Source organism: Centroberyx affinis, unplaced genomic scaffold, assembly GCF_046629955.1.
Source record: "Centroberyx affinis isolate AG114_WGS23_722 - 3 ecotype Tasmania unplaced genomic scaffold, CSIRO-AGI_Caff_v1 ptg000805l_1, whole genome shotgun sequence".
Classification (NCBI taxonomy): Eukaryota; Metazoa; Chordata; class Actinopteri; order Beryciformes; family Berycidae; genus Centroberyx; species Centroberyx affinis.
Window position 1 is genome coordinate 24,199 of NW_027279408.1, and position 144,179 is coordinate 168,377.

At 41.2% G+C, this 144,179-nt stretch overlaps 3 protein-coding genes across 5 annotated transcripts in view; all 3 read right to left on the bottom strand.

The window, feature by feature from the left end:
• Positions 1 to 4,338, bottom strand: part of LOC139644959 (SKI family transcriptional corepressor 1 homolog-B-like) — a 5,936-nt gene extending 1,598 nt beyond the window's left edge. Inside the window, exons 1-5 of the mRNA XM_071520507.1 lie at positions 2,596 to 4,338; positions 1,663 to 1,753; positions 1,491 to 1,562; positions 1,231 to 1,293; positions 13 to 87 (exon numbers count right to left, since the gene is read on the bottom strand). Coding sequence (XP_071376608.1) covers positions 13 to 87; positions 1,231 to 1,293; positions 1,491 to 1,562; positions 1,663 to 1,753; positions 2,596 to 4,338 — 2,044 coding nt within the window. The remainder of the gene's footprint in view (positions 1 to 12; positions 88 to 1,230; positions 1,294 to 1,490; positions 1,563 to 1,662; positions 1,754 to 2,595) is intronic.
• Positions 4,339 to 14,051: 9,713 nt separating this feature from the next.
• Positions 14,052 to 80,362, bottom strand: map2k5 (mitogen-activated protein kinase kinase 5). The gene is made up of 22 exons (XM_071520505.1): positions 79,955 to 80,362; positions 79,580 to 79,628; positions 77,965 to 78,032; positions 69,747 to 69,816; positions 68,630 to 68,670; positions 67,129 to 67,196; positions 66,949 to 66,997; positions 64,490 to 64,554; positions 55,023 to 55,062; positions 54,158 to 54,226; positions 53,652 to 53,733; positions 52,020 to 52,081; positions 49,977 to 50,025; positions 49,794 to 49,867; positions 48,441 to 48,491; positions 48,234 to 48,305; positions 46,565 to 46,594; positions 39,301 to 39,327; positions 38,911 to 38,943; positions 31,298 to 31,359; positions 29,970 to 30,015; positions 14,052 to 17,617 (listed from the first exon to the last, which is right to left on the bottom strand). The coding sequence occupies exons 1-22, from the start codon at positions 80,084 to 80,086 to the stop codon at positions 17,507 to 17,509; spliced, it is 1,350 nt and encodes a 449-aa protein (XP_071376606.1). The 5' UTR covers positions 80,087 to 80,362; the 3' UTR covers positions 14,052 to 17,506.
• A 24,656-nt stretch (positions 80,363 to 105,018) lies between these two features.
• smad3a (SMAD family member 3a) lies at positions 105,019 to 131,574 on the bottom strand. Of its 3 annotated transcripts, XM_071520502.1 has the most exons (8): positions 131,102 to 131,574; positions 116,283 to 116,476; positions 115,945 to 116,079; positions 113,772 to 113,897; positions 112,579 to 112,791; positions 112,269 to 112,406; positions 111,610 to 111,754; positions 105,019 to 108,342 (listed from the first exon to the last, which is right to left on the bottom strand). In XM_071520502.1, exons 1-8 carry the CDS (start codon positions 131,302 to 131,304, stop codon positions 108,219 to 108,221), a joined length of 1,278 nt encoding a protein of 425 aa, XP_071376603.1. In that variant the 5' UTR covers positions 131,305 to 131,574; the 3' UTR covers positions 105,019 to 108,218. The 3 variants fall into 3 exon arrangements, with proteins under 3 accessions (XP_071376603.1, XP_071376604.1, XP_071376605.1); XM_071520503.1 differs by lacking the exon at positions 115,945 to 116,079; XM_071520504.1 differs by lacking the exon at positions 112,269 to 112,406.
• Between the last annotated feature and the right edge of the window lie 12,605 nt (positions 131,575 to 144,179).

Genomic DNA, 144,179 nt, shown 5'->3' on the forward strand with positions numbered 1-144,179 from the left:
CATTTGGCCTACCTTTCAAATTTTGAAATTCTCTCTCCAACTTTTTCCTCAGCTCCACTTGTTCCACAAGCTGCTTCTGCAGTTCCTCTGCAAACCCAAAAAAGGCTTTGCATCAATTTCAACATCATCTCAGACAGAAATGCAGAATATTTTTCATCTGCTATAGGACCAAATTTCATTATTCATCCACAAAACGTCCTCTGTGTGACACCTACTTCTGAATAACAAGCAGTGATGTATTGGTGAATAAGTAGGTGAGTAAACCATAATAATGCAAACAACCACCAATATCACTATGTTTCAAAAAGCATAAATGTGTTTTTTCCCCTCATTTGACCTTATCCTCATATAACTCACATCAGTTTGATAGAACTTCCTCTGCTTTATTATGAATTTCACAGCATAAAGATTCATGTCAGCCTGGTAAACTGACTTCAGGTGGGTTTACATCCCTGATAACAACCATTTCATTGGTTTCTTTTGCTCGCTGCCAAAGTAATTGCCATGCATTGCCTGAAGCCTGATACGATAATAATGGAGTCCCAGGGTTTTTCCAAGCGTTGTAAAATAATTAGCTGGCTTGCCTCGGGGTTATGGCTCTGTTCGTTAAAATATTAATAGCCTCTAAACGATTTCCTCTTACAATAATAAGTCAAACTCCGTGTCTCGTGATTAAGTGGTTAACAACGAGGAAACACTCAAGGCCTACAACATGTAAATTCAAAATAAAAATTTGGCCCGTCATCTTTAGTAAGCTATAGCTACCTTGGGTTTATAGGCAGATGAATTTAAATTGAGGGCGGAATTCACTGTTTTAATACAATTAAAATACATTTTAATAAATAAATATATATATAACTATACATATATATTTGTGTATAGGCTATAAAAAATAGCACTGGCTAAACGGTTATTTATGGTTTTAAAAAACTCACACTTAGGCTATAGGCATAACATTAGGCTAGCTAATGATATCTCTTTAATTTTGGTACATTTAAACAATAAAGATGATAAATAAATATCCGTGTTAATCAATTATGTTGTGTCCTAATTGATCGTGGTGGCCAGGCCCTGTCGGCAACGTTGGACTGCTACATAAATATTAAATAAGTGAATTTGTATAGGCTATACACTCAATAACAATCCAAACAGGTATTTGCTGATGATAATTCATTCACCTAATTTGCTTTTCTGCCCTGTTTTCCCTTTTGGCCCTGACGGCATCCTTACCTTTAGCCATGTTCTCCAGATCCTTTTCATGGACGCTAATATCGATGCGTAAAGCTCCGTCGGCTGCACAAAACAGTAAAACCAATATTGAAACATTTATTTTACAAACAAGCTATGACAAAGTTGTGAAAGGCTTATTCTATGAAAAATATAATATCCAATTAGAAAGATGGAATGAGCACATGGGAACCTTTAAAATAAAATAACCCAATAAAATAAAATGAAATAAAATAAAAATAAAATAAAATAAACGCACACACCTTGTCTGTCCTTTTGGTCCTGATAGGATGTGGGATTGCGTTGACTGTGTTGTTCCGAGACGTGAAGCACACCTATACATAAATAAGTGAAGATTTTCAGTAAAAAATAATAATAATGATAAAAAAATCAAATTTGCATTAAAACCATACGATAAATTGGACCAATAATTACCATTGGATCGGCGTGGGCTGCTCGATTGTTTCGACCCAAACGACGAGGGCTCGTTCAGAAGCGCGTGCGCGTCCTTTTCATGGGTGTACACCTGCGAAATTAACCAGACAATTATGTTTAATACGAAGCCCCAATTATATGTCATTTCCTGTTTCTCCACCTATTCTCCGGGTGGGCAGGTCCGCCGTCTCGCGGCTCCAACAATCATCCTTCACATAATTGAGGCCCGTCTTGAAAAAACCAAGAGCCCCGCAATTTGGTATGAAGATGCTGAAATGCCTCTAAAAAGAAACACGCGCCCTCAAATGATGAAAAGGGGTTTCATAGCGTTTGAATAGAAAGTAGGCTATTTATATTGCAGTCTGGAGTAAAATGTCTTATGAAGAATACTAAGAACACACAAATTTAAGAATGAAAGAAATATGTGTAGGCCTAAATATAGCCTGGGTTAAATTAAAGGCAGCCTATTGGTAACAAACCGTAACAGTAAAATGAGCGAAATGAGAACGCCAAAATGATACGTGATACATAAGTTTAAATAATAAGGTGACTCTTTACTGATTCGTTCTTCTCTTGAACTCCAGTAGGAGGTCAGAGGTCAAGGTCGGCTCAGACTGGTAGAGACTCGCTGTCTTGCTCATGGGCACTTCGGCACTAACTAACCAATACAGTCCGCCCGTTTCTGCCCTGAACCATATTCTTAATAATAATGTGAAAAGAAAATAAGTTTAACAGATTTAATGTGGATTCCTGGCGAAATTACAGTCCTATTGATCATATTATTATTACTTGTTACAGGCCTTCTGTTTTCTCACAATTAGGCTAGTTGTTCTGCTGTCTTCAATACTCTCTTATTTGTCCTATTCTTATCCTAACCTCTGTAACTCGATTTCCCTACTTGTATCATTAAAACTTCATCTAATCTAATCTTACTTCATAAAGCGGCGAGCCATTGCGGATCTGCCGGTCCTCATCTGAAGACCCAGCATGCAGCTCTTCTGCTGAAGGTGAAGCCGCTCTGGGACTGGGGGCGGGCTGCTCCTGGCTCTCTTCGGCACCGGATGGCACCTGGTCCGGCACGGGGGAGCCGCGACGGTCTCCTCCTGCCGAGACCCGGATCGAGTCCTCTTCTTCCTCGTCCTGTCCCCGGTTCGTCTCCACGTCCACGTCGGGGTCATCGTCATCCACCACGCTGTCCCTGTCCGGAGATATCGACCTGTAACTGGAGCTTTCGCTGACAAAATCCGGGGACAGGTAGCCGGGCCGCACGCTGTAGGTGTCCCGGTTGCCGTAGAGCTTGGCGATGCTCTCTGCGTCTTTGACCACGGGTCTGAAGGCCGAGATGTAGCTGATCTTCCTCGGGGAAGTCTCGTCGCCGGACTTGTCCTCGTCGTTCCTGGTGGACTGGGAGCTGGGGCAGCGCTCTCCGTCCTGCTGCTGCTGGTGGTGGCTGCTGTCTTTGGGTGTGTTTGCGCCCCGGTCGCTTTGGTCCGATAAATCGAGCTCACCCTGCCGGACGCCGAGCAGCTCTGCGGGAGGTTTGGGCGGGGAGCCCGGGTAGGGCGGCATGGGGAGGCCGCCAGCTGTGGGCCAGAACATGGGGAAAGTCGGGTAGATGGCGTCCTTCGCTCCAGGCCAAAACACACCGGACACGTTGGTTTTGTTCGGCTCCGCCACGCCGTCGTCCTTCTTCTGACACAAGCCAAACCCGGGGAAGCCATAGGGATGATGGGGGAACAGGGGCGGGGGGATTTTCTGAAGCATGCCAAAACTCTTACTGGGCACTGGGATCACTGGGTAGCTCCGCGCGCCGTTCGCCAAACTGAGGTTATTATTCACCCGGTCCTCGTCGCACCGCAAAGTTTTGTGGGGGATCTCGGGGGAGCTGGTCTGGGCGAGGCTGGATGACGCCTGAGATTTCATCGAAGAGGACATTTCCGACCCGCTCATAGGCAGCGTCCTCTTTCTGCTCCCCCCGTTGAACATGGCCTTAACATCCTCCCACGCGTGGTTAACGTCGTCGGGTGAGTTTTTGTCCGACAGTTTCAGATGGCGTCTCCACGAATTGAAGTTTGCCGCGTCCGGCTGCGTGTACTTGGACTCTGGCGTGCGATGGGAGTGGAAAATGAATTTATTCGGGGAGAAATACATGTTGCAAAAGCTGCACTTGATGCACTTGGCTCTGGAGCTGTTGTATCTAGCGGGGATGAAGTTGCCTCTGCTGCCCCAGGCGCATTCGTGAGAGACGTCAAAAGCGAAATTCTCCGGTAGCTTTGGGGGGTTGTGCGCGCCCAGGAATGACTTGCAGAGCCTCTCGGCCTCCCGCTTGGTGATCATGCCACAGCGCCTGGAGGAGATGGGCATGGCCCCGGCGCGCCGCAGGATCTCCAGCTGGACAGGAGTGCACTGGACGCAGGTGATGCCCAGCGCGACCCGGCGGTTGTGGATCTCGTTGTAGCTGTAGTTCTTCAGCAAGGTGTTGGAGATCTGCGCCAGGCAGAGTCTCTCCTGACCATCTATGACCAAAGACACGATGGGAACCCCGTACAGAGAAGTCTCACTGACTTGGTTTGGTTTGAGCGAGCTGGGGCTGGTGAAGCTTTGTGCGTCCTGCTTTGAGCTGGGGGAAGAGCTGGCGTCTCGTCCCGCTGGAAGCTGGCCGGGCATCGACTCCATCCCTGGAAGCCTGTCAATCAAAGTGCAAACTGGCTTTAAAGGAAGGCCTAAAAACACACTATTATCACCGCGTTACGTTACGTGACCTCCTCAAAATATTTAGATGAATACAAATGTTGCCAATAACTGATAAATTAACAATAGAATTACATGTAGGCCACACTTAGCCTGTATAACATGAGAAAGTATCGTTTTTGAATCCATATAAAAATCAGGTGAAAAGAGATAACAGTCGACAACATATTATTATTAGGCTATTATTATTATTATGTTATTATTATTATTTTTATTATTATTATTATTGCCATTTTGTTTCAATAATGATAAAAAATAAGAAGAACAATGATAATCATGAATACAGTATGAGAGTATTTAATGAAGGCCGACCAAATAAAACTACATTAGGCCTATGCAGCAGGCTATACACCACACAAATAAAGTGAAATTAATAAGTCTTCTTGTGTAATTATTATTTTTAACGTTTTATTCCTTAATTTCTCGTTGATTATGACAGACTCTCTCTCCACTCTGGCTCTCCGGCTGCCTGCATGGATGTGGACTTGCTCCTCTTATCTTCAAATCGGCTCAGCAGTTATTGGGCAACTACTTAAGAGCCACATAAGATCCTTATATACGGATAAGGACAGAAGGAAAATACACGCTGAGCTGCGCCAATGCGCTTAGCAGAGAGGAAAAGAACAACTATAAGCTGCTTTCCTGGTAATTACACAGATCCACCCGTGCGTCTTTGCTTTGTTAATAAAAGACTAGCCCTATATATAATTAAAGCTTCTACACAGATTAGCCTTAGTCTGTTGCTTGAAATTAGGTTGAAGCAGGCCTATCTCACGCTGACCTGCAAATCGGACGTATTTACTTTTCACTGTCATTGCAATATGTAGGCCAATAAAATAGATCTGAATATTATGCAACTGCTCTAATGCAAATAATCTTATGAAATAGTTGACATGATATGACTAATAAATATTTTAGAGCAAAGGAAAATCAACCTTTGACAAGTTGTGCTAAAATGTTGCATGCGAAATAAAATATTGGACTAAATAAAATAGAAAAAAAAACCTAAAAGAAAGGCCGGCCAACAGTGAATATCATGATATAATTAATAATTAAAAAAAAGGAATAGACATTTACCTTTTCTCTCCGGGAAAAAAAGACGATATACTCCAACAGGGTTTTCGATATGGCAAGTTTTCACGGGGGAAAAAAAAAATACTGTGAACGAATGAGTGGAAACACGGGCCTGGTGAGTCCGGTGGAGGACGGAGCAGAGCCGGACTGACACTAGAAACTGAGCGCAGTGTTTATTTCAGAGGGAGCGCAGGCAGGACCTCCATCCTCTTGGATCCCGGGGAGGTGACTGGCAGACAGGAAGCACATGGCAGCTCTCTCCTGTCTGTCTCCAGCCCAGAGACTCTCCCCTCTCCTCTGCACAAGTACAAACTAACAGCAAGGCACACCCACTTAATGTTCACTAGCTGTTTAACCACTTTGTGTCCGGGACCGGCGGCGGCGGCAGCAGCCCCGTTTGGGCCGCGTGACAATATAGACTAGCACCGGCCTAATTGATGAGACACATAGATAACAGCGTCCCGAGCTATTAAATCAGATTTGATTATTCACACTTTTCAAACGGACATGCAGATCAGAAGGGAAAATGGGAGGGAGGGATAATTTGCGACGGGGTAATATAGGCTAGGTAGTTCCAATCATTTTCATGTCAACGATGCGCCCCATTAGGCCCCTGCGGACCCCAAATTGGATAACATTTTGGTCCTGGGACCCCCATTTAAGAAGATTTTTGTTGTTGGATATGATTTAGGAAAGAATTACATGACATAGTTGAGGAAATATCAGTGTGGAGAGAGATGCTTCTAGTCAAAATAGCCATTCTTATACATTCTCACAGTTAGACTGAATAAAATGAATAATAACAGTGATATTAAATTATCTTTAATTTCACTGAGGACCCCTTGGACCCGCTCAAGGACCCCTTGGGGGCCCCCGGACCGCACATTGGGAAGCACCGGCCTAATTGATCATGCATCGAGTGTATTGAGCATCAATCGGGCAGCGTTCAGTTTTAATAATTCACATATTTCCAGCATGAACAAACTGACAAACAGAGGCAGAGTGAATATCACACAGAGGGCAGCGAAATGACAGAGAGTCCAGGCTCATTTATCAAGTTACAGGACCATCTGTTAGGCTTCTAGTGGCCACGCAAATCAATTTGAGGCCTCGGTGAAAAAAAAGGAAAAAAAAGACGCCTTGAATTTTGAGGCTCGCCTGCTTTTGTTCGTGTGTCAAATAATTGGACACGTTTTAAATCAAACACTGCGCGTTTTCTGCTCAGACACTTTGCAATGAAAACGGCGAATCTAAGATGAGCTGATAATATGCCTCAGGCGAGACTGTCAGCTGCACCGCACACACACACACACACACACACACACACACACACACTCACGCTTCTCCCTCAGCAGCACAGGAGCCCCAATAATCTGTAAATGTAGAAAAATGTTGAGTCGGGCTTCACATAAGGAGGCCATGCAGATTCCACAGTCAATGATGTAAACAGCGACAGTCTGAGGCCAGTCGGGCCGATTGGCTGCCGTTAAGACCGGATCCATTATTAATAACTGGATCGATGGCTCATCGGTTAACCCCGCTCAAGTCCCGTCCGGTGCAGCCTGGCCTGCCTGTCCGCGCCTGCAGCAGGTGGAGGGACGGGAGGCTGCAGGCGGACTGACGGACACTTTTGGAGGGGAATGAACGCTGAGAAGAGGCGTGGAAACCAGTGGAGTGATGAGTCGAGGCAGATGCAGCGTACAGTCATTTTCTTTTCTTTTTTTTTTTTTTTTTTTTAAAGACGAATAGTCTGCAGTCGCAAAATTTTGGATCATGCATGAAATGAGAATGGGGAAAAAAAGAAAAGAAAGAGAAAATATTCATTATCATCCATGCAAAGCAAATATAAACTTGGTATAGTGTGTTAAGCAAGCCATGTGGTGACTGACAGGGGTACAAAATTGGACATTTAGGATGAATTTAAAATTGCCTATACCAAAATTGGCTGAATGTTAAGATTTTGGTTAACTGGCTGTCATTAAGCTGCAAGAAGCGAGCCAAAACAAAACAAATGACTGACTTGACTATTTTGCGTGTAGTTTTCTCAAAGTGAAGCGATAGTGTATAGGCCTATGATGCTGATCTGCCTGACCGGGCGGGACGCATCACTTTTTAAGACTGCCGGTGTCCCGCCTCATGCAGCCCCTTCAGTCTGAACATGAGCCTGGGCTGCGGAGGCTCAGGTCGCCTGCTGCTCCACCAGCTTTACCTCCCTGCAATATTGATGGAGCAGGCAGCCCGAGCCTTATAGCTGAACCTGATCTAAGCGCATCCTCTCCTCTTTCACCATCAAGAGGCTTCCCTCCAGCCCGGCAATAATTACAATTTTATACTGTAATTATTCCTCTCTTTTTAATTATTTAGACCACCGACTGAATGCGTCATTGTCGCTGCTTATTCCGGGGGAAACGTGAGCTGACGTGGCTGGCAGCTCCTGGATCAGCGCTGAGTTTTTAATTAGACATTTCAGCGGTAATTTTAGGCGGGCTCTTTATTACTGTTGGATACACATCAATGCAGGTCTTCTTTTCTTTTTTTTTCTTTTTTCAAAGAGCAAATTACCTGAGCCTCATTTATATGCGTCCAATTGTTTAAACAAACCTTTCCCCTAAAATATTAATGTGTTTCAGGTTTAAGTCATTAGGATTCCCAACTCATGAGGTGAAGCCATGCAGGCCTGATGGATTATTTAACACGCGAGTGGATGGGGACGGACGGCTGTTTTGGAAATAACTTTTAAGAAACGTTTAATTTATAATTTACACGTCGCGTTTACAGGCCTATTGCAGCGGGATATTTTTGTTCTTTCATACAATAATCGATACATTCAAAAAATTTTAAATGCAGCCAATTTTTCTGTTAATATTGGGACATTGGTCCATATATCCAGGGACAAGCTTTTCTCTTTAAAAATGCGTTTTGGCAATGTTTTATTGTCAGGGATGGAGGGCAAACCCATAAATTCAATTTACTCACCTTTTTGGTCTGACATGTAGCCTATTTTAATGATGGAACAGTAGGCCGATATAGACAAAATCAAGTCCTAGTATCAAAGTGATGTAAGTTATAGGATCCTTTAAGGGGAAAAAGGCAGAAATTAACGTTTTTCTGAAGATTTAATTGCTTTTTGTTTACATTGGAGGTTGCTTGCCTTATGAGAGACCATAGTTTACCAATCTTTTATTTACCACCGCATTACTGAATCATCATCATCGAAATTAAGCTGTTATAGGTTTGTGGCTGCTTGTTGGGTCCATGTTGAGCACACAGGCTCACTGGAGGGGAGAGAGGGGCTGGAAAAGGTGTGTGTCCATGAGAAAAGGGGCTTTAACCCACAGTGGTGAATAACAACTCTTCCGTCATCAATTAGAGCCAATAGGAGCGTCTGTTTCCAATTAAACACCGATCTTTAATTGTATTAGATTACAATATGCCGTCGTCCTTTAAGTTCGGGTCTACAACACTGATAGCGGTGTGATATTTGCTGGACAGAAGCGCGCAGGAACAGTTCATGCGTGTTTCTAAAGGTGTATTTCCAAGCCACTTGCATTCTGTCATATTATATAGGAAGATAAATCAAGCCCGTCTAAATCAGGACAGGTTTAATAACAGCAGCAATTGAAGCCAAATGTTTTATAATTAACAGTTGTATCAGCACCCTATAAAACCATGACCCCTATAAATTCCATTTTAGAGACCAATCAATCCTGTTCTTGGGCTATAGGCCTATTGATCCCCTCGCTGCTCGGCGCACTTAAACGGTTTCTCCGTATCCTTTTTTGTTTCCAGTGAAAAGAGCATTTCGATTGCACTTTTTATTGGGGAAACGATTGCGCCGAGAGGAAAAGCAATGGCTCGAAAATTAAACGGTGACATTTTAATTACAGGACATTGATAAAGGGATCTGGGTAATGGCTGTGTACAGGGCGGCCGCTCATTGTCCCGCCTGATGTGCTAATCAACTTGGACTGCTGTGGAAAAAGGTCATCGGCCGATACAATGGAGAGACGCGGCTCGGTGGGAATATGGGAATATGAGGCTCCGGACTGCGCGAAATGAAGACGCATCTCCAAACAATACGCGGTCAATATCCCGCGAGATGAGACCGAGGATCCACATTTTCATCCCAGACATATTATCACTATAGGTCACATGTAGCACAGCCATAGATCATCTGATCAGCCTGATCTGATCTCAGCAACAATTTACATGCTACAGCAAACATTTCATCTTCCTCTACTGGCGGGCAGAGAGACCAAAACACTGCAGGCTGCAGGAATTATAATATCATCACGAGCTGCTGCAGAGCCGCTCCATCCTCATCACCCTGTTTCACTGTAAATACTCACGGTGCAGTTCAGTGACACCAACACAACTTCAATCATTAACATCATTGTGTATGTATGTTAGGTTAGGTGAGGCATACATTTATTTCTGATAAAGAAAACAACTAATAACCATGCTGAAAATGAGTATCTAGTTCTGTCTCTGCCTCTACAGTTTTTAGACATTTTACAACATATAAGTTGTCATTCTCTGTCTGACATTGCAAGTAGTCTCTTGTGGTTGCATCAGTTCAGAGTCTGCTGCTCACTTATGGTGGAACAAGTTGGTGACACATGAACTACGGACACTAAAGACCGCCTCAGTAGTGAAAGAATAAATAACACTGGAAAGCAGTTCATCAATTAGTGGATTCAACTGATGAACACTTATCAACATGACATTTACTGATTGAACTGACTGTCTTCAGTTCATTCAGTCAATATTACAACATTAGAACAACTAATGAACTTTGACCCAACTATTCACTACTATTCCATTCAACTTCCTAAAAAAATGCAGCAGTTAACTCATGTTTTGAAGTAATAATATATTAATATTGTTTGCGTTGAGAACTTCTGGGTATATGCTTATTCATAACAATATACAGTATATGTTGAAAAGTAACACAAATTCTGCCAAACCAGGCACACAGACATGTTGAAGTTGACACACCTTTTCAAAGAGTATAGAAGAGAATCTCTGCCACTGGACAGTGGGAGTTCCACAGATGAATTAAGCTAATACACCTTCCTGTAACTTAGGCTATTGGTGATCGCTACATAATAGGAGTGTAAAGCTTAGAGAGCTCTCTTAATGATCCATCATACATGCAGCCCCAGCAGCAGGCACCCAAGGTAATCTTTTAAAGATTTAACAGTAAATGTCACAAAAGCAAAATAAGATAAAACAGTCATTATTCATATTAAAAATCACAAGATGACCCCAAGACCTGAAAGAGAAGTTGGATAAACATTCCACTACTTTCCGCTGAACAAAGTGAAAAATAAAAATAAAAATCTGTAAAATAATCTCCATATAATGATTTAAGGTAGCAGAAACTACTTAGCTTGTAGCTTGGTTGTATTGCACCTTGACTGGTGCCTCAGAGTGTGTGAACCATCTCACGGTTAACTTTAAGTACTGCGATGTGCACACAAGTCAAGCTCGGAAACACAATGTGGCTTCACAGAGAAGAATAGCTGCAAATCAAGTAGGCTAAATTAGAAGAAAGGAGACATTTAGTCCTTTCTAGCAATATCAAATGCATGCATATTGAATTCATTTACAAATAAGTTGACACTGCATCAGGATTTCCCTCAGTGAAGGGCTGGTGCTCCTGGCAGGCCCTGTATATTATAGAGTCGACCCTGCATCAACTTCCAATCAACTTTCTCAGACGTGAAACAGGGTTTTCAGGGACATGGGTGGCACAAGGACCCATATTCTTTTCTGTGTGCAGAAGCACTAGAAGGGAGATTCTTGTTATGGGAAAAAAAAAAAAAAAGAAACAAGGACAAGGAGTATTCTGCCACATACGGAATATTCTGTGCATTATTGCTCTTCCTCTGCCTCAAAAGAGTAGTCTAATTGGTGCTTACAGTGCAGCATAAGAGGGACAAATAGCGCGTACAGTATCCGGCACATCCTGACTATCAATGAAGGTCACTTCAACCACAAGAGCCGTTTCCTTAAGTTCACTTGCTTTTAAAGATCAAATAAAGCGGTGAAAGAATTCCTGCAGAATCAGGTGATATCAAATTACAAATAACACCGTTTTTCTGTCTGCTCTCAAATTTCTTTCGCGGTATTTTAAAAGATGGTATTATATGCAATCCAGTGAATGACTTTACATGTTCCTTTTGTGTGTGTGTCAGGGGTCCAGAAATATCTCTATGGCTCTGTGTGATGTAAAGCTGCATATTAAATCATGCTTGCATCTCAATAGATTTGTGCACAGCTAGGATTTGCATTCAGACAGAAAGCTCTATGAAGTTTCTCACAGTAGCTTACACAATATCTCACTCTGATGAAAGAACGCAGACTGCCATGACAATGACATCACCACCAGTTGACTGACAAAGGCATAGAAAAGGTAATTATATTAAACCAGGAAGATATAGCAATTCTGTGCACATTATTCATTAAGCTTCACATCTATCACTCAGTTGAAGTTTAAAACCCCCTGAGGTGAAAAATGACTTTTTTGAGTTGTTGCCTTTTGCAGTATGGCTGCATTATTGCCCTCTTGAACATATTCAATGATTTTGGCAAAAGTAGCACTGTTTGATGGTATTTCAGCATAAACACTACTATCTTGTATTGCTGTTATATTTTTGTTCTCTATTAACACAATTACTCCCAATGCTAAAATGTTTACCTGTTTAACTCCAATGTGCAACACAAACTTCCTAATATACAGAATAGTGAGATTCCTCAAGCTATAACTCTTTCATACTACTTCTATTTTTTAATGGAGAAACACCAAATCACTTTTACCTTACACTGAATTTACCTTACATAACATTTAAAGCTTTATGTAACTCTCCATATTGTAGGCTGAATTGATAGGTAATAAAATTAACAAGCTAATAACAAGCTAAAGACGTCTATCAAACTGTAAATTGCTACTGCTTGCAATCGTTTTGATGACACTGATGTGGTTTCACTGTCATTCCACCTACACATAATGAGCAAAGAGCCAAAACCGGGAGTCGCAGAAGTACAAAATCATCATTTTGTAAAGCGCATCAAAAGTCCCAGAATATAACTAGATCGAATTTGATTAACTCAAATGTGGTTTAGCTCATTATTCAACATGAACTAAAAACAGCAGACCTACACAGAAACACACAAATAACACTAATCAACAACAATAATGTTTTAAGATGTTTTTGATTGGGGGAAAAATCCGGTGTGGCCCATAAGCTTAAAGACAAGAAATCTAAATATGTAAATTTCACTGATAAAATACAGACATTGATAAACAAAGACTATAGGTTCCTACTTGAGAATCCACAATAGCACAAAGTATTCATTTTTTAGTTTTGAGTTTTTGCATAAATTTACTCCTTGTGTCATCCAGTCACATTAGGCTTCAAATTGTTCGATAAAAAGTAATTACTACAAAATCAGCATACACTGAGCTCTGAAAGTAGTTGAATGATGATTTTTTTTTTTCATATTTGGGCTCTGCGTTGTATTATGGCAGTTGTGAAATCACAGAGCGCTTTTTGTACATAGTCTTCCATTTCCAATTTAAGATTAGCCTACATTCAAGCAATTTTTTCCCAGAAATTGTTAACATTCAAAGCTTTTGATAAAGGCCTTAAACCTGGAAAAAGCCAGACTCATGAGATGAAGTGATAGGCAAGGAATAAAAAAACAAAATCTAATTTTACATCATTATAAGAACTAAATACAATGTCTTTGTATTACATTCAAACAATCCCTGGGGAATTAACAGTTGTCAGCAGAATTAGTTTGTGGGGTCTCGTCTTGCTGTGAAATCATTGTGGTAAAGGACGGATGGACGGCGTGTTTGGTTAGCTGACGGCAAGTCAAGTAAACAAGGGTTTAAGGCATCAATCCTGCTGCTGTGGAGCCTCACGATGAGCACTCATCACTTTGGTTCTTCTCTACTAACTCTTCTAATGAACTCTAATAGCCAATGACTGGTAAATGTATGCATTGTGTGCTTTTATGATAATGAACCTCAGCATCAGGAGCCGATGGTTTGTGTTCAACAAATGTATCAGAGTAATAAAAGCCGATTACACTTTACTTTGGTCTTACTTCAGTGTATTAACCTATGGAAAAGTGTTGTAAGTGTCCAATAACACTGTCACACCCTGATGGAAATCTCCCTCCTACACAACATGCTTACGGTGGTATAACAACACCATGTAAGCACAATATTCATCAAGTCTTAGCACAGTGATATGGTGCACCTGCAGCACTTTTATACAGGCTAATGCTGAAATGAATGCCCAGGAAAAGGGGCATTGTTAATTAAAGGATTAACTAAGATTACTTGGGAAATTCAAAGCAGTGTCAATACTGGCTTGGAACCAGACTTAAGATATCAAGGTGCTTCTGCTTGGGTTATGCCATGCAAAAAGACATCCAAATATCAACATATTAAAAAATGACCAGTATGCGTTTTAGCCACCTCAAGATTGTAAATGTGAACCACAAAGTCTCAAAACTTACTCTTAAGTAATTATAGTCAAATACCTTTAATTTTATTTGTGCATTATGGTTGTATGTGCCAACACAGATAACTATGGGAAAGGCAATTATCAGCCAAATGATATCAGAACACTGATATTTCTGCTGGATCCCATCACAGACTTCATTGTTCATGGTTTAGGCAAAAAACAGGCGATAATAGCAAAAATAACTGGGTGACAGTCACTTCCAAGAGTTGAGGCGATCTCTGTTGTAAGCAGGCTGAAAGTAAAAATAATAAATATTTCCACTGATATTACATATATCCATCTTTAAAATCACAGTCAAAGATGTCTGTCTGAAAAACTTTTGGAGTTCACAGTACATCTGTTCACAGAAATTTAGCAGTTGTGCAATAAATGTATCATTTTCCTTGTTGTTTCATTTGACTTACAGAAATACTTAAACATTTGCAAAGTGTTTATCAATAGCCATTGGGCATTATGGTACTCTCATGATTTTCCACTGTAATTTAATAGTTTTACCAAAGAGCAAAGTATTTACATAAGTAATTACATTTAAGGCCTAAACTTTATGTAAGATGGACAAAAGTCCCACAGTTGGAATTACAATATAGTAGAATTTCACGTATCCAAACTGACAATTAGCCAACTGAGCATAATGAACAAAATATGTGGCATAATGGAAAAAAAAAAAAAAAATTATATTCACCAAATTTGGAAGTTACATGTTGATGTATTTCAGTTATTGGAACATCTTATCAATCCAAACAACATCAATTTCTGAGTTGCGCTAATTATCAAAGTAATACCGAACTCATTTTCATGAAGGTTGGAAGCATCTTGTACACAAGTGCTTCCCAACATTAAGGTAACAGGATATATATATATATATATATACATATATAAAAATAAAAGTGAATAAGTTGTGCATCATTTACAGGTTTCAAAGAGAGACAATTCATGGCACCCACAGATTTGTTCATAAGGAGAGGGAAAGTGACAACTATAGCGCCCCTGCTGGTTGCGTTCATTCCTGAGAAAAATCCCAATTCGCTCAATGCCATTAACAAGCACAACAATTTACCATCAGTAATTAACTGCACCAACTTTACCATAACTGTTGTAACACACACAGAACAAAGTACATTGGGAAAAAATCCATGTAAAGTTCAATTTTGTGTTGTCTGTAATGAAATTATATATCAAATTCTCCTCGGAGGCTTCTCTCGCTGAGATCTGAGCACAACCAATAGAGGGCGCTGTGATGACTTTCCCTCTCGCATTGCAGCCTGGGATTTCCCACCCATATTTTCTCCATCGTCTGCCCAGCAGTAGGGTCAGTTACACCGGAAAGTAAATGTTACATAAATCTATTGAGCAAAAGATGCCAAATCAATATCCCACTCTGAAAACAAGACGCTGGGAAATGAAACAGATACATAAACACACAGACACTTTAGCCTCTCTCATGTAAAACTAGATCAAAGTAATTGGTACACAGTTCCCAAACCATAAAGATGGTAATGGTGCACAAGTTTGATTGTGCTACACACACCAAGTGTATTTTCAACTTTATGATTTAAAGCACAAGGCCAGTGACTGAAATTTTAGGAGCAGTTTTCCTCACCTAAAAAGGTGCATTAATCCTTTTGTATTGCACTGGTGCACCGTTATTACATTCTTTAAATTTCCCCCTGATCCTTGTACAGTTTGCACCAAGTAACTGCATTTAATTGCACTTGAGCCACTCATTCCATCAGCTGCCCATGATAACAAAAAGTCCAGGTTTTCCATTCAACTAAAGGCTATTTGAAGGAAATATCAAAGACCTTCAAAGCGACTAATTTATGTCCTTTTACTTTAGTCACTTAACCTTCTATCTTTGCCTTATCTTATGAAATCCATATCAATCACCATTTGGCTTGTCAAGGTTTGCTTTGGCGTTAAGTGCACTGCATTAATGAAATGCCCTCTACAGGAAACCTACTGATCTTCCAATAAAATTCTATTATTTCTACATCATCCATGACAGATCTTAGTAAAGTAAGGATTTATTGGCAACAATGTGGGCAAAACACAAAATTTGGAATGAAGAAAAGGTATTCAGTCATGTGTGAATGCATCCTCTCATCCTTCATGGTCTCAAAAAACAAACAAAAAAATGTGTTACTCAAACAAATAATAGCAGGTACTGAATGAAAGCTTCAGCAAAATTCCCTCTCCAACAGTTCATTCAATAGCATTCAACATCAGGAACGGCTGCACAAATGGAAACAAAAGATGTGCAATAGAGTAAAAAATGTTTTAAACTGAAAGAAAAGCCCAGCTCCTTGCGATGTGCTGTCTAAAGACAGTAACCTTGTCAATCTCAAGAGATGTTTGGCAGTATCTTATTCCACCTCAGTTCACTGTGTAACAGTTGTTATGACTGCAGTGACACAACGAACACTGGAGTGCTCCTTGTTGTTGTTTGTTTACGACTCTGCTGGGCGGCTGCAGGCAGAAACAGAAACACTCCTGGACATCAGTCTCCAAAGCTGATCAGACCCAGAGAGTTTTCTTCAGGCCTTTTATTCCAGCCTCCTAACGGACAGTATGTTGTGATAAACTCGCAAGACAGCCTGACTCACAAGGTTAGGGAATACCGGGAGACAAAAATTACAGTCTAAGTATTGAAAAAAATTGGTAAATTGCGGGAAAAATGTCAATCCCTTGCAATTACTGTGAAAACTTTTGTTTGATGAGGTAATAAACAGGCACACACATGGGCAGTTACACACAGGCAAAAACCTTAACATTCGCTAGAGAGCTGTCAACAGCAAAGCACAACGCTGTTGTTGTGTCAAAAACTCAAATTTTCACTTCAACTGAAGGATTTCATGATCCTCTAGGAGTTGAGAAAATTCTCCATCCTCTTTGTCTCATGAAACCCTTTCAAAGCCCAGAACACAAACTCAAAAATAAATGGTGGCCAAGCTAAAAACAAGGCTGTTTTTCTGAGTTCCTGAAAAGTTTACATTTTGGCGATACAAGGTTTTCACCTGAGGGTTATTTGAGAAACCATCTTGGAAATGGCACTACTTTTTCAGTGTAATGCAATTATATGTTTTGAAATTATTTATAACTGATCCTGTCAATCAGGACTGTCACCATGAATCAGAGCGGGATGCTCACTGCACACCTGTAGCACTCCTAAACAACGTGGGGGTAAATTTGGGGCTGGAGACGCACACTGGAAAGTATATGCACACGTCTGTTGGGGGCACAGGTGAACATTTCAACAAAAGGCCCAACAAACAACAGTTCAAAGGTTACAAGATCTCCACTGTGCTTAAGAGCGCTTGGAAGGGAAGAATTTCTCACAGGCCATTAACTATCTAAATTAATGTCTGGTGATGTTTGTCCATCCACATCAAGTCAATGGTACGGTGCGTATGGACATACTTAACCCCAAAGCCCTCGGAGAGTGTTCGAGGGTCGGGGTGAAAAGCTGAAACGGGGGGTCACATGCGTCCCTGGGCCTGCTGTGCTCTCCTCTCCTCCAGACAGCGACAAACCCACATTGACACCACCTCTGCATTGCCATCATTATACTGCATGATGAAGGAATGATCCTGAGGAAAGAAAGAGAGACATACAATATAATATAAGTGTTATGTCATTTGAATTGAGAAAACATGCGAAAGTTGAAGGTGAGTGCCATCTTGATATGAATCAATTCCTTTGGTTTTGTAGAAATATACATAGATATGAAAAGAGGTTAATTTGAAATGGGAAAATCAAGGTGAATTTTTCGTAATTCAGATTGAAGTTCCAGAGACACATCAGGATCAGAATAATCTTATTGGGGATCATTTTATTGGGGATCAGGTTACAAGGGACATTAATTCCCTGAGTTTTGACTGGAAGGCGGCCATCTCCTCCCAGCCTGCCAACAGTGGGTCTGCCCCACTCTATAAGGCCTGATCATAGACTGAGGAGAGGCACACTGCCACATGGATTGTGGCTGACAAAGTGAACAGTGGGGCGGGCTCACTGTTGGCAGCCTTTGAAAGTCTTTGAAAATGTGTTGTTTAATCCCACTTATTTAACTATTCTAGATCATGACAGTAATGAAATAATCATAAAACCATGAGGAACTCAGCTCAACCCACACCCTGGGTCAGTAGCATCTATGCTCTCAAATGTGAAAGCACCACAGATTTGTGTTCAAATGCAAGAAGTTTCTGTAACAGCTTGTCAAACCATTTCAAACAAATGTTTCATGACCTACATGGGTCATATATGAAGCTGTTACACTGAGTATAAGTGCCAATCTACTGAAACTAAACAGGAGGTAAAATAAGCTTTGCAACAAAAGGTACCAGCAATAATGATTGTTTGACACAAAATAACCTAGTTTACTAAACAATCTTTTTAATTAAATAATATAATTTTCTCCAAATTTTGAGCAAATAATACGGTCAATTCCTTGTGCTATTTATGTTGCAACATTTGACTGATTTTTATCAATGGTGCCAATAAATAAACTGTAGACAATACACAAAGACTTGTCTAGTCTGTGCTGATTGGAAGCTCATCAGGTTTACCAAATATTGGCAGTGCTCACTTGTTACAATTCCAGGCAGAGCAACACTAAGGCTGTGGATTGAAACAGAGATGTCACATGTGATATCTCAATGACAAGAGCCTCATCTGGGGGACCAGATTCTAGACTTGAGCCAGGTCCCAGAGGTCAGAGATCAGAGTGGAAGAGGTTGTAAATGAGACACGTCAACTGAGGCTGACCCATGAATTCCATTTGTCGTGTCTAGAGGTACAATTAGATAAACAACGCTGTGGCTAGCCTGTGTAAATGGACTTGTCAGCACTGATTTCGATGATATCTGTTCTTCACAAAGAGAAACTACCACAGTAGCACATTGTTAATGGGAGTCCTAACTAAGAAGTTGACTCACAAAAGAAGACGTTGTGGACAAAGACTTTTGCTCTATTAGTAATTTGCTAATACATTATACAGTTCAAGACTGGAACAAAGGCTTACAGGTAAGTGCAAGCAGGTAGGTGTCTAGGTGCATCGATAGATCAGCACATCATTTTGCAACACATGCTCACAACACCACAGAGAACCATTTTGCTGTATACTATTACAATTCCCAAACACATTTTCCAACTATGGCTTGGCAGCCCTACAAATTATTTGCTTACAAATAAGCCCATGTTGTCAATATCTAAAACTTCAAGAGGGACAAAGTCCATCTATGAAGGTGGCATTATTAGTTCGACTCCTTAAGATCTGACGCAGAAAGTGACAAAGCAGAACGTGACAAATCCCTTGGCAATGCCCAAACTGGTACAGACAATGTACTGTAAGATGAGTAACAAACTAGGACAGACTGGCAGTTAATGTCCACTTTTTCCTCCTTGGGTTCTCCTTGTCTGTTTGTAGCTAGACAGGCAAATATGTTAAAGTGAAGGCTGTGTATAACTTACACTGCAATGCAGCAGGTAGGGGAGACACAAAATCACACAAAAGGTGTACATAGTGTTACTGTAGCACTGTGATTCTCACTTAAGATCACCAAAATCAGAGTGTTTGAATGCTGCCTAACTTCTATCCTTCCTTTGCCCTTCGGGGTCAACCATCCATCCACACCTCGAATGTGGCAAGGTATTACTCTTAACTGTGAGCATTCAAGCACTGCATGATTAGCCCGGTGTAGTTTATATTGCAAAAGAAAATGGTAATACATTTCAGTGTGCTCTAATCCTGCCCAGACTGTAGAGATTGTGAAGGACTGGGGGGAGCCCCATCAATCCTGTTGTCCTTCTAATGGGCAGCTGGGGTTAACACAGTCTGAGGTTAATTACTCTCATATCAGTGTACGTCTGTGTCAGTATGAGAGGGGTGGAGTGGACGCTCCTGGGTGCCCCTATGCGCTGAATACCCATCTCATCAATCATTCCCCCTTGCCTCAGTACAGAGGGAGCGAGGGAGGGAGAGACACAAATAAAGAGGGAAGTCCAGAGTGATGTCTTTAATATCCAGCTCTCCACCTCTGCTCCAGAAACTAACCCTGACACACCAGCCATGTCTGATGGAATTTGACCCGGATGAGGGTGCATGGCTTTGGCTTGTCATACTACACACACACACACACACACACACACACACGCCAAGACACTGTAGAAACACAAGATTAACATATGGACATAGTTATCTGCAGACTCCCCGTTGATCATAGACACAAGCTGCCTCAAGTGTTGTTCTGGTTCAGATACACAAACAGGCACACACACACAACCTGACATTGAGTACAATACCAATATATATATCTCTCTCTCTCTGACACACACTCACACACACACACATAAACACACACACCATGAACAACATAATCCTCAAATAATTAAATTACCTGCAACCTAAATTAAGCATGAAAAGTGTAAGGAAAGAGTTACACTGAATAAATACTCCTTAGTTAGGTCATTAAAGGTGTTCTGGCTTACTGCTGTAGCAGTGCGTGGATAGAGGTGAGATGGGGGAGGGACTCATTTAAAAGTATGGCTACATTAATCACCGTCTGGCCACATCAAAACGGGATAATCACCTGAATGCTCTGCTCAAATAGAAATGGCCTAAACCCAGGGGAAATTCTACCTAACTCTTTAATTGTTTGGAGCCTTTGATGGGTCTTTTTAATCGAAGATTAATTTATGCGATTTTAAATAACTCTATGTATGATTAATAAGCTCAGAAGAAATTAAAAGGAGTTGGAGGCAATTATAACAAGAGACTGGTCATCACCTCATTAGAATAGTGTTGGAAGGAACATGATGTGTGTGTCAGTGTGTGTGAGAGAGAGAACGAGAGAGAGAGTGAGAGAATGAGAGAGAGAGAGAGAGAGAGAGAGAGAGAGAGAGAGAGAGAGAGAGAGAGAGAGAGAGAGAGAGAGAGAGAGGGGTGAAGAGGTAGGTAGAATAACTAGGTCTTTACAGATTTGCATGCTAATCACTAGCTCCCTCTGGAAACTGGCTGGCATTGGTTGGTGTGTGTATGCATATACTGTATGTGTGTGTGTACGTCTGCACTTTGGCCAATCTTAGTGCGTAGGGAATGGGGGAAATCTCCACTTATGAATGTTACAATCTTGTTTCCCCTCTAAACTTGCTGATCCAAGCATACTTTCGAAACTGTTTGCCACAGAAAGACATAGGCTCTTTCTCAATGTGAGTTCTTGTGTCCTCCATGATGTATTTTACACAATATATAACCGCCGAAACCACCATTCCAAAGCAAAAGAACGCAGGGATGGGGGATAAAAATCCCGGAAGTTTACTTGCCAGCCAAGGATGCATTAATGGTGACTTAACCGCCAAGAACAAATGGGAAACTCCAAGATTCACTGCATGAACGACGCATCACATCTGAGCAGCGCTATAGTCTTTAGTACAGAGCCATTCTAAACAGATGGGAAAATGAACAGCTGTGTGTCTTAATTGATTGTGCGAGCGACATCAAGCACACAGCCCATCTCACACTGTTCGGAAGCGTCTCTGTGCTCACTTTCATGAGAAGATCGTTCTCTCCAAGATGACTTGGGGAGAACATTCTCCACAAGGTCACAAGTAGCGACTTCGTATTCTTGGATTTGATAATCACCCGTAGTGAGGCAGGGCTTCCTCCAGATATCCCACCAATCAAAGAGCACAGAACACTAAATGTTAGCCACCAAAATGGAAAAGTTTAAAAAAATAAATAAATTAAAAAAAAGGCATGCAAGAGCACCATCAAGGCCTAATGGCTCTATCAGGTATACAAAAGTGCAACAGATGTCTTGAGATTTTTTATGGAACAAAGGAGACAGTGGTAGTGCAGGATGAACTGAAATTCAAGTCACTTTTGAATTTTCTTAGTGTGATAGCGAGTGAGTCCTTGATAACATGTGTCACTTGACACAGCAGTGGACAACAAACTTCTCACAATGAGCAGAACACACATGCATGATTTGGCACCAAATTAAGTCAGTGAAGAAGAGAACAGAAGATAGCTCTTGTATTTCTACATCCGTTTTAGGTCTGATTGCTGCCTAACCATTTCTGACAGTTGCCAGCAAATTTCTTCTTATACCATAACACTGAGGAAATCGTATTTTTGCACCGGTCCAATCTGAAGACATTTTTAACAATAATACAACACTTTCAATGCTTAAGAAATGGTACATGGTCTAACACTAAAAAACACTTTTGATTTTTTTGTAATTTGGACTCCAGCTATCATTTACAAATGACAAATACATGTAAAAGTTCTGCCACAGTAACAGAGAAGACTGCATGTTTGAAAGGGCTTCATGTCAACAAAGACCCAGGGGTGAAAAGTGAAAAAAAAACACAAAAAAAAAACAAAAAAACAAAAAAAATTCAAAGTGAAGGTGCTGACAGAAAAAGTTTGGGGAGGAGGAGACAGAGAAGATGTGAGGAAAGTCAGAAGAGAGCCAAGAAAGAGGTGCAATGATAAATAAGCATGCATCTGAGAATCCTTTTTGCACAAGTAGCAATATAAATAGAAAGGTAGCTCTTCACTATCCTCAGAGAGTAAAATACTTTCTACAGCCTGACATGCATAACAAATAAAAATCGTATAAGACATCACCCACACAAGGCATCACACAATAAACAAAAACCCATATAACTAAGCTGGAAAAATCTCACATCGTGTATATATGTTTCTGGAAAACTATGATGGTGATGGTGAGTGGGATAAAGCTTTTACCCAAGTGTACTGTTAAGCACAATACTGTCTTATCGCAAGTGAATGGAATTAGTACATTAAAGTATTAAATTAAGGAACAGTGTAGCTGGTGAGGGTCATGGGTTATTATGTTGGCTTGGATTGTAACAGATGTACTATAAATCAGTTAGGACTTTTCTACTAGTCAGAATGTTGAGATTGTACATGGACCAATAGAGTGTGATTATTTGGTTGATGCTGCTGAACTGTACAGGAGGAGGTGTTCGGCTGATAGTGTTGACTGGCTTGTTGATATCTAAGATCCTCTGTTGACAGCGGTTATGGATAGGTGGTGTGTGTGGTTGGAATGTACAACACTGCCCTGTGTTATCCAGTTTCCATCTGTGCATTGTGTGTGAGTGTGTGTGAGTGTGTGTGTGTGTGTGTGTGTTTGTGCATGTGTGTAGGTCGCAGCTAGATTTGGGGACAGTCAGAGACAGGAGCGGCTCCTTTGTGAGAGACTGAGGGGCTCATCTGGTGCCTCTGGGGTTGGAAAGGGGCTAGGGAGCGCATGTGTGTGTATGTGTGCATATGAATAGAAAGGCAGAAGGGGGGCCTGCATTAACAAAGGTGCTAAAAGGCTGTGTGAAGGCCGTTGGATAGGGAATAGGGGACGAAGAGGGGAGGGGGGAGGGGAGGTTGAAATGTCCATCAAATCACAATCAAAGAATGGAAGGGTGTGGGATCATCACTCCCTCTCTTCCTCTCTCTCCCATACACCCACATACACCCACAAAAGTGCACGTGCATGCACACACATACCAAATAATGGTATACCAATGGTATTTGATCCTACATATCAACTAAAATTAGGCATGGTGCAACGGGCCACAAAGGCAATATTTTCTCTCTTTATTGCCCTAAAGCCTTTGGAATAAACTGATGTGTGCAGACAATTAATTGCAGACAGACCTGGCCTTGTTGTCAAGGAGAAGGAGAAGGAAAACAACAGCCTATATCGAATCAAAAGCAAGAAACCTCAGACAGGATAGGTCATCACCAAATACCTGCAGCTAACGTCCTGGGAACGGGCCAATGGAAAGTCTCCTGAACTGACCAACGTCATTAGCTTATGATGACAGGATAGGGTGTCCACAATAAAAGATGCATTAGTAGTACGGGGAGAGAAAAACACACTGTCACTTTCCTATGTGATGGATCATCATGTCATTCTTTACAAAGGGAGTGGGGACTTGTAGGAATGGGAAGCGAAGAGGAAAGATGTATTATTGATGTATGTGAAATGTACAGTGTAGAGCTCAGATCTTTGTTCTTATTGATTAGTGGACAACAAAGTGATTGACAGATATGAGTCATAGTGTAAACCATCTGGGCTCAGATCAACTGAATGTTTCCATGGGCGTTAAGGGTTTTTGGGAAGGTATCAATTTACACGCCACTAATTTACCGTCATTACGGCTCATTAACCTGAAATTTATCACTAACCTCACAATACGGGCACAGTAATATGCAATAAATAAAGGTAAGGAAACAGATATTATAGTAAATAACTTTAGTTTACTAGGAATTACTGTTTTGTTTACATGTAAAAAAACTTAATTGAGACAATAAGGAGTGGATGTGTTCATCATTCAGCATCAGAGGGCAGTTATAATAATCAATTACTCAATAATCTAAGTCCTTATTGATTTGTTATTCTGAAACTGTAAGGAGACATAAAGGATCTATTAGTTGGTGTCAAAAATATAGTAGATTATTCAGATATTTACAGGTAAGTAGGCCTATTTCACATTTAGTAATTTTATTCCATTCTGTGTTGAGGAGCGAGTCCAACAGTCAAACTGATGTATTTGATGTTCAGGACTGACTGCAGGCTATATCTGAGGATTCAGTGCTTATGAGGACCGAATGAGCAGCTGTGACAAGAAACAACATGACGGATTCCCAAAGTTATACATCAAATTTTATATAATGATATAATTAAGTTTTTACATGAGTACGATGAAGTTTCTGTATGATTATGCCCCCCAGCTATGACGATCAGCCAGTGTGTCTGGTCTGTGGCTTTTTCAGGAATGAACTTCCGAAGAGTTGACAGGAATGCTTTCAGGTTTATCAAAAGTAGGCCCAGCAGTCATATAAATTGACTTTAATAAACAGCTAATTTCACTATAAATATACCATAACTTCACTATCATAAATTGTTTCCTTATAGACAAATATACCAATACTGACTGGTAATATATATGAATAACCTTCAATATTATGACACTAAATCAATTCTTTATGTCTCCATACAGCATGGTTTCAGAATAACAAACCAGTAAGCACTTCGAAATGATTGAATTATTGAACTGCCTTCTGACGCAAACTATCCACTCTCATTTAAGTTTCTTTACAAGTAAACGTCAGCAACTCCTAATAAATAAAGTTACTAAAATATCCTAATATCCTAGTTTCCTTAGCTTTATTTACTGCAGACATTTACTGTGTCCTTAATGTGATTAGAAATAAAATGTCAGGTTTATGAGCTGTAACAACAGTAAATTAGTGGCCTGTACATTGATACGTATTTATAATACACACTGATAATACACAAACATTTTACCGCTTAAAATATAGATGGAACTGGGGCGCAGACTTTTTGCACTTAAAATATATTTGAGATGTGTCAGTTGCAGAGTGTAAAACTGGAGGGAAATGAATCAAATTAGTCCACCTGTGTGATTTACGAAAAACTATTTGACTGTGGTATTTAATGGCAGGAGAAAGGGTGTCTTCAGAGCATGCTCATTGTAGAGCGGAATGCAGTGGAAAGGACAGGGGGCAAGGAGGAATTTTCATTATATTTCTTCAGACTAATTCACATATTACATTACTACAGTTAAAACTGCAACACGTAAATTCTCTGCACTGGTCCCTTTATACCTACATCCTGGACTGCAAAGACAGAATTCTTGACTTTATTATTGTCTAGATAGGTATGTCCATGTTATTATGCATATTTTTTTTGATAAATTCCTATTTGCAGTCATATATTAGAAGGCATTTTTGGATTTTGTTAATTAGCACCCATTGGCAGCTTGTCAAGTCCACTAGCTTGTAAAGTTTTATCAAGCTAGTCTAAAACTGATGGATGGAGAATCCTGATGTGTTTATAATGTTAACCTAGGCTTCTCAGCAGGTGTTCAGGCCACTGGAATTGTCCTTCCATTATTTCTTGACACCTGTGATTGACATCAGACTAGTCTAAGAAACCTCACATACCTGACTTGACGAGAAGCCAGGATATGGATGAGGAAAAACAAATTAACAAAATCTAAAAACATACATACAAACATGTATGACTGTAAACTATAAATTTATAAAATTAAGGAGACTAAAGAGGCTATATACCAGGTTATAGAACTTATGTGACAATAAAATATGTCACCCATTGTGGTGGCACAGTGCAAATGCCAGTGCCAGGGTCTCCTGTTTGAAGTGTGATATGTTTGAGCCTTTATGCTTTAATTTTATGCTCCAGACAATTCTATACTACTTTTGTTAACAATGCATTGTACTGTTTCGTTTTTTAGCATTGTTTTGTCTTGCACTATCCATGCATGCACTGTTCTGTCCATGCTTCCACTGTTTTTGTTTTTATTGTCCATGCTGCTCTCCTTTTATTCATGTCTGGAAAATAAAAAAAAAATACCCTGACCCCAAGAAAAAGGTTTTCGCTTCACTGTGCACGTTTGTAAGGTGGAATGACAATAAAGTTGAATTAAATAGGTTAAAATATTAATAGTATGAGCAAAACATTCAGTACAAGTACGTGTAACACATTGTGTTAAGCTTAAGACGGAACGTATCAAGAGCACACATGCAATCAAACGGGCATCGGGTATCCCAGCAGCCCTAAAAGAACGTCTAATAGGATCAAACCCCAGTGACAATAATGACGTCAATAAAAGCCATACCAATGATTAGAGAAACCACACGCTGAAACCTGATGAGCTAACCAGTGAGCTAGAGGGTGAGGGTGGTACGGTCGTAAAATAACATAATTTGCTCAGCGTCTACTTGAGTGTGTAGTTTCCAGCATTACTTTCCAGGAGGAATGAGTTGCAAAGATAAAAACTATTAGCATTGGTGGCACTTTCGGCGAAGCAGAGGGAGAGGAAAAAAAAGGGGGGAGGGATTTCCAGCTGTGGCTAGGTGCATTAACATAGAGATAGAATAGGTACAGACTTTTAATATGTACGCAGGAGGCTGGGGGAATGGGGAGGTGGAGAGAGAGGAAGAGGTAGGGAGGGATGAGGGAACGAGGAGGAGGAGGAGACAGAAAGACAATCAGTAGGCTGGTGCCACAAAGCCAGGCGTCCATGACCTTATATCTCAGCTCGTCATGGGCAAAGATGAAAATGAAAGGTCCTGCAGGAAGAGCGAAACCAAAAACACAAGTGGAGGAATGATAGGACGGATGGAGAGAGAAGAGAAAGAGGTAGAAAGAGTAAGAGAGAGGTTGAGAGTTTGAGAAAGAGAAGAAAAGTGAAGTAAGATGAGGAAAAAGAAACAAAAGAGATCAGCGATGAGCGATGATCAGGAACAAAGCTGAAAAATGGCACCATGCGAGCTCAGATGACCCTGGTCGTTTCCATCAAAAACAGTAGAGAGGAAAGACAGAAAAGTAGTATGTGGGTGAAAAGAGAGGGGGATAAATATATTGATAAAAGGAAAGCAAGATCATGGCTACATTGATGCTTCCTGGCAAAGGTGATTGTCAAAATGAAGATAAAAAAAAACAAAAAACCTGATTTGCTCTCTTTAACTATTCATACTTTTTCTCCTTCAGGGCATGAATAGTACGTGAGCAGTCTACAAAATGTGTGGACTGGGCATTCAGACTTTTGTCCATTCGCTGGGAAATGGGTGTAGAATAGAATCCTGTATTACACTAAATAGAATTTCTGTTCCACTGCAACAGTTGCATAGACTAGTCTTGAATAGGTACGAATGGTTGGTGTCAAGTTGTAACTCGTCAAAAACAATTGGAGTTGTGTTCAAAGAAGGGTGAACAAGTCACAACTTTTTTTTTTAGCAGCAAACCATCAAAAAACCCAAAATACTGAATGGCCCAAAAAGAAATAGTGGATGTTCTTTTCCCTCAAGTGAACTACTTTTTTTTTTTTTTGAGGGAGGCATGAATTCCCTTTAACTGTCCAGCTAACTTTTCCCTTCACTCCTCCTTTCTGGTGTGAGACTGAGAACATACAATCTGTTAGCAGCTCTGCATTTACACCCTCCATCCCTCCCTCCCCACAACACACACACAGACACCCACACCCCTCCTCTCTCTGTGGACCTAACTGTCGCTGTCCTTGGTCCTGATACAGAAACCAGAGCGTGTTGCAACTCTTAAAAGGCAGCTTGTGCAAATTGCTGTGGCCTTGTGTGCTAACACCAGATCAGAGAAAACCATCAAGTCCACACTGGGAAGAAGGCATGTGGTGAAGGGGAGAGCTGAAACTTGGTGGACTGCAATGTACATCAACAATCACTGTTTTAGGGTGGATTTTCTCTTTAATATATCTGTGAAATGGACATAGGACACAGAGTCCTCCTTGAATGCATTCTTTATTTTCACTTCTGTTCTTTATAAAACTCAAAAAATCATGACCTTGGAATTATAAGGTTCTGAGTTTTTTTTAAATAAAATTGAATTATCTAGATACAGTATTATCTTAATCTTGGAATGTTACTTAATGCTTGTGGGTAAAAAAATTATTTGGGTTTAAATATTTAAGAAGATATAAAGTTCTAACTCAGAAAGTACATTGCAGCTTGGTACTATTAACTAACTAACTAACTATTAACTATTTCCCATCCAATAACAAACTTCAATATTTCAGGGAGGAGACAAATCAACCTCTCAGCTGCATCCTGTCAGAGGCTAGCTAATGTCGCCTGAAGGGGCAGTAATAATAGCACGCAAGTCATAAAATAGGGAAAATTGTTAAATCAACATAAAAATATCTTATCTTTATGCTAAGGGATGACAAGTGCCACACCTGCTTTTTGGAATTGCTCATAGGGAACATGCAAATTACTAAAAGGGATTGGTGGTGCCGCAAAAAAAGCAAATGGTTAAACTGACCCAGTAATTCGTATTTATGAATAAGAAAACACCATGATGCCCGTAATGTAATACTAACACTGCAAGTGAGTTTCATGAATAATGTTCATGTCTCTTTACTTTGTAGACAAGGCTTTGTAGACACTAGGTTGTATAGGTGGAGCCAAACTACAGGTGTTTTCTTTAAGGACGAACTATGTTCTGTAGATTAAAGCACATTTTGTAGTCGAACATAATGGAAACATAATGTAAAGCAAGAAAGTAAGCAATGCATTTAAATTTTTCTACTTCTGCGTTGATGTGTGCGTAGTATGTCGTTGAAATCCCGCACTTAGGGTGGCAGTGTTTAAAAAAAAATCATATCGCACCAAAACGACACACAGAAGAAGAGAAGAACGGGAAGCAGACGTGATGCCGTCATGAGCGCCCATAATCAGCCAATCAGAGTGCGCGACTCCGCGTAGACTCGACACACAGTTGGGATTCTTGGGCAGGTACGCAAATAGCTTCAGATTACGTGCAGAGACGCTATTTTCATTAAAGTATAAAATGCACTTAAGATGTGAAAATCACAAGTCTACATGGTGTTGGGCACACATGTTCCTACCCATGCACACAGACAGACAGAGACAGACAGACAGACAGACACAAAATAATGATTTCCTTTGTCCCTTGCTTAAATTTTCATTAGTCTTTTAAACTTTTGAACCAGAATACTTTGACTCTTATACATTCAGATTCATTCAGATTGGCACCAATGCAGTGAATTGAATGAATTAGAGAGCTGAAGTAGGTCTCAATCCTACCTCAAGGTTTCCGTCTGACCTTTCTCTGACATCTTTCATTGGTAGCAACAAGTTCATTACTGTTGTTTCCACATTGCAATGCCGACTTTGAGGGTCCATGACCCGAAAAAACCTCAATCATTTTGAAAAAATACAATCGCATATTCCAAGGGCTACGGAAATAGTAAAATTATCTTTAATTGGAATTTTTATTGGAATGCATGAATATGATCACCCTCTGTACACAGTTATTCAAAATTCTTATTTTGTGGTCCTTGGAACTTTTTAAGGGAAGGCTTGGTTTAACTTACCATGAGGTTATTAGGGGCAGGCCTCTCTTTGGGGTGCCGCCTCATACTGAAAAAAAGAGATACAAGCAGTCTTTATCCAGCCACTATTCAGTGTTTTTAAATGCACAAGAGATGCCTTTGTAATAACTACCATTTCAATGGCATAATTTTCATTTACAATGAAGTATTCAAGATGAGGCTTACAACAACTCCTTTCATGCCAAAAAATATCAGAGAAGAGAAGCCTTGATGGAGAACAGAACATTTTCTCCAGCAATATCACCGTTTAGAACAGCCAACTACACACAGTGCAACAACTTCACACAGCATCATTTAATTAATATCTCTAATTTCTTCGTCGCTAAAAATGCATCAGTTGCCTACAGAGATCACCAGGTGGATTTATGCGTCTGTGTGTGTCTAGGTGTGTGTGCGCATGCGTGCGTCTCCTCCATGGAGCGTATATGTGCACTATCTGTCAAAACGACCTACATAGGGGACTTTGAGGGATTAGTGCTGGGGCCCGTCTGGAGTTAGTCATGTTACTGGGTGATGTATCACAGCGAGTGGGGCATGACCCTCTAAGAATAGCCTGGGAGATGCCAGTGCCGGCCCTGCGACAGGCTGGGCAGGGCACCGTACCTCACTCTGTCCTGAGAGAGAGGTGCCCTGCTTGAGTAAATAAGGCAGGGATGTGGGGTAAACAACAGCTGGCATAGTCAGCTAGTGAGCACTCGCTGCATTCACACACACACACCCCACTTGCATGTGTTTTGGGTGTGTATATGCAGATGTTTGTGTAACTGTATAGGTTACAAGAGGCTAACTAATCAGGGCCAAAGGCAGGGTAAACATTGTCTTTGTTCTGTTGCAGTAGATAAATCAGCCACTCCTGGTTAAAAAAACATAATAGCTTTTTATTCACTCTGAGTAGCGCTGAACATCACAGCTAAAACCATTACAACCACAGTCCATTAACACACACACACACACACACACATGCACGCACACTCACAAGCAAATAAATCCAGACTTTAATCCATCCCATTGTGTACCATAATACCCTTAATTCATCTAGAATAATTTGATTCATCTATGTCAAATGTAGTGTGTGGCCTTTCTAATTGTTTGCTCTGGCTCCGCGGGGCTCAGATGGTTAGATGTGCTAACCATGTTAAGTTAGTAATGCTAGAACTGCAAACAAATGCTCTAGAAAGTAAACGATGAAGAAAGATAAAACCTACACTCAAAATCCATCAAAGGTGATTTTTTTATTTGAAATCAATTTGGTGTCTGTCTCTTTGAAACAACGTGTATAATGTACTGCAATGTAATGGCAACAGACTCACCACTGAGTGACGAAGTGAACAAACATCTCACTGAACAGAGCGACAGGAAGAACAGGAGGATCCTGGAAAGGAAGAGGGGAACAGTTAGATTTTACTCTGCAAAAAAGAAAATCCACTGATAGAACTAATAATACTAATAACACATTAACGAAATATTAAATCCTTCAATTCCTTCAATTACACAGATGACAAAGAATCCCTAAATAAAACCAGTGAACTCTGTAACAAGAACATATATCAGAAAACTGAAACAAAAAAAAAATAAAAAAATTGGTCATTCAGCGATGAATTTGCTAAGAAAAGCCGACCTTGATGAGGGGAATTTAGGCATGCAAAAGAAGATTGTACAGTCTCCTCGGTTAAGGAAGTGCACCTGAACCTTTTATTGGAGGGACACAATGACACAAGACAAAATAACTGCTAGTTTCAATATGGGGGCAGGCTTGGAGATAGAAAAGAGTGTGATTGGCTGGGTCAATTGCATAAAAAAAAAACCTCAACATTTAACTATTCATTGAATACTGGCTGAAAATAAATTGATTTGGATAAAAACAGTCTTCTGGAATGGGACCTTTTTATTGCCCTTCAATGACACCCTTGATGTGTACTAAAAGTGTTAAAAGTACACAGGTGAGAGGACAATGAAGGAATTCTTGGTCAGTTTGTCAAAGTTATGTGCAAACTCATTAACGTCCTTGCAAGTTCATACTTTGGGAATGATGATTCAGAACTGTTTTAGAGCATCATCACCTTGTATGCACGCGTATAGAGAACAGGACAATGGAAAGGACAAACGAAGAGGTGGATATCAAGGCCATGGGCAAGAAGCACAGACAATAGCAAGAAGACAGAAGAGGGGAGTCAGAGAAACAGAGGAGAAGAGAAAAAGAAAACGTGAAATTATCAACTGTGGGTACATGAACATGTGAATGAGGCTGAAAGCGAGACTAATGAATCAATGTAATTTATGCTTTTTGTGACTTTTTGGTTATGGAATGTATAGTAAAAGACAGAGAGAGCGTGACATACAACACGGGTCATGGGAATAAGACAAAAACCTGTCGTAGACTAAGTCATGATCTGGAATAAAGACTACATAGACTGAAACCAAGATTAGAACAAATCTTTTCTCAGGCAGGCATTATTATTTCCTTTCCTTGACACAGCCTAATTCAGTAAAAGTAGCCTAATACAAAACATTAATTTATTTTGTGTAATACAGGATATCTGATACAGTAAATGTTTGTATAGGTAACTTGCTAGCATGCTGTATCTGATGGTTTGCGCATGGCTCATGCCATCAAAAGTTGCCAACCTACTTCTTTTTAAACATCTCTTTATTGAATTTTCAAAAGGTTCTGGTATACATAATACAAGATCATCATATAATATACAAAATATAAAACTGCCCTCCCCTTTCCCAACCCCCTGATCTCTCCTACTCATCCTCCCAATCCACCCCTTGCCAACCTACTTCTATGAAAGAAAATCTTCAACCAATTCCTATCTGGTCAGGTTTTTGAGATATTCAGGCAATCATTGGCAGGAGAGGGAATACATAAAAAAAGACAAAAAAGGGGACTTGTGATGAAACCAAGAAAGGTCTTGAGAACTACATCACTGCTACCAAGCAAAATATTGCACCGTTCATTACAAGTTGTAGAACAAAATTCTTTAGCCTGTTATTTAGTCTTTAGTCTGTTAATTTAAGCAGCATCTCAAAGAGCAACAATGGAAATTGGAATCAATGTAGATGTGAAAATTTATACCAGAAAGGTGTGTTCATTGGATAAGAGCAAGTGGCAACTTTTAGCTACTTGCCCACTTCTGATATCAACAAAATTAAATGACTTTATACAACTGCCCTTACAACTTATGTTCAAAAGTACATTATTTTGAAGAGCCAGGGTTCAGTGAGGTCAAACGTTAAGCATCTTTCTTGTATGAAGGCTTTAATGTCTGCATAAAGACCTCAAGGCAACATTCTGCACTCTTTGCCCTCGCTTTTGTGGTAGCATTGAACGATAATTGACTGTCAAGTTAACCTCAGACGACACCTGCTGGGTGATGAAGTGAGTCTCCTTGGGTCAACAAATCCAGTCATTCAAATGATGAAAGCTTGAATGGAAGAAAATTGCTGCACATACAAAGAAAACTTCAAAGAGGTATCCCACTCAATTTCTATATCTCCATGTTCTGTTGAAGGTGGCAAAACCTCCACTACCTGGTCAATAATGACCAACCAGGTGGAAACCTAATCACAGTGGTGCAAGGCTCTCTAGAGCTACGGGCCGCCTGTGCACCGATGGCACAGTAACTGAACATCGAGTGTGTGTCTACAACCCTGTGGCTCTACACCTTAAAGCTGAAATCCGGGATTTCACCCCTTTGTCTCCCGCTCTGGTGGTGAAGAGTATTTGAAATGATGTCCGGACCATGGAAGTACTACTGTATATTATCAAAGAAGTGCCAGTGATGCTTGTGTGCCGTCAGCTCACCAGTAAACAGTTTCCACCCTAAAAATGGCATTCCCGGACCAGGTAATTTGACTTTTAATGATTGCAACTTCTGTAATGAAATTAGGTAATAACATCACTCATGATTAATAAGCTCTTTGGGTAGTCTAGTATGCTAGTTAGCTAGCAGCACTCTGCTACCCAGCTCATGTAACCTGTGTTGGCTAACATTGTTTGGATAGTTAGCAGACTTTCGTCCTACCCGGTCAAAAAATTCAGTAGCGGCCTATGGAGAGCATCTCCAACCATGGTAATACTGCAAACTGGTAACCTGACTCCACGGTCCAAATGGATAAAATAACCATTTATTGGTGGAAGCAAGTCCCAGATTCCAGCTTTAAGGTCTTTTGATGAATGACTGAAATATATTAATATATTGACTGTGTGTTGACAGAATACAGACTTGGTAACAGTTCGTAACTTGGTAACAGTTCGCGAAATGTTTTGGCGCATACTGTACATCAACCAGTCAATGTTTACATTTACAAACTACATGATGAATGTGTACACTGACTGGGGCTTTCTCCCAGTCCTTGAGGTACATGCCATCTGTGTGCCCATAACACAGCACTTGTGAACTGTGTGCGTTTGCATCTTCTCACACAAAGGAGACAAGAATTCATGTGTACGGAGGAGGGAAACAACTTTGTGTGTTTAAGTGTTTTATTACCAATGGTTAGTCTCATGGCAAATGTCTTTTTGGCCACTGTCAGTGTGAGCCCCTGTGTGTGTGCTTGTGTGTGTGTGTATGTGTGTGCTCAGGCTTGGTACATGTTGTCAATTGAGATTCTATGAGCCATGTCATGTAGAACAGCTGTGCCAGACTGACCCTCTATTACTGCCCCTCCCCTCATTACTCCATCTCTCCCACCCTTTCTCCACTCTCGCTCTCTCCTTCCTTTCCTACCCTTGACTGTCAGTATGAAAAGCTCTGAACATTTCAATTCATTTTCGCCCTCTGTATCCTTGAAGGTACAAAGTTGACCACTGCGTAGCAATAGCAATATTAAATAAACATCTATCATCTCTCTCTCTCTCTCTCAAGACAATAAAGACAATAAAGAGTCATCCATGGGACTGTGTATGAAAGGCAATAGGCCTAGCGTTTTCTATGCTTTCTGGTGTTGAAAAAAATCTTTCTAGTTCTCAAAAGAGTTAGAAAACTTGCAAACATGTTTTGATGATATGAAAGAAAGAGGATAATGGACATGTAGTTTGATAAATTCAAAATAATGAAATGATGGGGAAGAATGCAAGAAAGCATGATAGCATAATATACTGTATATCATACTAAAAAAAGGCCTTGCTTTATTCTTTAACATACAGTATATATTATATAATAGTATATATACAATATATATATATATATATATATATATATATATATATACTGTATATATTGTAAAGTTAGTTGAAATATTAACAGACATACACAGAATATACACAGCAGCGACATACAAAGATATGCACAAAAATACACACACACACACACACACACAGAAAGCACAAAGCCTGGGTCCAGAAACAGCCGTTCAGTCAAACGCAGGGGGATTAAACCTCTTTACATTAGGAGCCCTGCTGTGCTATTAAAAACACCTCTGGGCAGTATTCCCCATTCCTTAATGCTCTGATCGGCGGGCTCCTGCAAAGCATGATGCATGCACCCATTTAAATTAACAAAGGAATGGGCTCCTTCTAATCTCGCTGTGCTTCAGAGTGTTGCCGCCGCTTGGATGAGCAATATATCATAGCGCGTGCGAACACACACACACACACACACACACACACACACACACACACACACACACACACAACACACACACACACACACACACACACACACACACACAAACGCCCTCGAGCACTGCAAGCCATACGCCTCAGTGTACACTCCGTTTAGAGGGAGAGTATCAAACAATTTTCCCCCACTGGGCTATGGTGCACGCACACACAAATAAACAAGCACACACAGACAAACACACACACACACACACAGAAAAACAGGACCAACTGGACACATAGATCCTGGAAAATATTGGCTACACAACCTATTTTTGTGTTGTATAGGCTGATTCTGATCCAAAATCTCTCTTTCTCTCTTCTGCACAGTCCTAACATTTGCATGCACATTTTGCAGAGATAAACACACACACACACACACACACACACACACACACACACACACACACACACTCACACACACACACACACACACACACACACACTCACACACACACACACACACACACACACACACATATTCATGCATGTATTCATATCTCCAGCTGAGAGGAACGCTGCCGTGGCTTTGATGTGGCGGCAGGCGATGGTGCAAAAAGACAAGCAGGCTGATGAAAGTGGCTAGTCTGGGTGAATTATTCTTCTGGTTGTCAATGCCCTCTACTCTGAGACAGAACACACACTACAAGGGTACAAGGGTACGAGTAAATATAAATGTCATTGGCATAAAGCAATTATTAGGCAAAATTAGATCAGTAATTACAGGCTTGAAAATGAAGCGGGAGTTCTTTATTAGTGGAGCCACTTGCTATTCAACAGGAGAGGAGGGAGGCACATTAATGAGGATGGACAGAGGACAGATGGCACAACTGTGACAGAGAACTTCTCTTTCAAAACCTATAAGCTCAATAAGGCACAAATGTTCTCATACTATACTATTTAAAAGGAAGTACTGGATAGTGGGATGGAGAGTGAGAAAGTGAAAGGGGTGGGGTGTAAATGTACTTATATGCACTTAATAGGGGTAGACAAAATAACACAAAAACCTAACAATATAGGAATATCAAGTACTTAATACGTAGTAGAGCCACCCTTTGCTTTCAGAACAACTTAAATCCTCTATGATTGCTGTCATACAAGTCCTGAACTGTGTGTAGAAAGATACTGGACCATTCTTCAAGAAGCAAAGCCTCCAGTTATTTGAGGGATGCAGGAGGTGGAAATCTACTTTGCAATCTGTGCTCCAGACCTTCCCATAAAGGTTCAATGATGTTTAGCTCTGGTGACTGGGGAAGCTTTGGAAGAAGTTTGACTACATCCATGTTTATCTCCTTATTTATTTGCTCTCTATCTATTCTTATTTATCTCTGCAATCCCATGGCAATGCCTCACTCTGTGTGTGTGTGTGAGAGAGAGAGAGAGAGCAAGCGAGCGAGGGGCAGAATGCCACACTCCACCCCCCACCAAACACACCTCTAGCTACAATAATATTAATGATCCACTCACAAGAACATATTTCTCACCCAAACATTAATGCAACTTTCAGATCCCCAGTGGATAAGTCACACACAATATCAAACCTTCACAAGCAAAGAAAACAAAAAGTATTCGGATCACATCTACATACTAATGGACCATATTTACAAAATGTCAGAGAGTCGGTTATAATTTATCACCCCTGACATGATTTTGATGCGTCGCTTTATATAAAAACATGTCTAGCTCACTTAAAAATAGCGTACCATTAAAGTAATCGGCCCATGGGATCGAAGTTAGCCCATCCGAGCTATGCTACAAGGTATTTTCAAAAAGAACAATTAAAACCCAACTGAAGGGAGGAACTTACAAAGCAGCAGCAATGGATGGATAATATCATTGGTTTTATCTCAGGAAGAGCAGAAGAGGACAATATCGTCACAGGGTACCACAGGTTGTGATACGACACATGTACATTGAGAACGCAAATGTTCTCTAATATGTCATAACCTGGCACTGCTTGTGATGTACAACCAGTTAGGTTTCCACATGATAAAACTGTCCTCCACTGCTTTTCTTTACAGGTTCCATGATGCCACTGAATCATATTAGTAGTGATAAGCAGAGTTGCTGATATCGGTCTGACTTGGGTGGCAACATAAGAGCGGCATTATAAGCTACAGCACTTCTATGGGTGTCCTATGGTTCACTGATGGGTATATTCCTTGATCTATAATACAGTCCTCAACCTTTGCATTCTCTTTGAGTGACTTCATCTATCCAAAGCGTGGTTATCCTCATCTCTCTTTTCCTCTCCCTATCAGAAGCCCTGGGTTGGCTGGGACAGCAAGGCGGTGCTGGCTCGCCTGGGACAAACAGAGAGCATTCTCTCGCCTCAAGGGGAGACGGCAAAGGGCACAGGAAAAATAGTTTGAGTGATGCCTCCGTCTAGCTGACTAATGAACAGTTCAGCTGGGGTCAACCCATTACAACCGAAAGCGTTTAATTATTAATTACGGCCAATCTATAGGCACTTAAGGACAAGTGGCATGCTATGTTTAATGTGCGGCTCGGTTGGTGTTGGGGGTTTTGGGGGACTGGGTTAGGCTAGTGAGGTGTCGCGGCATTTTTGCTATTAGTGCATGTCAGCAAAGAACTGAGGTAGAAAGGAGAGCGGGGATAAGGGAAAGGTCCCCAGTCGAGATTGGTGCTTGTGCTGAAAATACAGACAAACAGTGTGAGCATGCACATACATGTACACAGATACAGCGAAAGTTGTGTGTGCACATATCTGGGAACGAGAACCAAAGACCAATTGGCATACAGTTGAGTATGAACAAACAAAGAGCCAGGTCAAAATGGTGACAAACAGCTCCTCAGTGGTAGCATGCGGTGGCCTGGTTTTCATTTCAACTGATACACTGTGTTTGTGTGTTAGGAGGGAGGGAGACATTTTAAGGAGCATGTGAGAGTGACATAAACCTCACCTATTGGACAGCTAAGTACTCTCTGTGGCCTTGGGCAGTCATGTATAGTTACTGGTATGTTTGTTGGTGTATGCGTTGTGCGTCAGTGTTGAAAGTAAAATGTATTTTCAATAGGAACTTGAACAATCAGTACAGTCACCAAGATAACCCTGGTTAAATCCCTTTTTCAGTCTGGTTTGGTTTTGGTACACAGTGTCACTCATGGCAGGTCCAACCTCTACAGTAATGTGCGTGTGCATATGTGAATAGCTTGAGGCAGTTGCACAGGGTGGAGGGTTGAGTGAGCGGGGAGCAAAGCCGCCTGAGTGGCTTGCTTCATTAGGAAACAAAATATAAGCTTTCCGGGCCATTAGGACTGACTTTAGATGCAAAAGCACATAAGACAACGACTCACCTCATCAACGATGCATTGCAGTAACTGGAGAGGCTGGAAGATGGGAGGGAGAAAGAGAGATGAAAAAAAAACATGTTAGCCTACATGAAATGTCTCGGCAATAGGGAAAATCAATAGTGTAATAAAAAGTATCTACTTAGATTAATCAAATGCAGCGAGCTCTGGCGAAGCAATCATTCAGCTCTTGAATGTTTTTATTATTCCGTAATGGCACCTAATGTAATACTAGCAGTTAAAACATGATCTAATATTTCATTGCAAAGATGCAATTTGAGTGAATTTTCAAATGAGAGAGCCAATCAAGAGTGACACACTAGAGTGTGTGTGTGTGTGGGGAGGGGGGGGGGACCTCTATTTTCTTTTCTTTTATGCTAACGCCATAAAGCTTACCATTAAAGATCCTTGGTTTTTCTGAATCTGTAGGGCAAGACAGAGACGGAAAGAGGAGAAGAGGCAATATGTAATTAGCGTGTCATAATCAAAACGATGCACTTGGACACATTATGATCACTGGGAGAAAATTATTGCTTTCCTGGTGGCAATTTGTGAGTATGCGTTAACACCATTTACATAATGAAAACACACAAATGTTAATGGCCTTGCTCTCATTTGTGGAGATGAGGGGAAAAGATCCAATAACGCTAATTTTCAGAGTAGTACTTTATTCCTGCCCTCCAGGTTATCTAGATGTGCTGGGATGTAGAATAATTGTTGCAAACAGCTTTTGCAAGCTTTGCAATGAGTACGTTCCATTCATCTAATTCACAGGTGCAACAGAGACAATGAACAGACCAGGAAGGTGTAGTAAATTGCCATGATACAACACAATGACAGTAGGCTTAAAACTAGCCTTTTCCTGGATTAGGTAAAATAGGAAAATCTGAAAAGGAGATGCAGGACATATTTGTCTCACTGCAGTCTATCTGATGTTATCACAATCAGAACATACAAAGGGAATGAAGCAGGAAAATATATCTAAGCTAGAACAGGAACTCCTCATTTCGTAGATGCAGACACTATCAATTCATTACACTATCCATCACACTATTCATTACACATCACACTATCGAGTCTTTGCCTTAAAAGATATGACAATGCAAGGATACAAAATATCAATTACTTAAGTTCCCTATTTAAAATAGCCATAGCCAAATTTAGCAGCACACACACATTCGTTCTTAACTTCCAGAAACACAGATATACAAATTCAGCGTACAGACTGAATCATTCTAGGTCTTTTTAGCTTGGCTAAATGCCTGATTATGTTCAGTAAATGAATTGCTCATTTCTGTGGGTCTTTTGACAGTGCATTAGAGCACTTATCGATTCACTCAATTAAATACAGGTTTTCACACTTTGTAAATACCAAGAGACTCCTAAACTGCCTCTATATCCAGTTTTGCCTGATTCAGACACATTAAAGGCGACTATGGAAAACTAATTTGTTCAGAAATAATTACTAGGACAAAATTGCATGCTGCTCCAGGGGTTGAAATTGGATAGTGGGAGACTAACTTATTCAAGCATAATTGAGCACTTATTCTTCTTGTACTAGGTAGTTTGACCAGACATCAAAAAAGTGAGGCTTAATAATCCCGTCCTATCTTTCCCTCTTAACATAGACTCTGAACACTGCAGACTGATTATCTGGTTAACATATCATTATCTGCATGTTCATCCTGAGGGTAAACATTGTTTAATATGATGTTCATACTTAAACAAGGTTTCCCCACGGAGGCATTTGTTGATTCAGATACCTAATCTTAGCACATCAAACATCTCCCCATTTGAAAATATCAGCATGAAAATAAGAAGTCACAAAATCAATTTTTAGATGTCAAATGATTTCCGGTCCCATCAAGAGCAGCTCAATAAACACTTGTGAGAGATCAGTTGGCAGTTTCCCTTCTTCAGGATTTTCAAAGAGATTTCTTCAAGGGTAAGGAATCAGACAACTCTCTGACAAAAGATTCCTTGTTTGATCAAAACCTTCAGTTCCAACAAAGACGTAGTGGGCAAGGACAGTCCCTCTCTGTCACCATGGAGATATAACCATAAGTAGGGGGAATAAGACTGGGAGGTCTTCTTTTCCATTCCTTTCTTTATTGTTAGGTCAACAGCAACCAAGTCACTCTCCTGGTCTGAGATGTGCTGCCCTGAAATTATAAGATAAATCACACAAACACTCTGCGGCTCATCTCTAAGGTTAAGGTTGTCTTCCAATAAATACTAAATACTTGTCTTCCAATAAGTACCAATAAATACTGCTACCGCATCTATTACCTATATGGCATGAATTCAGATTTTCAACACCTGTTTGCCTATACGTAAGGGCCCATATAGGACGCACATAAAACAGAGAAGGCTCAAGCAAGTAAAAATATCATCACAAAACCATTTATGCTGTCCATGTTTGCAGCTGCATAGGGCAGCCTAGGGCACAAGTGTGCAAAGTCTTAAGTATACAGTACAAGATTGTGCGGACATTGTAATCTGTCCAAAAATGCTTGAGTAATAATAAATAGCATGGTAATAAACAGTAACACAAGTACGTTTTACAAGCTGTTGGGGTGATGGGTGGTCCTGATCTTGAGTCATTATCGTTTCCTGGAGGAAAGTTTCTGGAACAGATAATTGCCTGAGTGGGCAGAGTCGGCAGCAATCTTTCCTTCGTATCATTTATGGACTAAATTTAGGCTAAAAGAAGAACCTAACATGAATACTGAAATGAAGATTTTATCTCTAAAAGGAGTACACGTGATGGACATCTAGCATCTAGTTTTCGCATTGCAATGAAAAATTACAACACACGTGTAGTACTATGGTGATGTCCGTATTAATATCAAAGTCAATTTCATTTGAAATGAAGAAAGTAACAAAGAAAGAAAGTCTGTGTTGTTTGATGGATGTACTGATGTGTAATGGAAGCTATTCAAACAAACACACATTTCACTCAAAGAATTGACATGCTTTTTCATCCAGAAATCCATTCAAATTTGAGAAAATATGACAAAATGAAGAGAAACAAAAACAACCAGAGAGCAAACAAAAAAGGCAACAAATCAATCAGAAGCAATAGTGCTGGCGGCTGTATACACATCACATCAGGTCTGGTGTCTTCAAAGACTTTCAGAGCGAGCCGTGCAAAAACTCCATTAACTCCTGACAAAGAATGCAAATGAATCACGACATGTGGTGAAGTGGAATTAAAGGGACCATCTCTAATCAATGACAAACATGAGATGATGACTGCGCTGTGTGCATGCACACAAAGAAATGAATGCAAGACAACCCATTGACTAAACAACATCTCCGCATGAAAGCAAATGACAAGCACACACACTTGCTCTGAATGGAAGGGGTGAGTACAAAGACCCCTAACGGCGCTACAGCCGCCCGTTGCAAAGTGCAACGCCCTCAAAGCCAAAATCCTCTTTAACACATCCCTTATCTTACACTAGTCTTTGGTGTACAATCTCAGGTGACACCAATTTTTTCCCCAATCTCGCCCTCCTTTATTCCCCACGCAACTTCTCCCTCAGCCCGTACTAAAATGTTCTGTGTGAAGTGTAGCAGGGGGTTTGGCGCAGACAGCTGTGCGGGCGTCTGCAAAAATGACAGCTTAGGCCCGAGGACTTTGGCTGGCTGCGCCTGGCGAGCTGGATCCGAGCGCTATCGCCACACCGCTCTGCTACAGCCTGCAGGTGAACTGTCTGCGACACCATATGGAGGCAGGGGAAAATTAACACTGAGATGGAAAGAGCTGTGGCAGTGGGGAGTCCAAACCTTTTTTACTTCACTTTATCTCTCTATAATATACACTCACCGAGCACTTTATTAGGAACACCTTACTAATACTGGGTAGGTATCAGCTTTCAGCTCAGTGTCAACCGGCTACCAAAGTGCCATCCGCCTCAAGGTTGGACATGTTGTGTATTCTGAGATGCTTTTCTGCTCACCACAGTTGTAAAGAGGTTATCTGAGTTACTGCTGCCTTTCTGTCAGCTCCAACCAGTCTGGCCATTCTCCTCTGTCCTCTCTCATCAACAAGGCGTTTCCGTCCGCAGAACTGCCGCTGACTGGATGTTTTTTGTTTTTCGCACCATTCTGTGTAAACTCTAGAGACTGTTGTGCGTGAAAATCCCAGGAGATCAGGAGTTTCAGAAATTCTCAAACCAGCCCGTCTGGCAGCAATAACCATGCCACGGTCAAAGTCACTGAGATCAAATTTTTTCCCCATTCTGATGTTTGATGTGAACATGAACTAAAGCTGCTGACCTGTATCTGCATGATCTTATGCATTGCACTGCTGTCACATGATTGGCTCAATGGATAATTGCATGAATAAGCAGGTGTACAGGTGTTCCTAATAAAGTGCTCGGTGAGTGTATATATGCAGTGTCAGATTAAATATAAAGAAGACTGGAGAGGACTGAGGATAAAGGATGGAGAAACTGAAAATGAGAAAATGGAAAAATGGAAAGTGATGGAGAAGGATGAAGATAACAAATAACTGGTGTAAGAAAAGATCAAATTCTCCAGCACAATGCATGTGGCTCAACTGTCTGAAAATATTAAGAATTAAGAATATTTATCTTCCGTAATTCAAATCTCTGTTTATTTAAGCCCGTTTGTGAATCTGATTCTCTGAGTTGAGAAAATGTTCTTCTTGCTGACACCACTGATCAGCACTAACTACAAAACAAGGACTTGGGGCCAAATAGCGGGGTCACTGTAAATAAAACTTAACAATGTGCACGCACTCTCCCTGCTGAGCTCATCATCCAACAGTCAAAGTTAAATACAAAGAGAAATACACAAATACGTAGCTTCTTCCTCTTTGGACTGAGAAGGATACCTTTCAACGAGAGTCATGATCGGCTTTCAAACTGAATGAAACCGTTAGAGAAGCAGAAGGTAATGTGACTTTGAATTATCTATGACACACATACGCATCATATAGGCTGGTTTGAAGTAGTGACATTATGGATAATATTGGAGAAATGATAGAGATGAGAAAAATATGTATAGAGTACTAGAAGACTTATTTTTCTTCTTTTCGTGTGTGTGTGTGTGTGTGTGTATGTATATGTATATATATATATATATATATATATGTGTGTATATGTATATATGTATATATATATATACATATTACATTTTCAAATAGACTGGGAAGAAAAATTGATGGACGATGGACAAGAAAGAAATATTTGTCTCATGAATTCACACTCACACAAGATTGTAAAAAATACAAGAGTGATGGTGAGGAAGAGCCCAGTGCTGATTCTGTGTAGCAATCATTAGCGATCATACACTGACAATTAACATGATAATGAATGTGTTAATAGATGCTGCTGGAGGGAAGGGACTGCACTCTAAAATGAGACATGCCCTGGGCTGTAGTCACACACACACACACACACACACACACACACACACACAGAATGACCATTGTGTGAACAGCACAACACAACACTGAACAATTAATTTGAGTGCTGTACAAACACCCGTGCTTGCTCCCTTGCAGACAGGTTTGCATTTCCATTTTTTCATGTCTTAAGGAACAATGATCAACAACAGAAATTACCAGAGGGCTTCGTCATGATTGTAATCTGTCTCAGAGACAGCGATTAATTGTGGAAGCCCTTAAAGAAAGGCAACTCAGTGTTACTCATTAATTACTGAGAATACACATTTGGGTTTCTCTCTGTACTTCGCAGATAACAGGATACCATCTTCAACTGCACAGCACTATAGTAAAAGACAGTACAAAACAACTGTGGTCCAAAGACAAAATTATAGTGTGTATTGCTTGGAATTTAAAGTGTCATACGACTCACAGACGACAGCCTGGACTAATGTTCAGTAAACTGGCTCCCTCTTTCCCAGGAAGGGTAATTGTCATCCTGAAAGAAAGCAGTCACTTAAGCAATCCCTGGGCAGATAGTGCCGTGGTTACATCACACTCTGCTCCTTTAATCAACTACAATGAAGTTTCATCTGATTGAGAGAGCTGTACAAGTGTTTGCTGTTGCATCAGATTAACGCTGCATTAAACTTACACTGAAAATGATTACAAGTGTAAACGAGTAATATGCAAAACACAGCGTCAACACCTTACTATGTTTTTTTTATCTAGCTTTATATGTGGAAGGCTGCAGCTAGCGTCCATGGTTGACATGTAAAAGTGGCATGCTCCAGTAAATACAGCAAATTAAAACACTTCCACACATCCATCATCTTTTTCCATGATATAAGAACATTTTCAAAGCATGATATCTTACAAGCTCACTGTAGCTTGTTGCCAAGAACAAAACTCTTGGTGGGATAAAATCTGTCCCATCACATCCCATGAAGGCAGGCAGCCAGGAGGGTAAACTGAGGTAACCGGATTCAGATTGCTCAATTAGGGATTAGTGAGATTAGCCCATTTTAAAGGCCTAATTAAGAGTTGATGGGATTGGGAAGTCACTTCTACGGTCAGCAATTACATTTGAGCAGGATTTAACTTGGATGTAAACATGGAATGGATAAGCAGCAACAGATGGAACAAATATGAATCCAAATAGTAAATAGGCTTCATACATTTCAAAATTGTGTATCTTTACCAAAAAACTAATCTAGATGAAAACAAATTATAGTCTCCAATATCCCTTTATGTGTTGTGTTGTTAGTGCCAAATCAGCAAGTATTAGTTAGAGAAGTCTACAATAATCCATAAAAATAACATGACACATTTTCAGTGAGTTAATCCTATTAGGGATTTAGTTTAGAGAGGATGGTGATGAATATTTTCCCATGATTTCAACTTTGACACCCATACTTAACTACATATTCCACACTCTGTGTGAGTATTGTGTGAGTATTATGAAGCAGAGTCCATTCAACACTTAAAAACTCATTAAGATGCATTGAAGGGACCTGATTTCATCTGGTTTTATATCTTTAAGATTGGTCCAAGCTCAAACTTATCATTATCTCCTTATGTGCCAAAGTGGCCACTTAGCCTGAATGTTTGAAAGTGGTCATTCATTCACTGCCTTTGTGTCAAACTGAAACCTTCAGACAGTACACACTCAGATTTTCAATGTCATCTGGCAGTACTCCAAAACTATCTGCCAGTCTCACTCATCAGTGCCAAGATGTTGCTAGCAATGTCAGGGCAGAGAAGGCAGCCAAATTAGTAAAATAATACTTAATCTAATATGTTATCTAATAATTTGAGATGGTTTGAGCGTTTATTCACATTTTTTATGAAATGAAAAAAAACAACCTTTTATCTTGCACTTACACTTGAGACAAAATGCCTCAAAACAAGTCAAACAGAGGTCAATGGTAGCCACACATTTAGAATAAAAGAAACTCTTAAGAAATGTCAACCATTGATAGTGATTCACTACAGCAGTTACTCAGTGCTGAATATTTGGTTAAAACAAACATATAATATTGATCAATTAAAACAATACAATGTAAAAACAATCTACTGCAGTGGGGAACTGGCTTCACCTTCTCAACTTTAAATGACAATCTGCCATTATTACAAAACTCTGAAACCTCTACTTCTACCTCCACTATTATTTAGCACTATATACATAATGCAATGCAAAATAAACCATATATACAGTACACTGCAACATAGAAAATGACTCACCTGTGGATAGGGGAACATGCCTAGCGCCAACTGTGTAAAGAGAAAGGAATAGTTACTGACCAGTGCCAAACCCTTCCATAATTAGGGTTAAGATGTCTATGGTCATTTCAGTAAAGAAATTCAGTATAAAAATTGGCGTTCCTCAGTAATATGTTCTTGTCCCTTTTTTCTGATTGCGAGCCATAAAAACTACTCACAAAATTATTAGAGGAGCCTGAGTCTATAATGGGCCTACAACAGTGTCTGTGGAGCTTGTGTACATGCATGTACAGTATGTACAGTATGTACTGTACGTATGTACGTATGTACAGTATGTATGTATGTATGTATGCATGCATGTATGTATGCATGTACAGTATGTACAGTGTGTACTGTATGTATGTACAGTATGTATGTATGTATGTATGTATGTCTGTCTGTATGCATGCATGTGTATCAGTGTATACATGCCTTTCCATTGCCAGCATCTTAGTGCCACTGAGTACATGTGTATAGACATAGATGGACAAATGCTGCTGAACACACTGAAACGTGCAGAACTTGAGACTTGCAGAGTCTTTCAGGTAAGCTTAGTGCCCTCCTGCTGAAAACACTTCCTCATCAAACAACATCAGCTATTAGTTAATAACCCCCCCACGATTACCGCCTGCTGAGAACAAAACAGAGGGATAAACAGAAGGAGGGAAGGATTGTGGGACAGTTGTATGTGATGTGTGTGTGTGTGTGTGGTTTTGGGTGGGGGGTTGGTGGATAGCTCTCCCCTGACATTTGGCAATTCACTTGGGTTGTGCATTTTTCATCTTGGTCAAGGCCAGCTTATTGACAACATTACATTATTAAAACGTCAAAACACTCACAGTCTTGCCTTGAACATAAATAGACTAACTAGTAGGCTGAGGATTAATCCAAATTAAGCGGGACTTACAGCCATTTCATTTAGCTTAATGCACACCTCTATGGATGGGAAATAAAGAGAAAAGGGCCTTGGGGTCCCAATGCGAGAAAGCTCAATCTTTATCACACAAAGATCATGTCGATAATTTTGACATGACGCTTTTTCTGTGGACTCATCCATTATTGTTATAATTGTAATTATATTAAACAGTATTGACGTATAAAGCTGAGGCAGAAGCCTAAATCATTTATCAAACGGGCGAAGGGGGAGCTGTGGACAGAAACAGATGGAGAATCAATAGTGTCAATGGGGGGACAAGAGACCTGGCAAGTGTAATACTGAAATTAAAATGTTATTTGAAAATGTAGGTTGTCAGCAGTGCACTCTATCAAGGCTCTGGGGAGAGGTGAATAGAGACACTGACGCACACCCACATGGACACACTTACAGACAATGAGCAATAGCCAGTCTGAAGACTCCAGGGGTAAATTCCATCTCCAGTATATTCCACAAATTATTTAATATTGGAGCATAAATTAAAACTCCAAATAATCTATTATCATATGCCTTGAATGTACATAATCATTTCATTTCAATTTATTTTCTGCATTGGAAGCCATGAGTTTAACAAATGCCCCTTACACTTAAACAGATCTTATATCTAGTTATAATTTGGACAAATTCCACTAAAAGTCTGTGCTCTTTAAAACACTTTTCCACAACACATCTCTCTATACACAAATGACAGGTACAGCACATATTTAGGTTCAGTACCTCCATGAAAGAGATTCCCACGCTCCAGACATCTGCATGGATACCATACTGCTCCCCTGATATCCTTTCTGGCTGTGGAGCAGAAACAAACAACATCAAAAACAACAAAAACAAAGTTGGAGGCTCCTATTCTTCAGCTTAATCATATCCTCAATAATACGACTTGTATACTTGAACTGGATGAGACTGAAATTCGGGGTCACTCACCGCCATGTACGCGTTAGTTCCCACATACGTTTTGGCGATAGAATTCACCAGCTGCAAACGAAAGTCAGTAATAGCGGATTAGCAACTTGTTATATGGCATGTCGATATAAATGTAGACTGTTCAACTGACAGCCAGAAGTAAGAGATAACCTTTAATAGTCATAACCTCATTGTCCTATATTAAGTCCAACTCCTATCTTTTATCCTTCCCTAACTTGCATCACCCTAATCTATTGACATGTCAGTGCAGTATTTTGGGCTGTTCTCAACCCTTACACAAGGGAACAGGAGTGAGATGAGGGGACATTTGTGTATGTGTATGTGTGTGTGTGTGTGTGTGTGTGTGTGTGTGTGTGTGTGTGTGTGTGTGTGTGTGTGTGTGTGTGTGTGTGTGTGTGTGTGTGTGTGTGTGTGTATGTGTGTGTGTGTGTGTGTATACAATGGCACATGCCATCAATGACAGGACTGGGATAATGAGTGTCTGTTCCCTCATGGCTGTGCTTTTTTTTTGAGAGGATGCCCTGCAGAGACTGAGAGAGGGAGAGAAGAGAGAGAGAGAGAGAGAGAGAGAGAGAGAGAGAGAGAGAGCAGTGATAAACAGAGAAAGATAGAGATAAACAGAGAGAAAGTGATGACAGAGGGCGAGACAATGCTGCTATTGTTACACATACATGGGGTAAATTTCACCTTGTATCTTCAAAAATGTGGAGGTTGAAAATGAATAACAATTTTTCCAAAGGGGGGATATGTGTGTGTGTGTGTGTGCGTGTGTGTGTGTGTGTGTGCGTGCATATGTGTGTGTGTGTGTGTGTGTCTACATGTTGGAGAGGGAGAATGAGAGTCCTCAGGGTTGATATGTTGGGGAAGGTTGAAGGTCTGTCCCTGGTGATGACATTACAAACACACTCCACCACCCCCCACCCAAAACACATACACGCATAGACGTGCACACACACACACACACACACAATGACTAGGCTATTGTCTGTCACCCACGCTTTCCCCACATCTATCGAATACATATCAATGAGGCTTTGGCGGTGTGTGTGAGAGTCATAATTATAACAAGTGAATTTTTTTGGAGGCTGGAGAACAATGGAGGCAGGGGGGGAGTTAATGTGAGGGGGAGACCCTTGGGAAAGCTCTGTTGTAGTGAGTTGAAAATGAATGCAGAGATTGACAGGTTGACCATATGCACACAGATCTGCACAAACACGCAGACACACACACACACACACACACACTGACCAAACAGGACAGAGCAGTAATTCTGTTATAGACAAAAAAAATGTTTCTCTCTCTCTCTCTGACACACACACACACAAGCAAACGCACACAAACAAAGCAGTGTACCTGCGTGCTGACACCAAAGTCACAGAGCTTGACTTGTCCTCGGGTGTTCACCAGCATATTGGAGGGCTTGACATCTGCGGAGACAAAATGCTTGAGAGAACCGCCATGTCAGCACTCTGCAGCTTGTCTTTATCAACTCTGCTCTTTTTTAATAACTTAGAGCCTGCGTTCTCCCTTGCTCACCTCTGTGAAGTATCTTCAGGCTCCACAGATACGTCAGGCCTTTGACTACCTAGAGGTACACAAGACAGATTAAATACATTCGTTTCAATGTCAGAAAATCCTCGCAAGCACTCCCTCTGAAATGCTAACTGACAGAATTTGACCATCAAAATAGGACTGATTAATTTGTGTATTTAAATGGTAGCTCGACTCCATTTAAGGATAGGAATATGTCCCTATTACTTAGGACTGTTCAATCAAATTTTGTGAATATGAACAGCTCTGTCCTTAATCTAGAATTTAGAGAACTAAAACTCGAATCTGTAATATCGATGTTCAGCCCTGAATTGCCTCAGTTGACAGTTAATGTGAGATCGACTTTGCAGACTAACAGAATAGTTGTTTCAGCTTTGATCCCACTGATATCCAATGTTCAGATATGTCCAAAAATAACCAAAGCTACTCTTATAGTCACCTTTCACTTCTTTTGCATCACTGTCACAGTAATGTCACAGTGATGTCACTGTACATCCATGTGAAATTACTGTTTTGGGGTATTAGACAAACTCCTATCTCATCTGTGACAACAGGAGAAGGAGGTGATAGTTGACCAACACATACTGAACGTGATAGGGTGGAGCACAATGCCACTGAAATACTGAAATTCAGTGTTATTCTTCTTTCAACCTGTCGTTCACATCTAGAATAGGGATGGGAAATTTTGTTTGTTGTTGTGGTTTTTACATAATGAATGTTTTTTTTTTTTTTGGTTTGTTTTTTTAAAGTCTGGTCGACATTCAGCTTAACCTCTTTATTCGGTCAATTTACCACACAATGGAAGTACTGCCAAGTTGCGACTTTAGTTTTTTCCAGGATCGAGCAGAGACTGGTTAGTAACAGAATTATGGAATTATCTAGCCTGCCTACAGTAGCACATTTGTAAAAACAGGTTCTTTAATAAGTGATCTTGTACGAGTAGCATGCTTTGATATCTAACTATTTAGCTTTGGTAGCTAGCTAACAGCCCTCCAAAACATCACTCCATTAACAGACACCAAGGCAAATCAGCATGAACTCAGTCTAAAAGGACTTTTAAGGTGTAATAGAGTAAACCCCAGGAAGACAATTTGTCAACTAGGTGGGAGTGATAAAATTGAACTGTGGCAAAGTAAAACGCACAAAATCACATAACAGCCCTAGGTAAGCATTACATTTTTGTGAATGTGTATTTCCGAATGTGTAATATTGCTCTGTGGTGATTTTTTTGTTTAAGGGATGCAAAAGCTGACTGTAGCCTGTGGCTCCTGTTTCCCATCTCTGATCCACCACATCCTCTGCAATAAATGGAGAAAGCACACAAGCCTCTGAAGTCATACTGCCTCAAAAGGCGGCAGTGGAAGTGCAACAACTGGCGAGTGCAGCATCACTCACACCCTCTTGGGTGCTTTTCCTTCTGTGATAATTAACAACTGTGACAGTGGAGGGAAGGGAAAGCTGTGAATTAGAATTAACGCTGACTAAATAGCTGTCAATGTTTGATTACGGACAAAGTTGAAGGAGGGGAGACAAAAGAAAGGGGAGGTGGAGGAAGGAGGAGGGTAATGAGGGTCAAAAAAAGGCAGGCATTTATCAAAATCAAGGCCATCTCTATCAAAATGCTGGTTTTAACTGTGAAGGGGGAGGAAGGCAGAGAGGGGAAGGGAAGGAAAACACATTGGCTCTGTGCATCACTTTCCCAATAGAGGCTAATTGAAAGATTCACGCCTGTAGTTTTCTTTTGTTTGTTTTTTTTATAAAATGGGTCTGTTGTTTTCTTCTCAGATCTATCTGTATCCATCACACAAATCATAGGTCAAACTGAAAACTATGACTGCCAGACATATATAGACAATTACACCAGATTGCATAGATGTTATCAGAAACAGTGTAGTACTGCAGTAGAGTCAGATAGATTACATGGTTTAAAACCAACTATATACAGTACAATGTTCAGTATTTTGAATTTTGACCATGCTGAATCGGTAGTACTATAAAGGTGATTTTGTATGTTTCATGGCAACTTACCGCCACTGCAATCCTACCCAGCACGTGCTCTGGAATTCTCCGGTACACGTCTAGAGAACCACCTGCATAAGACAAATTGTTCTTTCATTCAAGTAGTCAGTTGGCAGAAGACATTTTGCAGATTCAGAATTAATTTCCTGGGGGCCTTTTGCCACAGCGCCAGGGGCTTCAAGAGCCAAATTCAGGTCAGCCAGTCAGGGTGAGAAGCTTCACTAGTTCTATCAAACTTCATCACAATGTGGTAAAAATAACTTTCTACAAATCATGTCTGTTCTTTTTTGAGCACTATATGAGCAGTATTTGACCACACCGGTATGTCTTAGGTCAATTGTGGAAAAACAATGGAGAGATTTAATTACAAAGAAACCCATATCAGACAGTTTAGAATACTAGTTCTCCAGTCCCTTTAAGAACTTTAATTCCTCTAACGACAAGGTTTTTTTGTTCTCCAGAATTAACAGTTCCCCTCTAATACTGCGAGAGATGGGCTTGCAATTTTCAGCAGTATCCAAGTCACTTAAAAACTGATAGTTACTGCTGTTTTCAAAACTCACAATGAGTCTAGTCATAGCACTTGTCTACAAGTAGATATTCTCAGACTGAGAATTTGTCATTCCTTGCAGTTTTATTGCAAATTAACATACCATAGGATTATAACAATTTAGCTCAGCTCTTACTGTGAATAGCTGAGTCAGTTTGTATGAAATAATAACTTCAAATCAATCTTTCCATAAAGAAGTTCTAAGTACATGACACTTAGTTCAAGTCTAAGTGAGTATTGCTTTTTTTGTTCCAATGTTAGTCAAAGACAGCTGATGATCTAGCTAGGTAGTTAATAGAGCTTTATTGAGATTGCAGCTTCATTCCCAAACAGATCATTTTAGCTGGCAGAGGTCCAGAGAAACAATCTAGATTATTATTAACTTTCTTAAATTCAGTGGTTTGGGCAAAGACATTAGAAGCATGCAGGTTACCGTTTCAGAGCTCCTTCTCCTGACTGAAAATACAAGTAGAAACTAAAGCACATACTAATTAATAACTAAAAGACATTGTGTTGCAATATTAAAGCTTGCTTACTGTAGATACAGCCCTATGCAATGTCTACTGAAAGGTTTTGTATGGCAGCATACTCACTTTAGATATTTGGTATCATGTCACAAATTGTAGCAAAATGCATAGCAATTTACATAAAGTTGCAATTTCTTTTGTTTGTAATTATCATGTTAAACTTGGAATGACTGATCCAGGAAAAGTTCCATGAAGTAACGAGTGTTGAGAGGTTAGACAGACCTTGCTGACAAGTTGACCAATGTGTGAAACAAGGGAATCACTGCATTAACACACACTTGGACAAACACACATACACCTACAAACACAGACAGCACCCCGTCTCACACAAATCTATGCACACACACACAAATGCACTTAAGTCAAGATTTATGACGCCCTTGTAGCTTTTAGCACACAGGCATGCTAACCAGCTCACAGCGATAAGACATTCACTTGCTCTGCAGAAGTGTAAATGGATACATGGTGGAGAGACAGAGGACAGTTCCCCAAAGTCCTTTCTATAAAGCTGTGGCTAGCTATGACTAAATGTATGATCCACTGGCTTAAGCCACAGAGACTCACCATCCATAAATTCTGTGCATATGGATATCCTGTTCTCCACAAAAAAGGCACTGTAGAAAGTGATGATGTAGGGGGAATCACACTGCAAGAAAGGAAAGAGACAATTTTATTAGGAAATGTGCATCAAAATGTGGGGAAAGTGTGAAACTAAGAGTTAATTGTAGATCATACAACATCCATTTTTTTTTATCATATTACATTACATTAGACCAGGCTAAATGCACCTACTGAAACTTTGCCTTGTTGAATGAAATATATCTGAAATGTATCTGGAAATACATTCTCTTCTTTACGCATTTGAATTATCCAGCAACCAGTTTGTAAAGCTCTGCAGTGAAGTAAGTGATGAAATTTTGAACACAGTCAATCGTCATGATGGCAAAGGCCTAGGTTGAAAATAACGGGAATTATCTTTTAAATTAATTAATGCAGATAACATAATAACACTCCACAGAGAAAAAGGGACATTTAGTAAGGAGGAACAAGTTAAATCAGTCAATGCTAACCTTGTAGAGAATCTCCAACTCCGACATGATCTGCTTCTGCAGCTCCACTGTGATGTCCAGAGGAATGACCTACAACGAAACACAAGTATACAAGGTATGGCCTTTAATCATGACAACACCAACAAGTCCTGTCAGGTGAACCCTGATGATGGTTCTGTACTGGGGTGACCTGCATTTTCTGGCATACAATCCAATCATCCCTAACAGGGTGAAGTGGATCAAAACTAACATAATGACATAATGACAGCTGAATTTTCCTGGAGTGCCACTAAAGTATTGCAGTTTTCAAGCACGGGGTTGTCATGAGAAAAGTGAGATGCATGAATGCCACTGTATACGGACACATGTCTACATTCATACGGAGCTTGTGCGCATCTAGCCACATAGAAAGCATGAAGCAGGCGTCAGTAAAGCCTTTGTAATGATGCATACGCACTTCTTTGCTGATGAGAGCAAAGAAGAGCATGCCATGCCAGAGCTTTATCAAGAAATTAAATGGTCAGAAATTATCCAATTGGAGTATTTATGGGAGATTCTGAGACAACAGCTGAGGTGGCAAGATCTGTTTCTGAGTGGAAAGCAAAATTACCAATCATCAATTTCTCTGCTGATATTGAATTTTTATGGTGGCATTTAAAATATTTTCTCAAACTAAAAACTGAATACCATAGTGGTTGCCAAAAGTTGTAAAACTGATCTTGCCAATTATGTAGTCATATGAATGTTACCATTAGGCATGTGGGAAAAATGGTAAGGTTGCATGAACTTCAAATAGAGAATTTAGTTTTGTGGTGCGAAAAGATGCAAGAGGGATAGTAGTTAAAAACTGAGGTTAAAGCTGACACTACACAGCAGTTCTTCTCACCTTGACCGCTAAAACCCTCTTGCCAAGAAGATGGTATGCTCTAGAAGGAGAAAAAAGGAGAGAATATGAAACAAAACCATACACAAACTACAGTAGAGTGCTTGTGCTTTTTTTGAGAGCTGATAACTTGCTTTTGAATGAAGAGGTCTGTTCATTATGTACTTTTCTATGATTAAAATAAAATGGAAATGTGAATGGGAATACCAAACAAAATAAATGTTAAAAAATTTTCAACTGATGGGTAATGACAGAAATTCCACAGGTTGGTGACTTTCTGAAACAGTGAATTCCCAATTAGCATGACAAAATGCTTCTGTTATTTCTCCTAAAGGTCAGAGGTCACCACCCAAAACCAGTCCAGTCAGCCCTATCACTAGTTCTTCCAGACAGGGTTTTGGGTTGCAGGTAAAGCAGCAGCCACAGACCGGCCCCATAATGATTTAATTATCAAACTCCTTAATGCCAAACGTCGGCTTTAGTTACAGCCCGTGAAGGTTAGTTTACGGCACCAGTGACAATACCCCGGGACCTCTCAACATACAATCCTCAAGGACAAATAATGTCCAACAGCTGTCAGGTGATGGGGATGAGGCGGGGGCAGTGTACGTCACACAGGCTGGTTTGCTCACGAGCGGGCCTGGTAAATGCGATACCTGGCATCTCACCTGTCAGTGGGTCTTCCAGAGCGAATGTGTATGGTGCAAGGTGTGATTAATGTGTTTTAGATTGGGGTATCGTGTTGCTCTTCGTCCAGACACCTCTAAACTGGCCCAGGCCTTTAATTAATGACACCTATTAGCGCCATGTCTGGTAACTACCTACAGTTAGAACAAACACTGGTTCCTGATCGCGGCTATGTCACGCTGGACATGAGCTGTAGGTTAGACATCTTCTCTGACAATGGAATTTATGAACAGTCTCTTGAGGTCAGTAGAAACTATAGATTGCTTGGGGAATTTTTAAGAGATATTTCACTTTAGTAGGACAGTGGTACTACCAACTGCCCGGAGGATTCATAGTAGCCATACATGTTGAGCTATATTCATTCTTCTGCTGTGCTGTTAATGTAACAAACCGTAACCCTTCTTCTGACTTATGTACAGTAGGCGATGATATTTCTTTGCACCCCAAATGTTGTTGATAACATGTGCTGTCTTTTCTGTAAAAGGGCTCTGTGCACATAATGCTGATGGCCTTGTTTCCGTTTTGATGTCTCTGTCTTCCTTTAAGCTACAATCTATATCAGTTAAGCATGACTGCCGCCTCTTAATTAAGATAAGATGAAGATGTTAATTGAGACAAGAGCGCAGGGGTAGACATGTTAAATACTGATTGGGCAGGTTCTGTGTGTAAGGCAGCTTGAAAAGAGATTAAAACAAGTCTTTGCCATGCTGAACAACTTCTAGCTCTCAATGAGAAATCCAAACTAATCCAGTAAGAAATATCCACCCTGTTGAATATGTGGGTGGCTCCACCAATTAAACACCACTGAAACACACAAGGAGAGCAGCGTATGTATGTATGGGACATTGTGTGCATGTGTATTGTGTGTGTGTGTGTGTGTGTGTGTGTGCGCGCGCAATTATTGGGTGCATATTGCATGCATATTCTCAGCTTTCTGATGTCTGAGATCCTGAGGTTTGGATTGAGCAAGACAAGCCTCCCAAATACTTACATGTCCTGCCTTTATCATTTAATTTCATTTGGTTCAGATCCAAAGTGGTTTTCAAAAATAATTTATCTATTTGCAGGTTGGTTTCTTAAATATGCCTTTGATAAGATAATCGATGAATCGATAAATATTAAATGATAAATGTGTCCACAGTATGCCTATTTCTATAGACAAACTATAGACATCCAGGAAGATTCCAGCCATTTTGACTGTAAAAGAAAAAAGCGTCTAAATTGTAAAAACTGTAATACAAAAAAGATAAAACTACAATATCCAAAAGTTGAAAATAATTAGGTTGGGGGGGCATATCTTAAGGCTAGAGATATGGAGTGACTGCTGCTTTATTCCCAGACTGTCCTTGACCACCTCAGGGCCGAGCCTCCCTGTATGAGTTACAGTGACAGGCTTGTGACAGCAGGAGAGAGGGGGACAAGGTTACATAGCCACCCCCCGCCACTTCCCCCTGATCTGACCCCAGTAAACGTGCCCCATTGCCTGGATCTTATTTACACTCCAGCTCACGCTGTAATAAAAGCTCCATCATGCAGTATTCATAGGGCCTCTCTCCATGTCTCTGAAGTTGGGGCCGTGGGTTAGAGAGCCTGGCCTCCTGGATCAGGACTGCAGGAGTAGGTTTACAGTGCCACGTGGATGACGGGCTGCCTTTCTCTCTCCCTGACACTCTCACCTGAAATGGCTGTAATGGGCCTCCTCACTGACACAGACGGACACAAACATAAACACATATATACACAGACAGACATATGCACACACACAAAGAAGGCTTGCCAAGTTCCCAGTGCATTACGAGCACTGAGGATGAGAGGCCCAAATAACATCTCAAAGACTTGGAGAGGCTACTCTCTATTACATCTTATCATGTATTAGTAGGAAAAGCAAAAGGATATTATTGTGAGATGCACTATTTTGGTTATCCTCTTTGCAGCATGAACATGGTAGTCAAATCAAAAGAATTGTAGCGCAAAGACCCATCGACCAGGTCTGGTATCCGGCAGCCCCTCAACAGAGCATTTATAGTTCACCTGACAGTGGCAACTACATCAGTGCCAGGTTGCAGGTGGATCATCCAGGGCCGTACGAAGCTCAATAAGGTACATCTGTGCTTCAAAAACCTGAAGCCAGGGCAAGACCTGTGACTCCACACTAAAGGATATGGCATCCATCCAGGCAACTAGGCTGGCAGCAGAGGAAAACTCAGGGCTGCCAGGCAAGTTCAAGGTCTGGATTTACCAGCATGCCATCCTCCCAGGAATCTCCTGTACCCCCTATGAGGTCCCACAATTGTCTGTCAAAGCTTTAAGAGGAAAATCAGCCACTGTCTCTTCCCTGGGAGGTTCACATGGAGGAGGCCAATATGAGGAGGAGGGCCAAGTATGAGGACATTGTGGATAAGCGCCGCAAGCGGAGGTGGTTTGTACAATGTGCATCTGTCAAGGTGAGCTATAAAAAGTTTGCAGGCCAGCCTCTATGCAGGGCCTACAGCCTCCTGTCTACAACAAGAGGGGGGTCAACAAAACCACCACAGAGCTGTTGCGAGGATCAAGAGGATGAATCTGTGGACTACAAATACCAGGAGACTGGTCACACTACACAAGCCAGAGACTGGTCAACCCCAGCTGGGTTACCAGGGTGAGGGTGTCTTATGCTGAAAGACCTGAAACACCTAGTGACCACAGGTTACATAAATGGCGATGTGCCCAAATACATCACAAGATATCTGAATATACTGTTGGCCGATATTCCGTCTAGTTACCAGCCTCTGCTGAGGAAACCCGATTCCCCTTATCTGGCCTGTGCTTGAGGGCCGCTGTATCTGCAGACATGTGTATCATCCTACCGATTTCACAAATTAGATCTCCTGGTTAAACAACTACGCTAACTGGTGATATCAGGTAAGTGAGTTTGACACACCTACCATGGCCTAATATGAGTAATTGGAGAGTTTGACTAACTTCGAAAAATGGAAAGCTACTTAGAAAAGTTTCCAAATAATTAATGGAATTATTACCTCCCTTTACAACCCAAATGTGATGACATTAGGCTAACTCACAAACAAATAAGCACAAGATAGAAATAGGCACATAAGATAAAGCCTTTCAATGGTTTTGGATTTCATACCACTGTAGATCATAAAAAGTGAAAAGACATTTGAAGCAGGGAGGGTGGGTAAATGGAATGGAAGAGTGGACTGGTGAGAATAGAGTCAATGCAGAAGTAACATACAGAGTGTGAGTGATCCCCCTCTTAACGGCCCACACATTTTGAGTATACATACAAGCAAAACTCATTAACCAATTAAACAGCCAAAGGGTTTCGGCCCTTCAACTTACAATATAATCAATGGGGTGAAAAAAAAAATCAATGGAGAAAATGGGCTGGAAGACTGAAGGAAAAGCCATGGGTGTTTAAGTGGATGTCACCATAGTCACAGCCATGTAAATGTGCTTGTTCTAATTGCGCTGCTGGATCCATGAGGCACGAAATAGCCTCTGTGTCCTTGTTATCGTATTTATAAGCCATAGAGTCTGTTAGATTGGTGGACAAGATGGACCTCAGAGAGAGTGTGTAATAAAAAACAAAGGCCGACATTGATGGATGGCTAGGTCACCGTGTGGCTATGGAAAGCTGAGGTGTTGGTAACATCCAATTGAGTCTAAATGGCTCTGGGTCATAAACGGGCCAAGAGGTTAAAAGGTGGGGAGCCTTTGGTGGTGCTTTTCACACGTGATAAGCCTCATATAAGCTGGACCAAAGGGTAGAGGCTGAAGAGGACAGAGAATTGGTTTCTAAAGAGGGGGGCTGTATTCACTACACATTAGACAACAGTGAAGGATTTCAATGGAGGTTTTAGATCAGAGGGGATACCAAATCATTGTGTCCTTGCATGTGTAGTGTTTGTGCATGACTGATAATGGTAAGTGTTTGTGCTTGTGTGGGCACACGTGTGTGCATGTTCCACTATGTGTAGCTATGCATGTGTGTGCATATGTATGTCATTGGGTTATCAACTCTTCATACTGTGACATATAATAACACTGGAACAGGACGCAAAGCCCAACAGAGGAGCTGACTGAATTACTTTTTTATATATATATATAAAAGAAGCAATTTAAAGTAATACCCAAGGTGCCTGGCTGGGTGGTAGGGAAAGGGCTAAAAACCCTTTGTGCATGTTTGATGGTCAAAGTGCTTGTGTTTTACATTAACCAAAAACTGTTTCATCTAGAGGTGATGTAGGACATATTAGAGAAGGCATCATCATGTCCCCATCTATTCATACATATACCTATACACTTATGGCCTATAACCTATACACCCTGCAGCCAAGAACTACAAAAAGTGAGGTCTCACATGACTACAATGAAATTATCTGTGAATAAAATGTTCATGCTCTGTACAGAGCAGCTCTTCTTTAATTTAACACAATGTATTACAACTATAGGTTTAAATAAGTTAAAGTACATCAATAATCCATCTAATAGTCTATAGGCATGCACAATCTATGCCAGTATTTTGAACATGTGACAGTAAAAAAACAGTAGTCAATGACAACAACTGGCTTTTTATACAATTTCAGGACCATTACAAACATCAAACAGGCATGTTTTTAGGTTTGTTGGGGAAAAAAACGTCTTTCCTTTAACATCTTATCTTTCCTTTGAGCTTACTTACATTTCGGTAAGATGAACACACAGGTCACTGGAGCTGTTGGAAGCGACTATGACCCCATTCCTTCATCTATTTTTACCTACTCTTGCCTAAACTTTCTGGCTTTAGTGTGACCTCTAGGAATCTCTTCAAGGAAACCTCCACAACCTTAAAGGAACAGGTCGCCATTTTTTAACCTTATCTCCATATATTGGTCCTCACTAATACATGCTGTGAGACGGCACCATGTCTGTCTACTCGCTCTGTGTCTCGGAGACGGGCTGTGGGAAGTCCCAAAATTCACCTGCCGATGATTTGGGATTTCCAACTCGTAGAAAAGACAACTGCTCTCTTCCTGGTCGCAGTTGGACTGCCCGCTGTGGTTGTAGTTTCTACGAGTTGGAATCAGCAAGTGAATTTTGGGACTTCCCACAGCCCGTCTCCAAGAAACAGAGTGAGTATTAGGGAGGACCAATATATGGAGATAAGGTTAAAAAATGGTGAAGTGTTCCTTTAAGGTTTTACATTAGTTTCACTACATTACATTAGTCTACTCAAAGTGCTGTGGAGTGTATGCTTAGTGTATGATATTAATTTCAATTTTGTTTATAAAGAACCAGAACATTCTTGTGTTATTGCAGCGTACATGTTCTCTCAATTCATTATTTTATAGTTTTTTTTTTACCATAAATAACACCTCTTTTGATATATTGGTATTCAAAGGGTTCCCACTTCTCAGGCAAGATAGAAGTTGGGTCCTAATGCAAAACCAGTTGATAATCACTGATCTAAACATTCTGAGTAGTCAGATTACTAATTACTAAATACGTTGGAGACAATTAGGCTAAGACTCTAAACCCTAAGCACATCTTCATCTAATGCCCTTTTATTTTGTCTCAGTGTGGAAACAAAACCCAAAGGCTGGGGTCAGCATGGAAGGAAAGGGCCAGTGGACTGAGGTGATCTGTTCCACCTGGACTCTTCACATCTACATCCTTTTATGCGCCTGATTGGATAACCTCAGCTTCCTGTCCAGACATTTTAGGGAAATTCCACCATGATGAGGCTCTTGTAAACAAGTGGCTGTATACTTCTGTTGATGTAGTTATTTTTTTGACCCCTCCACTTCTCCTCAGGAAGTGAATTTCCTCTTGCCACCTCACCTTGTAAAGAGGAAGGACTGTCTGGTTAAATTAAGGCAAAAAAAGAGCTAGAATTGTGTTGCTTATGCTGTGCCTTGTCCAATTAATATATGAATAACTTCTAATAGATTAAAGAATACTTTTATTCTTTGTTCATGGCTACAGCTGTTCATCAAGGTCGCTTTATCAACCTTATAGTCATGATGGAGAGAGAATGGAGAGCTTTCATGCGGCATATTAAGGCGTAGCCTACATCTATAAAGCTTAATAAAACTGACTGAAAATTAAAAATTTAAATTAAGCACATGAAAAATTGCAAGTGATTGTTTGCTTCCTTGAATCGCAACCTTATTGTGGTGTTGGGAACCTTGTGCTCCTGGTAGGGACACCCAAGGCAAACTGGTCTCAGGCGAGGGGCAAGACAAATAGCGATACAAGAAGTCACCAATGAATGGTTCAACAAGACCTAGGAGAGCCTCACCCAGAATAGAGACACTGGGACACACACACTGCAGCCAGGCCTGGGAGTGGTACTCGCGTCGGACTGTCTGCCCGACCAAGGGCAGGGGTGGACCAGACCTAGGCTAACTGGCTCTTGGAATGTGGATCAAAACCTCTGTAGGTGTGAAAGGTTGAGAGGTACCAACTAGATACAGTTGGGCTGACCTCCATGCATAGGGTTGGCTCTGGAACCAAACTCCTTAACAGGGGTAGTCTTGCTCCTACTCAGGACTTGTCCAGGGTGAGAGGCACTGAGCGGGGTTAGGGATACGTGGAGGGGTATGATTAGGAGGAATGGCCTCTATGATCTGAACCGGACTTCAGTGCTAGTCATGGATTGTCAATAACAAAGACCATGTTAGAACATAAGGAGGTTAAGTGTACATAGTACAGGAACGCCTTGGGCCAAAGGTCGATGATCAACTTTGCAGTCGTTTCATCAGACCTGAGGCCATATGTTCTGGACACTTCGATGAAAAGAAGGGCTGAGCTGTCACCAATAATGGTGGATCAGATAGCCGGGAGGTTGCCAGACCGGCCTGGTAAGCCCAAAATTGTAGTAAGAGGTTGGTGGGAATGCCTAGTGGAGGACTCTGTCCAGAATGATTTCAGCTTTCACCTCCGAGCAAGTATCCTGGTGGATGTTATATGGTGATATGAAGATGAAATGGAACCTGTTCAAAACCTCTGTTTGCAATATTCATGGACAGAACATCACAGGAGTGTCCGGTTCGGTGACATTAGGGTGGTGTTCTGCAGTTTGCAGATATTGTCGTCCTTCTGGCTTCATCACACTGTGATCTCCAATGCGCACTGGAGTGGTGTGTGGCTGATCATGACATGGTCGGGATGAGGAAGGTGGCTTGACCCATCTAGGTGAGGGGTAAGCAGCTGCCCCGAGGGGAGTTCAGGGATCTTGGGGTCTTATTCATGAGTGAGTGTAAGAAGGATTGCGAGATTGACTGCCATGTTTTGGGCATCAGGTGCAGTATGATGACGTTGTACTGGACTGTGGTGGTGAAGAGAGAGCTGAGCCACAAAGCAGAGCGCTCGATTTATCAGTTGATCTTCGTCCTGACCCCCACCTATGGCCACAAGCTCTGGGTACTGATCAAAAGAATGAGACTGTGATAAAAGCAGACAAAAATCTGGAAAAATTAGGTTTCTGTGCATGGTGGCTGGCCTCACTCTTTGTGATATGAGTGAGGAGCTTAGCGATCTGGGAGGACCTCTGTGTCGAGCCACTGCTTTTCTAGATTTTGAGAAGCCAGTTGAGATGCTTCTGGCACTCTGTAAGGGCAGTACTGTCCCGGATAGGCGTCTAGAAAATTGATGGATGGGTGCTTGTATGCTAATAAAAATATACATGAGACAAAATAATTCACATCCCAAAAATAACATGAACAACTGGGCAGGCAAGAATAAAAAAAAATAAAAAAATCAAATCAGCAGTTTTTTTACCCTCTCCTCCCAACCATAAAAAATTCTGCGCCAAAGCATATGGATTTTCTGCTGAGCTCAATTGACTGCGAAGTTGTTAGGCTTGCAATATCGGCCTTCCCCAGTGCAGTGTAACCATTTCTAGTGCCTATCTGATCGGCAATCTCTTTCTCCTACTACTATGAGAGATTGGCTGTTAATGAAACTATCTCATCGTGATAAAACACTAAAAGGCAGTAGGAGAAAAAAGGGAGACTATAAGAGACTGTCCTTTCAAAAGAATAAAAGTGGATTTGCTAGATAGGAAATTTACTGGGGTTGCCGGGGAATGTGAGAGACAGACCACTCTGTCAAGTCAAGGTTAGTCTGAGCAGTGATCAATACTTCAATCTCAATAAAACAGTTCAATAGTAGTGGATTGATGGGAGGGAGGACAACATTGGGTGGGGAATAGGGGGATAAAAGCAGCAACTCAAATGCCAACCTTGTCATAATGTTAGCAGGGCAGTAATACATCAGTCTAGCCAGAGATGAGGGAACTCTTCTATCTATTGTGGCAGGTAATGTGCTGTACTGTAGACCGATTAAGCCAATTGCTCTCATACCTTACAGCCCCAAATCAATATCATATATGTTGGCAACCTTCAGATCAGAATAAATAAATAAAGGCGTAGACACAAACTGGCCTGATGGATGTCACAACAAACAGTGAGAGATTTATGGACAGACGGAGGAGGAGGGGGGGGGGTTAGAAAAATGGAGAACCCTCACCAGACACCCACTGTAGAGGCACGAGTGTAACTTTTGTCATAAAACGTGAGCATAAAACAGATGAAAAGTCAAGCATTATATCACATCCTCATCAGTTCAAAACTGGCAACACATAGAGACATTGTTCCTCGACACTGTGCAACTGCTGCAACATCGCTAAATTCATCATTCCCACCATGCATCAGCAAGCATCTTTTTCAGTGTCACTAACCGCTATTGTGCTGTGGCCTTGTAATGTTGGTGCCTGAATGTAAGAGCCAGCAAGCACTTACTTGTACACTGTGCCTCCGTTTCCATGGCCGAGTTGTTCTTGGTAGTGGATATCTTGAGCATTTATCTAAAGAGCAACAAACACAAACAGGTATATAACAATGCTATTGAGTTGGTAGAGATGCCAAAACATGAGAAGACATGGAGCCAATGAAGGTTATGTGTAACTACGCCAGGTGTGACCATGAGAGAGAGAGAGAGAGAGAGAGAGCAAGAGAGAGAGAGAGAGCAAAAGAGAGAGAGAGAGAGCAGAGAGAGAGAGAGAGAGAGAGAGAGAGAGAGAGAGAGAGAGAGAGAGAGAGAGAGAGAGAGAGAGAGAGAGAGAGAGAGAGCGGGAGAGAGACAGAACTAAATGTTACTGGAGGCTATAAACAAGACAGGCGTTCAGGTCATTCCAAGTTCAACAACAGAAGGAGAGAAAACGGAGAGAGAGAGAGAGAGAGAGAGAGAAAGAGAGAGAGAGGAGGAGGAGAGGAGATCAATACAACATTTGCTGTCCAATTTATAAAAGGACATTGTGCTTGGGTGAGGGGGGAGGTGAGTGATGTAGAGTTTAATGACGATTTGTTTGCTGTCGTCGTTCCATTCCACTTTGATAAAAGGTGTCAGAAGGGGGTAATATAACGCGGCCCCAGCTGACATGGGGGGGGGGGGGGGCTGGGGAAAAGTTTCCTCCCCTCTCTCTGTCTGTTTCTCCACAGGGGTTTACTACACACATGTCCAAATTTACTTGTTGGTCAATGAAATTCCTTTAAAATGAGCACTCATATAATAATCTGGTTGTGATTTAGTTAGACCACATCTGAAAAGACCTCCAATACCAGTCAACAGAATGAGAATTGGAGAATACAGCTCCCATTTAAAGTCTAACAATGGAGTGAAGAGTATTGGATCAGCAAAATTACTAAAGCTTGAGTGGGTAATGCAGAGTTTGTGACGTATCAGTCCATTGCAATGTGCATGTCAGTGGGGATTGTGGGGATAATTAGAAAAAAAAAAAGATGAGAATTGAGGAAAACATTTTCTACAGTCGCTACTACTAGAGCCATGCAACCACACGTATCTCTGCATGGTTACAAGCTCAACTGACATTAAGTCAGACAAAACCCCTGCCTTATTTTGCTCCACAGTCTTCCCCTGTTTTGGCAGACTGTCCATTATGAGGTTGGTTTATAACTAAACTAAACTGAACAGGTAATTTTTTTCACAAAATTTTGGAGGCTGAGATTGTCAAATTGAATTTAAGAGTGTGGATTACTATGACACAGCAATAAGTACCACTAATACGCAAGTGAGATATTCCTCTGTCAATACCCACTTCAAAATAGACTTACATACTCAGTACTATGGGTTGAAAAATATTTGTTTCAGGTATCAGAAAGTTACATTTCAACTATAAATGTTGACAATGACTGGTCTAACTACTATGCCACCCTGCCTGTTATGGTTGTAAATAGTAATGTAATCTGCTTGGCTGGGGCTGGTAGATCACCCCAAGGTAGTCAAGGAGAAATGAGATCTTATGCCATAAAAGGTTGCCCACCCCTGCCCTGCAGCTTAAGTTAAAGCCATTTTTATGAATCCTTGCTCTTATAAAAAGATGTATTGCTGGCTCTCCTATGCTTTGTCCCTTAATCGCCCGCCTTGCTCTTCACACCATTCACCCTTTCCATTTAGACGGGACAGAAAGTGATCAAACAAACATTTGCATCTCACAACCTGTGTGGATCTGTGTGTGTATGTGTGTGTGTGTGTGGTGAGGCCGCTGGCTAACAGTGCCTTGTCAATGAGCCAGTTTGTGTGGGCAGATGCTTGTTTGTAATGTGGCTGATATGATATCAATGTGTGGCTGCCAAAATTCATTTTGTACAGACAGAGAGAGACAGGCAACACTAGGGGATAAATACCCCCCCAGCACACATGCAAGCACACACACACACACACACACACACCTTTCCCTCCAATTCACCTCAATTGATTTGATAACATGGTGGGAGGAGGGGGGGTAAAGCGAATGAGAAGAGACAGATGAAGGAATGGAGGAGGAGGGAGACAACAGCTCTATTAGTTCACTGTGTTACAGGAGAAACCTGAGAGGCTGCTGGTTTAATTGTCTCCCTGACACGCTAGCCACAGTGTGTGTGTGTGTGTGTGTGTGTGTGTCTGTGTGTGTGCCTGTGTCTATGAGTGTGGATGACTAGGACTTAAGAACCCACAGACCTCCTGCTCCCAGTGCGGCCCTGTGATCCACACCACAGTGCAAAGAGACAATGACTGACTATACACACTGGATAACATGCCCACAGTTGGCAGCAGAGGAAATCAATGGAGGAGCCACTCACTAGTAAGAATATGCCTTGCTCTGGTCAAAGGAAACTGGGTGTGACAGGAGGGGCAGTGAGAAGACAGTGGTGCATTTCCACATAAACCAAAAGACAGGCTCTCAAAGTGAATCCCTCACCTGTCCGTTTGTCAAGATCCTCTTCAGCTCAGCAGATGACTTCTTTAAGCTGGAGCAGGGAAAACAGCAGTTACATTGACTTATAAGTGAAACATTGCATCTTTCTATCCATCTATCCCCCAAACAAATGAACTTTATTCCAGGCTGCATAACGTCCTCCTCATGCCCCAGCAAGCTCACCTGTTGTTGGCTATGGGGTCTGGGACAGCGTGGGCGCAGTCATTGGCTGGGTTAGGTCTTGTATTCACCTGAGGGTGTGCGCACACACACAAATGCCCACGCACACACGCACGCACACACACACACACTTATTTAGTGGTCAAGGCCAAAAGACAGACAGACAGACAGACATATGGCCAGACCCCCTAATGAACAAGAACAAAACACAGCCTCTCAGTTCAGGCTGGAGGTTAATTGGCTTTCGTGAGAGAGAGAAGGGAGGGAGAGAAAGAAGAATGAGAGAGGAGGTGTAGAGGTAGAGGAGGGGAAAGGCTGACAGACAGGAGAGGGAAGCGGGGTGAGGGGAGGAGAAGAGGACCAAAAATGAGGTTTCATGAAGGTAATATGGGCTAACACTAGAGGGAGAAAGACTGATAAAAGGGAATAGGAGGAAAAGCTGGAGGAAGATGAACTTAAGGCACATCAATAAAAAAACAAACACATATCAAAAGCACGCCTCACGAGGGACAGTGTCCTTTGCTTCCATTCAACTGCATCTATGTTTACTCCAAAGACCTCTATACTCAACCCAGATATTGAACAAAGAGAAGCGATAAGACACTGTAAGGGAGATACTAAAAATAACTCATTTAATTGAGGTCAAAAGGCCGGTGTGTTGGGTCCACTAAGGCACAGAGATCCTCTCTTTAATTAGTGCCCACGAAGACCTAATTTAAATGGAGCGCAAGACTCCCCTCAGCCAATTACTTTTATATTAAAACAGGAGAAAAGAGGGGAAAGATTACTAAAGGACCAAAGGTTTTTGGAAAACATCATCTTCTCAAAACAGACCCTTGACCTTAAAAAAAAATTGACGCAGTTCAGCAGTTGTTACCAAAGCTCCTCAGAGGATACATTAAATAAAGCAGTATTTGGGGGGAGATTTTATTATTGAAATGGAGATGAATGTAATATGGATCATCTGGAGAGGTGTCAAGCCAGTTAACCCATGGTAATTAGCAACGGGATTCAACAGCAACATATGCCCGACATAAAGTGGGAAGGTCTGGGAACAGCCATTTCTGTATGGGGGGGGGGCTTGTAATGACAATTTCATGGTTGAGCAATGACGCCTTCTTCCTGCTTGACTTAGTTTGGTCTAACCAACCCTGATGCTCTTTCTATCAGATGTATGGAATGAGAGGATCATAATACTCTGGGGGGGTCAGGGTTTGAGTATAACACCCTTGCTCTTAAATGACTATCCCAGCATAACCAAATGAACACAGAGAGAGAGAAAGGGAGGGAGAGACAGAAGCTCCACGACAACCACAGCCAGCCATCTACATACATAAATATAGACGAGGGGAGCGAGAGAATGAGCTAAAGAAAAGGAGAGCCTTGACTTCAACTGACATTTCAATAAGTGGAACACAGCGTTACCAATCCATTTGCCTCAACTTTTTTCTCCCCCCCCTCGCTCTCTGTGTAAGGCAGCTGAAACAATTATTGAGATAGGTACCTTCAGGCCATGTATGTTCCGGATCCCTGGAGTCTTGCCGGCTGAAACAGTAATTGACTAGATTGTAGAACACATCACTGGGCCATTTACAAATGTGCTGAAAAGGAATCAGTTCTTTAAGGAAAAAAAAAGAAATGAAATGAAATGAGGGTGACTCTGAAATTAGTTGCAGAGGAGAGAGTGATTGAGATGTTGGCCTCTTGAGACCGCGGTAGTGGTGGTAGAGAGAGAGAGGGAAAGAGAGAGAGAAAGAGAAAGAGAGAGAGAGAGAGTGAGTAAAAATGTGTCGTTGCTTTGCTCTTGGCAGCTATTTTCATGTGTAACTTTAAGTGTAGACAAAAACATATGTAGATACTTCAAGGAAAAGGTATGAAGTGAGAATGCACTCATACTGTAGCTCATGACGAGCTACAGGAGGAAACATGTCAGAGACTGAGAGACTCTCTCCCATCTGGGCAAGGTTCAGCCAACACAGGTTTGTAGTTTCTGTGCCCTTGGAACTAAAAAGATTGCACTAAATAGTCGTCAGTGTCAATACTCAATTGATTGAGCCATTTCTTTTTCAAGAAGCTGCATTGTTACTCCTAGCAACCCTAAACTCCAGTTCTCCTGTTGTCATTGAATGTGACATAGCTGATTCAGTCCAATTCCTTAAAAATAGATTTTGACTGGGACAGTGTAAATATTTTCATGTGAAAATGTACATTTTCTTTTAAATAATGGTAATTTTGACTAATTAGAGATAACCATGTGTGGCAATTGTGTGGCAGTTGGATCATCTGGGTAATTGCAGAAATTATTATTTGTTCCCCGGCTTTAGGTTAGTTCTTGCAAGTTCACTACTGATTTGCTTATTAAAGAGTTTAAGGTCCATATTCTCTGCAACCCACAGACAAATATGAGCGATGGTGAAACTGTTTAACTTTAGTAAAGGACACATTTTGTTAAATCTTGATGGTTGGTTAACAAGATGTGTTATGATGATATGAAAATAACAGGCATTTAACATTAACTTTTCTATGGCTTTAACAGTATAATGTGTTTGACAATTAAGAATTATACATTGTCAAACACAAACACACACACAAATGCCAATGTACATGCAGTCACTCCATACCTCGTGGAAATATCTGGAGAGGGTCTGGCAGGAGTCCATTCATCCGTTGTTCATTCACTGTGTTGCAGTACTGCAGGGAAAAAGAAAGATGAGCAAATAGTTAAGAGCAATGGATGTTCCTGGTGATTATAACAAAAACAAAAATTATGACACAAACATACAATTTCAGATCTAAGCCAGTGTACAAATATAGCATGACTTGAAGTATGCATGACAAAAAACACAATCTAATGTATTGATAAATTTGCAAATCAACTATGCACATCATCCACACATTTTAATGGGTCTATTACACACAAAAATCAGCAGTATATTTAAATGACGTCAGAATTAATACAGAGCGTTCCCAAAAATGAGAGCATGCTGTGTTGCAATCTGTTGCCGGTGAGGACCAATGCCCTGTGGGCTTGTTCTAGAGGAGTGTAGCATTAACCCTTTTCTCCTCCAGGTCAACAGCTCACCAAACACTCATACCCTATAGGACTAACACGTGCACACACACTTTGGAGCCTTTCAGACACTTGCCAAGGCAACATAACAATTGATGTTTCAGTTAACCAAACCATCTGTTAAATTGTGTGTTGTGTGTGTGTGTGTTTATGTCCCCTCCTCTTTGTAGGCTAGAAACCAACAAAAATTAACAGAGACCTTACCCCAGATGGACACTTGCAAAGGTGTAGGCTACATGTGTTTGTGCAATCTAGTTTATAAGTACATATGTGCTCATTGTGTCTTGTCATTTGTAATCCAGTATGAACTACTAAGTCACACTAGATCACACAAAAATGTAAATTTGCTCTCTCATTGTGGGGGAGGGAGGGAGGGAGGACGATGGGACCAGCTTGGACGGGAATGGATCAGAATGGCTACCCAAGTGGCACAGCTGTTATTAAAAGGCCTATTTATCACTGTCAGATCCCTCCTCGCTCCCAGCCCTCTGCTTTTGCCCTCCAGCATTCTCACTAGGCCACATATGAACAATGGGCCTAACACCAAAAACGTGTTGTGTGTGTGTTGGGGGGGGTGGGCTTCACGTACCTTTAATTTTCCGCTCAGCTAGCTTATTGATTAAGGCTGCAATTACCACCTAATCTGTAGTGGGTGTATTATTAAAAGACATTCTCCTTTGTTGGCCAATAACTAAACAGTGTCCGATCCCAAATACCATCGCTCAGCCTTAAGGGACAAGTGGGAAAGGGAGAGGAGAGAGTGGGTCTCATCATCATTAGCAGACTGAGGGGAAATGGGAGTAAGAACGGTGGAATTAGAGCCGCTACCTCCAGGGGGAGCTGAGTGAGGAACGGATGAGGTCACATGTTTTTTTTTAGCACCTGACACAGGCCAGTCTTTAACTTTCAACAGGGGCGTCTGTCTTTCAAGGTGTCGAACAATGATTAGAGATGCCTGGAAGACTGGTGGGTCTCACAGGAGCATGTAGCAATCAATGTTCTCGGGGATGGTGGGTAGTTTTTACAATAAATGCCCTCTGCAGACTGATGTTAATTAAGTGTTGAATTTGAGCATTAATTTTGCTCTGCAATAAGTAGCATGAATTGTTTCCAGGCAACATAAACGAGTGGTGTTGAATTAAAAAAATAAAACTGGCAGTATACTTAAAGTCTGCTCATCAGCTTATTGACTGATTATCATCACAAAAACACTCAACGACTGGTCTGCTTGCCATCTCATTGGGAAGCTGTTCAAACTAGCGACGGGACAAAGATGGGCTGTCACACATTAAGACGAGGGATCACACACTACCTGATTTTATCAATAAGAACCTTTTTCCCAATTTGTCCAGAACAATTCACTGTAAATACAGTTACAAAATAGGTGTTCTATCATTTCTTGTTTTATGGTACAGACGTTTACATTTACATTACAAATGTATTTTGAAGTGACATTTTTGCAAGGATAATATTGAAGGACAATACTGTATGAGATTTCTTTCACATTTTACATTTTTCACATTTTATATGATATTTATTCCTCCAAGTTGTTGTTGATAAAAGGGGAATGCCACCCATTATCAACAGTAAAATATGTCTTTCTCTATACTTAAGGGAGTAGTGTGATCATAGGCAGAAAGTTCAAATCGGTTCCAGAGCTGGAATTGCCAGGCCCCGCTGGGTCAGGTCACATGAGCAGCTTACTTACCTAGGATGCTAATTTGGCATGCCACCTTTTCATTACAGTGCAATGTCAGTGGAAGTTTGGATCTAAGATGTGAACCTGCCGATCTGAGAGCAAACTGAGCTTCTCTGAGTGTCTCCATCTGAATGAGCCAAATAAATCTGAAGTGGTGACTGCTTTGTAAATGAAATGTTGCAAGTATTTCACTGCTATGTGGTATGGCTGGGGATGGAATTAGGTGTGCATGTGCTACATCAACCACAACGACAACAACAAACCAATACGGAAGTTTGTGCTCTGTACCAAAGTGCTCAGACTATCAAAAGTCAAATGAAGAGGGAGTTCAGTTTTACAGATTTCCTACTTCAGACATCGAAAGATGCAAATATGTGGAGTAAAAAAACAAAACAAAAATAAAAATACAAACATTGCCTTGGTGACTGCGAGAATCACATGGCTGTCCGTCGCTGCACATACAGCATAGCAGGGAAATACTTGCAAAAACAGAGAATATTGGTGGATCTACGTAAGACACAATTGTTTTTTCTTTTGCAAACAAATAGCACTTCAGAATTATTTGGCTCATTTGGATGGAGACACTCAAATAAGCTCAGAAATTGCCAGGTTCATATCTTTGATCCAAACTTCCACTGACATTGCACTGTAATGACAAGGTGGCGTGCCAAATTAGCATCAGAGGTAGTAAGCTGCTCATGTGACCTGACCCAGCTGGACCTGGCAATTCCAGCTCTGGAACCAATCTGAATTTCTGCCAATTATTACAGTATTCCCCGAAGAGTAGAGAAAGACATATTTTACTATTGAAAATGGGCAGCATTCCCCTTTAAACATGCTTTTCTTCTGGTTCATTCTTTTTTCTCACCCCTTGAGATAAACTCCCATTGGCTGTTAGCATTCTCAGATTTCAGTCTTGGTGAATCTTGTACCGCTGCACACACGCAAGAGCCCAACTGGACTCAGCCCAACAAAATCAAACATTCTTGAAAAAATTTACGTTGGCCCAGAGTCAGCAGCCTTGAGCCCATTCACACTACAGGATAGTTTGCACTGACTGCGAGTGCCCCCAAACCCGACTAGCCCAGATTCCAATCGGGCTTAGAATCTGCATTAAAATCGCCTAGTGTGACCTAGGCTTTAGCAACCACTAGAGAACCTAATGAATTATCCTGCCTTTCACCTAACATGCTGGCTTCCCTTAATTCCTATTAATTTCACATAATGGCTGTCCACTCACCTGGAATTAACAACACCGAGGCAAAAACCCACTGGGGTCTCTGCGGAGGCCAAATGGCAACCACAGCAAACAACAACAAAAAAAATCCTTTGAATACGAATGCAAATGATTGCTGAAATGCATAACCCTTGCATAAGACATCTGAAGAAGCCTACTTGTGTAAATTATATTTTGGTGAGCCTAGTATTTTCCAGGTGATCAGCAGCTTTTAGTACACTTGGCTGTCCCATGAGGAGCAGAAAGCCATTACGGGGCTCCTGGATTTGTTTGCCAAAAGATTCATTGTACAAATGGCATTTCAAATCTGTGGACGAAGCAGTGCAGTGTTGTGGATACTGAAAGGTCTGTGTGGGGTGTGTGGAGTGTGTGTGCATGTGTGTGTGTCTGAAGGGGGGACGCATATCATATCATCTGAATAAAACACCAAGTCCTGGGACAATAAGCTGGTATTTTGCATTAAGAAATAAAAAATAACAATGACACAAACATACAGCATGTCAGACTTGATTCTGTGTATTTTTTTAGCCTTTATATTAAAAACAATTAGAAGAAAGTTGGTTATTGTGGTCCGTTCTGCCAAATAAATGTGGATAGATACTGGAAAATATTGACCTTACAGTAAAGGTCATGTATAGGCCTAGTTGATATTTTGACATGAAAGGTTTTACAAAACTACTAGATGTCAAATAACAAATAATTTGGCCACTGATGGATGCACTGTAATAATCTGTCACTAAAAGCAAATTGCTGCATTTCATTTTTGTGTCTTCACTCCCGTGCCAATGACTATGGTCACTGATCGTTTTGCACTGAATTCAGTGTTTGCATGAGTCTTCGCATGTGGCTCTGTGTTGCACAGGATTAAATTAATCTACAGTAAAGCATCTATCATTTACAGTAAAGCATGCAGCTTCAAAACAGTGAGCACATTTTCAACCTTAACTTTAATGCTATGGTACTTAAACTTCTGGAATACAGAATTTATTTTTCTGGCACTGGTAACAGGTCTGGCTTGTTTACACAAACAAAAATTAATCCCCAAAGCAGAGAGGCAGAGTTAAATATATGGCCAGCATATTCTGTGGTGTTGTCATGGTCGTAAAAGGTAAGTCATTTGATAATTATTAGCACCCGGTTGCAAAAAATATCTTCGGCTTTCAGCATCACAAGCATCACAATTGAGTATTTTATTTCCCTTCCCTTCCCCAATCCGGGCATTTGGTTAGGATTTGCATTACATTACTCAAATGGTGCCCCTTACCAAGGGTTTGTATTAAATGTTTTATGGCAGTTTTAGCTACAACACAAATGAGCCAATGTTAGTTATTTGGTTATACTACATCTTTAGCCATCCCTGATAGCTGGGAACAACTTTCTTCTCATGCCCAGAGACTGAGGACTTCTAATTTCGGCATCCATACAAATTGAAGACATTTTTGCCCACTAAAACAACAAGTTAAATGCTTAAGCTGTGCCTGCTTAACCTGTTAATGTAATGAGTTGGTTCTCATGGAAGTCAATATGGAACTTTTACAGAAATGTTATTAGGTCTGTTTCACATGACACCTAAAAATAAAGACCTTAAACAAAGCATTCTACAAAAAGCTGCATGCATGATAGGGGTGGCAGAACTAATTTTTCAAGAGCATGAGCATGTCGGTTAATTTAGCTCTATCTAAATATGTGTCGGTATCTTTCACTGACTGCACATGCCTTCAACAAGAAAAAACATTTTGACCTCTTTTATCTGTGGTTACTTACCCTGTAAAATAACCAGATCAGGTCAAACTAGTCAAGTCTGAGTCAGCATCCATGAAGTTTGTTTACAAATGAGGAATGAAGAAAGGGTGACTAGCCATGCTCATTTCTAATTTTAGAGACAGATTACTGAAATATGTAATCTTTTCTGAATGGGTCATTGACGTTATACATGTCCTGTGATAACAATTACTTTTCTCTCATTCTCTCAAAAACTAATCCCATCCAAACAGGACTCAGGGCAAAGCAAGGAAAATAATAAAAGACCTTCAAAACATCTCCACTGGATATGTGAAGCATGAAGCTGGCTGAGGTCAATACTTTTCCCATCCCTGTTGTACTACAGCTTGTCACTACAGCTGTCTCTCTCTGCTCAATCACCCTGCTACCCTATGCTACTTAATGATTAAAACGCAACCAGAAGTGAACATATGATAAAGATGGACAAAAAAACAAGGGGAGTAAATTGCGCCTGTGGCTCTAGCAGCATCATTGTGAGCTGATGGGGGGTAAAAGACATCCACAGATGAAAGTAGATTTTGAACAATTCTGCTGCCCAGGGGGGCCTGCTCTTTAATGAGGCAAAACTTTAAGTACTGAATAATAAATAATAAAAATTGACAGTTCATTTAGCTTTCAGTGTACCTCATAGAGAAACCCATTACAAGTCATTACTCTTACTGTCCGTGGCGTGAACAGTAAGTATGGTGGAATATGACAATGTACCTCGCTAGGAGGGGAGTTGGGGCGGTAGTGTGTGTGTGTGTGTGTGTGTGTGTGTGTGTGTGTGTGTGTGTGCTGGGGAGGGGGTACTGAAAACAAGAAAAAGAACTGGACAGTATGGTTCTATATGGGTGACAGAAATGTGAGTGAATACATTGAAACTGTATGTGTGGAAGCAAGAAGCAGTAGTCAACGCCAATCCTATGGTGAAATTTATAGCTGCCTCTTCAGCAATTTGTATGCCATTTTATTTTATTTTTCTTAAATACTGGTGTCTGATAGGACTATTGGTCCTGAGGTGGCCATTTTGGATGTTACTAAATATATTTAGTGTTGACTGTGCATGCAATCCTGTAACCGTGACAAAGACTATTGCAGTCAAATCATGTTTACTATTAAAGGTTTTTCAAATTCTCCTCCAAGAGTAGCTGAATCCTTTTCATTCCTTTAGCCATTTTTATGCCTGCCAGAAGGCCAAGCATCTATGTGTGCTGATGTTGCTAAGGGATTGTAGGATTTTCATTAGGTCCTTGTTGAAATAAGTATGTCCAAAATGCCTGTGGTAATACACTTTATAGGCCAGCTGATGGCTCATAAGTTGCTGCTCCTGCTGCAGCTGTTGTCAGTGCAGATGCCCTGGAAGATAGGTTTTTATATTTCACATTTCTCTACAATTCAAATTTCTTCTACACTTTAACCTTAACCCTAACCCTAGCTAGAAGTAGATTTATTTCAAGTTCTCTGGTTTCCACAGAGACAACTTAAGGCTGTTTGATTTGGCTTTTGCATATTGTCTATTGGACTTCTTTGTTGCAAGTGAGCTTAAACGTTAGGTGAAGATGTTACGTTGCCGTAGTAGGCCTTGGTAAGTGTTATGTTAACAGTAACGTTTTAGTAGTGACATATTATACCCTTTTTACACCAAAATTAGCGCGTATATGCGTTTTTTTTTAAACGCGGGTAAACCCGCTAAAAATAGGCGATTGACTCCTTTCCCGTTGCCAGCAGACGAGTTTGCCTTTCTGCTTTTTTTCTGGTGTGTCACGTTCGACGTCACGAACGCTCCGGAAAACAGGGTTAGCAAACAGTAGAAAGCAGCATGGAGGCCAGTGACAATGTTACGGTGGTTACTTTTTTTATATCTTTTACTTCAGTCTCTCTTTCAAACTCAACGCCAACTGAACGGTGCCATGCCATTGTTCCCACGGCCCATTATTCCGAATTTTCTCCCCTTGTTTCTCAAACAAACAGAAGCACATGGCTAATTATTATGCAGAATGACGTCATCGGACCGGGTGCAACGGAGGAAGCTGGCTGTCGGACTGCGCGGTCGGATATTTACGACGCACATGGTCTGATGTTTGGAGCAGCCGAGTGGTGCAGTTGGTAAGTTACCGGACGTCAGTTCCGACAGCCATATATATATAAAAAATAAATAAATAACAATAAATAATGTTCCTGCCTGGCTATTTACGCACCAACGTCTGGAACTTCAACGCGCGTCTTAGCGTCGCGCCGGAAAAGGGGCGAAAATTAGCGTGTCCACCCGGGTGTCATGTTTCCATCACTGCCGATCAGAGCTGGAGCCGATAAATACCCGTGACTACTGCAGAGTCATTTGACCCGGGAATGAATGCCGATTGTACCCTTTCACACTGAAGACAAAAGCCAGATGTTAGTGGGTGTTAGTGGGTTTTTTGTCTAGTGTGAAAGGGGCTCTATTGGTGATTTGATTTTCCCAAGAGGCTCACAGCTGGCAAGCATGTAACTAGCACTGAACTGGTTTTCACTTGTTTAAATCCTTTTATTTCCTTATGCGTCAACAGACAGTCAAAGGAATACCATGACTTTAAGTTTTGGTCCATTATTTCACTCAGCAGGCACTGGTCACACAGTGAGAAAAATTGCTTTCACTGGAGAAGTCTGAGGTTCTAAAATGTGTACTGTAGCAATAATAGCAATACTTGTCAGATATTTGGGTTAGCTGACTATTTGGAGAAAGCTTGGGAAAAAAGGAAAGGAGTAATATATAATGAACAGGGGAAATATTTGCTGTTCTTTTGTATGAATCTATATATATTTGTATGTATGCATATACATGTAGATATGTGCATGTTTATGTATGTATATGTGTATATGTATGTGAGTATGAATGTGTGGATGTGTGGAGTGTTTGTATATAATTTGTCTTTCATTCCTTCTTTCTCTCTTGTGTTTAGTGTATTTTGAGGACATTGCATCTTTGTGAAGTATAACTGGAAGTTTTTGTTATGTATTCCCATGTGGGATGGGCCACCAATGTGACATGACATGAGAATAAAATATTCATTGATTCATTCATGTACTCACATATGACAACATGGCTTTGAGTTCTTCATCACTTCTTACAGTGATTCTATCCCCCACTTCATCTTCATCTAAAAAAAAACAGAGAAGCATCTTCAAATTCGTATTGTAAAGCCTATCAAAATCATCACAAAATCACCACAAAAGGACAACTATCTACATCATAGGCAAAATTGAAAAAATCATTTTTTGTGCGTTATTTCAGGATACAAAGGTAAGATTAGCCTACATTAATGGATGTGTTATTTTATAGAAACTGGGTATAGTCACAGTTATTTTTAATCATGCAAAACTGTCAGGTTTATTACAGTAATATTTAAAAAGCTGAGCCCTTAACAAAGCTTTTGTTGTAACCAATTCCCTATTATGAAGCATCAAATTAAATCATCCCTCATAATCTCTTCTTTGTGGAAATATATGCATTACTTTGAGAAAAATTAGAGGAAAGACAGCAAAATTATTGCAAAATGTTGGGTAACTAACATGCAAAGGAGCATGTTTGTAAATGTATCTCAAAACAAATATAAAAAGTGATATTCATTAAGCAATTACTGTGATTGAAATGTTACTTCCTCAGCACAGCATGCAATACATAAGCTAGTTTACATGTCACACATCGAGTCATTCTGTAAGCGAAAGCGCAAGTCAGGTAATAATTACTAGTGTTAGTGGTGTATTATAGCAATATTAGTTCTCTCAATAATGAACAGTCTAAGAAATTACTACTTTTATTTGAACCTTGGTATTACGGTTACTAATCAAGAAATTAGGTTGTTATTTTTGCCAACATTCTTTCTACATATCAGAATTTGAATACTCCAAAATCTAACACAAACCCTGTATGCATGTGATTTCTTGTATTTTACATACATGGGCCAGACATGAGCATCAAACAGAATAGGGGCCTGGCACCTTAGTACCTAGTTCCTGTTTACTCACCTGACTTAACTACTGATTTGTCTGAATCATAATTAGTAAGCCAATGATTCCTGCCATGCCATGAGAGACAAGATCAAGTGCATCGGACCTTGTTTGGATTTTATTGCTACAAGCTATTTAATGTTAAGGCTGTTGAGATAAATACTGTCTGCCAATCATCACAACTACACTATTTTGCATTTTCTGACAGAACAAGGATAAGAGTACACAATAGATGGTTTCATTTTGCTCATTTAGATGTATCACAGAGTAAAAAACACCTTCATGTTATTTTGATGGGCATCTGTTGGCAGCATGCACTTTGTTGATTTCTGCATTTTTCCTGCCTAGCCCATCTAGCTATGTGTATCTTATTAAACAAACAGGATCTTATAGTGCAGAACTGCTGACAATCAGAATTTAAGGGGGACCTACAAGCTGTCCAATTGTTCCTATCAAATAATGTCACTAGTGTTAGTATCAGTAATATTAATACTAAATTTAAATTAGTAACTAGTTAGACCTATCAAATTGTAAGAAAAAATGTTACCAACTTGTAACACAGTGAAGGCAATTTAATAAGTTTACAGTATTGTTAGGACATATAGCACCCTGTGATACATGATGAAATGTGTCAAGAACTAGATGATGGGTCCTTATTTCTGCAGTAAAGCAATACAAATATGAGACAGAAACTTACACTCAAAGGCAGTGATAGTGGCTTCGGGCATGACATCTCTGATAGCAACCTGGAAATGTTTTGTAGAGTCAATTTAGCAAACATTCACAATCACAATAGCGCAGCTGTTGTATGGAACTAGCTAAAGTTTTCTAACTACCTTACCATTAGGGTACCTAATTATAATAGAATAATGTTCAAAAATATCCAAACATTGGGTGGGATCACAGTGTTGTAAAACTTAAGTGCGGTTGCCACAGGTGGACTCACATACTTCCCAGCTTAATATTCATCCAGAATTCATCTGTCGTTTACCGACTATTGTCTATTAACCAAAAACAGCTAACGTTATGTAGGAGTAGGAGTAGCTAGCTCGCTAGCGTTTTGAGGACTCACCAGTAAGTCATTGAAGTTCAATAGAGATGGACAGTCGACGGATGAGTCCATGTCCCCAGACGGTGTTTTTATACGGATCACTATTCCCTCGGTGTCCATTGCGCAGAGGTTATTTAAAACAAGTAAAAGCATAACAGGGAAATATCAAGACTCATAATAACACTTGGCTGGCTGTCTAAGCTAGCAAGCTAATTTCCTGCAGTGGTTTGCTAGCGACACTTGCTAGCATCCTGTTTCAGTTCAGGCACAGACAGAGACTCTGGTGCAGTCTAAGCGGAGATTTAACTAACTGTTTCAGTTAATGCCGCCGAAAAACAAGTCTCGACTGGTCATACGGCATGTGAGCTTTAACTTTTACTTTAGATTTGGATGTACCTACTGTCTGAAGCAAAGTTTTAGGTAGTGATAACTGACAGATTTAGCCATGCAGCTAGTTTCAAGGAAAACATAACTGCCCAGCAGCATTTCCGAATCAACATCCGGTCAGCATTTTTCAAAATAAAAGTCCTTATTTGAAAGTAAGAAGCGACATCTGTACATCACTGAAACTACAGAAAACAATGCTACAACAAAACACTTTCACTGTTAAGTTAATGTCTTGATTATAAGATCGTGTTTGTATAACATTTGGGTGTATTTGAATTAATATAACCATGGGACATAGGTAGGCTACAACAAACATGCAGCCTTGTAGCATTGAAAGCTACTTCAGGTATGGCAGTTGCGAAATTATGAAATTCATGTAAATTTAGACATGGCATTGAGCTAGTGAACCAGCAGATCTGGCCTGCTCTCATATATCATATCGTTTTGAGGTGAAAGATTAAAGATCAATTAATTCATAAAATAAAATAAATAAAATCATTTAATATTTTTTTTCCCTCTGTCCTTTGAAATTATTATCCTACTGACAAAAGGAGACATCAGTCTGAGCTATTGCTTTCATATTTGGCATGAGAGTGGCTGGATTTGCCCCAGGTTTCCTATTAAGTTGGTAAGTGTTTATTGCATTTATCAGTTATAACTAAGTTAGCCGGTTTTGTTATGCATAATGACTTGTTTGACCAACAATCAAAATACTTTAAAATTAAGGTAAACCATCCATTTGATTTAAACGGAAACCTGGAAATTTTTAAAATGTATTTTAAAATTTTTTAAATAGATCTTGAGGGTTAGTTAATGTTCACCAGAGAAGACCAAGATGTCATGTTCTAGAAAGCTTAGACTGAAATACTTAAAAGGAACCTGCAATTTGACCGTTTTTATCAAGGCAATACTTGACACACACTAAATAATTATTGTACAAGTCAGCCTTTTATACTGAATTAGGCTTATTGATTGCTCCATCAAAAGAAGAATTGTATAGTTGCCTTGGAATGCTTTTGCTTTTGCCTTACTTGAACAGTAACATTGATGTGAGTTCAGTTTTGGAATATACAGAGCGTACAATCATTTTCTGAGGCTAACATTAATGGGAATATATCTAAAGGTTAAATAAATCCCTTTAAACCCGACCTCAGATCACTATTATAAATGCTCAATCAATACTTGGATATTATTTGAATGTTCTTTGCTTTCTCAGAAACACAGAGATGAAATATTGATTAGATTCCTTTCCAGCCTTGACAATTCAGTGATGACAGCTTCTCTTTAAAGAGAGGAAGGGGCTGTATAGTGGAGCATGTCCCTTCATGATCACGGCTTTTAAAGTATTCAGTAAAGTCCGTTTTTTTCCTCCCTCACCCTAGATTAACACAGCATTAGTATTTAAAGATTTCCACTCGGCATGAGTCATTAGCGTATAATTGAATGTACAACAAAGGGCGCTTAAAACCTTTGTTGATTACTGCCTTATCATTGAGGACCCGAATCAGTCTCTCTGCCCGCTCACCAAACAGCTCTGATTGCAGTTCCAAGAACAAGACATTGATCCCTGGGCAAAGTGAAGTCTCATTTTCTGTTAATTTACAGCGCTGTGTTCACAGAGCTGATACCTAAGTCTGTTGACCGGGGTTATGTGTAATGATAAGCAGCTGTTAAAGCTCCTTCTGTCTCCCTGTGGCCCAGACCTGGCTGGACATGCAGCACTAGAAAACAATATCAATGAGACGCCGCTGTGCCAGCCATTGCTATAGGTTGGGTTTCACTGGCTCCCATCCCTAGCTAAAATAAAAGTCTCTACCCCTGATTGCCCTAAGGCTGAACTTCTCTATCAACTGCTACTGCATCTGTTTTTTAAGGTAAGAGCAGCTTTCAAAAGCTCAGTGGGCAGATAAAATATTGAATGCCTATCCTTCACAAACTGTGCTCCATCTAAATCAACAATGGGTGAAAGCTTAGATGAGGAATACCTCAAAGGATAAAGCCATCATATTGTAGCACTGAATTAGCTACAAAAGGTTTGGCCCTGTTTCTGTTTACAGATCCAGGACATGGCCTATTAGGGGGGAAATGTGATGGGCGAGTTAAATGGGTAATCACTTAGTTATAATAATAATATGAAGAATGTTTTGGGGAGTGGTGGTTCATGTGGTACTGGAGGGAAATGTTTGCTCTCTCTCTCTCTCTCTCTCTCTCTCTCTCTCTCTCTCTCTCTCTCTCTCTCTCTCTCTCTCTCTCTATCTATCTATCTATCTGTCTGTCTATAGACACACACGTTAGAAGTTCATTGCATCAACCCATCCTGAACTTCTCTCATCACTTACTGCTGGGTAAAAGACCCATTGATTTCCATGTAATGCCTGAAATTATTACTTTGCCTAATTGTTACAGGAGGAGAGTAAAGGGGAAAACAAAGCCAGGCTATCAAGCACTCTGATTAATGCCTCGAGCAGCACTGCCCTCTGATGAAAAGCAGGGGATCTATATGGCACTTTGTCAAACATGCTCTCCCAGGACTTGACGTTAGGGCCTTCTGCTTTAGGGGCAACTAGGATGAAGCCTAGTCAGCAATCCACATTATCAGAAATCAAACTCCTGACTTAGCTGGGAGGAGAAAGTGGAAAGGGAAGGCCAGCATTCACTGTCTGGTAATTAAAAGCCATTTTATCAGGCCTCCTCTCTCGCCTGTGCCTCTTTTCTCGCTATTGACAAGCTGCTTAGCGCAGAGTGAGCTCAGTTTGACTCTAAATATATGAGGCACACTTATTTAACTTTCTCGGCAAAGAGGGAAAAACAAGTAAACAAGACAGCGGCACAATTCTAAGATTGACCATTACTTTCTATTAAAGTTTTATTCTTATTTATTGCTTTTTTTCTGTGTAACTAAATGTGCAGCTGCAGGCTTGCCCAGCAGCCTCTTTTAAAAGAGATCCTTGAACAGGGCTAACCTGAATAAAGTTTATTATTGTGGTTACTATAATTATATTATTTATTAGCATTAGTATTAGGCTATGTCCAGTGGATTGGTTGTATATTGCATTACATTTCATTACATTATCTTGTGTCATTTAGCAGACGTTTTTGTCCAAAGCGACTTACAATTACAAGTATCAGAATAATCAGTATATCAGAATAAAAGTAAATGTTGTCAACTTTTTTGTCTATTGTCTATACAGTCCTGCCTAACAAGTTTGTTGATTAATGAGCCAAGGTCTGCACTGTCTTCCTATACGGTAATGCTGATGTAGAATATCTTGAAATACTGTTTGTGCATTGGTTCAGCATCGATTGTTCTAACACAGAGACACACACTGACCATTACTTGGGAGCCTTCTAGTTACTATGTTCCTCAACAATAATAGTAATTGTTTAAACTGAAAATTTGTGTGCTTGTTGTGACTTCAGGCTTTAGACATCTGTAGCTTTGCCTTCACAAAGGAGCTGGACCCTCTGTGAGTTTAGCAGGAAAAACATGTTGTAGGCCCCACACCCCTCCAGGGCTGGGGCCCAACTCAGGTATCCAGATGCGAACCCTCCAGTTGAAATAGAGATGTGTCTCCTTAGCCTTGAAGCCTGAAGCCTATTGTTTATTGATGCTGCCAGAGTCCCTGCTCAGATCGATACCATCTCCCTCAGATGGGCCTTCAACACACACACACTCCAAATTGAGGTCAGGATATGTAGAGGGTTATGGCACTTCAGCTGATATGAATTGCCTGAGAAGCTGCTACCATTTGTTACATCTTCCTTTAAAGTTCATCTCCAAGTTGACCTGTGATGAAACATGGGGAGTTTGTGAGGCAGTGGTGTGAGAGTTATGAGGAAATGGATTGTGTGACTGCCTCTCAACTCTTACGCCGCGAACACGCTGATAACACGTTTGTTTGCATTGTCTTTACATACAGACAAGGTTCATCTGCATTTGACAGAGTGGTCCGACAATGACGGATGAGCGTCTCATTACCATGGTTTCGGGATTTCCTGAATTATATGACACATCTCTAGATATATTCATAGATTTAAATGCCAAGGGCTTGGAATAATATTGCAGATGACCTTGGGATGTGGGATGAGTAACTAGCTTGTTTCTACCTAGTTTTTAATATTTTGGTATGGTGCATTTATAACAGAAAAGTAGGATAAATCCAACGCATGCAACACTCAGAGTGCGACGCAATGCATCTGCAATGCAAACCCAACGACTCTCCTATTTGCAATGAATGAATTTGTGGTGGTGTCGGTGTCATCAGTGTGTTGGACCAGCATGCTCTCCATGTTTGAGATTCACCTCAGAGATCCCCTTTATGACCGCGTGTTGTTTCTATGGTTTCAAATAAAGAGGAAATATTGGTGCCTTCCTGACCCACTCATAGGGGCCATAGAAATATTTATGGGGTGTGTCTTCTCCATAGAGGCTGCTTGTGAACTGAGCCTGACATAAATAACACGTCACCAGTTCACCACAGCTCTATTTGGTCCTTCATGCTGTGGTCAAGTGACTTTATTGAATGGGAGATGTGACTATACTTGCTGTTGTTTTTCATGTGATACATTGGGCACAAAAAAATGGAAATCCTTCCATCCTCCATATTTCACTTTCTTATCACGTTTATTGTTGTCAACACACATTATACATTAGGAAGTTTCAGCCAAGCAATCTGATTGGTCAAAGACACACTCCAACTCTGCTGATAATTCCCATAAAGCATTGCTGGCCGTTTATTCGTTCCTCTGCCAACTTGTGTGGAAACCATTGAGTTAGTTAGCATTGTTTTCGCTTGTTTTATATTCATATGTATGTATACTATGATATGTTGAGGAAGACTTTTCAGCTAGTACACACACCTTGGTAAACATTAAACTTGAAGGCATTCTTCACTGTAATCATGGCTGACCTCACACCTACTGCATCACTGTTGTACCCATAACCATAGTAAAGAACGCTCTCCTGGGTATTATTGATGTATCATTATTGATTATTGATATATCAGTCTCATATGTATTCTGATCCAATATTAGTAAAGTGACACGCTTGGCAGACTGAAATTTGCAGCATATACAATATATAACAACTAAAGTGAAGAAATCAAGGATCATTTTTCTTTTTTAATTTTTTTGTTTAGTTGAGTTGTATGTCAGAGTTTAAGTAATTTTCCTGCTTTAAATTACAGATTTAAAGTCAGAGTCAGAATTGGCAAAAGAATGTTGGTGCTTACAACCTATTACAACAACAACAAAAACAATAATCATAATCACAATCATAACCATAATCATAACCATAATTAGCATAATAATCATAGTAATCATAATAATAACCATCAAACAGAAGAGAATAGTAACAACAACAACATGGTAACTGTATGCGTGTGCGTGCATACGTGCATGACTGTGGCCAAAAACAGTGACCTCTCTCTAACCACACATTGCTTTGGTGCAGAGTGTCAGGTGGCCTGTTTGTCAGCTGAAATATTCATCAAACAGATCAACGGAAAGTCTGGCTGGCTTTTCAACTGACAACTGCATGTCAATAATTGATAGGGAATGAGGTAAATGACTTAGCGAGTGTTTGGGGGTCCTTCTCCCTCTGTAAGTGATGCCTGTGACCTTTGCTATATGAAAGAAACCCTGCTGTCATCATGGTCAATGGTCACATGCCACATATACACAATGAACTGAATAGTGAAAGTAATAAACAATTAAAGAAAAAAATGTAATTAAAGAAAAAAAATCAACATTATGTCTGTAGTAATCACTACTACTGTAATTTGTTTTTTGTAAATGTGTGTCTGTGTGTGTGTGTGTGTGTGTATGTGTGTGTGTGTGTATCTGTGAGTGTATGTGTGTGTGCGTGTGTGTGTGTGTGTGGGTGTTTTAATGGTGGAATGTTCTTTTGGGAAATGTTTTGTACAATGCAGATGTGATTTATTATGTTGTATTTCAAAAATTATTGCTGTGCCAAACCAGCAACAACATGATTAAAGGATGAAACACTGTACAGTATAAACGTGTTTGCACACTGTGTAATTGTCATTGCGCCCACAAAAGCATAGGTTACTCTTGCATAATGACTTCATTTAATTATTTATTACCTGAAAAATGGCACTTACACCTATCAGAAAGATGGTGTATTATGTGCCTGTTACATGACTTTAAAGAATTTTGCAAAGGCAAAGAGATGTGAAGTGAATGGAAACCTTGAAGCTTATTATTCCACTCCAACAAGGGGTCACTTCTAAAGCTAACAAATCAGAAAGAGCGGCTTTATTCACTGTCAACTTAAGGAAAGATATTTGTCTTTCTGTTACTATTTGGCCACCAGACAGAAAAGAAAAGAATCTTCAACTAGAAGGGCACTCGGAGAGTGCAGGCCTCCGCCAAGGTTCGTGCTATTATTGCTTGTTCGTGAGTTGGATCCAGATCCACTCCAAAATTTAATGGGTTCTTCCTTGGCCCATGCTACACCCTTCCACGAAGTTTCATGAAAATCGGGCCAGTAGTTTTTCCGTAATCCTGCTAACAGACAAACAAACAGACAAACAAACAAACAAACGGCACCGAAAACATAACCTCCTTGGCGGAGGTAATAAGGCCTCTTGAAGGAAAACCAAAAACCTATTTCTTCAACCCTTTGTAAGCAGGTGTATAGCTGAGATGAAATGCCCAAGTCTTGGTAGTGGATTTATTTAGAGAGGAGGTCAGTTTTTTCGGATCCCCTTCCAACCAATCTGAACCGCATGTTCACTCCAGCAGTGGTAGGCTACAGAATAAACATAGGATTAAATGGAATATTCCAGCATTTAAACAACAGTTTAAAAGCTTGTAATCAGTGTTAGGGAAATGTGATTATTGTTTAAAGACAAAAAAAAATGCTGGGATGCAAAATTGTCATTAATTGAGACATTTGATAATAAAACAAATGTGGAATTGGCCATTTTGCTTTGAAGTAAAGTGTTTACGACTTTATTTATTTTTGATAGTCTGATAGTTTTGATAATAGTGTTGTTTTCTATTGTCTTCATTGCATAAATGTGTGCATCCTTCCCTATTTACTAAAATTCTGGTTATTCCCATAGTATAACATTTAAGATGTGTGTTGTATGTAAAACTCTGATTCTATATTTCCTGTAATACAGAGACCCAAACAGAATAAATCTATTCAATACACTGTATCAGATCATGTCCAACATTAGAGACTTGGTCTAATATTTGAATGCTAAATTTAACCATCACAGGAGCTAATTGCTAATTGCTTCAAATTGTGTCATTATAATGAAGTGAAATGAAATGAAAGACCATGCTTCAGCCAGAGGATGCAGGTTCAAACCTCTCTACCAACAAGCATCCATCCTGCTGAAGTGTCCTTGAGCAAGACACTGAATCTCTACCAGCTCCAGGGACCTTGAACTCTGACCTCTGGAGAGGGGGAGAATTTTCCAATAAGGATCAGTAAAGGTTCCCATTATTACATTATTGTCAAGTGGCATGGTATAGATATTATTGCCAGGCGGTGGTTAATCATATGAACCATCAGCAGCAAAGTGAAGGCTAATATATGGGAGGCATGTCTGATAGTTTGTCAATAGAGAGTGACGATGGGGTTGGACTGTGTTGGTCCTTCATGTCAGCTGAGATTCCCCAGACTGCCAGCGCAGTTAGATCTTTAGCCCCCTGCCTGCTGTCTGACCCTCTGCTCCTAACAACCAATAGTGGTTGAACAGCATTTTTATTGTGTCTTAAAGAGACAAATCCCTCTGTAGCACCAGTGTAGTCCACTTATGTTTTATAGAGATGTACTTCTCTCTGCTGACTTCAAAAGAAATGTGAGATGGCAGTAGGATGGAAAGGACTCATAAAAATCTAGTTCTCTTTAGTGGGAGATGTAAGCAGCTCCTGTAGAATACAGACATGCATTGTAGGCTAAAAAAAAACTGCAGTTGTAAATAACTGTATTTGCTAATACCTAGATTTGTTTGGCACTTTTCTGACAATGTGCTGTAAAATAACAGGTACAAAACAAACATATTAACAAGAAATCAGCTATAATAAAGGGAAGATTTGTATTGCCTGGTCTACTCAGTAGAACAGAAATAGCACAAGACTATGTAACAGTATTGCAGCCGTAACAAAACAAAAATACATAAAAAACAATAACAAGGTAGGCTTGAAAGTCCACAAAGTCCAGTACACGTTCAAAATGTGTTCAAAAAGTTAACAAGCCAACTGAAACTGTTGATTTAAGTCCCACTCACAACCATATTAGACTCTCAAAAAATAAATTCATGATGCAACTATATAGCATATCGAGAGCAATAGTGTCATGAAAGACAATACAATTTGCTTATCATTTTCCTCGGGTTAGCTCAGCTAATCAGATTTCCCCGGATTGCAAATGCTTGATCACCTTTTGTCTTTAATCTAGATTTTGGAATGGTCAGAAGAGCTTTGTCGGTAGATCTAAGACTAAGCTTTATACATAGGCATTTAAGGAAATGAAATGGAAATCAGCGTTCCGCAAAGTCTGATTAATGCGGCTTGAACACTGAGTGAGTGCTAGCCAAATAATCAAAGGCAGCAACAGTATTTGAGGTGTCAATAAAAACAAAGAAACTACAGTGATAAAACATAATTATAGCCAAAGATGTTTTATTCTCACCTGCACTGTAAGTTATCTTGATGGAGTAGCCTTGGTAGCCAAAGCAGCTAGTCAGTCATCCACTGGCCATTGCTTATGGTGAAATTATTTTGGCCTTATTCACTTCTGAACTGCTGAGTGGTTTTACACCAGAGTGGTTAGCCATCCCTTTAGCCAGTGATTTCTGATACAGTGCAGTTTCTGAACTGCTGAGTCACGTGTGTCAGCCAGCTTGTGCTTGTTGGTACACTGCAGTTTCTGAACTTGTCCGCAGGCCATTTCAAGTCAGCGGGTCCAGTTGTACCTTTAGTCTTTGTTCAGAGATACAATGTGGTTTCTAAACTGCTGAGCAAACAATTTCAAGCCAGAAGGGTCAGCTGTCCTATTAGCCTATTGTGAGACAGATAGCAAGGTTAGAAATTATTTGGTGAGATGTTGTCGGCTAAGTGTAAGACCAAGTGTCCGTGCAGTGTGAGCAGTGCAGTGCAGTGCAGGTGTGTGTTGGTCTAACCAGTGCTGACAGCAGACAGAGGAGGTTGGTTCTGGGATGACACAATTTACCGCTCAGCCTTCTGGAGGTGTTGTGGGTATAATTCAATGACACGTCTGTGATGGGAGGTGCCCACTCGATAACACAATGACATACCCGCGCTCACTCCACTTTCCTCCAAAATTCAAGCCATTTTACTACATATATATATACGTAGTTTGATAGCACAAAGAATAGTCACATCAGACTCTGTGTACTGGTAAATTGCTGTAAATAACTGGGACAAGAGTGTCTTTTCTTTCCTAGCATCTTATCATGTTAACAGAGATGTCAGTAAAATGTTACACCCCTGAGAGCAGGTTGAGTAAGCTGCCATTCAAAGAGCTTTTACAGGAAGAGGGAGGAAAAACGACCGTGGGCGTATTTTTAGGGAATTCTTTGGACTGTGTCATGTCCTTGCACTAGCTTATTGTTAAATACATTGCTTAACAAATTAAAAAAATGTTTTTAAAAGCTCTGTCTTTTAAGCTGAGGCTGAGACGTTTATTGCTGTTCAAGCTATCAATAAAATCTTAAAGCCAATTATAAAATCAACTGGAAGCCAATGTAAAGAGGCTAAATTGCAAATTATGATATCACCACTTTGCTCAGGTTTAAAGCCTACAGTATCTACAGATTCAAAATTAGTTACAGATGAGAAAAAGCATGAAATTATAAAAAATTACCTAAATGTAGAGATATTTGTCAACTGATAGAAACAAGATTGAACAGGTCTAGTCTTGAAAGAATCACAAATAAATGTAACATTTCTGGCAGCCTGTTTGATGGGTACCAAGATTTTGTTGAATATAATAACCTCAGATTTTTCCTCTTATACTTGAGGAAAGTTTTGAACATTCAACATCTAATGGCTATTAGAGATTCTTTAAAAATATCAAGGATACTTGCATCATTTGGTTTTACATGGAAATACGGGTGTGTATTATAAGCTATTATTATAGCTATCATTGTCTAGTTAAATCTGTGTGTTGGGGTATGTGCGTATGCGTGTGTGTGTGTGTGTGTGTGTGTGTGTGTGTGTGTGTGTGTGTCCACACTACCTCATTGTGGGCCATAACAAAGCCCTCTGAAATACAACCTCCAGGGGTCTTACCTGGACGTGCCGCCCCCCCCCACTTTTTCATTAAAAACCGCAATCCTGCAGCTGAGGCTCCGTTACACCACAATGTGCCAGAGCTATACAAGGGCAAACATATGCGACCTGGAGCCAACCTTCAAATACGCTCCAAAAGATAGATCTTTTTCTCTTCTCTCTTTTACAACAGGTTTGAATGCAAATTAATGCAGCCCCATTTTCAAAGAATATGTGTCTGTCTGTGTTTGTAGGGGTGGATCCACTGCCTTTCTCTGGCATTGTTGTTGGCCTTGCTGTGCTGTTTGCTCATGCTCTCCTTGTTTAAGTATTGAAATGTCTGCATAGGGAAATTAATAAGGGTCTGGTTACAAGCCTAGGCCACAGATTTGATTTCTTTTTTTATTTCCTGGTGAAAATGTATCATACCCATCACATTTTACATAAATACTTGCATGGGATTTTGAAGAAAATACATTAATGTAACATTGGGTTTTTTTTCTGTCTCTACTGCCTTCCTATTGCCAACATTTTCTGTTGCACGTGAAGTTAAATTTTAATCAATCCACTCCCTGGACTATCATTATTATTTTGCTGGGCATGTGAGAGCAGCAGAGGTATTGAAGTGAGGTAATTGAAGTGTCCTAGACCAACCTGCTCCTGTGAGATGTGAGAGCAAAGTAGCAATGTAATTACAGGTCATAAGTTGACCACCTCAGAACCACAGCAGGCGCAGGGAGAGCTGAGCTTGTCAAGCACTTTGACACACACGCACAGGCACATGCACACGCACACGCACACACATACACACAAACACACACACCGCACACATACAAGCAGCCATAGTTGTGGCTAAATCCTCAGAATCCACTGCCATTCCCCCTGTTGTGAAACTGTATATCATATCACCATCTTCAAAGTTGTGAATATATTTGGCAACTTCACATCTGATCATTGCTGAATACTTCTGCCAGCCAAGTTGGAGTGTCTCATTGAGATCAGCTCTCAGGTCAGTCCATGTAACACTGCCCCCTAGTGGCAGAAGAGGGAACTGTTGGGTCAGAGGGCCAGAGGGTGGGTCAGAGGGTGGAAGAGTGATCTGGTTTACTGTAAGACATTACTCTGAAAAACAGAAGATCCAGAGACACAAATCAAACAACAAATTGAAAAACTACAAAATGAAAAATGGCAATTAATTTAGATCTGATGGTTCAACATTCAACATGCAGCTTCAGGAATAACATTTCATGATCTGTAGGTTCACGATCATGGTATTAAAATTGAAACAATACTGTTAGAATCAATATTATTATTTCCCAAATTCTTGAATTCCCTCAGTTGATGTAGAAACAACCTCTACCTGGTGAAGAGGTGAAACTGATCCAGGATGATCCCCATTTCGAGCCCCTCCACCCCCCACCCCCTGTCCTGTCATTTGTTATCACCTCATGGCTCCTCCACTGCACTCTGCAATTGGCCGAGCTCCTCCTGGGTGAGGGGTCAAGCCTTTAAAAGGGAATTACTTCATTGACACAATAAGAGATGACAGTTTATTTGACGTCTTACCACCACTTCACTCCCCTCCTATATCCAGACCTGCCCCACATCCTAACTGCTCCCAGGGGAGCACTGGGTGTGCTGTTTGTGTGTGTGTGTGTGTATGTGTGTGTGTGTGTGTCTGTCATTCTGTTTGTCTATGTCTGTGTCTGTGTCTGTGTGTGTGTGGGCGCATGTGTGTGTGCATTAATGTGCATGTGTGTGTGTGTGTGTACGCTATAATTTTGTCTGTGTTCATGTGTACATAGTAGGCTATGTGTTCCTATGTAACTTTTTTCTGAGGTTGAAGTTGAATTTATTATATTTTTGCTCACAGTTAAAAACTGAATAAAAAAAGCAGAATTTACATAAGAGTGACAGCCTATATAAAACTATGCTTCTGTTCAATAATGAAAGATAATAATGAATCTGCCATAATTTCCCATAAAATGACAAAAAATGACTATGATGAAACCATGAAATTACATTAGCAATTCTTACTGTTTCAAAAAAATTGACACATTGTTTTATGTAATTTTATCTGTGTAGGAGATGTTAAAGCATAAATTTGTGCTAGCGTTCAATGTACACTATGTATTCTGTGTGTGCACGCGCGTGTGTGTGTGTGTGTGTGTTTGCTCGTTTGTGTGTATATCACTGCGTCCCTGTCAGGTGTATTTAGAATGAATAGACTGCAGATGTTACTTAGGATTCAAGCGCAGTCCTGGGGCCTCTGTTTGTGTGTGTGTGTGTGCATGTGCATGTGTATGTGTATGTGTATGTGTCTGTGTGTGTGTGTGTGTGTGTGTGTGTGTGTGTGTGAGAGAGAGAGAGAGTGATTGACACCAGACGTGTGTGTCAAACCCAGGGGGACAGGGAGAGGCCACGCAGCCAGTCTGGCAGGTCATTATCAGTGTGTCACACAGCTGCGTGACGGCTACTTCCTCTGAGACAAAACACAGCACGCACATGCACACACACGCACACACACACACACACACACACACACACACACACAAACACCTTTACTGAGTCATTGACGAATGCCTATCCAAGCCAATCAATTGGCCGATCAATTGGGGACCAACTGGCAATCCCCTGCAATCAATATGCCCCTTGTTGCCTGGATCCAGAAGTGCCACAATGGCTATGGCACTTAATTAAGTTGTTAATTGCTGTGTTAAGCTTTCTCAGGTACCCTCCCTAGACGGTAATTGAGAGTGGCTGGACAATTCAGCAATCAGCAGCACTTTGCTGAATTTAATCACAAATCCAAGTAATGGCGAAGGCTGTAATATAACGGACGAAACAGCTGCTTTACTGTCAAATTGGTGGGAGGAGAAACAGTGGAGACTTGTTGTGGTATGATCTCTGGAAAGTAGACATCATGCAGAATTCTACTATTCCAATGGAAATTCAGTGGCTGAAAAAACAACCATAAAAGAAAAATATATCATCATTATATATCATCAATCTGTGATTTTCAATGCATTCCAGGAGTTATTTTGTGCTGAAGTGTTGTAATTTACTGATTTGGTAATACCCACTTTCCCTCAACCTGCCTTGTCTACTTCCACTTCAGTCAGCAGTATTTCCTACATTTCCCAGAATGCCTTTTGACAACCCCCAGAGAACATGCCTGAACTTGTTGTATTCAGTTGTGGATTATATGTGTAGGTGGAGAGAGTGATAGTGATAGTGATAGCATAGTAAGAGCAAGAGAGTCAAAGAAAAGCGAGTCGCCCCCCTTTACTCAAAACACAATATATCTTGTGGGTGCATTGCATTCTGGTCTATTGAGGCTACTATCTGTGGAGAAAGTTGTATCCCTGCCTCTTCTACGATGGATTTCTCCCTGTATGATTGTTGAACGTCGGTGCAAAATTGTGAGCCTAGAAAGAAGCCCTTGCTCTTTGATTCTGAGGGATTCACACTAAAACCTGATGTTTTAGATAGCTGAAATATGTATCTGGGGAATAAGAAAAATACACCACCAAACAACAAAATGGGCCCAAAAATGCAGGGTACATTGCCAATCGTTATTTTTTGTTTAAGTGTTTAAGGGTGAATTTTTCCTTTTAGAAATCACGTGATATTTCTGTGATCTTGATCCTTTGTGTAGCCATACCTCAGTTTATGACTGGCGTATTCTCAACAAAGTGGGTCTAATTTAATGAAATATTGATGTTCCTCCAAGAGTTCTGTGAGAAAATCAAACACACAGCTTCCTACATTCCTCACTCCTCAACAGCCTGATAGTGCTCGGTCTGAGGGGGGCGATTATCAGCGCTGCCTCCAACCGGGGCGGGGTTACGAGGGGAACCGAGTCAGACCGCTGCTGGCTGGCACTTTTATGGTGTTATTAGCACAAGCTACAGCGTCTGGGTGTTAACACGCCTTTTGTAATCCCATTACTTTCAACACTCAAATGGAATTCAGATGGAATGGTATTGCTGCAGTCCTCCATTTTAAGAAACGATTTGAAACACAGCAGGTGTCCAGTTTCTTATCCTGCTTTGCTAGTAAATTAGAAGTGCACAGGCAGGAGTGCTACAATTTGGCAGCAGCCAAATGCGTATCAAATCACCATTACAAAACAGGACCTTTTACCTCACGCATAACACAAACGTCTTCACCACAGCCATCCTCTTCTGAGGCTCCTAGAGAGGCTCACAAGTGCCGCGCAGTGCTTCAGAGATTTGATAAGAAGTGGTGGGGTGTAGTGGAGCAGGGAGAGTGGAAGTAGCAGTGAGACAATGAGAAACAACCACTGCTGCTCTAGGGCTCTGTGAACAGGCTTGCCATTGATTAAAACAGCAAGGTGTGCAATAAAGCGCAAGGCAAAGTGCTGCCTTCCATATGGACCCCCGGACCCTTAGGCTCTGGCCACCAATTGGGCCTTTCTGTCTGCCGCTGTTCCCCCTTTCTCCTCTCTGCGTCTCTCTCTCTCTCCCTTGGTCCCCAGATGGTAAAAACATTTTCCAGCCCTCTGTCTCTCTCTGCTGCCGCCCGCCACTCTGCAGCCACAAAGGGCCCTGGCCGTGGTTCAACCGTTTACTCCAGTAATTAACAGCACCCATACCACAACAATTACAGTCACTAGGCTAGTACGTTCTCTCCTCCAAATACACCCACCCACACACACACACACACACACACACACACACACACACACACACATACAAGCACACACACAGTGTTAACAGTGTCACACTGTGAATTAGAAGGGAAGCGAATAGCCAGAAGCTGTAAAAATAAAATTAAAAAGTATTAACAAAAAGGTGAAAACAACATGCTGGCACTTCTGCAATGATTACCTCATAATTAGACGACACAATGCTCTCCCCCTATCTAGTGGCAAAACACAGTAATTACTGCCGTGACAGAAAATCAAAGGCTACTTTGTAAGCAGCAGGAAAAATTAACATTTAGGCCCTGAAGCTGTATGTCCTGATTAGAAACATATTAAATCAATGCATCGCTAACTGCTGGGCATAAATACGTCCGCTTCTGAAGGGGTCTGTAATTGCGAGAGCAAAAAAGTGGGTTTCAATTTCACAAGGATGTGGCATTACTTGTAATGGCAGTATTATGTGGCAAATGTACACTCCTTTTGTTATAGGATAATGCTCTTAAAGCAGGGTTCATTTTCAAATGTGTTTTTAGAGTGAAGATGAAAGCATGTTTTACATTAATTGTTGGAGGCCCTAATTTCATGTACCACTCAAAATGGTGCAATGTGCCAAAACAACAGCGTTTGCTGCAGACTCTTTTTACTCTGCACCATCAACATATTGTCGGATTTACTTTTCAACTGGGAGAGATGCAACGTGGCTGTTGCAAAATGCCCACAGATGAGATGTGTGGCATCAAGTGAAAGCAAAATATACAGTATGTGTTGTCTCCAAGTCCGTATGTGTGTCTGACCAGCTTATACCTGTGCTACTTTAATGTGTTTAGTATGTTTTCTGTTGCTTCTGCGAACTGTCTTGTCCCCCTGTTTTGTTTTGTTTTTGTCCTCCAACTCCCCATCAAGAGGCCTTTTCCCTCTTGCCAGGCCGTCATTGTAAATAAGAATTTGTTCTTAGCTGGCTTGCCTGGTTAAACAAAGGTTAAATAAATGAATAATGTGATGGCTGCCAACTTCAAAGGCAAGATTAGTAATGCAAATAGCTGTTGTTAAAGTGTTTATGGGAGAGGCTTGAACAATGCAACAACAGTTTTAGCCTGTTAGTATTAGGGGTACATGTAATATTTATGTAGCTACTCACACATTTTCCATAATGTAAATACTGTATATCAAGTGCTTAGTGTTGTATTTTACTAGCCTCTCCCTCCAATCAATGTTCATTTTAAAGGGAGTTTATTATTATTGATACCCAATTTTGGAGAAAGGTTGAAAGCATTTCTATTAACATGTATCTAAAAGAAAAGGCCAGTTTGTTAATTATCTCTTATCCAAATTGAGAAAAAGGATTGTGTAAACTACCAGCCAGAACATTGGACAGTTGACTCAATAAAAGCCACATGGGTTGTGACCCACCTAGTTTCTGCTCCTGTTTAAATTGATAAAAGCTGCTAGTGGGAAAGCCAGCCGATCCCTAGCATCTTTAACATGCCCACAATGGGCTCCTTGGGAATACAACTAATTACTTCACATCTGTATTTATTTGATCCGCGTGGAATTCTCCCTTCTGTCACCAGTGCCGAGCTATGCCAGCTTGGGCTAACAGTGATTTATCTAAGTGACACTTCTGGCGCAGATTCACATCAAAGCGGCACCAAAATCAATAGGGGAAACATGGGGAAGACGGGGAGGAGGAACTTTTTTCCCTTCAGCAAAACTGTCATGCATAAAATCCACCAGCATAAATAAAGCACGCCTATGCTTGCAGGTTTGCTGAATCAGATAGGGTGGAAATAAGATACAAGCTGTTTGTTAATGGTAGCTTAAAGAAAGACTTTCACAACTGCAGCATATTTTGGGAACTTTAGTCCTTAGCGCTCAGTGTGACACACCAATACTAATGTAGGGTATCTGCCAGCTTCACGCAAGACCAGCTTCTAGTGACCTCTGTTGTATATTGAGTGAACTGCAAATGGTGAGACCCTACTGTTCTGAATTGATGGGGTCCTGCTCAGTGAGCCAGCCAGTTCAAAGGACTGGGAAGCAAAGCTGCATAAGGAAGAAATTCAAGATTTCTGAAAATGATTAGGCCTAGAAGAAATACATTAGCTCAAATGTTGGAACAGAACTATGTGCACATGGGCTTCTTTTTGATACATCACACGCAAACAGATATTCCAAATTAGCGATACAAAAAGAGGCACAGGCAGGCAATGAGATCTTTGGAGTTAAGGAAAAAGGTGTGATCATTGTCCTCATTATTGGCTCTTACCGTTTTACCATTTTAGATTTAGATTATTCACTGCCATAAGAATCTAATGTACCTGCAAATGTACCTTGAAAAACACTGGGAACACCAACCACATTTGATGAAAACCTCTTTCTAAATCTTTGGATATAGCCTTTTTTTCTGACAAAGTTGCTCCAGTAATGCAGTAGCTTGTTAATTCTCTCCCTTCAAAGTAAGGATGACATGGGACCCATGGGTCAAAACCGGTGTTATTTTCCTTTAACGATATCATCAAGAGAAATGCAGGACCGAGGCAGAAAGTACTGTCCGATTCACTTGATGAGTTACTATCTCCCCAATGAGCCCCCAGGTGGCGTGAAGAATCTCAGCATGAGGCCGCACAGCCGTTGCACACTGTTCCTCTCCAGGAAACAAACAAATTGAGGTCTCAGTAAATAAAAAAAATCCCTGTGCTTTCACAACCTCAAGGCTTGAAGGTGATAGCTGCTGCTTGGAAAGCGTGCACATAACTATATAGTTAAATTAAAACAAATTTACATGATAGTGTTGATTATTTAAACACAACTTGGAAAAAAAAACAAGACTTCAACTTCTTAATTATTCTTGTTCACACTGCATTTCCCATGCTCACAGTCGCCTTAAGTGCAAATAAAGCCTCCCATCTGTTTGTAATTACAACTAAATAATTTCAGTCATTGTAGCTAATCATTTTGACTGCACATTTGATTAAAACTAGTGCGGCAATGGCGGAAGTTTGATTTTCCAAGCAAAGCAGACTGTGTTTCATAAAAAATGGGAGCAAAATGTGCAACTTATTAAGCCTGGCTGGAAAGAAGAAATTGAAAATGTATAAAAGGCGGCGTAGGCCAATTGGCCTATAACCAAATCCTTTATAGCCCATTTCCCATGAATGCTCGAAATTACACCACTTCCAGACAGCTTTTCACAGCTAGCTTGTGTAATGGCTTTTATTTGCCTAATCCCCAAATTAAATGATGTTTGACGCAAGAAATGTTAAACCTCATGTCATCAAGCCTACACTCTCATCATGTCTTCTTTCCCTGTGGTGTCCATTGAATAGGACAAGCAGGTTGCATGGCAGGCTACTTCAATAAAAGGAGTTAAGAAACGTCATGTAACATCACTTTACTGCATCTCCATGTAAGCTAACGACATTATGAACCCTGGGGCAATGGTGAAAGCTAATGATGGGAGGATGATGGCAACGCAATGTTGCCATAGAAGCCAATTTCCAGTGGCTTGCCAGATGTTAAACATCTAAATGTTCATTGATCAGTGACAGGATAGCCTATAGAGATTTCTTCAGTTTCCCAAAAAGAATGTAGGGCTTGACTGTGTCCCTCTTCAGCTTAACAGGAATGAGCGAAGCATAAATTATATTAATTTAAATTAATTACATATGTAAAAAACATCTAGTCTCAATTAATTCAATTAGCCTACAACATGATTCTACTGGCAAGGGGTAGATTAGATGGTGTAATTAACAGAGAATGCTTCACAACATAACACACATACACACAAACACACACTATCTCTCTCTCTCTCTCTCTCCCACACACACACACACACACACACACACACACACACACACACACACACACACACACACACACACAGACACACACACACACACACACACACAGTGAACATTAATTAAAAAGCGATCTGTGTTCCTGGATCCTAAAGAGGCTTACCAAACAGATGACAGATTCGACTTGAGAACTGTTTGCCTCATATAAATGAAGACTGACAAAGTGAAAGTGAACGTCTCACTCTCTTGACCTACAACACTTGTCTCATCAGTGCATCAGATCTCACTGTCCAATGGCGTCTCAGCCTGCTTGAGGGGCTTCTGGTTCCCTTTCCGCCAGGAGAAGAAGAATGACTTTTCTCCAGTCGACTCCCTTCTCTACAACGTTTCCACCACAAACACCGACACAAACTGCCGCTCGCTTTACTCTCTATCATGTGACACCGACTGGGAAACCAGAGTGTGTAACCAGCGTCTGTTGTGGTCTGCTCATCTGTAGCTCTGATTCAGCAGCACTGATTTATAACAACAGTTGTAGCGCTGAAGAGATTGCTGAATCTTCCGACTCGACGAAGTGGGCTGGTTCAGCAGCTTGTGATCAGCGCTGAGTCATGTAGACACATAACATTGGACCGGTGTCTTGTACACCGCCTTGTGTTTGGTTACTTGGAGAATAACCTGTGTTAGCTGACATCTTGCTCTGAAGACAGATGACAGTACATTTCCATTTCTCATCCTTGATAATACATCATGTCGTTCTTCTTTGCCGCAACAATAAACTGATATCATCCTTGTTATCAACCAACCTGACTTTGAAAATAAACAAATAATAACATCTCTATTCAGTACCAAACTGACCCCAGACCATTTCCGATGGATTAATAACAGCATTTGCGCTCACTACCAAACTGACTCTAGACCAGTGATAACAGCATCTCTAGTTACTGTCAAACTGATTTCCTCGGCTACACAAAAGATGACAACCAAGTGACAGGACCTCACCCAATAAACACGAAACAAGCAATTAACCCAACTACCACCCTATAATCATGAATTGAATATGGAGCTAGCTTGGCCTCCGCTTTGCTGTAGCGAGCGAGCGTCCCCGTTTGGCAGCCGAGCCTTTTGGAGGGAAAACATGGAACATCTGGTGGAAGCAGACAGGGGCTGGCGCTACATGATGGGAGAACAAGTGCCTGAAAGCTTCATTATGTCCCAGCTGTTGGGCTTGCTGTTGCCCTCAGCGAAAACAACCTCGGCAGGATGATGTTCCTGGCAAACACTGGGCAGATTAGTTGAAGCAAGACCTTTCCGTGGCATGTTTTTTTTTTTTTTTTTTTTTGCAGGGAAACGTGTGTGAAAACTCATCGTGAAGGTGTGGTTTTTGTGTGTGGTAGCAGGTGAGCTGTGGGTGTGAAAGGGCTGTGCATGCAAGGAAAAAATTTCCATTGTGTAGCTTAACAATACAACTTTGAACAATAAAGTGGGTGATCTCCCTCTTAAACTAATGATATTCTTTCATGTTGTGCTGTAAATCTCCCTGAAACGGTTCAAAGCTGCCCTATCCACTTTCACATAACCTCGTCATACAGAACCTAGTGTCAGTGAAACCACATATGGAGGCAGGCCAGGTGTCCAAAGTTCACAGGTCATGATGTGAACCTATCTACCTTGCTTCCCACAGCTAACTTTTCTTATTTCCTCTTCTTTCCAGCCCGGTGCTGTACCAGCAACAGCAGCGCTCACTCTCTCAGGTTGGACAGCTTGTTCAAGTCGAATGCTATTAGTTCTGGGTCAGCGCCTGGGCTTTTTCTACACCCCAACAACACCTTTTCACCAGGCAGGGATACCAACCACCATTAATCAGAGCGGTGACAGCCCATGGATGTCAGTAAATATGTTTCCCTCACTGCCTCCTTTTTCCCCACCACTTTCCGTTCTCACTCTCTATTGCTCTCACTATTGTACTTTCACCTGTTCTTCAGGGTGCAGTGTTGATTTATTCATGCACCGCTCTTGCTTTGATCTTTGTTATTATTATTATTATTATCAGGATTCAACAAAAAGAATTCCGATACGCCTTCAAGTCGGATGCTGCATTCAATAGGTGTATGTACAATGCTTCGTTTTGGAAGGCTGTGAGAGCGAGCACATATTGATGGAGACAAATAAAAAAAAAACTGTGCCAAGCAGCGGAAAATTGCTTCAAGGGGCAAAATTAAACTATTTGGCTGGGCCTAGCTACACCAAATAACACATTCTCCTACATTCTGCTTGCTTTCAAAACATTTTAGATGCATGCTTTTTGCACTGAACATAAGTGTTGGCCAGGTGCTTATGAATGTTGTCGAGCAAAATGTCTACTCAGTTGAGACAGTGTGACAGTTTCTTCTCCTGCATGGGTGGTACAGCTGACAAGGGGGGGGACGAGTGTTGGCGAGCGCAGTGGCTGCTGTGTGCGGGTGGCATGCGGGCAGAGGGCCAGCGGCAGCCAGTTGGAGAAGTGGATGCCCATGTTGGTTGGCATGCGGGACCAGGTACCTGCTGCTGTCCGGAGACAGCTGTAACGTAGCCACCCGTGGCACCGCAATCAGGTTGGTGGCTACTGAATGCTGATAATGCTGCAATCTGCGCTTTTTGCTGCCTGGCAGACGGAGCTGTGACCACATAGTGACAGGCATTCCTCAGGAAAATAAACTCAAGACGGAGCCAGAGAAGTAAACAGAGAGCAGGAAGGGGCAGGGAGAGAGCGGAGAGAGACGAAGAGACAGAGTGAAAGAGAGAGAGAGAGAGGAGGGAGAAAGAGTGAGAGAGAGAGAGAGAATGCCACAAAACGAATGGCGACCTTTGCGAAGATGGATTTGTTTACCAACAAAATGTTCTCGCTGTCAACACCTGCACAAGGATGACCTTCATGTGGAGACAGGCTGCCTGCGCTCATCTGTTCATCTTTGTTCTCACTCGTCAACACTCGGCTCAGTCGGATCAATTCAATAGACAACATGGGCCACGTTTCCACTTTCTGTCAATGCATAGATCTGGCCTTTCATTCCCCTGCATGCAGCCATGTTCATTTAATCACAATTAGTTGTAATCATGTAGGCTGTGTGGCTGCTAACTGGGGACAGGCACACACAGGCAAATGAGAATAATTCTCCTGCCAATTTATGGGTCAGAGTGATAAATGCACACAAGGGGCTGCAGAAGGCTGCTATTGGTCCAAATTTCGTTGTTGTTGTAGAAGTATATTAACTTGAATACTGTAGAGTAATTTCTGCTTCGAAAAAGGTCATTCAGCAGCAAAGTGGCTATTTGGGAGTTTGATACATGTGCAACCTTTGAATTTGCTGCCTAATACATTATTCACAGTATCATAATGCGGTTGGTTGCAGGTCCCAGGGCAAGTGTCTTATAGGCCTCTGGAAATTTAATACTGAACTACTGAACTTTTGATCAAATCTAGATCTTCTTCTTCTTCAGCTTCCTTCAGTTTAACTAAAAATGATGATGTTTATGTTTTCTACAAGTCATTGACAACTGATGAGATTTTGCTACACCTGAAACCTGATCACTTTTATTGAATATAATCTTTAGCTTTCCTACTTTTGTCACCCTGAAACATAGCATGCACAAAAGAGACTGCGGTTCGTCACTTGAATATCCTCTCATGTTAAAGCTGACAATCTGCACTTTAAAACTGATACTGATTGTGTCATTTCACATTAAAAATAAATAGAGAATGAAGCCACAACATACACTTGCTGTCTTATTGAGTTTATGGAGCTCACTGTAAGTCATCTCCATCAGGAAGGCTTAAAGCCAGCAGATGGCAGTGTTAAGCTAAGACAGAGGCAGCTGACTGTTTGTCTTCAGTTCAGTGAGCCTGCTGGATGACCAGCTCACTAGTACAACCAGGAAGGAAATTACAGAATGAAAATATTGCAACAAATCCTATGCCACATACCCACACTGGAGAGGATGCTTTCAAAATACAGCTGTTGCAAAAAGATCAAGAAGCTTCTCTGAGTCAGTTGTATTGTAAAAAAAAATATGGGTGCATTTATTTTGTTAACTGAAATTAAAAAGACTATTCTGGAGGGAGCTCCGTGGTGACATGAGCTGAGCTGTGTGTAATACAGGCCTTGCATGTGGTTTATGGCTGTTATCACTTTGGCTCCCACTATGTGATTCAACCAAATCATAACAGAAGGCCAACAAACCAGTGTTTACTTACCAGGCACATTGCACATTGCATTACATTTACAGCTCCTACTACTGCTCCTGATACTGCTCCTAATGCTGCACATTACTGAATGCCAGGATGGGTCTATTCAGAGGATACTGTAGGAGATCATGAGGGATTTGATAGAGAAATTTGTAAATGAAAATAATTAAAAGGTAAAATGATTATAGTGCAAAGTGCACTTAACCTAGATAGACTCCCCCCCCCCCCCCCTCTCTCTCTCCCCAACCCTTTGAAATGTCTTGAGAGACGCCTGGCTCTTGTCTTTATGGAACAAGTCATAAGAGGCCATGATTTATACATGACTTTGACTGTTGCTTGCTCAGACAGGACCACTCCCTGAGTTTTTGAAGAAACCAGTGTCTGCTATCTCATGGCACCTAAGACTGTAAACATTGTTTATTGTACAAAATAATGGACAGGGTCCATTCAGTTGAGCATCTTGGGTGACATTATTATAATTTTTTGCATCCATTCAAAAACTGCATTTTTTTCAAATATCTTTTCTATCATGTATGAAATATATTCTTGAAGAATAGGACTTTCCAGCGAAAAGTTCTATTTCAAGTTTGGGTCAATGTTTCTAAAAAAATACCAGCTTCAAAATAAAAGATGTGTTCCACCTCAGCTTGCCTTTTGTGGCAACGCTACCTTTTTGTTTTGGATTAAGGTCTAGTCCTACTTCACAGTGTTTTTAAGTGGTGTTTGGTTTTGAAAAACAGTATTAAAACATTTTCATCAGTTTTTCAAAGAGATCTCTGTAAAATTAACTATGAAGAATGCAAACATCAGACACTCCTCTATTCACAGTGTAAGGAAATCTGACTTTGCCGACTCACAGATCATATTGACCTGATTAGCGTTATTCCATAGCAACAGCTTTAAATGAGAATATATGAATCTATCCTCAGAAAATTAGCTTGAGTTCTGAGAAAAAAACCCTGCCTCTTATCCAGTTTAATTGGAGCAGCTCCAGAAAGTGTCATCACAGTTTTGATGTATGCGCACGCACACACACACACACACACACACAGTCTCAATCAATGATTCATAGTTGCCCTGTGTTTGACTCTCCTTCAAACCACAGAGTTAATTATTAAAGGCCACCATTGTCTGGAATGGTGCTCAGGCAGATCTCAGCTCCTAGAAATGGGGATGCAGTGTAAAGCTGAGAATCACACTGTAGTACGACACAGGCTAAAACTATCTCATACAGTACAAAAATGCCCAAAAAGTCCATGATACACACTCTTCTTACTCCATTAATTGCTTTTCATTCAGACTCCACAGATATCAAAGAGTGAGCCAGCAGCAGAGGGAAACTCCATTTGGCTCAGGTCCTGTCCTGCCCCCCCCCTTCTAAAATTGATTTTCTTGTGCACCCAAACTATGTGTCACCACAGCGAAGTGGTTTCTGGAGCCTGGCAGGTTCCTTGGTCCTCTTTACCTTAAGGGCATCTGAACAAAGCCTGCCTTCATGGTCCAACCCAGACTGTGCCTCTGTGACAGCAGAAATGGGTATGGTTCGCATTAGTCCGTAACACAGCAATAAGTGAAGAAACAAGAGAGCGTCTGCTTTGAGCCTGTAATTAGGTGTACTGTTTCTGTCTGCTTCTGAGGACAGAGCCAAATTATCCACCGTAGACTAGGAAATCCCCAAGCTACAAAGGGAAGCACGCGGAAGAATCTGAAACTTGAAGTGCCTCCAAAGCACACCCTTTAATGTAGAGGCCTGTGAGAAATGCCTCTATTAAGTCTACGGTCTTCATTTCATGATACCTAAACTTGTTCACAGTTACATTAAAATAAAGTTAGTAAACTGTAAGATTAATTATTTCCATAACTAATCCCATATTCTTAACTAAGTGAATTGTCATTTGAGATCATTGCTGTCCAGCCTTAGTTTAGTACTTGACATCTGGGCCCCAGTATCACCACAAGATATATATTTTAATCATAGACCAACAATAACAAACAAAAATACAATGCATCACATCAACATTTCATAGGCAGAGAAAAAATAAGGATATAATTTTGTACAAAAGACATCTAGAAGACCAATTCAGAGCACAAAAGCACAAATCACAACTAATACCGATTACAGTAAACAATTTAACCGAGAGAAAAACACAAGCACTATAACTTGAATAGTGTATAAAAAAAAGACAAATTTGCTTGCAAAATATTCCCTACTGGGTAAATACATTGACCATGGGATTAAAAGGCCCATTGGGATTAGGATTGTTGCTATCTTGGACACTTGGACAGCTCAAAAAGAGCAAACGTTTCAGATTGGTAGATACTACTTTTTCTGAAACAAAGCGGCACTATATTTTGAGGGTTTGAGTCATCATAGTTAAACAGTGATAAATTCAACCATCTTTAAATGTACAATCTCCTATCTGTACAGTTCTCTTGAGTCCCTACAATGTTAAAGATTAGCACCACTGGGCTAGCATTATGATCAGAAGCTGGGTTAATGTAAATAAGTACTGTAAAAAGAGTCAAAATATCGTTCATATTTACCCACTGTGACACTGACTGGTGTTATGAACTTGTAGTGGCACCTGAAGGAAATCAACCCACTTCCACAGCAGGAAGGGTGAGAGGTAATGGGACCAAAGCTAAGACTTCACTTTTCAATTTCAGCAATAGGTCTTTCTACCTTTTTTTTTTTTAAAGTCGGGCCTCCTCTCTACTGTTCTCCTGCTGCCAAAACCATCGACATTACAAAGGGTCACATATTAACACATGTATGTACTACATGTAAGCGTGCACACAAACACTTAAAAAAAATAGGGACATTATATTCTGAGGAGCTACCGTTATGTACATACCTCTATCTATCTAAACATTTCCCTTTGTAAAAAAAAAAAGCTGTGCTCTGTATTAAAACTGCCTCATCTTCACGGGTAGAAAAATACAAGACGAGCATCCCCAGACCAGCCAGCAGTATTTTCTGTATTGTAATAGAAAACACTGTGAGCAGACGATGCCATCAACAACACATTATCCCCTTATTGTCCTACAAAAATAATTGGTAGCAAAATAGACTCTGAGGTCTAAAGAGTCCGGGAAGATAAGCATGCATCTTTCCTTTCCACTGATTTCTGTACATAATTCAGCTTGTCTTGCCGGTCCTGAGTGTGTAAAAAGACAATATCAGCGATGGCTGAAAATAAGAGTAGTGTTACGGACTGCTGGGGCTGAACATTTAAATAGCAAAGGCTCCTGCACTCTGTTCACTTCGAAGCTGTCTGTATGCAACAACTGTATGCTGTGTGCTCAATTAACAATCTTCCAGAATATTCCAGGATAGTATGTAATCTGCCTTTGTGCTTTTCCTGATGTTTGTCCTGTATCAGTCTGTTCTGTGGTTCATTGTTGATCAGTTAGATCTATAGGCTCATTCTCTGTAAATTCCTCTGAGACATGCATGTGATAAAGGCCTATAGAAACAAACTTGAACTTGGGTCTACAGGTGTGTGTAAATGCCTACTGTATGGTTATTATTACACACTACCACACTGCAAAAGTGTATTGTAAATTGGCAAAGCTTTCCTGTACTTACTACAGGATATCAATTTCACATGATGACTAGCACTAATCCAGCTATGAACCATAACCCCAACCTAAGGGCTACAGTCTGGCAACATTATCTATTACAGATACCAAGATTTTAAACCAGCACATCATCTTCCTAATGTTGTCCGATGTTACTGTGTAAATTGGCATGTTTTCTGATGCAAAACTATTGATATAAGGGCTTCAAGAGATCCCAACTCCTTTCTGAGAACTTCACTGAAGCGTCAGACTGCTTAGTCAGAGAGACATCTGTCCCACGGTTCAAATCTACGGCCCAAACAACTGTGCCACTGGCAGGCGGGAGATCTGGCCGGCTTCCAACGAGACGGATTAGGTTTGGGTGGGTGGGTGGGTGGGTGGGGGGATGACCGCGCTCTTCTAATCAGTAATGATGATACAAATAGAGGTGGGCGCTGGTCGACAGGTCGAATAACGGACAGCTTATAGGAGAGACTCTGCTCTAGTTAACTATGCTCCATGTATGGTTTACAGCGATCTGAAGTTTCATCTGACGTGTGACGCATTTGTTTGCCTCCCAACAAACACTGTGTCCTATGCACTGTACACTGAAAGAGGGCTTTTGGGGTAATAAGGGCCGTATAAAATGATTAAGAGTTGTATGAAAACCTCAACTAATATTCTTACTAGGCTTACAGTATATTCCTTCACACAGTGCTTACAAGTGGTAGTTGAACAACATCTCCATTAATTCATTTTCAATCCATCTCACTGGGTCACATTTGTAAATATCTTCATAACCTATCAAATGCCCAAACACAGAAACAATATCAACTGAAATGGGTTTAACACGATCTTACACATGCTATACAAATTTATCCTTAACGCTTAAAAAAAGACATTAAAATTCATACTTTTGAAAATCTGCTCATCTACTAATTTTTAGCATCTGTACAAAAAAACATGAAAATGATTTTTCAACAAAAGAGGAAAGAAAAGGAGAATCTCTTGATTTTTTTTTTTTTTTTAAAACCCCTACTCCCATTCTACAGCCAGTTTGGCACTTAGATGCCAACAATATCAAACATAAAAAAATTGCCATCAAAATAGATATGGACACAATGTGGAGACCATGCTAACATGGTACTGCTTTTAATGCACTTGTCCCCTTTTGCCACAAACAACATGTATATAAAAAGTGCTACCAACAGCTGGTGGGGAGGAAGGAGTAAGTTGCAGATTGAGGATTGGCTGAGTCGGGGGGCTCATCATCTTTCTACACAGAGCCGTTCTTGTCTGTATCCAGTCTGTGTGTTTTTTAGTCAGTTCATCGATAGGAGATGAGGTGAGCAGGAAAAGGGTGGAGGAAGGGTTTCCCTAGGACACACTGGAGCAGCGGATGCTGGGGGAACCCATCTGGGTGAGCACCTTGTCCAGCCACTGCAGGGGGCCGTTGAGGTGCAGCTCGATCCAGCAGGGGGTGCTGGTCACCGTCTGTCGCCTGGGAGACACACAGGAGGACAGAGCTTTCAATACACACAGCAGAAATAGATCAGAGTTAGACTGAAAACAATTTACAACAGAGTTTGTATGAATAAACCTACAAAGTAAAGTTTAAGCAACGTAAAACTACTCTATTTTCATCTTTCAGGCAGACAATTTGGAGCCGCCAGCAGGCCTTGGCTTAACGTGGTTGAGACAGAGCATGTAGTAGTCAGTCATACACACAGTATACACACACGCTATACACACACACACACACACACACACACACACACAGAGTACACACACAAACACACACACCCTCTTTCCTGCATTCTTTACCTATAAAACGTCTCTTCGTGTTGTACGTGTCAAAGTTAGTGCAGTGAGTGGTTTGAACTATGACATTTTAGGAAAATCACAGTTACTGCAGCAACTTCAACCGCTAAAAACACTTCTGTTAAGGTACAAGACATGGTCAACCTGTGATGAGAAAGGAATTTGTTACTGATGTATAAATATCACTGACGCGTTGCTAAAAAGGCTCTTAGTACAGTGTTATGCAATAGTAGGGATGTAACAACATCCAGTGGTTTGGTGGTTTGGTACTGTGTTCATGGTTCAATACTATCACAATATTTTGAACAAAATCTGAGTTAAGACAATTATGACTGAGAAAATCCCTTTTTATATCTGAGGGAAAATAAAAACAAAAGTGCAAACCATAAACAGGGTGACTACAGGTTTCTGCAAGCTAAACTAAAACTTTTAAGACCTTTTAATGCCTGTTCAAATAAAACGTAAGATAAATTTCATCCCCAAATAAGCCTGAAGAGTGTTACCTGTGGTGTAAGGCATAGCTCTTTTACAATACGTACAATAAACAGTCTTTTTCTTGTCAGTCTTGTCATTGAAAACCCAAAATGCGGCCACACAGCAGATTTAAAACTTGATGAAGATCAATTTCAGTTTCACCCGAGTCCATCTTGTTGCCTACTGTACATCTACACAGTAATGAGTAATGAGGGCTCAGGAGACAGAAGTGTGATGATCCAAGCTAAAACTTGATAGCCTCGTGCTTTTTAGTGTTCAATGTTAAGGGAAAAGACCATTCTGAATTTCATTTCTTAGATATTAGACTGCAGCTGAAATCGCAAACATTTTTTCAACTCCACGATGCATATCCAATTTTTGTATCATGACATTTTTTTGCACAAACTTACATTACATCCCTAAGCAATGGTTTTTAAAACATGCATTTAAAATAAAATCTGATGAAAAAATATGAAAATGTAGAAAGAGACGTTAAGCTTTCTCCTCAATTTTCAAAAATAGCTTTCCAAAGAATAAGTTATGTCCTTTGTTCAAGGCCCTTGAAGCACTTGAAAAAGAAGAGCTTTGAAAAGAAAGTATAAAAAACATTTTTTCCAGGCTCTTGATCTCCATATTCTCTGGCTCTTCCGTGATTCCCTACGGCCTTTATTTAAAAACCTTTATTTCTATTGCCACAGGGGAGAGGAGAGGAGAGGAGAGGAGAGGAGAGGAGATGCAAAAGGTGTTGAAAGTAATATAATATATGAGTGTAGGTGGAGTTAAGTGACAACTTGAAAAGCCTCTAGTGACTGGTGAAAGACCAACATGCTGAAGACACCATACAGACTGATGTGCAGTCTGAATGCTATGTTAAGATGGGCCGATGCCCGAAAAAGGTTTCTGGTTTCACCTCTTTCTCACCCAGTGATAAGCCTGTTTCTTTTGCCTCTCTGCCCTGCCACTGGTCCACTCTCCTCTGTGTTGTGCTTTCTTCTGACCAATCAGATCAGACACCAGCTCAGTTAGTCAGAGAGTTGTGTGGAGCGGACAGGGCAGCAGGTACTGAAGACTGACCATTCCCTTGGGTTGAAAATGACAAATCAACCGCTATGTTTTGTGTCCAAGTAAGGCAGATTGAGTGGGCTCATTTTTAAAGAAACCAACAATTAATGTAAACACACAGTCAATGCCCATAACAAGAGCAGGCAGCATGTAACTTGTGTGTTATTAAAGCAGCTAGCTGACAACACCTTATCAGGTCTGATTTATGTATTGGCAAGACAGATGAATGGAGAATTACCAGTCACAAGGTTGTTTTTGTTACTACATGTAACAAAATTGAATTGGTACTTTAAAGTTGTTAAAGATCATTCATTTCAAATGTATTAGCAGTAAATATTTACTTTTTGTTGTTTATTTCTCACTAATGCTGTACATTCACTGTCAATATCATACATTTTATGATAGGATATCACTTAAATGTATGGAAAAGTGTCTATTTTCATTGTTGGCTGCTGGGCCATTGAAAAAAAAAAATCTTAATCTTGAGCCCTGGGGTAAGAAAAATCAAAGTGAATGCCTGAGGAAGCTTCTATATCGGATGGGAAAAGTCACAAAAAAGATGCAGGAGGTACAAAGAACAAAAGAGTAAGAAAAGAACTGATAGTCGGTGTGTGTAAAAGAGAGAAACAGAGAGCGAGGTGTGGGTGGAGGAAGAGGAATGGGACTTGGCTGGTCTGGTAACCTGAAGCCAGTTCCTAAGTGTCTGCACATGCCAGCATCTGGTCTGGACAGGACTGGTGAATAGTCTCTGGATCTCATCACTCATTCTATCTCACTTGCTCTCTCTCACTCTCGCACAGTCTCCGTGTCTCTGTGTCTTGCTCGCGCGCGCACACACACACACACACACATACACACACACACACACACACACACACACACACACAGTACAAAAGTTTCTCCCTTGTGGAAACCTCCACTGCAAAGCGAACTTTCAGCCAATCACGGGCTCCCCCTGCAGACGCCCTCAGGCCTTTATTCCCTCTCCTCCTCTCTTACTATCAGTTGAGTCAGACTGTGTGGAAAAGAGGGAGGGAGTAGAGGAGGGAAAGTCTGACATCTCCCTTTGACAGAGCACATGTGTGTTTGTTTAAAAATAGTCTGGTGTGCCGAGCTGGGGCTGTTTCTATTGATGAGGCCTAGGCTACGTCATACGCTGCAGAGAGCATGCAGATGCCTGGGAGTGGGGGCGGCTGGCTTGTGGGACGTGATTCACAGTCTGTGTTGGTATCTATTGTCTGTGTTTACATACAGCTTGCTCAAGACTTGACCTCTGGACGACAGAGCTGATAGTGTAGCTGATAGGAGTACATTTTCGGAAAACCCTTGACTCTACTCAATGTGACAAGTTGTATGTATACAAGTTGTGTGTGCGATTTGTTTAGCATTTTTAACAAGTTGGTGAGCTTACCTGTACTCGGCTCCCCAGCCCTTGACGAAGCTCATGCGGATGGTGCACATCCTGGTGAGCTGGTAGACCGCCTCAAAGCCCTGGTTGACCGATTGGGCCAGCAGGGCGGCAAACTCCTGGTTGTTGAAGATCTTCAGGTTACAGCCTGGAGCGACCAATAAAGGCACCACCGTTAGACGACCAATCGCAACCAATAGTCAGCTTTCATATGTGAGATCACACTCCTAGGTTTGTCTTTAATGTTCATGTGTAAAAAGGTATGTACAGGAATGTGCAAACCAATTTGTGTTTGTGTATATTGACCTCTATCTTTCTCTTCCATACCTTGCGTTTCTCTCCCTTTCTCTGTTTTTTTGTGTTTCTCTCCCTCACTGTTCCTCGCGCTCTGCCTCCCTTTCTCCCCCTCCCCTTTTCCCGCTTTCTCAGTTTCTCTCTCTGCGTCTCTCCATTTTTCGCTCTGTCTCTCTCCATCCATTTCTCTCTCCCTCCGTTTCTCCCTCTGCATCTATCTCCATTTCTCCATCTGCACATCTCTCTCCTGTTTCTCTCATTCTCCCTTTGGTTCTCTCTCTCTCTCTCTCTCTCTTTCTCTCTCTCGGTCTGTTTCTCCCTCTCTCTTTCTGTCCCTCAATTTCTCTCTCTCTCAGCCAGACACACACCTGGGGGGATCTTGCAGACGGTGGCAGGGTGCCAGCCGTAGCGTTGGTTACAGTTGGGGCTCTGGACAAAGATGGCGCTGTCACTGAGACACTCGGCGAACACCTCTCCTCCGATGTAATACAGCCGCACTCCCCGGCCTTGAGGGAACAACAGACAGAAAAATACACTCCTCAGATTAAAATCATACCACACCGAAGAGGTGAGCAGTTAACGCATATGTAGCATAGTACAGAAGAGTGTAGAGAAAGTGGGTAAGGGAGCAAGTGAGTACATGATTATGAATGAATGGCTGAATGTCGTGAGCCCTACCGATGTGTCTGCGCGTCAGCTCCACGGCGGCGTTGCGGTTGACGTTTGACAACAGGCCCAGGCAGAAGCGCTCCGAGTTGGACGGGTCCGTGAAGCCGTCCACGGTCAGCGAGGGCTGCGAGGCGTGGAAGGTCTCCCCTACCCGCTGGTTCAGCTCATAGTAGGAAATGGAGCACCAAAAGGCTGGCTCGCAGTACGTCACCGGCTGAAGGTCTGACAGAGAGACAGAGGGAGAGACGTGTTGGGTTCACTGGGTCGCCTTGAGGTGGGAGAGTCTTGTTAAGTTTGTTGGAATCAAAGTGAGATGCAAAGTGGATAGAGAATAGAGAGAGGAGTATAATAGCTGATAGAGGGACTGTGAGTAGATTTTATTATGCAAGACAGAATAGAATTAAATGGTTGAATGATGACAGGATGAGATAAAAGAAAAGAGAAAGGAAAAATACAAGTGACAGGAGATAGGGCTCAGGATTAGATGGAATACAGATGAGTAAGACGTGGCTAAGGGGTAGAGAAATACACAGAATACAGAAGACAGAATGGAAGGAGAGAAAACATCGAGGATGACGAGGAACAGGGAAAATGGGGGAAATGAGTGGGGAGAAGGGTGGATGTTGAGGGGGAAAAAAACAACCAGAGAGGACAGTAGGCTGAGCTTACGTCACAAAATGTCAAACCCATACACCATTTCCCAGAAGCTCCTAGCAGACAAAATGTGGAAACTCAACCCTCACTGGTGGGACGCCGGAGCCAAAATGGTCAAATTACAGGCTTATCCATGATCGTTTTCAGTAAATTCAACCGGTTCTGGTAATTTGCTCTTTTTTTCCGCTCAACATGGCCTCTAACAACTTCAACATTTTGTCCTTGGCTTTGAAGTCCCGTACAGTGCTGGACGGCAGAGCCAAGTGAAACTGGTGTGAATTTGTTATTTCACCAGTAGCTTGGCCGCCGAGCCCCCTGGTGTTTTTCCGTCCTGATAGAATAAGCATAGGATATTATTATTGATGTTAGCGTGGGCTGTCTGGTGTGTCTTCCTCTGATACTTCCTCTGATACAAAAACGGAGAGCACTTCAGAAAGGGAATTCCCATTGGGGAGATGTGGCGGTGGACCATTTGTCTGTTAGGTAAGCCATAGAGACAAAAGAGTACACACCACACACACACACACACACATACACAGAGTCCTCACCTAAGTTGCTGTGTGTGGGTGAAACGGGGTTCGGCGACAGGTTGGGGGAGCCTGTGTCCATGCTGTGGTTCATCTGGTGATCGCTGGTCTCTCCATCCTCACTGAGGTAGCCTGGCGGTGGCGTTTCTGACACAAACACAAAGAGAACACTGACAGTCAGCTGACAAATAAAATAAGCTTTGAATCAAGTATATTAGGTATACAGCATTTTACCCCAAAGATTTAAAACAAAGGTGTAGCGCTCCTGCTGAATTCCCAAGTGACTAATAATGTCATAAAATTGTATACATTTTTTTTTATCCATGAAACATCAGACTGAGACGACCTCCAGAAAAAACAAAAAAAGACACAGAGGCTCTAGTTCACCCAGCAAAGGCCATGTTTAATGTGTGTTAGGCTGTTGTTCAAGCCTACTTAACTGATGCTCTGAATGGTGTGTGGTATGTGACTAAGCTTAGGAAACAGGTTAATAATTATTGGTTGGGCCTACCCATCACATGTTTGTTCACAGTGATTTTCCTAAAGGCAGTGATGTGGACAAAACCAGCAAAGTTTAATTAAAGTTTTTTTTTCCAGTAGGGAAATCCCTAATCACTCCTAAAACACTCTTTGTTTGTGAGCTTTTGTATAAAACCCCTTCATTTTACTTAGTAAGGCAATGTATTGCTCACATGGATGTTTTGTATACTATGGGACGCACAGGCAGAAAATAAAGCAAGGTGTGGGCGACACCCTTGTCCCATACTCATAAGCAGGATAACCTCAATCGCTACATGAAGACTTTGCATTACTTTTGCATTGCTTTTGTTGTCTTCGCAACTTCTACAAATCTACAGTTATGCGCTATTTTAATGAAATGGCACTTTTCTTAATAATAAAATAGCCAGCAATATTTGTCTGTGTGTGTGTGTATGTTTCTATCAAATTCAGTAGGGATTTCTTTTGGTTTTTGTACTTGCTCCAAATGAGCCAAGCCTGGATACATTTGATCTGTCCATTCCCATGGAGTATGTGGCCATCACTGGTGGCATTAGATGACTCTACTGGCTTATCAAATATGAAACTGCACATCACACCAATTACCCAGCTTTGCTTGATTTAGCAAAGCTCCTCATTTGTGATTATTTATGATTTGCGCTGCTGCTGGTCCTCTCTCCCTCTGAGACACTTAGCACCTCCACTAACTTCTTTCCTGGGGGAATTCCTGGTAGACATAATTAGCCAATCAAATACTCTGAACTCTGTACGGCCTCACTCGATCTTTCTCAATTCACTGTTCTCGGAATTTACAAATGAGATAATATATGCAGTACAAGTAGAGGCTGAGACAGTGCTCAACTTCTGAATGCAGAAGTCGGTTAGCTAGTAGCAGCTCTTATGTGGGTGCAAGCATGAGGCACAGTGTTTGCCCCTCCACTCCACATTCTAACTCCAGAATGTGTGGCATTTTCTAAACTCGTCTGCTGAGGCATCCCATTTGTTATGGGAGATGGGAAGAGGGGAGAGGAGAGGGGAGATGAGGAGAAGACAGAGAGGCAGCTGTGACATGGCAGACTGTGTCAAGACTGTGCCAAACCTCTTGAGCAACTATTTGTCCAACTCACCTGGAGTAACACAGCTTACAGGGCTGTCTTGAGCAACTCTGAATTTGTCAAGACCTTATTTTCTTTGTCACTCACCAAAAAACTTTGAAGACTTGTCAGACTGAGTACTCTTAAGCTGTCTTTACACAGCTTTGCACAGCTGATCCGGCTAAAAATGCCAATCAATATACACAAGCATTCTTTATCCACCTCTAACCCAGTATGATCATCTTTACACTGCGGGAGCGGGATCTGGGGGAACTGGTGATATAAATAGGCCCTTTATACATCTGGTAGATTTTTGGCGGTTCTTCTTCACCTCAAGTAGCTGGCAATAGTTTTGCCACAGTTTCCGCTGACAGCCCAACTTCCATGTGCACCTTACCCACAGGTGATGGAGGCTTGCTGTGCTGCGAGATGGTTACCATGGCATTTGCACAGGCATTTCTCCTGCTTAACTCTACACAGAACACACATCTTTACACAGAAATTAAACCCGGGTCAGATCCACCAATAACCTGATATAAATGCTCTGTGTAGAGACATCTTTAGAGGCTTGGGGGGAGTCTGGTTTGAAGGCATGCTGGTACCTGGTATGTAGTTGCTCTGTGGCTCAATGCCAGCGGGGAAGTTGGTGTTTTCAGGGATTGAATGGCTGTAGTCGTCCAGAGGTGGGAACTCGCTGGGGATCTCTGTGTGTCTGGGCACCAGCACTGGTGGGAGTACTGCATGATGGACATGCGCATAAACAGAAGTCATCAGAATATAGTATCAGAGACAGGAAAAGGGTGTGAAAGTATAATTAATCTGGACACCTCTAAACCTACTGAACTGCAAATCTTATCTAATTTACTTTACTTACTTTTCATTTACTTCACAACCATAAATCTTACTCAAGAAGAGATAAACCCTATCCACGCTGTCATACCTGGCGTCTCGACTCTCTGGTAGTGGTAGGGGTTGACGCAAACCTCGTCCTTCTTGGTGTGGAAGGCGTACTCGCACAGCTCCACCGCCCGCAGCTCATGGTGGGACTGCAGGTCGGGCCAACGCCACAGACGGCAGTAGATGACGTGCGGCAGACCTTTTCTGTGGGACACCTGCAGCCGGCCATCCAGAGACCTGGAGATGGGAGGAGAGGAAGAGGCAGAGAGGATGAGGAGGAGATAAAGAATGGATAGAGGTGTTCATGTTGTCTGTTCAGTAACCGAGAACTTTTTGTTTCACCAGCTGACAGCTGAAGTATTTTCATACAATCAGTCCAGCACAATTAAAAGAAAACTGTCTTTGTTGAGCCTACCTATATATTGTAAGATTTTGCATACTACAACTCACAATACACAATTTTCATTATCAGACATGTTGTTGTTTTTACTGGTTAAGTCTGGGCTTTGACACTACCTCTTATTGTTGGGGCCCCAGCTGTATATGGATTGGCTATGAGGTGATGTCTAATAATAGACAGCGGCAATGAGATTACTGTGTGTAAAACAGGAAGTTTAAAAAAGCGAAGCTGCATATTGCAAACAGCCCTGCAGTGCGTGAGAAGTGAGAACACGTGCGAGGTGGGAGTAGGGAACATACAAATAGATTCAATCCCATCACACTTAGTAATATACTCATCTGGTATACAATACAGTGGGTAGCATAATGATTTAGGCCACAAGATAGTAATGAGTGGTGGTTAGACACTGGAGATTGACATGGGTTTGTTCCCTGTAATCTCTGGGCCCAATGACCCGTGAAAGAGAAAAAACAAAAAACACTCATCTTATGCAAGAGGCAATGACCATGTGTGTATTCTCTCCCTCTCTCTCTCTCTCACACACACACATACACACACACACACGCGTAGAGAGTAAGGGTCAAAGGCTTAGGCTAAAGCCCTTTAGAAGGACAAATGTCAGTGCCCACATAAAAACAAGGCCTTCTGTCCAACTGGTGAAAGCCCAGTAGAACCCCATCTGGGTCAACCATTGTGCATCCAGCAGGCAAAGCATGGCGTTTTAATTTTTCATGACAGAGGCTTTCATTCACTGTCTTGGTATTTTAAAGAGAGCGAGAGATAGGGGGGGGGGGGGCTTTAATTTGTAAATGGTGTCTGAGTATGTATGTGCATGCAAGCATACAATTCAAGAAGCACGCTCTCACTTGAGGAAAGCGGGTAAAGCTCAGAAGGTGAAGAAGAAAAAAAAATGTGTGTGAATTGTGTGTGTGAATTTGTGTGCTTCTAGCCACGATATCCATCATATCATGGCGAGGCAAAAATTGTCTGGATATGGTAAGTAAACTCACAGCTGTGATGACGCAATGTTGAGTGCCTGACCAACGAGTGTGTGAAGCTAGAGATAACTTAGAGCTCTCAGATTTCTCAGATCAGGAGAAATGACAATACCTCGCCCACTTGTCAGCTTTTGATCTTGGTGCTGAGCAAAACATAAGAATTAATATTGAAAGATTTGGCTACTCAGGCACAACTGGGATATGTTTTTCATTTGGAGGAGAAAGAGAGAGGAACAAAAAAACTGTTGGACAACAGATGTGTCATATGGCCTGACTGAGCTGAGTTGATGTTGCTGGTATGTCTTAGGTCCCTGCTGCTGAGTGGGTGTTTGGTGGAGCTAGACTTTGCGTGGGCAGAAACAGAATTGAACAAACCCCTATGTCATTACTAGCTACTCTGTGTCCTACTTACTGTCCTTGCCTTTTCCAAAGCCCCTTCCAGTCAGTATTTATGAGGGAAAGGGTTACAGTAAGGAGGAAGCTGCTATACAATATTTGGATTGGGACTGAGCCAAAATGATTCATTCAAGTGGTGAAGGCACCTGCGAAATAGATTTCAACTGTGAATCAACACTCAGTAAAAAAGGATGCATAGGATTGCAGTAATGACGACCAACACCACCAGTCCTTGGGCAGCCAGCAGATTAATCGTTGAATCCTAAAATATTCATAGGCCATGCCAGTACACTCTCTCATATATATATATATCATACCATGAGACTTATTTTGCTTTTTATCTTTTCTACAGCATAAGAAGCAAGACAAAACAAACACAGCAGCAATAGACAAAACACAGTGCACATGAAATGCAGAGACAAGTCCAGACACACACTGTATCCTCCTCAATCAGAACGACTCGCTTTATTGGAGAGATTTATGACAGCGTTGAGGAGTGAAACTTTGATGAGAAACGCCCCCCCTGGCAGCAAAAACCATTCCTACCATGCCACTAAGCCCCAGCCTGCAGTGGCTAAACTAGGCTTGGATGTTGTCCTGTTTAGCCTTAATGTTGTTTAGAAGAGACCAGTAGCGCTGCCTAAACAGTCAACCTCGGATTCTGCAAAACGCTTTATGATTATTTGGAGCACTGGGCGCTTCAGCTATGTGGCAGGGGGAGGCAGAGGGGGAAGAACTCTGACCCCAAATACCCTGCTGGGCTGGTGTGTGTGTGTGTGTGTGTGTGTGTGTGTGTGTGTGTGTGTGTGTGTGTGTGTGTGTCTCGGGAATAGACGAAGCCAAACGGGTTGGTTCTGCAGGACTGTTCCACGCCAAGCCCTCCAAGAATCCAGGCCAGCAGTTTCTCCTTCAGCTCCTCCCCAGAGAAGCACAGACACAAAATCTGGTTAACACAGATTGTCACAGACTTTTTACTGTCGGTAAAGGCCCAAACTCTACTGAGTATTTTGAATCAATACTGATGACGAAGGAGTAGCCTCATTTTTTTTAATTTTAGAGATTTCCAACACCACCAGTATTGCTTTTCTGAAAATGTGAACTATTTAGGATATATTTTGCAAGAGTCTGTAAAATCTGCCTTTCAAAAAGGCACAAATCTATACAGTGCTGCCCAGTGATCCTCCCAAATTAATCCATATTGGACAGAGAAGGCTGACTTAAAGATAACCAAGATTATATCCAGTAATGCAGTAGGCTATATAGTACGCTATATGGGATTACTCCAACTCAGTATTACTTTGTTACTTGTCGATAACTGTCTCAAAAATTTGAATATGAAGTTAAATAGACAACTTATTCCAGTTTATAGACCACAATTTGCATATTTACCTACAGTCATGACAAACATTATTTGAAGATGTGTTAGCCTAAATAATAGTTGTATTTTTAACATCACAATAGAAAATGTCTTGGGTAACTGATGAAAAAAAAATGTACCCAAAGAATCAAAACTGAATTGAAACATCCCCACTTTCCTCCACTATACTACGCTGGATTGATTTTTCTTCCCAACCCTAGATAACTAACCTCATCTAAGGCTAGTTAAAACTCTGGATGCCTACTTGGCTCCCTGAGGCTATTCATTTCCAGTTCCAGCCCATCTTGAGTATTTTCCTGATTCAGGACAACAGCCAAAGCCCCGAAGTTATGCTGTCAAGAGACAGTCAGAGCAGAATGGATGTCCAAAATGAATGGGACAAATTGGTATTGATTTTTTTGCCACAGGGGAAATTGTGTGGACATCATTGTGTTCCATGACCCGAAGCAGAAGCTCAACCTGACCCTTATGCCCAACCAACTATGCATGTCCGTGTGTGTTTGTGTGTACGGTGTGTGAGAGCGCGAGGAATAAAATATCTGTACTTCCGAGGGTTGTGGTGTGTGGAGGATTCCCACATTTAGAGGGTAGTCATCGATGTAAAGGAGGTGTCTGATGGTCGGGTGTGTGAGTGAGGGTGAAGGAGAGAGGGAATCCAAAATCTGGATGTGTGTGCGAGTGTGTGTGTGTGTGTGTGTGTGTATGTGTGCGTGTGACTCATAAAACAGACTCAGACAGACGAGGCTGAGCTTCACTGATCTGTGTGGAGGGGAGGGGAGAGGGGGGGCAAAACAAACACTTTGAGGCATGCCCAGTTGCACTCTGAGACACAAACATACACGATGTGTGTGTTCAAGCTGGCTATGGTCCGAGCAGTGCTGAACACACGCACACGCGTGCACACACACGCACACACACACACACACACACTCTCTCTCTCTCTCTCTCTCTATGGGCACAGACCTTCTGGCATGGACTTTTTACAACTCACTGCCAAGCTTTGAGTTCAAATAAAAGTTTGAGCTTACTGAAACATGTCAGTGATCACTGTTGCCTTTTATAGTCCTTTTTTTTTTTTTTTTTTTTACAATCTACCAATGTTGTTCAATAGGCTTTCGTCTATATGAGCTTTATTTAGAGAGTTAGACTTCATCGTCGAATCAAATTATTAAAAGCCATACAAAAAACATCTCAAATGGAAAAGTTAAGTGCCTGTGGTCGACAAGTGTATGTAAACATCCAAATCTGTCTTATAACAGTACGGAGAGGGGGAGGGCAAAGTGGGTGAGGGATAAAGAAAGAGGAGGGTGCTGCCGGACAATAGGGCTGACAGACTGTCTCAATAGCTCAGGGCAGCTCAGAGTGTCTGTGACTGGGCCCCCGAAAAACCCCCTCTCCCCCACCGTCTGTCCCTCTGTCCCACTATCCCGACTGCCCTGCCTCTGTCCCAGCATCGAGTGAGATGGGAGGGGGGAGAGGGGGCTGGAACGGGCCTTTGTGCTTTTCATAAAAGTCTGTGGCCGGTCTATCTATCTATGACCAACGGGGTGCAGTCTAGTGGCGTTCAGCGGAGGAACGCCGTCTTTCAGTACTGACACATCCAACAGTCAAAACACTTCCATCAACTTGTCACTTCATTTGCTACTTTATTAAAAAGAGAAATCCACCCTCGGACACACTGATATATATCATCAATCCGTGATGTTCAATGCATTCCAGGAGTTATTTTATGATGTAATTTACCTTTTTGGTGAACCCAATTTCCCTCAACCTGCCTCGTCTACTTCTACTTCAGTTATTGATTTTCTACATCTCCCAGAATGACTTTCAACGACCCCCAGAGAACGGGCCTGTGATATATGACTGCAAATTAGAAACTAATAAAAAAAATATGCATCATAACACGGACATGCCTATTCAGATAATTATGAAGTCGAGAATATCGCCTCCTGCAAAGAAACATTTTTCCTTTTGCACGGTAGCTCCTAAAACCACAAAAAATAACAGCCATGCTGGTTCTCTTCTGACTCTCCCAAAGTTTGGCGCTCCACAGGACGCCTTGAGTGCACGTTTGGCCACTGCAAACAATTGGTACACTTGAAAACGTGCGTGTCGAACGCTGCCTGTGTGTTTTTGGCTTTACTCAAAGCACAACATGTCTTGTGGCTGCGTTGCATTGTGGTCTAATGAGACGAGTGTTGGTGGAGAAATTGATCTCTCTGCCTCTTCTACAAAGGATTTCTCCTTGTATGATTGTTGAACGTCAGTGCAAAATGATGAGTCTAGAAAGAAACCCTCGACCTTTGATTCTGAGTGACTGTCACAGAAACCTGACGTTTACCGTTGATGTTTTGAAGAGCTGAAATTTTTTCACGTCATCTATGTTTGGAAAAATACATAAACAAAACAAAACAGGCCCAAAAATTCCACGTAAATTGCCAATAGCTGTTTCTTTAAACAGTGTTAAAAGTGTTTTTGGTTATTAAATTATGAGTTCTACTAAAAACGTAATTGTTGGGTTAGGGTTAGTGTGGTCTACAATCAATGTGACTTAATGTTGAGTTAAATGTATACACAATAATTCAGATGTGAAAATAAACTGACTAGACCAGAATTGAATCTGAACTGTACAGGCCTACGTGAAACATGGGGAGAAAGAAAGAGTGGGAACGCACAAGTTTTGCCAATCAAAAATCATTATGGTGTGAGTTGCGTGCGAATGGGCTGTGCAAACTTGGGGCTGCAAAGGGGCTGTGTGAGCAAATGGAAAGCTTAACAATGGTTTCTGTCAGGTAGCCCAGACCTGTCAATACAGGGCAATGCAGAGTCAAGGCTGATGGCTCCTACCAAGTAACTGTCTGTTAACTTTGTAGGTGTATCAACACTTAGAACAAAATGGTCACTGGGTTTGGTCAATTAAATTTTCAATGCAGATTTGGTTTTGAATACTTTTTTTTGCTCACACACATTTCGTGATTGTGGGCTAGCAACTTTTTCACACAAAAAGTTGGACTTTGCGTGGATCGGTTTTAAATCTTGTTTAATGACTTGTGAGTGTATTCCAGCAGTGGTGCAACCTACAAAGAGGAACATATTCCATACACGTGCCCTCACACACACACACACACACACACACACACACTTCCCACTCTCTCTGGAAAAGCCATCAGACTTCTCTCTTTCTTACAAAGACGGGTGGGGGGATGGGTGGTGGTGGAAGGAGAGAACCCAGAATAGAGTGTGAGAGAAAAGCAAGTTTGACTGCGGACCACAGGTGATATCATAGGGCTGGAGAGTGTGCTTGGACCAGTGAAGGAGGGTCTAATGTGAAATAAGAAACCAGCGGCCAGACAACCAGCAAGGCTAGACTACCCATAACGGAGTCTGGATTCAGAAAACTGGTTAGAGGGTGGAGGACTGGGAGTCATTAGTTTTATTGCTAATAGTCAATGAACTGAAGCACCTGTCTCTCTTTTAGATCAAAAATGATAAATGAAGATTGAAAAATAGTCCAGGTGTGAGACATCAACAGATTTCCCTCAAGGGTTCAAATGTTTTTTTCCTACAGTAGGTCAGACGTTAGGTAGGTCCACTGGCACAAACTAGTAATAATGGGGGATCTTTGGATATCATATTCCATGGCATTTCCTTCACCAAAGCTCCAAGTGTTTATGTTTCAATGTTAATTGTTTTTGTTGAATAGCTAATATGAATATCCCGGATCACTTGGGACTCATGTAATCAGGCAATTTGCTGTTTTATTAATTGTAGTTAAATCTACCAGCAACCAAGCTTGCCATTAGACACTTAACCAGTTAAAAAAAAGACTGAAAACAAATTTCCAGGAAACTTTGGGTATTTATCATTTTATCTAATTGTGGGACATTTGTCATTTTACATAACTTTTCCGGGTCTGAGAACCAGAGTTTCTATGATTTTTGGAACCCAGGTCATCATTTTCAGGTCATCTGCTCTGTAACTCATGGTCTCATGGTCAGGCCCACAACATACGTCAGTGTATTGCATTGATTATTTTCTGAACTGATGGTCAGAGAGCTGAAATATAGGCCAAAATAATTAGAGGGCAGGGGAAAACTGATGACCAGATGTAAAAAGTAACCAGACTGTGCCAACTCTGATTATTCAGGCTGTTCACTGTTCAATGTTTAAAATCTAAAACAAAAATTAGGCTATGGCTATGGCTATATTCTCAAATGACAAGTGAGAGACTTAAATGTTGTAAAAGTCTACCATCGTCGACAGATCAGCAGAAAATCAACCTGTACTCTACTATACAGTCACGTTCTTCTGTCCTTACCAACAAATTTTCTGTGGAGAAGGACAAACTCTTCTCTCTTTTTGCTATCAGAGACAGTAGCGAATGTTCATTAATACACATCAATCTCTCTCAAGGCACTGTAAAAACAGACAGTTGAAACTAAATGGCATTTCCCTTTAGGATTGATTGCTGTCAGGGGATAAAATCTCATCCAACTTGACCAGTGGTTCCTAAAGTGGGGTCCAGGGGCCTCCAGGGGTCCTTGAGGGAGTTTCAGGCGGTCACCAGCAAAATGAGGAATAGTTTAATATCACTATTACTTGACTCATCATAAGTTAGCACAATGAGAGACTTCTGTATTAGGATGACTATTTTGATAGGTTTCACTGCCCCTTCCCCACCGACAGTACAATCGTGTAATTCTTCACTAAATCACAGCTAACTGTAAAACTCGTCTCAGATGGGGTTCCTCAGGACAAAATCTTACCAATTTGGGGTCCATGGTCTAATGTGTTTCTACACTGGCGGTCCCTGACATGAAAACATTTGGGAACCCCTGAGCTAGACTTAAGTTTTGGTTTTCATATTTTGCCTGGAGTGGTGCTCTGCTCTTGCCTTAAGAGCAGTTGTGATGACAAATGTTTCAGATAGCCTCATAAAACAAATGCTCTACAGATGATTTTCAGGCTCTTTAACCAAAATGTAGCCTGTGTGCTACATACAGTAGTGCAGGGTAATGATTCTCCTATTGCAGCACTTTACTCAGTCAGTTATTTTCAAATTGCTCATGTACTTATTAGTTTGCTGAGACTTTTTTAGCAAACCTGGGCCACTGGGTCATCCGTACTGTTGCACTTAACTTTCTATTCCACAGCGTTGTCCGACAACATCCAGCCTCTTAGCCATCTATCATTTGCTTCCTGCATTAACAGACTTTCACTTGTACTGACGGCTTAATAGTAATCTCTCATCCTCTGCTTAAACCCTTCTCCTTAACGTCAACTTGTTTTCCCACACATATCCAGCTGTAGTCTAGCACTCGTAGCAGTAGTGGTGGTAGTGGCCAGTGTGGAGCACAAAGGCAGGCTTGTTGTCTGGTGTACGGGTCTGCGTGTGTGTGAGTGTGTCTGTGTGTGCGTGTGCGCACGCTCACTCCCCCGCAGATAGTGAGACGGCCAGGGCCAAGCCGAGGCAGCGCTGTCTCTCTGGCACTCTAACCCCCCTCCACCCCTGGAGCAAACCGCAAACCAAACAGCAGCCCACGCCCTCCTCGAGGCCCCAGCAGGCTAGGAGAGCATTCCTCTGGGCTGACTAACCACACACACACACACACACACAGAAGCATGTATGATGACATGAAATCCGTTTTGATATCATAGGTTCTCTGTCCACCTATGAAAATCAATCAAAATGTTGAATATTCCAGTATATCCCAACAAATGTAACACATAATTTTGAATCTAACCGCATACTAACCGCATACTAACCGCATACTAACCGCATACTAACCGCATACTAACCGCATACTAACCGCATACTACACAGGTTTAGTGAATGCAGTAAATACATTCCTGACAGTGATGATCTGTAAGCTGCATTCAGTAAACAGTTTTAGGAGGGGATCTGTCATGCATGGTATTTGTTTGTTTGTTTGTTTGATAATCAAAAATAATGCACAGCCATCAGTCATGCATTAGCCTAATTAAAAAAGAATCGATCATAACACAAAGTTTCCAAAATGTATTTCCAATGTGGTGTTCTGGTAGCTGTTTGGTGCGTTCTACCAAACGATTATCAAACAAGCCAATGAGTTTCGATTCATTCAATCGTTGAAGAGGACAGGATCTGAAGAATTTCAAACTTGTTTCTTGTTTACCGTTCGGTTCCAATAAAGTGAGAGCCGTAACGCACGCAAAAGTCACACGCCACCTGACTTGAGTCACAGCAGTATCCCCTTTCTGTCAGACAAATCAAACTGAAAAAAATCCAGCAGCACCAGACTAGAGAGGGCAATTTATTACCGTCATTAGAGCAGCAAACCACACACAGACAGACAACACACATAAACTCTCAGTGACCTGGCTTGTATCGCATCGCCGTACAACAATGCTGTCTCGAATGACTCAGATGTGTGTACCTTGACATGGCCTGAGTGAGTGAGTGAGTGAGAGTCTGTGTGTGTGAGTGGGTGAGAGTCTGTGTGATGGCAGACTTTTTTGATGGGTAAACTGGCAAGATGAGTCATAATATATCAAGCACACTCGTGATAAGCATGGCCACACAGAAAACACAAGCAACATTCAAACAAACAATATGAACTGATAAACACAGGATGCACACACAGCTGCTGCGTCTGTAACTATACTATGCTAAATGACAGGATGTTCAGGACGGCTGTGTGTGTGTGTGTGTGTGTGTGGTTCAAGAGTGTTCAAGCAGGTGGAGGAAGAAGCAGTGCAGGTGTACACAATATTTTCTTCACACAGAAGCTGCTGTGTGTGTGTGTGTTTCATGATGTCTGCCATCTATACACACGCAGACACACACGCTTCTATTGATGTTGTAAAAAACCGTCTCCCCACAGGGCCGGTGTGTCTGGAAAACAAACCAGTTCTATCTCTGTTATCAGCCGGAGTATTTTCTTTGCATACAAGCCACACTAACCACAGTCTCCTTCTGACAAGCCAGAGAATAAAACACACCGTTTCTTGCCAAATATTCTCTGCTTCTCTCTCCCTTCATCATCGAAACCCTTTGCTTTCTTTTTCACCCCTCTCTCTCATTTCGCTCCTGTCAAGCTTCACTCCCAGCTCTAATCTTTTCCCCTTTTTGTTGCCGCCTTCTCTTTCTATTGTGCCTTCTACAGTCTATAATTTATCTGTCATGCTCCCTCATTAACGCTGGCCTCCCACTATCATGACAGGGCCTCCCCTTCAGCACCAGACACTACACTGGGAATCCCCAGCTCGTCATTAGCCCTCTGTCTTCCCTCTCTATCAGACGCTGGCTTTCTCTGCCCTCTCTCTTGTTTCGGTGTCCCCGTCCTAGTACTCCGCTTTCTCCCTGTCTCCCATCTATCCCCCTCCTTTCCTTTCCCTTCGTCTTTCTTGTTCTATCCCATCTTTTTTGTGTGTTCGTGTCTCCTTCTCTGCCTTCTTCCTGTTCTGACATGCAGCAGTGTGAATCAGACTGCAGCCTTGCTGCCAGCGGGATGTGTGTGGACAAGATGAGAGCGTTCCCCGGCTCTGGCCCGGACCCAGAGTCAAGACTCCTTCAAGCAGTCTGAGAGGAGTGAGGAGCAGCTAGGTGTGAGGAATCCACTGCCCCGGGCTCTGTGAACACACACACACACACACACACACACTCGTACATATACACACACTGGATGATCTGTTTCATCATACCACCGCTGTTCCCCCAGTAGCGGATTGCTAAGAGAATCCTATATTGTTATAAGCTCTTATACAGCTCTATAAACTACTATTCCCAAATTATGTCAGAAAATTCATAACCCAAGTATCTTCTGTTAGGATACAGTGTGCATGTCAGCAGTCACAAAAATATCAATCTCAGGGTTTCCCATATATTGATTATATTTTAGTGGCCTCTCCAGCTACATTGAAGTACATTTCTGTTCTATATGTATTTGAGTGCTGTGATGTAAGCTCGTGCTCAAACCTGGCTTTTCTCATTGAAGTAGTTCACAAAAAAACAACAACACAGATTTAATGCTGTGAAGCACTGAAATCAGGCCAGTGAACTACAATGACTTTATGTAGTTATTGGTCACCTTTGGTTTTAACAGTTGGTGCTCCTTCAAGTCACACTGTGTCTGTGTCATCATGAACTGAATAGAGGTTAAGTTTCCTGTCCAGCTTGTGCATGAAATGTTCGTTATTCCTCTACTCAATCGATTCCAAGAATGATGGACCTAATACTGTATGTGGAGAAGGTGAGACATTTCTAATTTGCTGTATGTAAAATTTGCTCCATATGTATCTATTCCCATGATGTCACATGCATTTCCTACCAATATGCTGCTTCACCATATTCACAGCTCATTGGCTGTGGCTGTCAATTGATGATAATCACCAGTAAATTTATTCCAATCACCTGTTATTTACCTACCAAAATGGCCGTGTGGTGACGTAGAAAACTATGAATAAGTTTAAGTAACATAACTACAGTGATAATCAAATGGGAGTTTAACAGTCAGCTAATGTTGCAGTAGCAAGTTGGCCAGTGCTTGCCTCATTAGTTTATACTTAATAGTAGTAAGAGACATTGCCTGAACAACGATACTGAACTCGCTAAATGAAATGTTTTTAAGAATTCTGCTTAAATATAGCCAACTGACATATATCCCTGAATAGGCATAACTGAGATGGACTTGGCTTGAGAGTCTCATTAAACTTGGCTCACAACAACAGGAGGGAAGTAATTTATTAGTCATCTTGTCACCTTCAATTAGTGCAGGCAACAGCACTTTACATCCACCTCTTGAACATCTGAAAGAGGCACATTCTCCTAACTTGACACACTTAACACACCAATGTTTGTAACTGAAGGAAGTGCACAACTCAGAAAGCTTTTCATACCAAGGTTCGTGTCATCCAAAATGGAGACAGCGCGAGCAAGAGAAAGAGAGAGGGAAGGCAGGGCAATACCACAAAGCCACAATTGCTCGTTGTTGAGTGACTAAGGCTTGGAATTGGCCAGGAGCCTTGGCATGCACTTTGCTTATTGTTCAAAAAGTAAAATTACTCATTGTCAAAACCACAGTGAACTAAGAGGCAAGTAAAGCAGTAGCCTTGCCCCACCAACAGGCAAAGCCTGACATACAGGTCAAGCCCTTTGTTTCCATATAAAAATGAGAATTAAACTCAAAGTGACTGTGACTAATGTTTTTTCATGGGATACGGGCCTTTATCTGCAAAGTAAACATACCAAGACACCCCCCACACACACACACACACACAAAAACAACTGTGACTCAACCAAACCCAACACGCAATATAATTCCCTGTGATACCATGGCTTCTTACCAGAGATTGTTGCTGTTAAATCCATTTTCAATGTTATCTAACAAGTCAAGGCCCTTCTAAATCCACAGTGGGCTTATCCACAACTACTAGGCATCTCAGTTTTACAAACGGCCCTGACTGAACCAGTCTGGCTCTTAACAGTGGTATGGCTGCGTTTTATCTCTTATTGAGGACTAGTTTACAGGTGAGATCAGAGCAAGAAGTTTCACTTCCAAAGGCAACTTACAGAGTGTTGTGATTGAATAAAACCTACAAACAACAACTTAAATGTATACAATTTGAAGGTTTACAAAGATACACTAGCCTTTTCATACTACTAGTGCAGTGCCCTTTCAAAATAGGCCTAGGCTATCAGTCGCTTGCTTTGAGCCCCGCTGCTGCACAGAGCGCCGTTCGCTTGTTTATTCAAAGTTTATTAATATTGAACGTGTCGTGTGTCCAATCCGACACTGCACATCCTTGGGTCCCCAGCAATACACCCGCAAACTGTGAATTAGATCGGACAAACTGTTCTCGAGATATGCGAAGGACACACATACAGACAGATTCCTTGCTTTAAAGTATGATGATACTATTTCACACTATATAGCACCTCCAAGTGTGATATATGAATCAGCAATTATGATGGCTGCAGAATCTCACTAGGACAATCAATCACCCTTTTCACCCCTTTTCCAATGTAAAAAATCCGACTTTAATTTACCTCAACAGACACTTGACCTGTTATTCCATATGCCAATTGCATGCATTGACTCACTGAACAGTGCCTGCTTCCTACAGCGCTCAGCATCATGGCAACAGTCAGCAAGTGGGGTAGTGATGAGAATCAGTGGGGAGTTCATGTGTCAGAGAGATAGCGGAGCTGACCTCCCCATGGACAGGCCTGAACACGCAGGCAGCTGCTGTCAGCCAGCCAGAACATGGGGAAATTAATAGAAACAGGGCCGCAGGTACCACAAGGGCAGCTCTCCAGGGACACTGTTAGCCCACACTGACAGCCAACTCTGATCTGGGGTCATCTTAATGCACTCCGCCTCTTCCCCTCTGCATTAGCGGTGGAAATATGAAACTGGAGTGTGGCAAACATTTAACTTTCCGGGTAGGCTTAACTCTGAATGCCGGCCCAGGCCTGTGCACACTATGCACAACACTTGTGGCATTCAAGAATGTGGGAGTGCCGCATGTTGGATTTGATTTCATCTGACATGCAGTAGCTATACTGTTAAATCTAGTGCCAACACATGGAAGTGAGATTTTAAGGACACAGGAAAAGGTTTGGGGCCTTTGATTTGTTCCTTGCTATTCACAAAATTGTAGAGGATAAACTGTCCAATTCACATTTTTGAGTGTGTTGAGGTGGACGACACCTTAAATCTCACATTACCAAATAGATACACATCCACAGGAATATAAAACTGTCCACTAAATATTTTTTTTGGCAGTACAGGCATGATCTGTGTTTACAAACAGTACCTTGGCAGGCTTTCACCTGTCTTGACAGTACAGCAATTCATCATGGGAGGAGAGAGACTACTGACCACCGCACTGAACGATTTCAACTATGGGCTGCAATTTTATGTTGAATGCCAGTGCTGATTACCGTGTGTCGATATGCAAGTAATTACACTGCATAACGGCATGGTAAGGAGAGAAAGAGCCCAGTTCCACTGCCTCGCCTACGCACAAACACTAACACACAACGCTAGAAAGCGTCTCAGATTAAGGCCAAGTTATATAACTTGGACTCCATTTGTGTTTTTGTATTGCATGTGCGTCGCTGTGCAGCAATGGCTAGCGTTAGTCAATGCACAGAATGCACCCCTTTTCTAGTGAATGAATCAATTAAATCCAAGCAAGTAAGCAACCAGTCAAACTTAGTGACAAGAAATGGATAGAAATGGCTTAATTGACTGAGGTCAGCTAAGTAAAGCGTATATTTGAGCAATGATTTGCTAGCCTTCCCCGTTGACTAACGTTAGCTTGTTAAACATAACCTTGGCCACTACAAGAAAGATGTGGAGCGAACCAGAGTTAGAAATCTTATTTGGCTGGTTATCACTGCAAGGATGGCAAGAAGGGGAAAGGCTGTTGACCAGCTGGAATGACAACTTCTGACTTGAGTAAGGATGCCAAAAATGTGTCAGTTGAGCAAGCTACAGTTAGCAAGAACTGGTTCACTGTCGGGTGAACTGTAAAATTTCATTTTGAGTTACAACGCTGTAATAAAAATGCCAGAGTAGACTGCGAATGAACTATCTAGCTTAGCTAGGATGCTGGCTAAATGTAAACGCTACACACTCGTGATTTCTTGTCAATGTCGCGCCGCCACAGAGAACATAAACACTGTACTCAAACTCTGGCGTTACCTTGGTATGGTGATGCATTTCGTGTTTATATTTTGAGTGGTAATGGCTTTCTCCAGTTCGTCCAGTTGTCCCGTTTTCTTCAACTTCTTCACCAGGCTCTTCACTGCTTTTTCACACCATTTCTCCTCTTGACCGTTCTGCTCTCCCTTCTTCCAGCCCAAAAGTCTTTTGACAATGGGGGGAGTGAAAGGCAAAATTGACATCTTGAGTTTAGTAAAGTCCTTCCAGTATGGAAAAGTCCGTCGGTTTGCAAAACACAGGCAAAATTGATATTTTAAAACAGTCCAAGAGGCAGAGGGAGGGGATGCTGTTTATAAACAAACAGTTGATTGATAAACTCGTCGGTTACACAGAAGCATCCCAGAGTTAATCGCTCCAGTTTTAGCGCAGTCTGTTTCGCTCGAGCTCAGCAGTGAACGTACTGTGCGCCGGTAGTCTGTTGCACTGTAGATTTGGTAATACTCCGCCAAGAAACCTAGTTCCTTCTGCACTTCTTCTGCCCGGAATAATTTCAAATACACTGAACCCAAGTTACACCCAAATAACGTTTATGGCTCGAACGAAGGATGAACAGCAATTTTTGGTACTTTTCTTAATGTTTTTCGCCGGTTGTTGTAGTCTTCGATCAACAAAGTTTGGTTAAGTTCAGAGTCATCCGCCGTGCTAGGTCCGCCGACTGAAGTCTGCTAGAAGTCTGCATCAAATGCAAATGCAGGAGCCTCTGCTGAGAGTCTCCATTCAGACTTCAGACTGCACAGCAGACCTGTGAAAGGCCAGTCTGAGCAGCTGGCCAAATGTGCTGCGTTTACATTGCACAATCCCTGCCTTTTGCCTGGCATGCTATTTAAATTGCATGCTGCTGTGCATAAATGGGCTGACACACACACAAACACACACACACACACACACGCTCAGATCCCTTGATGTAGTTATGTAACACTGAGGAATAGTTTATTGCTGGAAAAAAAACATGCATTTGAGTGCCAAGATCCTTGAAGGCTTTATGAAATCAACTCCTTGCTCTTGTGGTACTGACCTTTTGTTTGGAACATTCTGCTACCTAATCCATCTGAAAAAGATAGTTCTGCTGCCCATAAATTGAGAAAAACAGTAGGCTACATTTTCACAAACATGGAAACTTGATTTAGCCTATTCTTTGCAAACCACCTTGAAACCTCCCCCGAATAAAACCATCCATCTGTTTCAGTTTATCTGCACAATATAATTATGGGCAGTCCAGTGAGGGTCATGATGTCCTTATTTCCTTATGTTATTATTGCCCTCCACAGGATGATGAGGGCTGAGTTTTTTAACTTTAGGGATCATATCTATTTTTTTCTTTTCCACAGTATCTATTATTGGACTGAAATGGAAATCCACACATTCTTGATTACATATCCGAGGGAATTCATGCCATTGGTATTGCATAAGGATACATTCCTGTGGGCCTATGTGTATATTAGACAAAGACTTATGGGGTTACACTGAGCTCCTCCTGCAGAAGACTTTCCAGTAATTGCTACTACTGGGGTCTGTGTCTCCGCCACTGGGAAATAACTTAGGAGCTGCTGTAAGTAGGAAGGTGATAAAGGCAAGCGCACACATAGCCAACTTGCCTCAGCTTGTCAGTATGAAGTATGAACGTATAGCTCAACAAGATGTCAGTTTTTGTGCGCAGCATGGCTCAGTCCCTAACTGGAAAACACAATCACAATCACAGACATTTGCACACATGCACACACAACCCCCCTCCCTCCCTCCCTCCCACACACACACACACATAGCGTCAAGGAGCAGAGAGATGGGTGCATGGCAAAAGGAGTCAAAGTACCAGATGTATAATGGAGTGTGTAGCACAGCTGAGCTCTCCGCTGAGAGAGTGATAGTCGGACAGTTTGGTGTGTGTGTGTGTGTGTGTGTGTGGCTGCCTTTGTTCTCCGGCTTCAAAAGAAAGACTTCAAGGACGGTTTCCAAAACTTGAGTGCCCTATTTGCAAGCACTTGAAAGAGTTGTAAAACATGTGAATACGCTGCACAAAAACAGTAGGTGCACTTACTGGGTTTCCATTTAGAAATTCAAACCACAATGGTGTGCAATGGCAATAAAATTCATGAAATTCCTGAAAGCAACATGTCAAAAAGGAAGGAGTCCCTGTCTTTTTGTGCTTGTTTCCATTTGCTGGGCTGAATTGTGTGTTGATTTTAGATCAGTGATGAAGAATGCATCACACTAGCAATTGAAAAGCAAGTTTAAATGGTCTTAACCTAACTGTAAACTCAATATCACTCTCCATTATCTCCTATTTTATTAAAAAAGACTATTGTACATTTGGCCAACCCCGTATCCTATTTTCCAAGAAGTGCAAACCTTTAATCAATGCCTCCATTGACAGTTCACAGTTATCTGAGAATAGTAACGTCGACCTGTGGTTACCATTTTGGTATGTGTGTACCGGCGTATTGACCTCTGTCCAGCAGCCCCCCCTTCTCTGTGCACAGTGTGTAGCTTGTGCTAAAAATACAGCTGGCTTCAGGCTCAGCAGGACAGACCCCTTTCCTTTTATCTATTTTGGTGAGACAGCAATGTATATTTTTATGTCTGCTAAAGGCGTGGCGAGGTTCTTCCTTCATGCTTCATACAATCAAAAGATCTTTCATAAATAGATTTAAAATGGTGTCCCAGCCGATACCATGCAGCGGTGGTTTCAGTTTTGTTTGAATTCATTTCACAACTGCACAGGAAGTTTTGTCTTGAAATGAAAAAGTCATGTGAGTCTTTTCCATAACTGCATTCGGAAATTATCAGTGGTTTTTTTTTTTGGACAGTTGTTGAAATGAAGCACCCAATTGGATACAGTGCATTTTTTAATCTGTATTAAAACAAATATTTACTGTGTGGTGGTGTCTTGCCTCTAAGGATGAGTTTTACATCTAGTGTTTTTTGTATTATTAGCCATCAACAAAGTCTGTGGTAACAATCAAGTCTAGTGCAGCTGTAAACCACACCAAGCTCTCTCTCTCTTTCTCTCCCTCTCTCTCTCTCTCTCTCTCTCTGCAGTGGTGTGTTGGCAGGTTGGAGGAGAGGAAGAGCGTGCTGCCATGTGTCACATGCTGAGGCCCCGCGGCCCTCGAGCCTCTCGGCACCTGTTTACGCCCCCGGGGACACGACCGGCCAAGACAGCTGGTTTGTTTTGGAGAAGTGCAGGCCGAGACGGGGCGGATATGGGGGTGCAGATTGGGGGATGGGATTACAGATGGGCTGCAGTAGGCCCGGGGGTTGTGGTGGGGGTGGTTGAAGGGGAACTATGGAGGGGGGGGGGTCTCTGTGAGAAGAATTACCGAGCACAAAAGGCATGTCAGCAGGACTGAATGGGCGATGACCACGTGCAATCCGATGGGTGATAATGACATTGTGCTGGACCCGACCTCAGGGGACTTGGTCCAGTGTTTGTTTGTCTGTGTGTGTGTGTGTGTGTGTGGGTGGGTGTGGGTGTGTGTGATGTCAGCTGTCGTCCCAGTGGAGAATGAGGGGGCAAGAAGAATAGACACCGGTGGGTGTAAGGTTTGTAAGGGTGTGATAAGATAAGAGCACAGAAGGCCAATGTTGCTAACATTGAAGAGGAAGTTAAGATTAGGTTGGATGAACATATCACATTTTAAAAGTGGTGTGTTTATCAAAAAAATAAAAGATGTGTGTTAAGAAGCTGTATTTCAAAAGGTTGTGAACTCTTTTTGCTATTTTAGTGGATAAGACTGTTTCTATCCGATCTTTAAGTTACACACTCTCAGACAAGGAAACCTTTTAATAGTCTGCCTTAGCACCCGTTTCAATATTCGCATTAATGCTTTATAGTCTTATAAACCCAAGCTCAATATTGCTCTGTGTATATGTGTGATTGCTTGCGAATGCTTGTGTGTGTTTTCATGACCTTACCTGTAAGACACAAGTGGGTGTTTTCAGGCATTTTTATGAGTGAACAGAGCTCAGGGCAGGGACTGGTGGGAACTATATAAAAGTGTTTTCACGGATCTCCTTGGCAAATCGCATGACACTGTGTTTTCTCTCTGAGAAAGCCATCAATCGCTCAACAGCTCCTGACAGCTCCTCCGCTGACTGTGAGAGCACATGGTGTACCGGAGGCTCGACATCACCCACCCACACACACACACACACACACACACACACACACACACACACACACACACACACACACACACACATACCCCTCCTCCATGCAGTCAGCCCCTCCTTTCTCGCCTCAGTACTCTCTGGATGACTCTCTCTCTCTCTCATCTGCACTCTCTTTCTCTCACTCTGCTCTTACTCTGATTAATTTTTCTGCATCTTTATCTTTTTTCTTTCTCTTTCTCTCTTTCACATACTGTTTCTTGAATAACCTTAGTTTGTTTGCCCTCCCCCCACAAACATACTCTTTTTCTCCATTAAAAGCAAAATTCTTTCTGTAGACGCAGAGGATGATATGTGACTATTGTTTATATTAGATAATCCACTTGAGCAAAGGAAGCAATTCTCATTTCATAAATCCTTGGTGACGAATCTTTAGAAACTTGGCTGTTGCACAATTCACTCTGCTATGAATAACAGGAAGAGAGATATTTTTCTTTTGACTGTAATTGCCTGCCACTCAGCAAACTCCTCAGTGGCAGCTGGCATAAATACAGTAGATACATACATACAACTAGGTAGTGTTAAAATAACATACTGTATGCATGGTGCTTTGGATAAAAGTGGATTAAATGATAATCATGAAAATCAAATGATAAAGATATCGTTGTTGTTGGGTGAAAATCTCGTAATTTATTTTGGTGATTTTCATGATTTAACATAAATTGAAAGATTACATGCTTCTCTGTGGGTTGAGTCAATTCTATGTGCCTCGGGCAAATGAAAACCTTTCAAAACCCACTGGATAAACTACAAAATGTGTTGTTATCAAGTTAAAACAAGGCTGTTTTTCTTAGCTTGTGAGGGTAGTCTGCCTTCATTTATGGAGTCAGTCTTAGCATGATGGGCTTAACATGAAATTATTATGAAACATTTTGAGACCAATATGTTGAGATGGAAAACACAATTCACTCACGTATCTGCCGAGTTTTGGCAAGCGTCAGAATTGCTGATTTCAAATGAGTTTTGTTTTTCAAATAACAAAATGGGTCAGAAGACTTTATCAGTGATCCTCAGTCAGCACTCCAACCCTGAAAGAAGGAATATGGGTCACTGTGTGTATCCTGTAGTAACAGACCTAACACTTGACACAACAAAGTCATGTGTTTGTTGCTCATCAGGACGGTGTGACTCTGCTGATGCGACTGCTCCGCTGTGTTGTGTGTGCTGTGGGGCAAATATAAACTCTTGAGTCACAGCACAGGTAGGCAAACTCCCTTCTCCTGTACAGTCATGCAGACCGTAATTTAACTGTAGTACAAACTTTACAAAACCTATCTCCACTTGAGCTTTGAGTCATGTGAAATGACAATCCCAGTGATAACTTCTTGTTACGACCAAGACATGATCATAAAATACAAGCTGGTCTCACAGTGCAGTCAGAACCGCCGTATAGTCATATCTTACTCTTGAGTCATGAGCCACCATAAATGGCTGTTGGTCAATCCCTGTGAGAGCAAATTTCCTGTTGTTAGCATGCCGGCATAATCTCATTGATAGCAGACAGGATATTAAGGTGAAGTCATGAGGGGAGAAGCAGAGACCACTTCGCCTGTGCCACATATGAGATTGTCATTTGGTATCATTTAAAAACTTTTGCTCTATTAGAACGCCTGTACTAAACCTGATGCAGTATACAATAAGGGTCCAACAATTTCCCAAATCAGGTGACAAGAAATAGATGTTCAGTAAAGTGTCACTTGCCTATTTGATGCATCTCCCAACCCTGACCTAATTTTTAAACCCAACCCTAACCCTGACCTGACCCTATTTCTAGCTGAATTATGTGGAAATAACCAAACCCTTCTCACACCGGCCCGACATTAGTTGAACAGCATTCTCACTAAGGAGTCTAGTGTTAATGTACATAGTTTTCATTACAGAAAGACAGTCAAGAGAGGTTTTCCTCACATCATTTTTGAACATGTGAAGCTCATCTGAAGGGAGGAGATGTGTGAGTAAGCCCACTGGGGAGCAGACCCACTTACCTGAAGCATAATAAAGTAGCATGAATTCCTATCTACCCATCATCAATTCCTTTCACCCAGTCATTATGAATTTTCCTCAACAGAAGGCTACCATTTAAACCAACACCACAACCACCACCATCACTTGAACTGTGTCATTGAAACAGAGTCGAGTCAAGTCTTGTTTACAGTACTACACAATGATCAGGGCCAAACAAGGCCGAGCGGTTTTGATCCTGTTTTGTAGATCCCAAACTGCAAACGATTATTTAACTGTATAGCTTTCATAATGATTTCCATCACATTGGTTGGCCCTCACACATTGTATTAATATAACAACAGTATAATCAACTTCAGAGCTGTGCAGATAAATTATTGCAACATCCCATTTACATTATTAATAGGTTGGTTATTATCTGAAAACACCTTTGAGCTCCTGTAACAATTGTAGAGTGCTAATGTGCTTAAAATGTATGAGTTAAACACAGAAAACAGTTGAAAGACTGAGGCTGATATCCAAAGTGTATTAACAAATGCAGTTGCTTCAGAGTTAACCTCTAACAACTGTGACTGTAACTGTATGTATGTAACTGTATCTGCATGACTGTAAAGCAGAATGATGGTGAAAAGAAGCAGCAAGGAATCCTTCCCTGGATAAATTAAAGTTAAAGAACAACACAATATACAGTACATATACAGTATATAAGTGTAGATAAGTAAAGGTTAAACATATATAGTGTTGTTGCTCTTTTATATATCCAGGGAAGGTTTTGCTGAGCCTAGCTGTTTCCTCCTGCTTCACAGTCAGACAGTTACACTCACACACAGCTGGGAACTGCCCAGTTTTCTACTGGTGGTCAGTGTGCGGCTCCACTGGAGCATTTGGGGATTAAGTGCCTTGCTCAAGGATATCTTAATGGTAGGTGTGGATGGAAGGGAGAGCGTTACTCATTCACTTTCCCTACCCAGATTTTTCCAGCCAATCCAGTTGATCCATTCAAACTGGCAACTTTCCAGTCTTAAGACAGACTTCTGTAATCTTTGGGCTACCATTGCCCCTCACATCAAGATGTTTCAGTAAACACTGCACACATCTGTCTATTCCTGATGAATGCTTAGCTTCACACATTCTGCAGACTGTGTCCTAATAGACCTTGAAGTTGCATAATTTTGAAAGTTTTTTGTAAAACAGTTATGTAGCGCCTCCCAGTGGTATTATTGCATTATTACAGTTACCAAACATTAAAACTTACCAAATGTTCTCCCTTGTGGTTGAGGGGAACAGTGCAAGTTAACACAGTCTTTAAGGACAAAAATAAACATTAATGCTATCACATTACAAACCAAAGAATTAGATTTTATCTGTTTTTCTGAAGTTGATGATCCACGATGATGAGCCGTGACTATTATTGATTACATGCCATGTAAAATGAATTATGTCCATCAGGTAACCAATGTACAAAATCATACTACTGTGTAGGATTTGTATGATACTGTCCACTGCACATCATACTTTACAGAACACTAAAGCTGATTAGATGGAGTAAAATTCCTATTTGAACCATAATTGCACATTATATCCTGCATACTAGTCTTCCATTTGCATTTATATGATAATAAAACCCCTCAATCTCAGATAACATATGCATAGAAGATCTAGCATTTGGTCACAGACCATTGCTTTTCTCTGTGGCTGATATAATTTCTCATTCTCCTAAGCCCTATTCACACACCCCTTGACAATATGCAAATAATGTCCCTGGGCTACCATTGTGTTGCTGCACTCGAACAATATGAGTGAGAGGAACACTAATATTGCTCGTGTTGTTATCAAATTCCATGAGCCTTTAAAAATGGTTGCAACTGATCATAGTGTGGGGGGCATAAACAAAAAGATATATGCGATCTGACTAATGTTGTTTGGAAATGAGAGTCCCGTATTGTTAGAGACATGGAAATGAGAAATATTGGTACATCTCATCTCAAATTATTCAACCTTTTCTCTATTTTGCAATGACATTTGGTCATTTTCAGATAAAGAGGAATAGCAGAATTCTATTTTCCATATGCACCCATACACAAACTGTTAAATCAAAAAAATCAGAAACAAATCATATTATCATTATAATGGAATACAGTTGGATCAGCTTTAGAATATTCCACATGAATATATAATATGATATAATAAATCTATTATTCTGTAGACTCCTCTTTTTTTTAAATACAGTATCTGAGCTGTTTTAAACCAGGCTCCATCACAGAGTAACGATCTCCTCCAAGGTCCATCTGCTTTGAATAGGTTTCATCACGGGGCCAGCGGAATGTAAACAAACACATTCAACCTCTCTAAACATGCTAATGTTAACATGTGGTGTGTGTGTGAATGTGAGTGTGTGTGTGTGTGTGTGGTGGGGATGGTGTGTACAGTGAGCAGGGGTAGAGAATCTTCCCCTGAGGCTCTTCTGTTTGGCTAAGCTACAATGTCTCATTTATCAGCATCTCCCTACCTCGGGCCAACACTTTTAATGTCTCTGTGTGTGAGTGTGTGAGTGTGTGTGTGCGTGCGCGTGTGTGTGTGTTCCTCCACCCTACTCTACATGCTCCCATGGGACCACACATGATCAGATGCTCTCTGCGGGGGGTGCTGGATCAGAGACGGTCATGAACCTCCAGTGAAACCTGATCCTCCGCAGATTAAATGGAGCTGTCACTCACACTCTGGCTCTATCTGGCAAGCCATGCACACTGGAGATGAACCTATTACGTGACTCAGTTTACTAGCTATGCCAGTGGTCATGCACCATTACAGTCATTCTTTCCCAAGAGGTTGCACACACACACACACACACACACACACACACACACGCAAAAACTTGATCGAGCACTTGCGCCAACATGTGCACACAAACGCATATGGTATGTGCATGCAGGCTCATGAAATGCCAATACGTTTTACAAGCATGTGTGCACACATACATGCGTGTATACGCTGACACAAACATGCAAACTCACAATTCGATTTTTATATTAGTGGGTGTTGAATTGAAGAATCCATACTGTTGAAGAAGACATTGGAATGTTACGTCTTCATTGCATTTCTTCCTCAACATTCCCTGCTCTTACTCCCTCTTGAATGAGGCTCATGTACATAAGATAAGAAACAGACAGACATCCTCCCCTCTGGCCGCAGATACAGACAACTACTCTGCAAAAAAAACACGTTTTGGGAGGAGTTTTGTGCCCTCAGTAATCAGTGCCTTAAATAGCCTGGGCACACTGTAACAGACTTGTGTTGTTGTGATGTTCTTGTTTGTTTATACCCTGTTTTGAGCGTTACTTGTTTTGAGTGTTTGATTGTGTACAGACTGTGAAAGCAAATTTCCTCTATAGAGGACAATAAAGAATGAATCTGAATCTGAATATTACATGTCTTGCTACCTTTCTATCAGAAGATGGCAGTAAAAACCCATTACGGTGACAATAAAAGGAACCAGTCTGATCAGCACACATAACACTCAAGAGATGAAGACAATTATTTGAGCCACAGCTTCAAATTGTTTGAGTTGTCCAGTTCTGTTGTCATCAATTAGTCATAAATGAAGATTTTATCAACAAATTACCTCATCTATTATTGATACTCAAAATGATCTGCCCTTGGGTTTGGCATCAGACAAGTGTGTCTGCGCAGGTTTGTATACATGAATGATTTTGTGCATTTCTTTACCAATTAAGGTGTGTGTGTATGCAAGCATGTGTGCATGTGTGTGTGTGTGTGTGTGTGTGTGTGTGTGTGTGTGTGTGTGTGTGTGTGTGTGTGTGTGTGTGTGTGTGCTCCTCTTTAAGACACTGGGGTACTTAATGTGTCTGAAGTGAAAGTGAAGCTATGACAGAATGTCTGGCTGTGTGTGTATGTCCAGCCATCCTTTGGAGCCAGACCGTCTAGCTGCCTGTCTGCCTGTCTCTCTGTCTGTCTCTGCCTGCCTGTCTGTCTCTTTCACTCTGCCTGCCTGTCTCTCTGCCTGTTTCAGAGCAGCTGAGAGCAGCAGGGAGGGGCAGCAGACAGAGTGTGATGGGTGAACTATCCTTTATCTCTGACACTGTTTCTTTCTCTTTTATATTTCTGAAACTCACTGGGTTGTGTGAGCATGATTGACACTGAAAGACAAATTAAGGTGATTCTTTCCAGGGGTATCTTACCATCAAATGTAGTTTTAGAGCTTGAGTCTCTCAGCATATTGCAATGAAATCAGACTTAAAAGGAACCAATAAATATAAAAAAGTATACATAAAAGTATACATACTTTTATCATTCAAATCTAGATTATGCAACTGGATGGAAACAGGAGAAGAGAATCTATGCATTTATTTGAAAAGCCTTCATGAGGAGATTTTTAGATTTTTTTTTTTCCCCCCAAATATAACAACTTTCAACTTCTCATAGCCTACCAACACTCATAGCCTACCCCAAATCCCAGTCCATAGGGTCAGTTTTAACAATTTCATATAGCTTTCCCAGTCCTTTATCCACACACACCAAACTTAGAGACAAACAAAATTAAAACCCACCTGTCATGCCCACAACCAACAGGTCCTACAGTTCCCAAACTCAGACCAGTCGAGTAATGGTTAGTAAAAGTGGGTAATATAGCCTACGACCTCCAGTTGGTGATCACTATAAGACAAACATAAACACAAATCAGTAGGCTAATATTAAACACATTTATTTGTGCTTTTCTCCTCAAAAGATACTATCCTCATATAACTAACACCAGTTTTACAGTATTTACTAAGGGCATAAAGATTTATATCAGCCTATAAAGGTGAGTAACCCAAGTCTATGTGTATTTACCCTGCAGTTCATCCCTGACTCAGACAGCACTAGGTGTGGTGGGACTGTCTGGTAATTGATTTGGCTCCTGTTGGGCGCAGTCTGGCGCTGTACTGCTGCCAAACACAAAAGAAGAACAGGTGAAAAAACGAGGTCTGCCTTCAAGTAGAGGCAGAGATTATATAACGAGAGGAGATGGGTCACCAGCGGCGACACGTAAGACCATAACAGCTAGCAAAGATGGCGCCTACAGAGCTCAAGTTCAGTGACGGCATGTCCTGATCCGCTACAGTCGAGATATTGTCAAAGAAATATACAATTTTCTCCGATAATACTGGGCTACAACTTGCTGAAAATCTCCCATATTACGGTAAAAAAAAGGTCGCAATTTAGCAAAAAAGAAAAAAGAAAATGAACAGCGAGTGCAGGTAGCACACGAAATCTCCCGTGATTCTTTGCGCGAGAATGCAGCCAACCTGCAGAAAGTTGTGCCTTGAAGAAAGAAATTGAGTATTCTTTCAAATTATTGCAAAATATTAAAAATAACTAAGAAAAAATTGTTTGATGAAGTGTATAAAGTTAATTGTCTTTATTTCATACCGTTTGATAACATCTGTTATAGCCTACTTTGTGTAATAACTTGTATGTAGCCTATGTATGATTATATACGTCAAGACTAACCGTAACACTAATCCTCAAATTATTATTTTCCAGAACTGCAATTTTATTTCACATCTTGTACATCAAAATCCAACAGTTAGTTTTTGCCAGGATGGATATTATGAACTAAAATGTAGGCTACCGTAACCTACCTGACGATTAAACTGTTTTTTGTGATTCTAATTGATGTGCTATTTTATCAGATATTTTCTGTTCCTGGGATTAGCCACCAGGTTACTTCTGATCTCAATTATATTGTAAAAGAAACAAGTTGAGAAAGTCACAAGATTGCAAAAAGCTGTTACGAGCATTTGTGTATAAAGCACTTGTTAAAGATTGGATCACTGTTACAATTTATCTGATTGAGTATGTGATATAAATGTGGAAAATGCTCATGCTCACACTATGACCAAGGTAGAGTCTTCAGTAAAGTTTGGACAAAGTGCAGCAGGAATGACACACATGTCTAGAAAATTCCTGTGGAAAAATCACCAAAATTCCTTGGATTCTTTCAGTCATGTGTGAACGCACTATCTTCTGTGTGGCAAGAACGTGTTAATCTTACAATGTACATGTAAAAGATAACTAGCATATATAATGTGTCATATCTGCAGTATTTCATTGGATGGGTCCCTCTTCAGCTGTTTGGCCAATCTCAACACAAGATCACACCAAACTGTGGCCTACTGTACATTTCTCCAAGAATTGTGGTATAGTTTAGATATGGATGTTTTGACTTTCATGACTCTCCAGCATCCCATCCTTTATACACGTGTGATAAAGTAAATACAAAACATGGAGCAAAAAAAAGTGAAGAAGAGTCAGACTTGAGTGCAACAGTACAAGTTCAGACTGCATACAGTATATTACCTATAGCCAGAGGCGGTCTTGCCATTAGGCAAAAGTAGGCAACTGCCTGGGACCTTGGCAGCCATAAGGCCCCACAAAAGACAAGAATAGAGCTAATATAAAATTATTTGTCATCAATTTAAAGAAATGTATTTACTGAGAAACACCCCTGTTTTTCTTAATATAAATGAGTTCAATCGTGAGTCATGCCTACCTTGCCTACTAAGTCAAACTATAATGGTAGTGGACTATTCCACTTCTAGCGCAATATTGCCTCTTGACTTAAAACCTGCAATAAGCGATATCAGACCTTATAACCAATCCTGAAACTAACATGTATGTGGAGGTTTCATTGAGACATAATGATATAAACCAATATCCACACAGCGGGCTAGCTGTGTTTCTGTTTTCACCTCTCTTCTAAAGCTTGTTGTCAAAATCCGCTCCAGAACGAAGCTCCTCCCGCTCCATTCAGTAGTTTCTCTTTTCTTTTTAAAAACTAGCTTGTCTCCTCCCTCGCTGTTTAAAAGTGGCTAGGTTAGCCCGTGGCTATTCTCGGAATCAATGAAGCGAGCGAGTAAACTTGATA

Coding starts and splice junctions, on each gene's coding strand:
- map2k5 (XM_071520505.1), bottom strand. CDS start 80,086: ATGCTTTTACTTGTTTTAAATAACCTCTGCGCAATGGACACCGAGGGA. Junction 48,492..49,793: donor ACTTTGGTGTCAGCACGCAG/GTACACTGCTTT, acceptor TTTCGTTTGCAG/CTGGTGAATTCTATCGCCAA. Junction 17,618..29,969: donor CTGCCCCTAATAACCTCATG/GTAAGTTAAACC, acceptor TTCTTTCCTCAG/GATCATTCCTTCATCATGCA.
- smad3a (XM_071520502.1), bottom strand. CDS start 131,304: ATGTCAATTTTGCCTTTCACTCCCCCCATTGTCAAAAGACTTTTGGGC. Junction 112,792..113,771: donor ACCCACACACAGCAACTTAG/GTGAGGACTCTG, acceptor TCTCTCTGTCAG/ACCTTCAGCCGGTGACGTAC. Junction 108,343..111,609: donor GGCTGGGGAGCCGAGTACAG/GTAAGCTCACCA, acceptor TGTGTCTCCCAG/GCGACAGACGGTGACCAGCA.